Source organism: Rhamphochromis longiceps, linkage group LG2 (genome assembly GCF_057381845.1).
Source record: "Rhamphochromis longiceps isolate RC_006_pf linkage group LG2, R_longiceps_female_GT1.1, whole genome shotgun sequence".
NCBI lineage: Eukaryota > Metazoa > Chordata > Actinopteri > Cichliformes > Cichlidae > Rhamphochromis > Rhamphochromis longiceps.
Genome location: NC_140558.1, coordinates 14,753,476 through 14,897,654, shown reverse-complemented (window position 1 = coordinate 14,897,654; position 144,179 = coordinate 14,753,476). Strand labels below are relative to the sequence as shown.

Genomic DNA, 144,179 nt, shown 5'->3' with positions numbered 1-144,179 from the left:
GTAGTAAGCGACGTACGAAGAACAGGCCCCAGGTTACAGCGATGGAGCTGAACATAAAAAGCTGACATAGGCTGCAGGTGTTGATAAGAGGCATGACCAGGCCTTTTAACTCCCAGTGTGACTGAGCATGTGCAGGACCTGAGCGTGAATCACAGAGGCCACACCCTCGACCCTCAGAACGGGTGAGCAGGAGGTTTTATCGCGATGACTGATTTGTGTGCATTCCGTACTCGGAGGCTTGTGAGTGAAGGTTAAAGTGTGTGTGCATGTGTGTGATGACGCAGACAGTCTGCAGCATGCTGGATTAATGCACTGAGCCATCACAAACCTCCCCTCCCCCTATCTGAGTACTTATACTACCACATCTGTCCAGCTGCAGACATCAGGCTGACATCTGTGTAGGTGGGCTCAGTCACATGCTGCAGCCAGGCACAGGCTTTCCTCACACACCTGTAAAGATGAGTGTGTCACAGCACACTGGCTGTGCTTTTCTCTGCTGTTGTGTTTACAGATCTGACAGAAACTGACTTTGTGTGATTTCAGGACCCCTGCTGGGGTTAAGGCTTCTCCCGGTGTGGTGTTTATGCTGCCTCTGTGCGTCCCGGTGACCTGATAACAAAAGTCCTCATCATGGAGCCGCAGAGATCTGCTGACACGCCGCAGCACTCTGAGATATCGTTCTTTATCAGCAAACAGCAGCAGGCTCGTCTTCATGGGAACGCTCTCTGACTGTAAGATCGTTGGTTCGAATACCAAGGTCAGCAGCACTTCCTTACTGCCTCATAACGTATTGTCGAGGTGCCCTTGAACGTCACGTGAAGTCTCCAGCCCGGCTGTAAAGAGCCCGCTGTATTGTTCCAGCGCACAATCATAAAACTTTATTCTTAAGCAGAGAGCAGACAAAGGCAGGCCTGAGGAGAATGTTAGCAGCAGCTTCAACACGCCTGCGGGATCACACACACTCAGTCTGAAGCTCAGAAGCAGATCCACTCTGACCCGAGTGTGTGCGGAGCAGAAACAACACAAATATGGCCGATTGAAACAACTCAGAGCAGTAATACAGACACACCTGATGTACAGCATGGTTTAATATCGAGTGGGACGGACCGGCGAAAGAAGTTTAACTGTTCATTTAATCTCCGAGATATCAGAGTATTAGAAACAAGAGCTGCTGCCTCATATGTACTTTCTACTATCGGCAGGAAAAGCTGGAAAACTTCAAAATCCATCCCCTCTAAGAAACTTGCAGTGGGATGCAGTCTTGCTTCCTTTGTGACTATTGGTCCCGCCCTCATCAGCTTCACCTGTGTGAGTCCACCTGTCAGTCAGCAGCCCCTGTGTCGTCTCCTTCATACAGATACAGCAGGTGTGAGACATACTCTGAGACCTGAACGAGAGGTTTTCTTTTTCCATGACGGTGCTGCTTGTAGCTGCAGTGTGTAACAACCTTTATTTTGGCATAGCACCGCCAAGGGGTGTCGTCCTATTATTGTAGTATTTGGAGAGTCTCCCAATGGGTTAGGGTTAGGATGAAGGTTTGGGCCCTGCCTCCAGTTGGAGGTGGGTTAGGGGTTGATAAAGTTGATAAAGAACAAATCAGGGTAGAGTATAAAACACGCAGCTGCCGCACGTCATTCAAACTAACGCAGGAAGTCAGCTGACACGCCTTCAGCGCCGCCTCATTCCTTGGAGTGCGTTCACCTTCCCGTGGACGTGATGACACGCATCCTTCAGTCTGTTATGACAAGGATTACATGTCAACGGCGCCGCTGACTCGGCTCTGTCCCTAAACAGCCGAGTGTTTCAGTGTAAGCAGCCAGCAGAAAGCTTTCCCAGTGGAACCCAAACAGAGCTGAGCCTGTGGTGGAGATGCCATCTAATCAGAGCCATGGGAAGCGGCGCTGCACCGCAGACCCAACGATCCGCCCTCCACAAAGTCCCACGCGGATAAATCCAGGTAAATATCACACTCAGCCTTCTTTCAGACCTCCATGATGAACTGCACATGTTCAGCGAGAGGAAGGATCGAGCATGTGATGCTGCACCTGCTGCGTGGCCACGCTTCATATTACACGTGTGTCTCAAGAACAACGAGGGAATTGTTTAATTGGTTGCATACCTGTGTGCTTCACCACACCTGCAGCTGCAGCCTTCCATCAAGAATTCTCCACCTGCTAATCACACGTCTGTCAAAGAGAAAGAGGCGGGGCCTAGCTGACGCTGTGATAGATTTCTGTCCACCTCATTTTTTACATTTATCAGTCAGATCTGGATGTTTGTGCACACCAATATAAGTGCTTTTACTCTTTTTACTACACATTAGTTTTGTTCACGAGAAACAGACCGACCTGGCGGGCCCACGTCTTCTGTGTCGGCTAACCTGAACTGACAGCCCGCTCGTACTTAACGGCGTTCCTGCTGTTTTACAGGGAAACCTGAAGAAGTTATAGCTAGCTCATGAACATGCTGCTAGCTCGGAGGTACAAACAGCTCCAGGTGTTTGATTTCTGGGTCCTGACCTACTGCCTTTTTTTTTTACCCTCTGCTCTCTTCTCTTTAACCCCTACCCCCAACCAGTCACGGTCTCTACCTGTTAAAAGGGAGTTCTTCCTTGCCACTGTTTCCAGGTGCTGCTCGTAGGCAATCATTTTTGGTTTTCTCTGGATTTCTGCAGGGCCTTTACCTGTAAATATAAAACTCTTTGAAAAGCATATTTGGATATGCCCTCACCTGTCGTGAGCAGACACCTATCTGCCGCTCTGCTACATCAAATGGTCATCAAACAAATGTTTCTTTTAGTCCAAGATCATGTGAGTAAATACCAAATGGACTGATTCTTATACAGTGGGGCAAAAAAGTATTTAGTCAGCCACCGATTGTGCAAGTTCCCCCACTTAAAATTATGACAGAGGTCAGTAATTTGCACCAGAGGTACACTTCAACTGTGAGAGACAGAATGTGAAAACAAAATCCATGAATTCACATGGTAGGATTTGTAAAGAATTTATTCGTAAATTAGGGTGGAAAATAAGTATTTGGTCACCTCAAACAAGGAAAATCTCTGGCTCTCACAGACCTGTAACGTCGTCTGTAAGAAGCTTTTCTGTCCCCCACTCGTTACCTGTATGAATGGCACCTGTTTGAACTCATCATCTGTATAAAAGACACCTGTCCACAGCCTCAAACAGTCAGACTCCAAACTCCTCCATGGCCAAGACCAAAGAGCTCTTGAAGGACACCAGGAAAAGTATTGTAGACCTGCACCAGACTGGGAAGAGTGAATCTACAATAGGCAAGCAGCTTGGTGTGAAAAAAATCAACTGTGGGAGCAATCATCAGAAAATGGAAGACATACAAGACCACTGATAATCTCCCACGATCTGGGGCTCCACGCAAGATCTCATCCCGTGGGGTCACAATGATCATGAGAACGGTGAGCAAAGATCCCAGAACCACACGGGGGGACCTGGTGAATGACCTGCAGAGAGCTGGGACCAAAGTAACAAAGGTCACCATCAGTAACACACTACAACGGCAGGGAATCAAATCCCGCAGTGCCAGACGTGTTCCGCTGCTGAAGCCAGTGCATGTCCAGGCCCGTCTGAAGTTTGCCAGAGAGCACATGGATGATACAGCAGAGGATTGGGAGAATGTCATGTGGTCAGATGAAACCAAAGTAGAACTTTTTGGTATACAACTCGTCGTGTTTGGAGGAAGAAGAATACTGAGTTGCATCCCAAGAACACCATACCTACTGTGAAGCATGGGGGTGGAAACATCATGCTATGGGTCTGTTTTTCTGCCAAGGGGACAGGACGACTGATCCGTGTTAAGGACAGAATGAATGGGGCCATGTATCGTGAGATTTTGAGCCAAAACCTCCTTCCATCAGTGAGAACTTTGAAGATGAAACGAGGCTGGGTCTTCCAACATGACAATGATCCAAAACACACCGCCCGGGCAACAAAGGAGTGGCTCCGTAAGAAGCATTTGAAAGTCCTGGAGTGGCCTAGCCAGTCTCCAGACCTCAACCCCATAGAAAATCTGTGGCGGGAGTTGAAAGTCCGTGTTGCTCGGCGACAGCCCCAAAACATCACTGCTCTCGAGAAGATCTGCATGGAGGAATGGGCCAAAATACCAGCTACTGTGTGTGCAAACCTGGTAAAGACCTATAGTAAACGTTTGACCTCTGTTATTGCCAACAAAGGTTATGATACAAAGTATCTAGTTGTATTTTTGTTATTGACCAAATACTTATTTTCCACCCTGATTTACGAATAAATTCTTTACAAATCCTACCATGTGGATTCATGGATTTTTTTTTCACATTCTGTCTCTCACAGTTGAAGTGTACCTCTGGTGCAAATTACTGACCTCTGTCATCATTTTAGGTGGGGGAACTTGCACAATCGGTGGCTGACTAAATACTTTTTTGCCCCACTGTATAGCACTTTTCTACTCTCACTGAGCACCCAAAGCGCTTTGTACAACTTGTGCATTCACCCAATCATATGCATTCACCCAATCATATCCATTCACTTTATCTAAAGTTTTTAGTGTTTCTATCTAACATTCACTCGGATTCACACTCCGATGGATGCATCAGACGGCAACATGGGGTTAGTATCTTGCCCAAGGGTATTTGGGATGTAGACTGGAGGAGCCTGGGATCGAACCACAAACCTTCGGGTGAGTAGGTGACCTGCTCTACTACGTGAGCTACACGATTAAATCACGATTACATTTTTTAGCATACAGAAGCTATCCTACCTGCCAAACAGCGAGCTCCACCACCTTAGAGGGTGTAGCTGTTAGCTGGCACGTGGCCTGACGTGTTGCACAAGAGTCATTATACGTGAGCATAACCAATAGTTAGGACTATTATTATTATTAATAAGCTGGTATTTGATGCAGTAAACAAATCTTACAGGTACACTTATTTTCCAAAATTAGATTTTGTCCTAAAGCAAGAAACCAGAAGATCAGCATTCCTGATCAGGAATCTGGAATATTCAAGTCAAGTCAAGTGGCTATATTGTCATTCCAACCATGTGCAGCGGTACAGTACACAGTGAAACAAACAACACAGTGTTCCTCCAAGACCACAGTGCTGCATGTGACACACAATCAATACGACTGCATTAAGAGCAAAAAAACAAAACAAAGACAGAACAGAACGATACAGACGCAACAGTGCAACAGAAAAGTGCACAAGGTGTGTGTGTGTGTGTGTGCGTGCGTGCGTGCGTGCGTGTGTGTGTGTGTGTGCGCGTGTGCGTGCCCACATAGGTCGGGCTGTGATGACATGGGTGACATCATGTGTTTGTTTTTACACCAGCTGCTGTGCTTGACCCTCCCCACCAGGGTAGTCGAGAAGGCATCCTCAACAGGTTGACTCAGTGTCACTCACACACACACACCCACAGATGGAATTTTAGGAAGCTGTGAGGATGAAGAGTGTGCTGCTGAGGTCAGAGGTCACTGGAGGTGTGTTGGGAGACACAAACAAATGTTTTCCAGCTGATGATGCATCATGTGGTCCATCAGCAGGTTGGCCCTCTGATTTTTATTCTGAGCCCAACAGGCGGGAGCAGTTCTAAGGTTGCATCCACCAATCATCCATGACTGACATTATCAGCCTCCACGTCTTCCTCACACCAGGTTAAGGTTAGTGAACAGGTGAGACAGTAACTTCCTGGTTTATGAATATTTATGATTTCGAAATATTTTCTTGCATGTTGCTCAGGGCATGCGTTCACATCACGAAGCATTCGACACACCTCAAATACCATGTGAGTCAGTGGTTTCCATGAATTTCAACTTCCCACACTGTGAATAAACTGAGGCTGGTGTTCCAGAGGAACCTCTGACCCTGCAGCTTCTCTGGTGTCCAGCAGAGGCAGCAGTGAGTCAGGCCCCATAGACTTCCATGTTAAAATAAACATGTTTACAGCCTGATACAGACCAAACTGGTTTGGTCTCTGCGGACCAAACCCTTCATAACAGCCACCTCCCACTGGGTGTACGTGTGAATGTGCACTCAGTCAAACTGTAAATGACGACAGCCTGCAGAACAGGAAGTCTCCACCTGGATATAATCCAGATATTTGTGGCTGCACCATCGACACTTGGAGGCTTGGCCTCGGGTTAGGCTGCTGTCTCAGCAGTAAGCAGGTAGTGGGATGCAACTGTTAGCTGTGTTCAGTCGCTGAAGTCGTTTGTTTCAGTTTATGGTCAAAGAGTCTGCGTCGGCGTCATGTTTGAGCTCAGATGAGTGGATTTACCGTCTTCATCCTTTGACTTTATTCTGGATCCATCACTTTCACTGAAGAGCTCTGCACTCTCCTGTGCTCTGGTTCCTTTGCAGAACAGCTGCAATTTAACAATACACCAAAACAACAATGGAAAGTTCAGAAGAGAAACTGAGCATGCCAGAGAGTTGCCATAGAAACACTGCTTTAATGAGGAAGTGATGATCTCTGTGACATCAGTGCTGCAGTGCTGACATGTTTAAATCCAGTAAAGCTGGATCCTGTTTCCTCCCTCGTGCTCCTGTAGGTGGCGCTGTGGGGGTGATGCACGTCTTCCTGCAACCCTTCACAAGTCAACCTAAGAGGAGCATTAGTGGTGATGAGTGTGTTCTCAGAGTTCTTCTGTCACACCCAAGATCATTCTCAGCTAACAAGACTAACTGAAGCACCATGTCAGACTACAGCCTCACCCCCCTGCTCCCTGACCCCTGCAGTCCTGTTGTAAGACGCTAAACTCCAAGCTGCTGCTGATGCATCCACCAGGGTGTGAGTGTGTTAGAGAGCGCTCAGGCATCAGTAACAGTGCTGCATATATGCCAGTCCATTCATTCTATCTGTGATGCACCTCAGTGTTCAGACGCAGCAGCAAGCAGACCCACAACAAGCAGAGAAGGACGATCACCTGCTGACGGAAAGAGCAGTGAGGATAAAGCTGATGAGGCCACGACTAAGGACAGGAAACAAAATGACAGCAGAGGAGAAAAGGTGTGAAAGCCGCATCCTGTTGTGTTACTCATCAACAAAAAGACTCCACAAAAACTCGACAATTGGTGACACGTTCAGGTCAAAGGTGACGGCGTCTGAAAGCTCGGGCCAGGAGTGCATGCAGCCTCCGGCCTGGCAGCCGTGATGGACGAGCAGGGATACAAGTGGACAGGCCAGTGGCAGGATGTCAGATCAGCAGCGTTCTGCTGGTGTGAGAGCGATGAAGAAGAGGATGAAGGAAGTCTCCCTGAGTCAGTAACTCCAGATGTGTCAGTGACATCGGGGGGTGGGGGGGCGTCTACCAGTCTCCATGGTAACAATCAGAGCAGCAGACGGGACCAACAGTTTTAGTGTAAGTTTAGTTTCATACAGACACAAAAAGGCCAGCTCACTGCTTCTAACCTGGTCACACGTTCTCCAGAATCAGAACCCTTCCATACCTGTGCTGCTGTCCTGGTACAAGAGCAGCTCTCTCTCTCTCTGTGTGCTGATTGGCTGAGAGCAGCGAGGCATCACACAGTGATGGGTAAAAGTGAGAAAACTTCCAAATCATTTTACAGGTAAATGCAGGTGAAAGACATGAAATCAGAGTTGATATTTCATCACATCATTCTTGTTTTTCATGCTGCAGCGCATCCAGCTGTCTGCACGTCTGTCCGAAAGATCTCTGTGAAAAAAAACAGAGGGAAATATTTAGAAATCATTAAAGTTCATGTTTAATTAAAATACATCACGTTCACAACGCGTGGTGTACGCGTCCATCAAACAGCGTTTGGAGCATGTTTGAAGCTGGACAGAACATTAACACAGATGTAGCCTGCGCAGTGAAGAGTGGCAACACACTGTGACACACTGGGCTCAGACACACACTCCATGCTGCATGCAGAAGAGTGTTCACAAGATTAATAGTCCCCCAAAGTGAAACATAAATAGCATGATTCAGCACTGCTGCCAGCACACACACGACACCGGAGACCGTCAAAGTCAGCGCTGTGCAAGTTTTCATTCTTCTCTCACTGAAAATGAATCCGTTTCCACATCAGTGTGGCTGAGATGGTCAGCACTGACCTTCATGCATCAGTGATAAGCTGGTCATTAACTGGCTGAGTTAACCCGGACATGACCCGTGCATTCGCATGAAAGGGGTGGAGTTAGCACTGTGAAATTACATCTTGACTTACAGTCGTTGATGGAGCTGTGATAAAATCACGTTTAATGTTGGTTTTCACACAAACACACACCAACTGCTGTCGTCTCCTTCGTCTCATTTCGCTGTCTGTTTTCCAAGTCATCACCTCCTGCTCTCAGCACCTCCTTCCGTCTGCTCCTGGATGGGTATTGAAACAAAAATGAAGCAGAGCTCAGAGAACTTGGGATGTGTCCACTCAGAAAAGGAACAAAATCATCGTAGGTTGTCTGTCCCTCCCCACACGTTAGTTAATCGTCATGAAACTTCAAGTACTCAGAGTACCAGGGTCACCAACATCTGTGTAGCTTTTGGGAAGTATTTTATAAACCTCAAATCTTTCTAAATTAAATGTAGATTATGTGTAGAAGAAAACCAACGCTCCGTCGACTGTGGATTCCCATGTCTGTCAATTGTCCTGGTGTTTAACACACATGTGTTTCATTGGCTTTTGCAACAAGCCAGCACGGATGTTAAGCAACAAGACGGTGTGTTGGGTCAAAGGTGGTTGGTTCTGAAGTTGCTCTACATGTCAGTGAAATTCTTCCATGTAAAACGGGAAAAGGATTTTTTCCATACACAAACCATCCATCCATGCCGAGACTCTGAAATGCTGCAGGTTGGAGCTGTGATTCCTCTTTGGGGATGTTGCTGGTGCTGGATTTTCCATCATGTGACCAGCTGTGTGTGTGTGTGTGTGTGTGTGTGTGTGTGTGTGTGTGTGTGTGTGTGTGTGTGTGTGTGTGTGTGTGTGTGTGTGTGTGTGTGACTGTCTCATGGCTACCAGCAGGGTTATTGATGTCAGTAACCTTCAGGCCCTCAAATGATGGCTGACTGCTCAATAATAGATGGGAATGCTCTTATGGGGAAAATTGTGTGTGTGTGTGTGTGTGTGTGTGTGTGTGTGTGTGTGTGTGCGTGTGTGTGTGTGTGTGTGTGTGTGTGTGTGTGAGAAATGAAAATGACAGAGTTATTGCTGTATATGAGCAATGTGTGATATGTATGTGAATGTGTGTTTAACTGACCTGTGTTTTGTGCAGCATCCGCAGTGTGTGTGCAGGAGGGGAGATCAGCCAGAGGTGTTAAGATGCCCCAGGGGGCAGAAACAGGTAAAAGAGGGGGGTAAGTGTGAGCGGCAGGTAGAATGTGCTGACGTTTTAAAGCAAAACTCACCTTATCGCTAAGGCACATCCTCCTTTGTATTTAAGATCACCTTTTTAAATGTTCGACTTGACCATCATAGTTTTTGTAACTACAAGTTTAAACTGGAGCTCTGCCTTCCTGGACGCTCTGTTAGTACAGTGACCTCACAGCAGCCATGTTATTGGTCACATGAGGTGTCCAAATTCATAGGCTGCATCCTCCTGAGGACCTGTCCTTCGCAGTCTATGTAGGAAGTGAGCGGCTGTGAAATTGGGCGGTCTAGCCTTCAGATTTGCGTCATCGCTGTCTTGGTGGAGTTTAATAAACTCAGCCGTCTGCTCCTTGCTGTCTAAATTATAACAGAACACTGGCGTAAATTCTCAACCATCTCACACTTTTGTTTAATCAGTTTTCTGTTTGACGTTTATTCAACTGTGTGAAAACCAAGGAGGAACCCACCTGAGGGATTAATAAAGTTTTATTTTATCTAATCTAATCTAATAACTTTAATCTCAACCAAACCGATTTACTCACCAACAAATAAAACTTTGAAAAAAGCCAAACAATAAAATTTTTAGGTTGTCTAAGTGACAACCTAAAAGACCGCGGTGATCTGAAAATGATGTGCTGGGAGTTTGACGTTCTCACCGGCTCTAGTGACCCTCGAGCTCCCGGCTAGCTATCGAGCTGGTGGGTAACAGACGTCTCTGAAAATGTCGGCACACTTGCAAATATGTGATGTCTTGATAATCGAGCAGATATTTGAAGTTTACACAGCTACATTCTCACCTGAAAATATGTTAAAAGTTTATTTTGTGACCCAAAAAGATTAATAAGAGTAATATTAAAACGTAGTAGCGGCCACCATTGTTGGAAACTGGAACTGGCTGGGCCGCGCTATGAATTCTGGGATATGGTGGGCCACGAAGGATACACCCAAACCCATCCTTCAAATTCGGGGAAAAGGAGGACGCATTTGTCGCGTCGCTGTGACGTAATCAGCCTACAAATGTGACCTCAGGAGGATGCAGCCCATGAATTTGGACAGCCCCCATGTCAGAGGACCAGCTCAGGTGAAGCTAGCAGACAGTTAGCAGCTACAGCCACCTGTGTCACCATCCACAGATCAGCCCGGCAGGCCCGTAAATACTTTGCGCCCCCAGCTGGCACACATATACTTTCTCCTTTGATGAGGAAAAGCTGCAGGGAAAACAACAAAAAGGTTTTAGAGCGTCTGAGAACGTTTAAATGAACAGAAATAAATATAATAAAAATCAAAAGTGATGCAGTTTCTACTTGAGCATGAATCCGGTCTGACCCCTTACACACATCTTCTACTGTCTGTGTGTGTGTGTGTGTGTGCACTGTAACACGGGCACAGCTGTCTCCATCAGCCATGCACACAGACTCACAAACGTGGCTCACCATTAACAATGAAACATTTGTTTATGTTTGCAGGAGCGATCGCTCCGTTTCACTTTTAAACTCTATGATTATGATGACACATGTAAACAAGTGACTCATTAGAAACTGAATAAATGGCAGCTACGCTGACTCTGCTGCACAGAACAAACTTTAGCAGCATGTTACCGTGAAGCTGTGTGTGATTCTCCTGAGTACAGCCCTGCTGATTTCAAATCTCCTCTATAATCAGCCGCCCACAGGTCACTCCATGACCTGTGGGCGGCTGGAGTCTGACATGCACCCTCGTTTATTTTCATTAAGATCTTTTTGTTGGAAATTCACCTAAAAGCTTTTTTACTCATTTTTCATTTAAACCAGCAGCTGAAGTCTGGATGGGTGATGGAGGAGCTACACCTTCAGCCAAACCCCTCCAACCTCTTCACGGCACTGCATTATTACCTCCACTAAGCAGCATTAGCGTGTTGCTCTGTGTGCAAACGTGACAGCTGGAAACGTTTGAATGAACTCATGTTTTTTTTTCTTTTTTTCTTTTTTGTGTGTGTCCCGTTTGGATCTTTAGCCATCAGAATTGTTGTCTTAAGGCCAAGAAAGATGCCAAGCGGATTTATTTTACCAAGTGGATCATCATGGCCTTGCTATATTGGTCCATTTGATTGACCTTTATTATAATTATGTATTTATTTTATTTTCGGTTGCTACAAACGGGACAGACATGACTGGGGGATAGGACAGGGAGAAAGAATGAAAGAAAGAGAGGGAGAGAAAGAAAAACAGAGGGGAGAAGAGACGGTGAGAAGGGGGGGAAGAAAGAAAGAAAAACAAACAAAACACCTGGATCACCTGTATGGAGAAAAAAAACAGAAGAGAAAGCAAACAAAAAAAGAGCAACATAATAAAAAACAGCACCATCACAATAAACTAGCTAGCAGTAGATAACAGTAGATACTAAATAATAAACGATATTGTGCAGCACGCAAGATAGACAGTGCACAATGTGCTTTGAGGCAGCAGCCAAGAAAGCTGTAGTCCGCGTCTGTGAACACCCGTGTGTACACCTGTGTGGATCAGCATGCTTGTTTTCCAAAGGTTTCTCCATATAATGATCTGCTAGGGAGTGTGGGGAGCCATAGCTCCGTCCCCCAGGGCATGAAGCAGGTATGGAGGAGATCCAGGCCCCAGACATCCAGAGGCCCCAGAGTACGAGGACCCGAGGAGGACCACCAAAAGGGGGGAACCATGCCACCCTCCTGGGAAGAGCTGAGTAGAGCCCCAAACGAGAGGTCACCCAGCAGCTACGGAGCAGAGGCCAGAGGGGGTTGCAGTGGCATGCCCGCGGGCTCTGCCGGCAGCCAGCTGTGCCAGAGAGGACCGAGCTTCAGGCCCAGAGGCCAGTGGCCCGAGGGCGCCCCACCCCCCGGAAGGGGCCCAGCCAGGCCACAGGCGCTAGGCCCTGCCAATCGGCCACCAGGAGTGAGCCGGTACATACATGAGCGCCCAGCCCCAGTTGACAAGAACCACCAACACACCAACGTCTGAGGGCATCAGCCACCGGCAGGGAGTGTGGTGAGGGGAGATAGGCCTCCGTACTTAGGAGGGCCTGAGATGTACCCAGAGAGGTTGAGTCAAAGACCCAACCTGACATATAGACACAGACAAACAGGCACACGCGGACACAGACGTGCATTCCCACCCCATATGCACAACCAAATACTCGGCACTCACCCAACGTGTAGACAGACACACTACCCAAACATACTCTATATCCCAGGTCCAGGTATCCCCACCCCCAGAGGGGCAAGCCACACCTAGACCCAGGAGATGTAACCCTTCTCTCTGAATGAACTCATGTTAACAGTATTTAAAATTTGGCTTCTGTTCTCCCCCGTCATCAAGGTGGGGGGAAAAAGGAACTATGACTCTTACAGGTGTGCTGTGTTGTCAGCACATACAAGGTACCAAATAAAGATATCATGTTTCAGACCTCACTTTTACAGGGAGTGCAGAATTATTAGGCAAGTTGTATTTTTGAGGAATAATTTTATTATTGAACAACAACCATGTTCTCAATGAACCCAAAAAACTCATTAATATCAAAGCTGAATGTTTTTGGAAGTAGTTTTTAGTTTGTTTTTAGTTTTAGCTATTTTAGGGGGATATCTGGGTGTGCAGGTGACTATTACTGTGCATAATTATTAGGCAACTTAACAAAAAACAAATATATACCCATTTCAATTATTTATTTTTACCAGTGAAACCAATATAACATCTCCACATTCACAAATATACATTTCTGACATTCAAAAACAAAACAAAAACAAATCAGCGACCAATATAGCCACCTTTCTTTGCAAGGACACTCAAAAGCCTGCCATCCATGGATTCTGTCAGTGTTTTGATCTGTTCACCGTCAACATTGCGTGCAGCAGCAACCACAGCCTCCCAGACACTGTTCAGAGAGGTGTACTGTTTTCCCTCCTTGTAAATCTCACATTTGATGATGGACCACAGGTTCTCAATGGGGTTCAGATCAGGTGAACAAGGTGGTCATGTCATTAGTTTTTCTTCTTTTATACCCTTTCTTGCCAGCCACGCTGTGGAGTACTTGGACGCGTGTGATGGAGCATTGTCCTGCATGAAAATCATGTTTTTCTTGAAGGATGCAGACTTCTTCCTGTACCACTGCTTGAAGAAGGTGTCTTCCAGAAACTGGCAGTAGGACTGGGAGTTGAACTTGACTCCATCCTCAACCCAAAAAGGCCCCACAAGCTCATCTTTGATGATACCAGCCCAAACCAGTACTCCACCTCCACCTTGCTGGCGTCTGAGTCGGACTGGAGCTCTCTGCCCTTTACCAATCCAGCCACGGGCCCATCCATCTGGCCCATCAAGACTCACTCTCATTTCATCAGTCCATAAAACCTTAGAAAAATCAGTCTTGAGATATTTCTTGGCCCAGTCTTGACGTTTCAGCTTGTGTGTCTTGTTCAGTGGTGGTCGTCTTTCAGCCTTTCTTACCTTGGCCATGTCTCTGAGTATTGCACACCTTGTGCTTTTGGGCACTCCAGTGATGTTGCAGCTCTGAAATATGGCCAAACTGGTGGCAAGTGGCATCTTGGCAGCTGCACGCTTGACTTTTCTCAGTTCATGGGCAGTTATTTTGCGCCTTGGTTTTTCCACACGCTTCTTGCGACCCTGTTGACTATTTTGAATGAAACGCTTGATTCTTCGATGATCACGCTTCAGAAGCTTTGCAATTTTGAGACTGCTGCATCCCTCTGCAAGATATCTCACTATTTTTGACTTTTCTGAGCCTGTCAAGTCCTTCTTTTGACCCATTTTGCCAAAGGAAAGGACGTTGCCTAATAATTATGCACACCTGATATAGGGTGTTGATGTCATTAGACCACACCCCTTCTCATTACAGAGATGCACATCACCTAATATGCTTAATTGGTAGTAGGCTTTCGAGCCTATACAGCTTGGAGTAAGACAACATGCATGAAGAGGATGATGTGGACAAAATACTCATTTGCCTAATAGTTCTGCACTCCCTGTACATGTCACATGTGCCTTTCTTTCCAGTTTACGCCACATGTATTATAACTTTAAAGTAAGAGAATGAGCTGTTAGAAATAGGCTGTAATAGAATATTAAATAATAATATACTGAGAAGGTATTCACAGATCACTAAACATTTAACAAATCAAACTCACAGTGAAGTGAATGGAAAACATGTACAAGGTGATATTATTGGTAAAACATACTGTATTATATATATTAGTGGTACAAAAGATATTTAATATATAATGTGAGTTTGTATGAATGACTTTTTATAGTTGTTACCTTTTTAAAAAGAACAAAGAAAACAAAATGAATATGAAGAAAATACAAAACTGTTCCCTTAAAAGGAAATGTTGGTGAGCAAGTGGGCGAGGTTCGTACTCCACCTTCTGTCTGATTTTGTATGTTTTTGCTGACATCATCATTGGACAAACATCAAAGAGAGGTGGTGTAATTTACCATCCACTATGTAACAGGTAACTCTTACTGCTGTTACAAAGGCAGGATTGTATTCAGAGGAAGAACCTGTAAAACCTGACGCCGTGACTGTGCAGAAAACTGGCACAACCTTTACAAAACCAGAGAAGAAGAGTTCAGAGCCGTGGGCACATGGCCAGGAATTTACTGTCAGTGGGTGCGTGTGTGTGTTGTACTTGAAGGTCTTGAAGATCAGTGAGGGCCATCCGTCTATCTGTTCTTCCATCCACCTATCTATCCATCCAACTGCTCCTCTGGGGGGACACTGAGGGGTCTCCTGTTGGTCAAAAACACTTAAAACACCAAAAGTAGTCCAAGAAATGTCCTGATAGTTTCCAGCAGTGCAAAGCCAGCTCAGAGATCCTCCCGACATCCATCTAATCAGGCTGATGTGTGACAGAGCAGCTCATTTAAATGTCAGCGGGCGGACTGACACAGCTGAGGCAGAATCCACTTAAATGTGTGGTAAGAGCAGCGGTCACAGGGAGGCTCACAGCAGTAGGACCGGTGATATCTGTGAGAGTAACGCCAAGCTGCTGAGAGTGTGCGGCGTTTCAGGCCTGCTGTAAACTGACAGAGGTCGCTTGCTCTAATATGACTGATAAATGATTCAAGGAGCAGATCTATTCTCATCCTCCACCCTGCTCCACCTGGGGGAACACAAAGTCTCCATCATCCTCCATCTTCCCCGCTTTTCTTTTATTCTTCACCTTTTACTCTACCCCCCCCCCCCCCCCCACCCCCACCCCCACCCCCACCCCCATCCACAGCTGAGGAGTAACGACAGTGTGTGCATGTGTGTGTGTTGTATTTCTATCATACCGCAGGGAGCAGCGGCTGGTGTCCGTTCTGTTTTGAGACCCTCTGCTATTTACAGAATGTATCATATGAGCACAATCACACACACACACACACACACACACACACACACACACACACACACACACACACACACACAGTGACCTTCACACACATAACTCACACAGTGACACTGAAATTTGCTTCCACTTATTCAGACAAATACACACACACACACACACACACGTGGTGCTTAAACCACAAACAAATGTCAGCAGCATACAGAGCAGCCTCCTATCGGGCTCTGCTCTGTTGGATTTTTATTCGTTACAGAAACAGCAGCTAAAGCTGGCGTCTTCGTGCTCTTGCTGTTTGCTTCTGCAGCTTGTGGGTAAATTGTGGGTTCAGTTGGGTTCTGTGCTCCATGACTGTAGAGTCTTCCTCATGACTGTGTGGATTGCTCTTCTTCCTCTTCTTTAGGGGTCCCCACAGCAGCTCCTCTGCCTCCATCCTATCCCAACATCCTTTTCTGTCACACCACCCCTCTGCATGTCTTCCTTCACTACATCTATGAACCTCCTCTGAGCTGTTCCTCTTCTCCTCCTGCCTGTAGCTCTATCTTCATCCTCCACCCTTCCTCCTCTGCACATGCTCAGACGCCCTCAGCCTCTCTGAGATGTCCCTGTGATGGACTCATGTCTGATCCTGTTCATTCTGCTCACTTCCGACGAACATCGGAACATCTTCAGCTCGGCCTCCACCCACTCCACCATGCCTGCATTCTCTTTTTCGCCACTCTTTGGATGGGTGACCTCAGGTATTTAAACTCATCCACCTTTACTACCTCCACTTGCCTCTCTCGTATTCTGTCTTGTTTCTGTTGACTTTCAATATCCTTCTCTCCAGAGCATCCCTCCACCTCTCCTGGGTCTCCTCCACCTCTACATATATTATAGTGTGGAATGGAGAAACATGTGGGTGAGGCTAATTAAAACTATGTTCACTAAAGAAAGACAAAAGACTGACTGTGAATGAGCAGTGGTGCAGCTGTGAGGTGGAGGAGCGAACAGACGTTCTAACCTTTATGTCCAGGTCCTATATGCCCCTCGCCCGAGGGCCAATCACCCCCCTTCACCCATACATCCACCCACAGCCCCTCCTTAATCCTGCCGGGGTTAAAGTAGGCGTTCTGACTTTTTGTTTTTGTCATCTTCAGCACTGAAGCCTGAGAGTGTGTACATGTTAAACAAGCAGAGCGGGATGCAACCTTTATCCCAAGTTATGAAAACACAGGAGGTGGGGGCTGCTGCATGTGTGTGCACACCACTATCACCCTTACATGCATGTGTGTTTGTTACTGAGAGGACTGGAGGCGTTCTTGTTTTGAATTCCTCCAAACCAACTGTCATAATAGAGCAGTCTGAAAGGAGGAGGCGGAGCTACCATGTGTGTGGGTGAATGTGGTGATCTCTGAGGACAGACAGCATCTTAGCAGCACATCAGATCACTGCTGTGGATGCCCTTGTTGCAGGTGGATGTAGCTGTAATAGAATAATAACCATGCTGGCTGCTGTTTGGACAATTCAGGATATGAGATATTTGTCTGTGAAGTTTCCACCTCTGTGAGAGGAAGGAAGATTGAATTTCCTCTGGAGTGTTCAAAGCACTGGAAAAAGAGAATTAAATAATTCAGCAGCATTTCTAGACTGAAATAGCTGCAGACGTCCACCAAACTGGCTGTGAGCAAAGACACTCCAAATAACACAGAGGCTGTTTCTGGAAGCGTGTGCTTCATTTTTATTAACAAAGATCATTTCTGATGTGTGTGTGTGTGTGTGTGTGTGTGTGTGTGTGTGTGTGTGTGTGTGTGTGTGTGTGTGTGTGTGTGTGTGTGAGAGAGAGAGAGAGAGAGAGAGAGAGAGAGAGAGAGTGTGAGTGTGCATGTGCTCATATCTGACCCGTCCCAGCGTTCCTGAAACAACACAAGAGCATTTCTATGTTTAAGGACTCACAAACTGAGCGCTTTCTCATATGGGTACATATGAGCCGATGGGTCTGCATGACGATGGCCTCAAATTATTGTTACATATGTAAGAAAAACACAGCGAGAGGCACACGTGTAATTCCACTGGAACCGTTGCAGGGATCTTTGTATTCTATCGTCTGTAACAAGGGTCGGTGTGAGGCCATCGCCCCCTCTGAGGCTTACTCTGATGAGTATGTGTCATGGTCCTGGGTCGGTGCCCCGCGCTTTAAGTTTATTATTATCATTTTCTAGTTTATTATTATGATGATTATTATTGTTGTTTGAATTCTCTTCGGTCTGCCTCTGCGTCTGTATCTCTGTCTGTCTATGGCAGGGGTGCCCAATCCCGGTCCTCGAGAGCTACCGTCCTGCAGCTTTTAGATGCATCCCTACTCCAACACAGCGGAATCAAATGGTTTGATCTCTACAGCATGCCATCATGTTTGGCAAAGGCCTGATAACAAGCCATTCATTTGATTCAGGTGTGTGGGAACAAGGATGCATCTAAAAGCTGCAGGACGGTAGCTCTCGAGGACCGGGATTGGGCACCCCTGGTCTATGGTGTCACCCCGTCTATTTGTGAATCTGTCTGTTCAGTTCAGCGTCTTGTCTGGTTCCCTGTGTCTGAGTTTCCTGTTTTATTGTGAAGGTCTGTGTCTTATGTGAGTGTGCTCAGTTTACGTTTCCCCTGTCTCGTCAGCTGTGATTTCTCCCAGGTGTGTTCCCCTCCTGTCTCTCATCCCCTGATTACCGGTGTGTGTATTTAAGCCCTGTGTGTTCTCCTGCCTGTTGGATTGTCTGTGTTATGCTGAGTCAGTCTGTGTTTCACGGTGTCCTGGTCGTCGTCTGCATCTCTCTGCCTCTCATTCCTTCTTGTATCATCCCAGGTTTGTTGTTTAGTTTTCCCAGTTCAGGTTTCTTTAGTTTATTGTTCCCCCTCGTTGCCTGTTTTGCCACTTCCCCTCTTTGTAAATAAACTTCACTAGCATTTCATCCACTGCTTGCATCTTGGGTCCTTCTTCCTCCAACTCCACACGGCTCGCCTCGGCAGCCGTGACAGTATGAATATGAATACGCGTGTGCAGCCCATATGAAGAAGTGTGTTTAATGCATCAGCACCTTGACCATCTAAGTTTAAGAAAGTCACTGTTTACTCTGTTCACAAATGGGCCAAAGTCCAAGAGAAGCAGAGTATCTGATTCATTGTTTCAACACCACCGATAAACTGCTCTGTGGTTATCTGTCTAAGGAGACAGCTTGCTTTTAAAGCCGTCCACACAAAGACCAAAGTCAGCTCTTCTGCCCTATTTAGGCAAAAACCGTTAAAGCCTCAAGTCTTCATTTGTCTTTCTTACCATCAAAGTGAATCAGGAGCTGTAATCTGAGTACTGAGTGCACACTAATAACAATCATTTTCATGTTCAGATTTCATTGTGTGGAAAAAAGGCCTGAAATTAGGTCGATGAACGATTGTTCAAACAATCCTCCTTTTTTGGAGGCGGCCCTTGCTGGTTGGATCTGTGTGTTGGGTTCAGGATTGTGCATTGGGTTGGTCAGTGACGAGCAGCTAATACATGACTGTAGTCTGCTTGACTTGCTAAATGAACACATGAACTGTATTCAATTCAATTCAACTTTATTTATATAGCGCCAAATCACAACAAAAGTCACCTCAAGGCGCGTCATGTAACTGGAACTTGTTTCCTTATGTTCATGTTAAATGACATGAAACAAAATCAGTGGGTTTGAAGCTTTCTCTCATTTCCGGGTAAGCAAGCTGCTCCAGAGTGTGGCTGAGCACGCTGGTACTTAACCTCTTTCCTCTGAATTCATCCTGAACTCGTTTTCTTCTGTTTCACAAAGTCCAACTGATCATCATCGGCTGTCTGCAGGGTCATGACAATATTGCCACATGCAGCAGGAATTAACCAAAGCGCCCCAGGGAGTGGGACCCGTGGCCTCCATGTTACACGTAGAATATGCCAGTCATTAATTTGCCCATCAGTATCGTATCACACACGCATATGCATATTAAGTTATCAGAGTGAGCCTCTGAGGGGGTCGTGGCCTCACACCGACCCCATTACAGATGATAGACTCCGCAGCAGTGGAATTACGCGTGATGCAAGCCATGAAAGGTCGCCAAGAGGTCAAAGGAGGTGTTTCATAATGTTTGGAGGGAGGTCGGCGTCTGTGTAACACCTACGGTTCAAAATAAGCCCTGAGCTCAGATAGCTCATACACACTCAGCTTCTCATTTTAGTCACTGTGTCCAGCCCAGCGAGCTGAAAATATCTAAGAAATGCAGTAATGATTTACATGGTCACAGCCAAACGAACTGAAACACGCTGAGGTCGACCACACCTGCAATAACCTGCAGCTCAATACAGCTGCCCACAAAAGGATGGACTTTGTGCCGAGGCCTGTGCCACGAAGAAGGATTTGGGCTCATCCAGGTGACACCCGGGTGTTTCTGTACTACAAAGGTGGTTCACTTCTTCCTGGTTTAAATCGCTATGGTAACTTACGCTGCATGCTTTCAGACCTGCTGATTAGAGGTCAAGGCCTGTGAAAACGATGTGCCGGGAGTCCGCTGTTCTCGCCGGCTCTAATAATCCTCGACCTCGCTGTCTGCTATGGAGCTGGCAGGTCACAGATGTCTCCGAAAACGTCGGAGCGCGTTTGGAAATATATGATATCCTGATAAATCGAGCAGATATTTGAAGTTTACACAGCTACATTCTCGCTTGAAAATAACTTTTAAGTTTATTTTATGACCCAGAAAGAGTTTTTAGCCCCGCTCGTCCGCCATTGCCGCGTTTGAGTTTTGGACAAAATGCATTCTGGGATATTTAGCTGTACCAAGTCCACACAAGTCACCACCGATGCATGCTCGATAAAACGGGCAGAGTGAGAACACATCCGGGACTTTTTCGTGTTCTCGGCTTGATGCGTACTTCGAATTGGAATAGTACTTGGTCTCCGACTGATGACGTATCACGAGTACACAAGAACGCAAGTACGCACAAGTACGCATATTGAGAAAGGCCCCGATTCTCCACAGCCAACAGTTTTACAGCAGTTTTATTGTTCTGTAAGCATTAACATCTGATCCTCAAACACCTGCACTGTACCTGCCCTTCAACATCAGGCCCATGTGCGCTGGTGTCGGTAACGTGTGCACTGGAACCTGAACACGTTTGAACGTTATGTTCAGCAGGTCCAGGTTCTGTGTACGCCACGTGGATTGTAGCGTCCAAATGTGGAGAAGACAAAGACAATGCTGGGGCCATAGCAGCTTTTGGTCGAGGCAATGTGACGACGAGGGGCCAAAAACAAGGCGTGTCATCACTGGAGGTGAACTCAGCACGCTGGTAGAAGAGCGACTGTTAACTGTCAAACAAGCAGTTTGTCTTCTACAAAGTAACTTTATTTTTGAATGCTCCAATAATCTAAACATCCATGAATTACACCAATCAGAGCTCTCCTCCATGGTCGGGATCACAGCGTCACTCTTCCTCCTCCTCATCCTCTCTGAGCATCGATCCAGAAGAAAATCCTCCGGAGGAAGATGATGTGCTCTTGAGATGACTTTCATACTGCACAATTACAAAGAGGCTTATTACACGCACGCACGCACGCACGCACGCACACACACACACACACACACACACACACACAGGCACGCATACATGCTAATGCACAATCACACCATCTCAGGTAGACAGACACACACACACACACAGTCACGTGTATTACCAACACTAATCAATAGCAGCACTAATGGGAACAGCAGGATCAAAGCTGACACACACACACACACACACACACACGCATAGACAAAAAATCCTGACATGTGGAAAGGTTAAGACGAACATACACTTTCAGTTTAACTGCAACTATAAATTGAGTGAGTCATGATCCTGCTGTACTAAAATGCAAATGTTGCACGGAGAGCACACAACCACACACACATGAACACACGCACGCACGCACGCACACAACCAAGTGGAATGCGGCGCTCATGTGGAGCTGGCTGACCTTCGGCCACTGACACTCGTCCTTGAGTCACATGATAGGGACTCTGACTCTGAGTGAGCATGTGTGAAAACTGCAGAGCTGCACATGTATGTGCCCCTACAAGATACTGTCTTCACACAGTGTATGTATGTGAGAGAGATACAGCCCTAACTAGATGCTTTAGCAAAAAGGAAAGTTTGAACTCTAATCTGAAAAGCAGAGATAGTGTCTGTCTCCTGGATCCAAACTGGAAGCTGGTTCCACAGAAGAGGGGCCTGGAAACTGAAGGCTCTGCCTCCCATTCTACTTTTAAAGTAATACCAAGTGTATCACATCTAATACACGAGTATCAGTGAGTATTTGAGAGTATCGGTGAGTATTTGAGAGTATCGGTGAGTATATGAGAGTATTGGTGAGTATTTGAGAGTATCGGTGAGTATTTGAGAGTATCGGTGAGTACATGAGAGTATCGGTGAGTATATGAGAGTATCGGTGAGTATTTGAGAGTATCGGTGAGTATTTGAGAGTATCGGTGAGTATATGAGACCTCTACATCATTGGTGTGACTTTTTCCCACAATTCCTAAATGGCACAAAAATACAGAATGCAGCTGACACTAATATTGGCAGAGTAAAAACGAGAGTGCTGCAGCGATGAGCTATGAGCGTGCTGGATAAAATTCAGGCTCCGCCTCTTTCAGCCTTTCTGTACTCTCCATGTTTGAGGAGGAGCCTGTAATAACCTGTGAAGTCCAGCCATCCTATCACGGCCCGAGTCTGCTGTAATCTCAGAGTGTGCTCGTAGAGCAGCAAAGCTTTTACTTTTGCTGTGTGTGAGGACAAAGGTCAGAGCAGGTGTGACAGTGCAACCATAGCCTTTGTGCAGGTAACGGCCTCACGGTGACACAGCAGAGTGAACAGGGAGCACACCTTCGCTGAATGTGTTTCAGCCTGCAAAGAATCCACAGACGCTTCCTGCAGTCAGTTCAGGATGCAGCTCCGGGATCACCGCAGACCTGCAGACTCCAGAGAACAGAGCGAGCTCACAGCTTCACTTAAAAGTGTTCAGGTCCAAATGTTTACGGACAGCATTGTATGTTTCGCATATGTGTACAATGGCCGTAATCCCAGAACAGTTACTGCAATACTTTAGTTAAACAGCATGAAATAAAGCTGAGGGTCCTCCATCACATCAGGATCTGTATGGAGACAGAACCACGGCTGTAAGCAGGGGTCCGTTCATTTTATTTTAGTCCATTTTATTTCCAGGAAGTTTTTTTCACAGGCTGCAGTTCTCTGTTGGGGCTGAGCCTACTGTGATGCAGGTGAGCTCAGGTGAGCTGCTCTGAGAATGGACCCAGGCTGATCACCTCATTTTATTTCTTTTATGAGATTTTCAGAAATGTCTTATTTTACTTTGGTGTTTTGCCTCTTGGCTGACTAAAAGGAGCTAAAAGGCTCAAATCAAACTAAAATGATCTCAGTCTGGGAGAGAAGAGCATTCTGAGTCATTCTTGTCACTTTTGTGCAAAACAAAATTCACCAAAGAGCAACGACTAAAGCAGAGCGTCCTGTTATGTTGGGACTGAACTTCTGTCCACATCTGTCTGTGATCTCAACTGTGACGAACACATGACGCTGCTGTCCTTCATCTTCTTACAGTAAATGCGTTTGCTCATTCGTGTCCATGGTGAAGTTTGAACCCCAGCCTTGTTTCTCAGAGTGCAGACCCAGCCCGTGATCAAAGGTAAATCATTACAATATTAACTTCCTCATTCACCTCCATGGAATTTACTGGGATTTGATCCAGACACACGTGACTTACCAAGCTCTTTGTCACCTTCAGTATACATGGGTGAACCGCCGCAGCACAGAGAGCAAATATTCCCCCAACAGGGGCAACAAAGACAGGTCGAGGCGGAGGGTTTGGGTCAAGTATCTCCACAAACACTGTTAAAGACTGTTAAACACCGAGCTGATCAAAAACAGACGAGGGAAACATTTAGAAAAAATGTTTCCTCTCAACCAGTCAGACGGCTCCTCTGGACCCTGGCTTTCTGCTGTGACTGTGGGAGTGAGAGTAGAGATGTAAAATATTCCAGTGTATTCAGTGACTGAACGTGTTTCAGAGTAAATGACTGAGAGATTCAGGCTTCACATCATCACAGACCAGGATGTGTTCAGGCACCAGCTTCATGCTCTCTGGTCCACCATTGGACGCCACCTATATGTTAGTTATTATATTCAAGCTCAGCCTAATACATGTGTTTGGAAAACATGGGTCAGTGGGCGTCGGTCCATCTGCGAGGGTCCCTCCCTCTGCCAGAGTCACCTCACCCAGGTCCAGGAGGTGTCCTGCTCAGAGGCTGAAGCACTGCTCCTGGATCAGCCAGCTCGTCACTCAGCACGAGCCCTCAGAAGATTTCCACCGCTCGATCTCATTTTGTGGGTCACATGACCTGACGCCAACTTTATATTCCTGAAGCTGCTCTCAGCTCCTAATCATCAAGGAGCGATACAGTTCCTCAAGCTGTACCAGAACATGTGCAGGGTCCTTTGCAGAGCAGGGATTATGGGGACATGATGACAGCAGAGCAAATAGCGCCTGAGGGCTGACGGTGTTCCTGCTGCGATGGAGCCATGCCAGCAAGTGAGGATGATCAAACTGTTTCTGTGCTCTGCAAACACATCGTTCATGTCTGACTAATTATCACAGATGTTTATCAAACTGTCGGGAAGTATAAAAGATTTCAGAAGCTTATTCTGTTCCTGTTATTCACTCTCTGTGCTCCTGCAGCACTTCTATTTCTCTCTCAGCTTCATTTTGGTGGACAGAAATAATCCCAGAGTCACGTGGAGAGAGAGGCAGAGTATCACTGCACTAACACACACACATATAAAAGAGATTGTCAGCATGTGTGTTCAAAGACAGTGTGACACAGAAATGAACTGAGAAGGTGAGAGAGGCAGATGACAAGTGAGAGAGAGTTGGAGGGGGTAACAAACACGCACATACACATACTGGTTTCCAGCTGTTGTGGGGACCAACATTTTAATCATCACTTGTAGGGACTTCAAGGCATTTATTTGGACTCTCCATCACAACCTGTAAACAAACAGATCCATATGTTACTATAAACTAGAGATGGACCGATCCGATATTACGTATCGGTATCGGTCCGATACTGACCTAAATTACTGGATCGGATATCGGAGAAAAATAAAAAATGTAATCCGATCCATTAAATATCACGAAAGCACCTCACAAAACTTGCAACACGCCGTAACTCGCCTCAGAACGTTAGCACGTCGGAGCAGTATGCATCATGTGATAGAGCAGCTGTGGCATGCAGGACCTGTCGGTGGTCTGGATAGCATTTGGAGCTTCGCTAGCAACCCGGCATTTCATCTCCGACAAAGTTATCCCCGAGAGAAGTAAAGCAAGTGTGTAAGTCCATCTCTGAATGTTTGTAAAGCATTCCTGCGTTAAGCTTAACAAGCGACTGCCTCTTCTTGCTGCTACTTCAATCATGAAACTGGTTAATGATCAGCTGATCGGCTTTTCTGTCGCGAGTCCGTCTCTCTGGTTTGTTTTTGGCCCACTTTGCACCAGAAAGAGGAAACCAGCGGCTGAACAACAGCAGCACGTTTAAGCTTGATAAGGTGTTGTTAGAATTTATTTAATATTACTTTCTACTCGAGGATCTTTTTCTACATAGCTGACGCTGGTAACTGTGCAGGGGCGGATCTAGCAAAGTTTAGCCAGGGGGGCCGATAGGGCATGAACAGGGAAAAGGGGGCACAAAGACATACTTTTCTTTCTTATTCTCATTTAAAATGTCTAGCTTTTAATAAATAATTATCTGACACCCAAAGTTTTAATTTGATGTAAAATGAATAGAAGTCAATTACTGTATATAGTGACTATTAAGTCTAATATATATACCCTAGTAAGCTATAGTACTTTTTCCTTTGGGAAGGTACCATCTGTGCAGTCTGCAATTTTGTTGAAGAAAGATGTTGAATCTATTTAATATTTCTTGAAAAATAATTGATTTCTGTGCATTTTTTTCACACTGCATCAAATTAAGGTTGATTACGTCGATTAAGCATCATGAGGTGGAGCGTGAGGGGTGGTTCCCTATTTTTTATTTATTTATTTTTGTTGTTGCTGGGAGTTGGAACCCTATTAGTTAGGTTGCTTAATATTTACACTAAGTACTCTTTAAAATACCAGAATAGGGAGGATGGTGTAGGTTTAAGTTTATTAGATTGATCAGTATTGCTGAACTATGAAATATTTTTTTTTGCATACAGGTATAACAGAATAGCTTTAGTGTAGTTGTTGTTTTAAACTTGAGTATGAACTTATACAAAATGCAGCAAGATATTTAAAAAAAACAGTTGTTGATTAAAAAACACACTATATCGGATTCATATCGGTATCGGCAGATATCCAAATTTATGATATCGGTATCGGTATCGGACATAAAAAAGTGGTATCGTGCCATCTCTACTATAAACTAGGATGTTTGACTACGTCATGAGAGATGTGAGCTCATTTTCACTTTGATGTCAGCAACATGTCTCTAAAAGTTTGCAAAATGGTGAACAAGAGGCTGGCAAAGTACTAAAAACAAAGAGTTGGCAGCTACTCAGGTGACCTGTCAGCAGGTCGGTCACATGATCAGGGATAAAAACAGCATCTTAGAGAGGCAGAGCCTGAAAAAACCTGTGGAGCAGCTTCAGAATAGTGTTCCTTACTGTGAATCATCTACAGAACATCATACCATCAACATACTCAGAGAAGCTGGAGGATTCTCTGTACGCAGGCTGGCAACTGTGACCTTCAGCAGCGCTCTGCATTAACAACACGAGTGCACTGCTCATGAACACTTCCACTTCCACAATGCAGGTTACAGCTCCATCATGATGACGCCACGTGTGGCCACAATGGAGAAATGTGCTCCTTTAAAACTGATCTGAGGTCGGACCTGTGCAAACACGGACCGCGTGAAGAGGAGAGGGAGCGTCCGGCTCGTTATCAGCGCTCAGGTCAAAGCCTGATCAGCCTGGGGGGGCATCAATCCTTCTGGAGCTGGAAGCAGGCACATCTGGAAAGGCTCCATCAGTGCTGAAAGGTGTGAACAGGTTTTAGAGAAACATCTGCTCCATCCAGATGTGTTTTTCAGGAAGGCCTTTATATTTGAGCAGGACAACGCTAAAGCATAGACTGCATCTTTTCCAGCAGCACAGCTTCACTGTGTTTTCACACTATGCTCCTTCTGATGAAGTCCTCTGCATTTATACCATTACCTGTTTGCTCACTCACCTGTAAATACTTTGTCATTCTATTTGAATTTAAAGTGATACTAATAAGTAATTAAGTAATGACTACTTTCACTGCTGTACTCTTAAATATTTGAGATTTAAACAACTCTCTATCTCCTACAGAGAAACACTAGAAAAAGGAGAAACACAAATATCATAATATATCAACTGGAAATCATGGTGTAATACTAAAGTGTCATTACAGGTTACAGCTCAGGTTTAGAGTTCATAGTAATAAAAAATATCACCACGTTTAAATCTAGTGAATGATTTACAGCCACACCCAGATTTATCATATCACAGGATAATTTTAATGTTGAAGAAATATTTTAAACATTTCTATTACTGTGCGGCGGCTCTTTATTTGTGTTATGAGGTACAGTATGTTTTTACAGAGCACCGCAAGGGACATTGGAGGAAAAAAAATGAAGATGAACTTTTGCGAGATCTCGCAAAAGTAACTCGGGAGCTATGTCTCAATTCCTAGGAGGCATCCTTCACAGGCCGCATTTGAAGGCCGATTACATCACAGCCAGGCGATGAAGGCTGTCCAAATTCTAAGGCTGCTTCAAATGCGGTCGACAAATGCGTCCTTCATTTCCCCAAATTTGAAGGATGGGTTGAGAGTATCTTTCATGGCCCAACCTATCCTAGAATTCACAGCGCAGCCCAGCCAATTCCAGTTTCCAACAATGGCAGCTGCTGCATAGTTTTAATATTACTCTTTCTGGGTCACAAAATAAATTTTTAAGATACTTTCAGGCGAAAATGTAGGTGTGGAAAATTCAAATGTCTGCTCGATTATCAAGACATCACATAATTGCAAAAGTGCTCCGATGTTTTCGGAGACATCTGTTACCTACCAGCTCGATAGCTTGCCAGGGGTTCAAGGCTCACCAGAGCTGACGAGAACAGCCGACTCCCAGCAAATCGTTTTCAAACACCCCGCGATCTTTCACTACTCAGATTATGATATATAAGTCACTTAGACAACTTAAAAATGTTATTGTTTGGCTTTTTTCAGTGTTTTATTTGTTCCTGAGTAAATCAGTTTGACTGAGATTAAAGTTATAGTTTTCACACAGCTGAATAAATGTCAAACAGAAACTGATTAAACAGAAGTGTGAGATGGTAGAGAATTTACTCCATTGTCCTGTTATATTTTAGATAACAAGGAGCAGATGGCTGAGTTTATTGACGTCCACCGAGACAGCTGTTAATGCAAATCTGAAGGTTCAACCGTTCCCTATTTCACAGCCTCGCACTTCCGGCCTTCTCAGTCTTTGGAGGAAGGACGTAGCTGGGATCTCGCTCCTGAGTTACTTTTGCAAAAGAAACTCGGGATCTCGGAAAAGTTTTGCAGGATCTCGCAAAAGTTTATCTTCATTTTTTTTTCTCCCGTCCCTTGCGGGGCCCCGTATTTTTTAACCCAGTTATAAAAAAATAAATAAATAAAGCAGGATTTGGACATTTTTTATGAACATATCAAGGTCATGACTGCCAACAGAAACCTGCTTGACCTCAGGCTAATGTCCAGTTAATTCTAACCTCAACATTACAGCAAGGCTCTGTGCTTGGCCCAATGTTATTCTCATTATATATGCTCCCCCTAGGCTTAATCTTTGAAAAATATAACATTTCTTATCACCTCTATGCCGATGATATATAAATATATTTTCAATTAGATGATGACGACATTGCTCCTTCGTTGCACGGCTTCCTCGAGTGCATGAGAGAAGTCAGAGAATGGCTTTCAGGCAATTCCCTTATCCTGAATGAAAAGAAAACGGAAATTGTGGTGTTTGGCAACCATATACCTTTGGTTCCTTTGCCACATCTCTCTCTGACTCAGTTAGTGACCTAGGGGTCCTGCTGGATAGCTCTTTCAAATTTAACAAACAAGTGTCCTCAGTAATCAAATCTTTTGCCAACTGCGCCTTATTGCTAAGGCTAAGCACTATGTCCCTCATAAAGATCTTGAAAAGCTCATTCATGCTTTTGTGACTTCTATATTGGATTACTGTAATTCTCTCTACTTTGGTCTTCACTCCGCTCTCCTTCATAGACTCCAGCTTGTCCAAAATGCTGCGGCTCGCCTCCTGACTGGCACTAGAAAGCATGCCTCTATCACCCCTGTTCTTATTGATTTGCATTGGTTACCCATAAAATATCGCATTGAATTTAAAATATTGTTGCTCACCTTTAAAATTATTAATAATTTAGCTGGTCTATATGTCCCTGGGCTAGCCCTCAGGTCTTCAGCCCAATTACTCTTGACTCAGCCTAGATCTAGACTTAAATCTAGGGGTGCCTTTTGCCTTATTCTCTTTTATTGCTGTATAATTAGTGCCCTCAACCTGATGACACATGTGGTAATTTGTTAATAGTCTTTTATTTAATCATGTCTTAATTTTCCTGTTTTTATTGTAAAGGAATTTGGTGTACGGCTGTTTTTTTTAAACGTGCTATACAAATAAAGTTGTATTGTATTGTAGGTTAGCTTAAGAATGTTTTAAGCTAACCTAGCTGTACACTGTTTACCTGGCCTGCTATAATTTATCCGTGTAGCAGCGTGGGTATAAACATTACTTTGTAACCCATGCAGCTCTGTTGAGATCATTTTGTTTCACAGACACACTGGACTCCCCCTAAACACTTGGAAACACTAGTGAAGCATTTCAGGGTTCTACACAGGCTCTTTAGCGATTTAGAACCAACTAGCTATCCTGCTAACCAGTTAAGCTCTTTTTTCTTAATGTAAGGGATGATCGCTAGTCCGAATCAAATCACCAAAAGAAAATGTTACCCTGTGTTTGCTCCTCTGCACAAATGATTAGCTCATTAGCTGCAGTGTCCTGTTGATGTTCTTCTTGTCCTTTTAACAGTAAATGTGAAAATCCCAAGTCTCAGTGAGGAACCCTGAGTGCGGTACCATTCAGAAACTATAAGGGGGCAGCACTGAGCATTCCTCACACAAATGCACACAGATAAAACAATGTGTGCTATGAGCCAATGCTAAAAAACATAGTAGTTTCCTTTGTGGGGACACTGCTTTTTGGTCCGTGCTGGCAGAGGTCCCTGTGATGTGACCGTGTAAACACTCTTTGTCCCCACAACATCATGGTTACCAGAACACACACAAACCCTCTGCTAACCAATAGAGCAGCTGTTGTTGGACAGACACCAAAACATCAGATTAATGTGACAGAGGGGGAGGAAAGACTGAAGGAGGAGAGAACGAGTAAGAGAGAGGAATTGCAAGCAAGGAGGAGAGAGGGAGGTGAGAAAAGAGGAGATGAGGAGGTGATGGGAAACAGTGGGATGAGTCATCTTTGAAGAGCCAGAACATAAAAAGAGAGAATAAAGACACAGCTTACACATTTAAGCATCTTCGTGGTGAAACAGCAGCCGGAGGAAAAATATAAATGTTCAGGTGTAGCTGCCGATACCACAGACTCACAAACAGAGCCCATCAGACACGTTTATTAGCTCAGTGTTGAAGCAGTTTCCTGTTATGTGTCTGAAATGAAAGAGTGGGTGTGTTTGTATGTACGACTATAAAAGAAGCTGAGGTTAGATGAGAGTAGCACAGTGAGAGTGGATGCACTTCAGAGTGAGTCAGTGCAGCCATGCGAATGTTAATGCAAGGCTGTTTGTCTTCAGCAGGGAGACTGCACTGCTGCCGGCCGGCATCCTTCTTTATGTTACAGTGCCATCACCCCAGATTATTACAGGATTAAAATATAATTTATGTCCCATGCTCAAAGTTTCTGACATGAGGTCAGTGCTAATCCCTGTGAACCTAAAGCTCAGGCCGTCTGGGATTTTCAAGAGGGAATTAGGCTCCACCTACCTGCTTTTCAAACCTTCTGTTTCAGAGGCTAAACGAATCAGAAGTGGAAGAAAGAACTCATCTGAAGCAGAAGAATCAAAGGAAAGCTCTAAGAGCTGCTCCTTGTTTGGCCTCTGTCCCAGATTATTCATAGTCATCAACTGGATTTAGGTTTATAAATTGCTAACCAGCTGTGTAATTTATTAACCTTTATTTAACCAGAAAGTGAAGCTCCAGAGCTTAAGAATCTCTTTGGTGAGGCTTTCCTGGGCACAGAGAGGCTGGGAGGAAGAAAGCTCAATAGAAAACACAAAAGACCCAGAGCTGCCCGGGTTCAAGCCCACAACCCTCTAACTGCCCGTGAGTCACATACACTGGAACCAGACACTGTTTATAGGGTAGTAAATGTGTAGTGAAGTGAAGTGGATTTAGTATTGACTGTTTAGTTTATGTGTATATGAGCATATAAAACGCTCAGCTGAGATTACACAAATGAATTCATATGATCTAATGACAAAAACCTCCATAACAAGGACAACATGAAGGGACAGAGAGGAGAAAAGACAGGAGGAGAGGAAGGAGAGAGGGAAGGAGAGAAGATGATGAAGACTGAGAGAAAAAGGAAAGGTGAAGCACAGAAAAGATTAGGAAAGAGTGAAAGTGAGAAAATTAGAATCCTTCCACGGAGGGCAAAATCATCTCCTATAATTACCTCAGAGCCCACAAGACCACACACGCACGCACCAGCGCACACACAGACACACAGACACACACACACAGATAAGAGGAGGAAGGGAAATCCTCACCAAATCCATCCAAAATGTTGCCAGCCCTGAGCTCAGGATGTCGCTCTCTCTCACACACGGACAGGAACAGACTGATGGAACTGGGTTACAGACAGAGCGAGGTGGAAGCGTGATCAGACGATGAAGAGAGAAGAAAGTGAAACTGAAAAAAGGAAAAGAGAAAAAAGCAGACACTGAAATGACAGAAAAGAAATAAATCAGAGATAAGATGAAGGATTTTCCTTACCATGCAGATCTGAACAGATTATATAGAAGCTGTGTGTGTGTGTGTGTGTGTGTGTGTGTGTGTGTGTGTGTGTGTGTGTGTGTGTGTGTGTGTGTGTGTGTGTGTGTGTGTTCTAAACACACTAAACAACAAGCCTTCAGATCTTCAAAATAAAACCAACGACTTTATTTTTGCCTGTAGGAGAAACTGATTCACACTACATTTTCATCCATCCATCTAACCCTCCATCCAACCATCCAACCAACGACCCATCCATCCATCCATCCATCCATCTTCTTCAATTTATCTAATTTAGGGTGGGGTGTATGGGGCCTGTCCCTGCTTGGGAAAAGTCCTCAATGTACATTTAAAATGAAACCTCGTTTTAAAATCCACCTTTTTTTTAAATTCAAATTACATGTAGTGATTTTATGTTTCATTTATGAATCATGAGAAACTCTGTCCTGTGAAAAAGAAGGCACTAAAAGTGTGAGCAGAGAGAGTTTGATTCCCTCCACTGTTTATTTACAGATTTTACAAAGAAAAAAAAACTCTTTTCAGCTTGAAGTGATTCTGTTTTTTTCCATTTACAGTGTGAACCAGAGAGGTGCAGCAGGTCTTATTGTGCTGCTTGTGTTCTGAGCTGACTCAGAGTGTTTAGACAGGGCTTAGTTACTGAGGAGAGAGCACACACTATACTTTTCTCTGGAAATTCAGAAACCAAACGGAGACTTATTACTTTTTTATCGACATTTTTACTTTGGGTTTACTGGCTTCAGTAACTCATTGTTTGTATGGGTGTCAAAGGTCACCATTCAGCACATAATGAATATTTAACAAAGTCAATTGGACATTATCTCTCCAGGAAAAACAAACCACGGTGGGAACAAAGGAAGAAATATTGATCATGTTACTTCAGTAAAAAAAAAGCAAACTTGTGTCTGTATTAGAGATGGACCGATCCGATATTACGTATCGGTATCGGTCCGATACTGACCTAAATTACTGGATCGGATATCGGAGAAAAATAAAAAATGTAATCCGATCCATTAAATATCACGAAAGCACCTCACAAAACTTGCAACACGCCGTAACTCAGAACGTTAGCACTCGGAGCAGTATGCATCACGTGATAGAGCGGCTGTGGCATGCGGGACCTGTCGGTGGTCTGGATAGCATGTGGAGCTTCGCTAGCAACCCGGCATTTCATCTCCGACAAAGTTATCCCCGAGAGAAGTAAAGCAAGTGTGTAAGTCCATCTCTGAATGTTTGTAAAGCATTCCTGCGTTAAGCTTAACAAGCCATATATGGAGCGACTGCCTCTCCTGCTGCTACTTCAATCATGAAACTGCTTAACAATCAGCTGATCGGCTTTTCTGTCGCGAGTCCGTTTCTCTAGTTTGTTTTTGGCCCACTTTGCACCAGAAAGAGGAAACCAGCGGCTGAACAACAGCAGCACGTTTAAGCTTGATAAGCTGTTGTTAGAATGTATTTAATATTACTTTCTACTCGAGGATCTTTTTCTAGCTGACGGCTGGTAACTGTGCAGGGGCGGATCTAGCAAAGTTTAGCCAGGGGGGCCGATAGGGCATTAACAGGGAAAAGGGGGCACAAAGACATACTTTTCTTTCTTATTCTCATTTAAAATGTCGAGCTTTTAATAAATAATTATCTGACACCCAAAGTTTTAATCTGATGTAAAATGAATAGAAGTCCATTACTGTATATAGTGACTATTAAGTCTAATATATATACCCTAGTAAGCTATAGTACTTTTTCCTTTGGGAAGGTACCATCTGTGCAGTCTGCAATTTTGTTGAAGAAAGATGTTGAATCTATTTAATATTTCTTGAAAAATAATTGATTTCTGTGCATTTTTTTCACACTGCATCAAATTAAGGTTGATTACGTCGATTAAGCATCATGAGGTGGAGGGTGGGGGGTGGTTCCCTATTTTTTATTTATTTATTTTTGTTGTTGCTGGGAGTTGGAGCCCTATTAGTTAGGTTGCTTAATATTTCTGCTAAGTACTCTTTAAAATACCAGAATAGGGAGGATGGTGTAGGTTTAAGTTTATTAGATTGATCAGTATTGCTGAACTATGAAATATTTTTTTTGCATACAGGTATAACAGAATAGCTTTAGTGTAGTTGTTGTTTTAAACTTGAGTATGAACTTGTACAAAATGCAGCAAGATATTTAAAAAACAGTTGTGTTGATAAAAAACACTATATCGGATTCATATCGGTATCGGCAGATATCCAAATTTATGATATCGGTATCGGTATCGGACATAAAAAAGTGGTATCGTGCCATCTCTAGTCTGTATTAATAATTAATAATGCAGTGACATGTGATTGGGAACTATTTTGGTAACTAAACAGTTGTGAATGTGCTGAAAGTGTGTGGACGGTCACAACCATCAGCTCTCTGCCCCCATGTCAATAACATGACCCCCAGATGAGAGATGGTGAAAACATTAAAATCCCCTTTAATGCTGATTATTCACAAGGTTACAAAAGATCCAAAACAATTCAGGAGTAGGAACCTGAATACCAGAAAGGAGAGACTCAGACAAACTCATCACGTAGTAGGGACAGCTGAATCTTATCAAGCAAATAAAAGGAAGTAAAACCTGAAACCTGAATAAAACAGGAAGAACGGCCTTGACACAAAGAGACAACGACAAGTCAGAAGGAACAGAATGGGAACACAGGAGGGAACTAACAACCCTGACATTGTTTCAACCTAAACTAAGAATTAAAGGCTCAGACAAGAAAAAATTCAGGTAACACTTTATAATACAGCCCACAACTGAAGGTGTAATTCCTCTCTAATTAAATGGATTAAATAGATACTCAAAGGTAGAATCCGAGGGACCGCTCCAGCCTTCGTTTGTCTTCGCTGGAGGGTCCGAGGGACCGCTCCAGCCTTCGCCTGCCTTCGCTGGAGGGTCCGAGGGACCGCTCCAGCCTTCGTCGTCTTCGCTGGGGGGTCCGAGGGACCGCTCCAGCCTTCGTCCGCCTTTGCTGGAGGGTCCGAGGGACCGCTCCAGCCTTCCGTTTTCACTGGAAGATCCAAGGGGCCCGTCCAGCCATCAGCGTCGCCTGCAGAACAGCAGCCGGTGCCGTATGCGCTGGGCATGAATCAAACATTTTCTTTGGGGTTACATGTTTTAAATGTTTGATTTTTGGGTGGGGGGAACTGTTACGATTCGGTGTTGTCAGTGTTTTGTTTTAGGCGTGACGGTTGTGTTTCCTGCTTTACTTTGAAAGTCTGTCTTATCTCAGTGTGTTCAGGTTACGCTTCCTTGTCTCGTCAGTTCTGATTTGCCCCAGCTGTGTTTCCCTCCTGTTGTCCATTCCCTGATTGCTCCCTCTATGTATTTAAGCCCTGTGTTTCAGTTTGTCATGTTCGCGATCTTCCCCCCCGGTTGTAAATAGTTTGGTGTTTTGATGTAAATAAATGTCTTATTTTGCTTTGATAAAATAGTTGTCGATGCTTTCGTTTTGGGATTTTTTTGTGGAGACCCGTAGTAGTTTTTTTTGTTTTGTTTTTTTTTCCCTTATTTTTATTTTTTCTGTGTTGCATGCCGGTTGCCTAGGCCGGGGTGTAACAACAGACTGTCAAAGTAAAACAGGAAGCATAACACTGAGATGCGGACCTGACACTGAGATATAGAGACATGAAAAAGGCACGGAGTAGGCATAACACTGAAAACAGGGAAGGCATATAAACAAAACCTAACACTGGAAATCAGGAGATACTAAAGAACTTAGGGAGTTAGGAATACAGAAACAAAAACCAAGAGACTAGCAATGACACATCATAATGAAATCAAAGATTAATAATAACACAAAACACTAGGTCAGTGACCCAGGACCGTGACAGTAAACACTGCAGTGGTGGTTACTGTCTTCTTAGTCTGGATTACTGATAACCCACCTCAATCATTTTCTCTAACAAAAACGTTTGTGCAGAAGTTCATGTACCTCAGTGAAGGTTTGTGTAGCAGCAGCCAAACATCAGATATTTTGAAGAAATATCACTGTTCTGCTACTTTTCTTTTAAATATATAAATATACACACATTTAAAGTACATTTTGAATTGTAGCATGACGTTTTAGACTTTGTGAATGAATCCCCTTGAGTTTTAGGTTTTAGTTTTAATCTAAAGGCCGTCAGACTTGTCAAGCAACCTGCTGACTGGGTGCTGCTGGTATCAGATAGGAAGGTTATAAAGAACTGAGTGTTTGTATTCGGTGACCTCAAGATTTACTTGGAAGGTGTGATTCATACAGTAGAACAACGCAGGGCAATGCTGCTGTTTGTGCTACAAACTCTAAAATGTTTTTCTGTTGTGCCATCTCAGGTTTAGGACACGAATCAGTCACATGAAAACACTAAGGACTTGGATCACTGGCTTTATAACCCTGCAAGAGCAAAAATCAAACATTAAATAAGACAATAATTTGATAGTAAAATAATTACCTTCCATAAAATCTAAAAGCTTTTGGGTGGTTCAGCTTGGACCTCTTGCACTAATATACACATGCAGCTTTGATAAGAGCAGCATGTAGGTCACACCTAACCTTTTGTTTGACTGCTGGAACTGGAGATATAAAGCTGAGCTTGATTCTGTGATTGCATGGCTTAGTCCCATTCATAAAGTTCTCGTTGTTGTGGAAATGTCCTACCCCATCATATTCTGATGGTATCAGCCCATTATCAGCTGTTATTAGTCCCATATGGCAATAACAACCCAAGTGGTGAAGGAGACCGTTGTGCAATGAAATCCATGCAGCATAGGGTTGTGTTACAGAGAGTAAAATAAATATCTCACAGACTTGTGACGTGTTTAACACTGAGATACGAAGGTCGTCATTAGTTTTTTTGAAATTAGAGTGCTTTGGTGCCTAAATTTAGTCAAATAAGGTTCCTGTTCAGCATTGCGAAACAACCACCAATAACTGCCTACTAGTAGAAGAATCAACGGCAGTATTTATGGAACTGATAAGAACTGATAATGGCCATTCAGTGTGCTGATAACATTCAATAATACTCAAACTTGTTTTCCCAAATTAATAATAGAAACCAAAGAACTTTGAAACGGGTAAGAGTCCGTTCTTCCAGTCAGCATTAAATTACTCGCAGCGCAAACTATGTGATAAACTATTGCTGTTAGCTAGGAAATGTATTCTCATTGACTGGGTTAAGGATAAGCCTCCCTCTGTGACTTTGTGGTACAGGGAATTATTTAAAGTTATTCCTCATGAAAGAACTGCTGCTGTTTTGGAGGAAATGAGGATCTGTTTCTCAATGCTTGGTTCCCTTTGCTTTTTTATTTGTTAAATGATCTGTCCAACTGTTGAGGGGGGGTGGTTGCTTTTAAGACGTCCTCGGGTAAATAGGAAGTGAGCGTAAAGGACAACAGTTCACTCTTGTAGTTTATCTTTTTTTCTAAATCTGTGGGTAAATGGATCAAAATCTATTTATTTTCTCTCTTTTTTTCTTCCTTCTTTTTTTGTTTCTTTCTTTCTTGTTTGTTTCTTTCTCCTTTTGGGTTTTTTTTCTTCTCTTTTTTCCACCATATGTGTGTTTGCACAGGTATATAATGACTTTAATTTAAGTGATTTGGGGGGGGGGGTTCTCTTGTTTGTCTGCTTTGTTATGTTTTTATGCTTTCCCTGATAATGAATAAAAACTGTTAAAAGAAAAAAAAAGAAGAAAAAAACAGCGTTCATTGTTCTGTATCGAGTGTACAGCTGATAGATGACATTTTTAAAAACTGATTAATGAGAGCTAGGGAGATGGAGGTGAAAATCAAATCAACGTTCTGGTGCTATAACTTCTGATGCACCAGTTTCTGTGTCACTGTTTGACTTCCGTAAGAACAGTTGCTTGATCCTGTATCAGAGGCCGATGTTGATACCGACTTTAGCCACTGTGCTACATTGGCCGCGCAGTATGTTTGGGGTATGATGCTCCAGTTAAAGCTGACAGGTAAGGCTCAGGAGATTTGTTCTGGCTCATCCATTAAGGACAGCCTCTCTTATAAAACTTGTGCTATCTGCCTATACGTAGCATTTTATGGGTCTCCGACAAACATCTGGCCAAATGTACACTGATCTTGCCAGAGAGAAGGGGAGCCTTTTTCGTCGGTGGTGCTCTGCATCCAGGCTACTGACATAGCCGCAATGCTAAGGCTAATGCGGGTAGAGGAGTTCAAAAAATTCAGTTCCAGAGTCTATTAGAGTCAACATAACAAGTAACCAAGCACAAGTAGGTCAAAGGTCATCACCACAGCACCCCAACAAAACTATGGTACTGACATTTAAGGTGGAATGTGTAAGGTCCATCTGGCCTTTAACCTTACTACTGTTGTTGCAGGTGGTGTTGAAGCAGAAGCACTCACTGCACATAACACTACTGACTGTCCAAGAAAAACACGACCGCCATGCGCTTTACTGGAGGTGAATACAGCGCAGCTGATGTATCTGAACTCTGACAGTGCTCTTTGGCCTCACCCATCAGCCCCTGTGCCCTTTGCACCTGTCAGAGCCTAAAAGCAAGTTCTGGTGAGAGGAAGAAGAACACTACGATCTCTCTGACAACATAACCAGTTCTCTCTTCATCAGAATGACCCAACAGCTGCTATGTTTCAGGCTGGAGGCTGCAGACCCCTCAGACAGCACGGCTTCCAGGGTTTTTCAGTAGTTGGATATGAAGTCACTGTGTCATTCAAGCCTTAAGAGCTTGAAAAGAAGGTGGCTGGACCTCTTTATTTTTTTAATTAAAATTTAAAAAGTCCAGTACTACATGTTTTGAGGTTCTTTTGAAGTTCTGGAGACTACCATGACCTGGATGACTGAGAACATATGCAGACAGACTGCCTCATCCAAATAAAGAAATTACATCACAGTAGAAGTTGTGCCTGGAGTCAACCCACCCAGCCTGAGACACATAAAGTCCAATCCCTCTCTGCACAGGTATTTCCAGATCCATGTTGAGTCCCATGGACACTCATCTGCAAGGTCTGGGAATGCCTAGTCATAAGGACTCCACCAGGAAAATACCTACTTACATTTTAGCCACGAAACCTAATTTTGGATACACAGAAGAAGATGGCTGGTTGGATGCTTTTTCATAGTGCACATGACAGAGTGTGGTAGCTTTTCACAATTACATTCCACATTCCAGATTTTTTGTGGTTGGCTGAAGCTCAAATATGGCCATGCAGACTTTTTACAAACTATTTTTTTGTGGTAGCCTCCAGGCTGCCTTGGTGAGACGCTCACTCACAGTTTTAGGCTCTTGTCATGGTCTCGGTCTTTTGACCCATCTTTCTGAATTACTGTGACTTTTGTATTATTATGTTCTAGCTTACACCTGATAGAACACCGAGAGGTACAAAAACATGACTCATCTTTCAGAGTTGCAAAATTCTGCATGGAGCTGCTGTGTAGCATCTGATAAGCTTTAAAGATAAACTCCTTGGTTTGAATTAGATCACTTCATCTACAGTCTGTAGCAACAAGCCTGAACTACAACAGCCCCCTGAGGTGATTTTCAGTCTGAACGCTCACAGGTGTGGCCGTTAACTCATTCTTATGGTGAAATGAGAGAACTTGATGTGATTCCAGCGACTTAAAGGCTGAAATCGGTCCAGTATTTTACACTGCAGGGTTTTATTTTCCAGTAAAAACCTGACGGTAAGATCACTCTGCCCTATTCGCTCTCCAATTACAGCGCTTGTAGTGACATTTAGCTCGGTGTGTGCTTTAGCCCTTGAAAAGGCCACAAGTCCACTTCACCTAAGCAAACGACGTTTTTGTCATCACACCTGCTGATTGGATTATCAGGAGCACCTTCAGCTGCCATGTAAGACCTTGGCGTCTGATAAGCTATCAGTCTCCTCTGGAAGGTGAATTACAACGACCTCAAGAAGTGCCCTTGAGCAAGGCATTTAGCATGCTTCCTATTGGCTGTGGGCACAGGGCTGTGTGCAGTCTGTAAATGGCACACGTTGGAGTGCCATATTGATTACACACTAGGCTGGGGTGTGTTTGCATTGATTTTTATATCTGAATCAAACAAAAGTTCGAACACTATAACAGCAGAGTGACGGCCATCAGACGGGATCCACGTGGACGCTACATCAGCTGGTTGGATTGGTGTAATCACGCTGTCAGACGACCGCTGTGGGAATCACTTCAGTTTTTACTGCACAGTTTATACTGCAGTTATTATTACTCTGTTACTCTACTTTATTAAACCTACATTTATTGTTACTATACATTCATTCAGCAAAAACATGTTCAGTTGTCACTGCTCAGTGTCTTTCTTTCTCTGTGCCACTTATATATCCCTTGAGCTTGTCTGTAACCTTATAACAGACCCAGTGAGTCTGGAATGGGTAAAACCATCACTGACACACATAGGAGATGTGGTCGCATCTGAAAAAGCTATAAAAAATGTTATTAATGTCTATTATCAACAAACTGCTGCAGAGCAAAGGTCATTCAAAGGCAGATGATAACAGAAATGAACCTGCTTTGTTTAATGGACTGATTCTTATATGGGGCTTTTCTGCTTCATGTCTCATTCACACACTCAGGCCCCGGTGATGTAGACATCAGGAGCAACGCAGGGTTCAGCATCATGTCAAAGATACTTTGGCATGTACACTGGAGCAGCCAAGGATCGAACCATCAACCTTCCAACCTGCAGATGAGCCACAGCCACTCCACCCAGTGTGAGAAATATATAAGTGTCAAAGGCAAAGTGAAAGCTCGAGTCAAGTTATTTAGATTTGCTGGAGTCTCATAAACATGCACGAGCCTAATAAAGAGCAGTACGAACTCATAGTGAAAGTACACGGTGGTCAGAGCTCCGTAATCAGCTCATGCAGCGTACAGCAGGCTGAAGTTCATTCACATTCACTCACATTACATCAGAGCTAGCTGAGTTAGCTAAACCTGCTGAGGCATGAGGAGGTGTTTGTGAAAATACCATCAGGACAGAATGATTAGTGACAAAGGAGGTGCAGGAGGAGACAGCAGAGGATGTGGGAGAAGAGAAAACGATGCAGTGTGAGGCGGGAGGATCAGGAGGACGTGTCAAGGGAAGGTCTTTATATTGCTCCCCCATTCCTCCATCAGCCTTTTATCTCTCTGGGTGGAGAGGATCAAGGGTCAGCCGTAGGACTGAGGGATGGGTGGGAGAAGCATCTGACACACACACACAAACACAGACACACACACACACACTTGACTTGACACTTTTGATCTCAGCAAGCACATCAAATTGACATAATGCTTTCCCTCACCCCTAACCCTGAAAATGACTGGTTACCCCTAACCCTGAGGTTATAGCACATTTTCAGTCTCAAACATGTGTTCAAACTGGGAATGGACATTTGGAACCCATAAACGCTGGTGGTTCCCACAAGTATAGTGACATGATAATTTTCTGTTCTCAAAATGATGTATAATCATGCACACCGATTTTTAAAGTCAGGAATTCTTAGCTGACGCACACACACACAAACACACACACTCCAACAACATCTGCAAATGTGAATTTCCTCTTACTGGATGTTCCCTGTTTCTGTGAGCTTTCACTGAAAATATGATGAAACTAATAAACTCTGGAATGTTTGATCATGTGACAGTTTCACAGTGACAGCGTGGGTCTGGTTTTACTTCCAGTGTGTGACCTCGATAATTACTGAAAACAGTCTTTAGACATTAATATCATCTGCGTCTTATTTATATCTTTCTGATATCTACAAAGCTAAAACAAATGCAGCAGCTCTGTGCACATGTAAAATGATCAGTTTTTAAATGTTGTGAGGAAAACGCTGTGACCGAGTCTGTCTGTGTGACCACTGTGGGAGTCTTCTTATTGTGCAATGACCATGTTTCCAGTCAAAGTGATGCATTCTTTGCATAGAAACTGTTTTGCAACATATGCAGCAATAAGGTCCTCTCACCAACACAGTGTCAGTCAGAGAGCATCTTCTTTCACTTCTTTCACTGCTCAGCTGAACGCGGCTGCTGCTGTGTGTGTGTCACCAACACGTTCCTGCTTCTTAAATGTGTTTGTGAGGGTCAAAGGTGGGTGTTAGCCCACCTGTGAGGTGCTTCAAACCTCTGTGACAGCTGAGCTACACTCAGCACCCCTTTAAACGTTATAATCAGAAGCAGTCACTCAAATGAAACAACATCTGGATCATGTGCAGAACGAACACAGCAGGTTCCAGGAGCGAGCCCACACCGAGGCTGAGCTTTGAATGTAGGCCTTTCTTCATCACTGCATCTTAACACAGACCTCTGTAAGGCGCTGTGAGAGTGAAGGCTGAGCCGGTTCTGGTGTTCACACATGTATGGACGCAGTTAAGAAGGATCCGGCTCAGTGTGCATGATTTCCACAGCCAGCAGTAAAACCAGCAACGAGTGGGAGCAGACGGGACTTCAGTGAAGGCAACTAAACTGCCCTCAAACTTCAGTGGATTCTTCTCAGCAGCAGACACATTTCACACATCTGAGCTTTAAACTCCCACAGATGTCAAAAGAGTTACTCCTGTCACATAATGAAAGTAATCAGAGTAAAATGATGTTGTAATGAAGCTGCTTTAATGGGTGTGGCCTCACAGCAGCACTACATTTACTAAAAAACGACTCCAGGATTTCATAAGATTTAAAAAGCCCGTGAACAGTTAATGAGAGCCGGTTTGAACCAGGAAAGTCTGCCTTTTCAAAGTAAAGAGAATTTTGTGAGTAAAAATCAGGAGACCCTTTCAAATGAAATGTCGAAGGTTTTTTTATTTAGATTTGAGGCACTTAAATTGTGGAATCGCTGCTTTTTCTGCTTCCAGATATAAAATTGCAGAATCCAGTGTTGTTCAGCAAGAATGAAGCTGATTTTTCTTCCTCATCTAACTTGTCTGTGTGCAGGTGAGACCTGGTGTGAACAGGTACATCAGTATTCCCTCCAGTCTGAACACAAGTGGCTCTATTCAGCTCACAGCAGGATATGGATCAGTCCCACCGCCATCCGTCACACTGACGCTGGTTCTGTGCAGGACAACAACAGCCCCATGCCTTCTGTCCTCAGGTTCTCCTCATGCATAAACACAGAACGGTTTATCACCAGATAAATATTTATCCACTTATGACCAACAGTCCATCTGTGTGGGGTTAATCACACAGGTTAATGTGTGGTTAGTGTCAGCCAACATGTCCTCGTGTCCTTTACTTATTAAACTGCAGCACTGACTCAAGGAACTGTTATTATGATCCTGAATCACTAAAATTATAAAATTACAGTTTAGCGGAGGCACAAACACGCACTGACGCTTTAATGCTACAGTGACAAGAAATAAAATACCAGCTGACAGTCCGCAGAGAGGCTGCTGCAGTTGCCACAGCCTGATGGACGTCATCCATAAACGTGCTCTGAAACGGAGCAGGAGCCTGACCCTGAGGAACACCTCTGACTGCTTATCACTGATTCTGTTCTTCTGCAGCACTTTATTATTATTAAGTGGACCAGAACCTTCTGTGACTCCACCCACCAAACCCAGTGTCACCTCCTCACGCTCCTCATGCACCTCTGGACCATCCAGCTGCAGAGACCAGGTTCAGTGGACACTTCAGACTCCAGCAGCAGGTGGCAGCACAGCAAGCTAGACACACACACACACACACAAACACACACACACACACACACACACACACACACACACACACACACACACACACACACACTCGCGGCTGATCTCTGTGCAGTCCGATGCTCTCAGAATCTATAGCTCATAAAGTGAATGTTGTGAAAACACAAAGACCTGCAGAGGGTCAGCCCGGCTCAGGGGAAACAAACTTTGTTGTGACTCATCTGCAGCAAACAGCTGAAAATATGCAGTCCAGTGTGACCCGATGAGCTCCCACATCCTGTCGTTACACCTCAGAGGGAAAAATATTTGAATTGGAAGAATAAGTGTTCTTCTTCGCTGCACTACTGTCACTGAAATATCCACACATCAGGATGTTGGATGTCTGGAAACAGGAAAACTTTTGTGAACGCCGGCAGCTCCGGTACTGACCCGAAGGCCCAGCACGGCACCGACATTAAAGCACTCACACATTAATGAGTTGGACTGAAGGTGTGGCAGCAGACACACCTGAACACAACGTGGACGCCACCTGACAGGAGGCATCGGCCGGTAGATATGCTCCAGTGTTCATGTAAACACATGTGTAGAGTGGGGGGCGTGACCCGTGGACAAAGCCACGAGTTTTAGCTAAAATGAAATTTACAGCAGGAGGTTTGTGTCAGACCTACAGCAGCCTCCTTACTGTTACACGTGGATGTTTCGGCGTATGATGGCATCCATCAGCAGGTCCAAGATGTTTGATTGGCTCATGATGATGATGATGATGATGATGTCCTGAGCAGATATTTCTCCTGATAATTACAGACTGCTTCAGTCTTTGTAGATTTCCTCTTTCCATCTGCTGCTTTAATATCATGCAGGGTTATTAGTCGTGGATGGAGCGCTGACACACACACACACACAACGGGACGACTGGGTTAAATGAAACTCATGCTATGCCCGTGTCAGCATGCAGCAGATGGAAGCAGAGAGAGAGGGAGGGCGAGAGACAGCCGCCTGAATGCAGGTGTTTGTGTTGGATCATCTGAGCATGTGTGACAGCACACACTGTACAGTACATGTACACACTCTGTGTGTGTGTGTGTGTGTGTGTGTGTGTGTGTGTGTGTGTGTGTGTGTGTGTGTGTGTGTGTGTGTGTGTGTGTGTGTGTACATCTTTTTGAGGACCAGAAATTTGACGCTTACTATACTTGTGGGGACCAACCATCCCAAATCTTCTTCCCCACAAGTTTTAAGGCATTTTTAAGGCTCAAAATGTAGTTTTAGTGTCAGGGTTACCGTTCGGGAAAGCATTATGTCAATGAGATGTCCTCACTAAGATATAAAACGTACGAGTGTGTGTGTGACGGCAGCCAGCTGTGACAGATGTAGCTGTGCAGCCTAATGATTATGCTGAATGTAAACACCATAAGCCCCGTCAGAGTCTTGCAGTCCTGCAGCTCAGACGCTTTTCTTTTACTTCTCTGTGATTTTTCTCTCCATCTTTCTGAAAATGTTGGTTTTAGATGATGAAGTATTTTATTCTTCACAGGAACGTCTCTTTAAACACAGTATAAGCTGGCATGGAGCAGATACATTATGTCACGCTCCAGCATGTCTCTGTTTGTGTGTAATATTCATATTTGCTGTATGTATTCTGCTTTCGTGTATTTAGTTTTGTTCTTGGTTGCTTTAGAGGTGAACTCTTCTGTGTGTGGCTTGTCCTCTTGTGTCTAACCTTGTGTATTCAGCTTGTATGTCTGCACGCTTCCCTGTGTCTCCTTCTCCCAGCTGTTTTCACTTCCCTGATTATTTTCTACGTATAAATACTCGCTGTCCTCCCGTTAGCTCTTGCCTCAGTGGGATTTTTTCTTTTCTTTTAGTCCTATACTTGAGCCAGTGTGTTCTCTATCGTTATGTTTCTCAGTTTCCCCTTTTGGACGTTGCGTATTTCCTTTCTGCATTTTCAGAAAGTTGTAGATGGCTCTCCTGTGTTTGGGTCCGCCACACAGCACTCAGGCTGCTTCTCCTGCAGAGGAGCTTTCCATAACTCACAGCCCCAATGAATACTCCTACTGATACGCAGTAGAGTTCATGGTGGATTCGATCCATCCCAAAGCATCCCAAACCATGTCACTTCCACTTCCTCCATGCTTCACAGCTGATGTGAGGATCTTTTCCTGCTGTATCTGTTTCATGCCAAGCATGTCGTCTGTTCTGGTGTCCAGATAATTCACTTTTATCTGCCAGAGAACTTTATTCTAGTCTCTGCTGTCATGTGCGTGGACAATCAGACCATGCTGACAGCAGACTATTGTCTGGACAGTGGAAAGTCTGATTTCTAATTCTGTTGAGATCTTTTTGAATCTGGTCTCAGACAGGTCTTTTGATCGCACCTCTGTGTTCACTCCGTCTTTAACCGTCAGAATCACACCAACCAAAATCCTCAGGTTTAAGCGGGAGAAGCCTCCTTCACAATGCTGAGTAACAAAGTTCTGATCACGTGCACCTGAAGATACACCTGTGTCAGTTTTTTCTTCACTTTCATTATTTAGTTATGTTATTTGAATCTCCCAGCATTGTTCAAACTGATGTAAAAATATCCATATCTCAGTGTATCCTAACTTTATCCTGCCTGTGAAACAGGAAGCTGGACATGCACGGATACAGAGTGTGTGTGAGTTTGCGGGTGTCCGAATGATGCAGGACTTGTTTTTAATTCAGTGTGGAGAAAATCAAAATCTGGGCTGGAGAAGGAGGAGATGCAAATGTAATAATTAGTTATTGATCGAGACAGCTCATTAAAGGAAGACAGCGGCGGCACTGGATGTATTTGCATCGGTGTAACTATAAGTCAGCGGCGACAATGCCACATTTACGTCCCCGCAGACAGACGCCTGATTTACAGCTCCAGGCTAAGTGTTAATCCATCTGCATGAAGCTAATGGAGCCACGGTGTTGATTTATTCCTTCATCATGTACTGCCATCACGCTGCTTCTACTGTGTTTCTACTGACGGGGGCAGACACAGCATGTCCTCCATTCACCTGAGCCTTCAAAGTCAGGCTCGGCCTGTTGGGTTCTGGACGAATCTGGTGATAATGAAATAAAACTCCTGAATTTAGTTGTGCTGTGTTTATTCCCACATGTGTGCAGCCTGGATCTAAAAGAACACACAAACTCTGTGAATCTTCTTGTAGACGCCAAACACGAGCTCTTTGGGCTGTTTGTATTTTCGGCTGCTTTTTGCACATCTGTTATTTCTGCATCATTTGCTGTTTCTCATCCCTCATCTACCTTACACATCTGTGACTCTGTATCCTCGTCACACAGAATATTTGTTGCTTTGGGGTTCTTCGCTCCTGATTCATGAGCGCTGCCATCGACTCACAGTCAACGTGTCACAGTGAATGCAGCCTTTCCTGAATGATGAGGCGTCATCTCAAATCATTTTTAATGAAAGCAGGACTCAGACCTCACAGAGAAGCCTGCTAAGATGCTGCAGGCACCTCTGCAGACACCTCATGACCAGCGTGGGTCCTTCTGACCACTGTGTTGCGTATGTAACGTTTCTACACGCACTGTAAATCCAAACTCTCAAAGTAACTAGAAAAATTTGCATTTCCTGCGAAAATGCTGTGTGGATGCCTTAACGCTGAAGATGTCTGCTGAAAAAAGCTGAAAAAGTTGAAAAAAACAAACAAAAACCATTGCCCTGAGCAGGATTCGAACCTGGCCCTTCTGGTCTAAAGGCGGCAATTCACCTCACTGCACCAAACTCATTCACACAAAGAAGAGGTGGAGAGAGTGACAATTGTGGTGAAATTAGCAGAAGCTGCTTAGAATTGTGCTGATAAGAGGTGAAAAAGCTAAACATTTGGCAGAAAAGAGGTGAATCAGAAGAATTTCTGCTGAAAAGAGGCAAAGAAGCAAAAAGATGAGCTGAAAAGAGGTGTAGAAGCAGAAGTACTTGCTGAAGATGGCTGTATGTGTAATGACACACTGGAGAGCAGTGACACACAAGAAAGCAGAGCGCATGCAAGCAGGGAACATGTGTAGCAACTGTCACAGGTAGGATTCAAACCTCTGCCACCGGGTCTCACGGCAGATGCCCTACCCTCTGAGCCAAATGAGTTCTGGTCACAAGCAAAGATATGATGAGAGGGACAATGTGCACTGTGGAGCAGAAGCTCAAATTAGCAGAAAAGAGGTGAAGAGGAAGAACTTTGTTGTGAAATGAGGTAAAGAAACTGAAATTTGTGCTTAAAACAAGTGAAAAAGCTGAACTCTGAAATCCTGCTAAAACAGCAGAAGAGGCTGACATTTTTCAGCTACTCATTGAGCCAAACTGGTTCTCACGTAACTGAAAAAAGGTGGAAAAGCTTACAATTCTAATGAAAACAGCAGAAGAGGCTGAGATTTGTGCTGATAAGAGGTGAAAATGCTGAACCAATCAGAGGTACTGCTTCTGTCTGCTTCATCAGGCTGTGTACTTGTATGTATTTCTGCCATAGACTGTTAACAAGAATGTGAGGTCCATATTAGAAAAGCTGCTAAAATCATAAAACTTTGCAGAATTGTAATAAATTATCAATATGAATTACCGGTCTGTGATAGTGTATAAATTTGTACTCAAAAACTAGGTGGGATAGAAGCATAATTCTTGCACTGGGTGAATCAGCGGACTTTGGTGTACTTTGACTACGATTTACATAGCTCTTTGTATCTCCGTCGCGGAGACATGACGAGAGAAGAAATGGCTTAATTTTCGGAGTTTGAAAAATGAGAGGAGGACAGATTTCCACCCCTCAAACATGTTTTTGCAGAAACACTGTAATTTTGCTTAAATAGTATGAAATAGCAGTAATACTATGATTTGGCAGAAATACTACTTTTTAGCACAAATACTATTGTACAGAATGGTGTACGTCAGTTTAATGCTGGGTGGTGCTGCAATAGTAACTATCCTCGGTCAGAAGGAGAGGCTGACATCCAGGGATTAGATTACCACAGGTGGAGTTTATTGGCGGTCAGATGGATGGTACAGGGAGGCATGGCATACAGTAGGAGGATGTGGAGAGGTGATATGGTGTGGTTTCTATGATTAAGAACACTGGCAACAAATTCCTCCACTACAAATCAGTCTGATACCACTTCTTACAGGGTTCACGTTTACTAAGGCACTACCCAAAAGGCGCCACAAGAGGGCACTCCAACACAAGAGATGACCTATTTACACTGTAAACACCCCCTACTTAGCCACTACATACTACAGTGATATTACAGTATACAAATTCACACAAATACTATGATTTGGCAGAAATACTATGCCTTAGTAGTAATACTATAACATAAGAGATATACTATGGTTTTGCAGACAAACCAAGTTTTCTGCACAAATACCATGATTTGGAACAAATGCTATGATTTAGCAGAAATACTAAGATTGGGTACAAATACTATGATTTGGCAATAATACTGCGTTTTAACAACAACTACTGAGATTTGATTGAAATACTATGACTCCATACAAATACGATGCTTTGGCACAAATACTATGATTTGGCAGAAATACTATGACTTAGTAGTAATACTATAACATAACAGATTTCCTAAAAAAAACTATGAAATTGCAGTAATTCTATGACTTGGCAGAGATACTACGTTTTAGTACAAATACTATAACAACGCAGAAATACTATGACTTAGTAGTAATACTATAACATAACAGTTCAATGTTCTTGCACAAATGCCACAATATGGCAGAAATACTATGTTTTAGCACAAATACTGTGATTTGGTATAAATACTACGATTTGGCACAAATACTATATTCCGCAGATACACTATAACATAACAGATATTCTACAACTTAGTAGTAATACTATAACATAACAGAATTATTAATTGGGCACAAATACCACAATTTGGCAAAAATACTATGATTTGGCACAAATACAATGACATGGCAAAAATACTATGATTGGGTACAAATACTATGATTTGGCAATAATACTGCATTTTAACACAACTACTGAGATTTGATTGAAATACTATGATTTTGAAGAAATACTATTACTCCATACAAATACGATGCTTTGGGACAAATACTATGTTTTGGTTCCAATACTATGATGTGCAACAAATACTATGATTTGGCACAAGTACTATGATTTAGTACAAATACTATGATTTGGCAGAAATACTATGCCTTAGTAGTAATACTATAACATAAGGGATATACTATGGTTTTGCAGACATACTATGTTTTTGCACAAATACCATGATTTGGCACAAATGCTATGATTTAGCAGAAATACTATGAATGGGTACAAATACTATGATTTTGCAATAATACTGCGTTTTAACAACAACTACTGAGATTTGATTGAAATACTATGATTTAGAAGAAATACTATGACTCCATACAAATACGATGCTTTGGCACAAATACTATGATTTGGCACAAGTACTATCATTTAGTACAAATAATGTGATTGGGCAGAAGTACTATGTTTCAGTACAAATACTATGATTTGGCAGGAATACTCTGATTTAGCAGAAATACTATGTTTTAACATAAATACTATCTTTTGGCAGAAATTCCTGCTAAAAAGGACTATTTCTGCTTTTTAGCAGAAATACTATAATTTGGTATAAATACTGTGATTTGGCACATATAATATATTCAGCACATATACTATAACATAACAGAAATATTATGATTTGGCCCCAAAACCATGATTTTGCACAAATACCATGATTTGGCAAATATACTATGATTTTTCAAAAAATACTATGATTTAGCAGAAGTACTAAGATGTAGTAGAAGTACTTTGCTTTAGCAGAAATACTATGATTGAGGAGTAATACCTAAACATAGGAGAAATATTGATACACAGACACACATACACAGACAGTAAAGGGAACAGGAGCTGTTGAGAGTCTGGGCTTGGTATATGTAGGTCAGTTAAATTAGCTGCACCTGCTGTAGTCAGCCCTTACACACGCAGACACAGAGAGAGGTGTGAGTTTTCTTCAGTGTATTTCTGACATTCAGGATTCCCCTCGAACAAATGGCCATAATTTCCTAACCGTAGAGGCTAGAACGGTCATTCAGACATTGTTTTGTTCAGAAGAGATGGGGGAATCTTCAGGTCTTCATAATTCAGAGATAAAATATAAATTATTAAAGATATATGACTTGTAATACACTGTAACTGAGTAGAGGCGAAGCAAAAACTGCCTTGACTTGCTCTCAAACAACCTTTGGTAACTCTAAATCTATATGGAGCATCAAAATCATTCTTTCACCGTAAGAAACAGCAGGCTTTGGTGAACAGTCATGGAAATTTTCAGGGCTCTGTGGAAATCCATCAAAAAGATATGATGAGAGAAAAAAGTGACTCATTTCCAGAATTTGAAATCTGATGAAATCTGAGCGAGGGACAAATTTCCTACCCTCAAACAAGTCTAACTCATCTCAGAACGGTAATAGGTGAGAAAATAATTCTTGAATTGTGAGCATCAGGAGTGTCTGAAGATATACCGGGACAAGCCTCATGTCTTAACTTCGCTTCGTTAAGGAGATATGACAATTTGAAAATGCCTCTCATTAGAGAAATCCAGCGGTGATTTTGAACAAACTCTCCATTGAGTTTATATGGAGAGTTTTCTGACTTTGTGTTACTCTGAGGAGATTTGCAAAATAACTATGAGTCCCACAACAATGATAGGGACATTTTCTGAAAGCCAGCAAAAATACCTACGTTTTGGTGTATAATCTGTGGGGCTTGAGTGGAAATTGAGCGAGTAGCAAGAAGTTGTTTGGACATGAAGAGAAAATTCAAACAGTTTCACTGTCCCCTCTGAGTTAATTGCATAGCAACCATAGCAACGCATGTATTTTCTGAAAAATCACAATTTTGCAACTGAAGACTTAAAGAGAGATAAGATGAAAACAGTAGAAGATCTGAAAAAGCTGAATCATACAGGAATAGCCCAATCATTTGAGAACGTTTTAAAGTTTGAATGGAGTTTCTAGGTGAAAGTATGAGGCAGTAGTTAAGTTTCAAAGACAAGAAAGTTTTAGCAGAATTGTGGAAGTTTCCCATTCATTTCAATGGGACAAATTAAAGGAAAAAAGTGTAATATTTTAAAAAGTATAATAGTAATAAACACCAAAAGTCATAGCCGGCATAAGCAGAAAGAGCAGAACAGTTTAGAGTTTGAACGGTGAAAATAGCACAAAAATTGTGGAAGTAGATCCACGGCGAAAAGTGTACGGAAACACCCGGAATAATAAAGAATAAAGAGAAACAGGAACTCAATAGTGTGGATGCCTATTAAGGCATCCACACAATTAAATAAAGTAAAGAAAACAGTCCTAACTTAAGTTCATGTAACATTTTCTTCCATTTGAGTTAGTTCAACTTATTATTATTCAACTTCAACTATTTTGCACATCAGGTATCTACTACTTATAAAACAGAATTTGATTTTACTTGTTTCTTTCAGTTACATGGCTTTGGTTTTCAATTTGACCCTAAACATAAAAGATATGTCTTTAGTCTGATGTAAGAGCTGGGCTGCTTAGATTCTGAGAAAAGACAGTGGAGCAAAAGTAAAACGTGCTCATCTTGTATCAGTTGTTCATGTCACACAGTGGAAATTTGTATTTATCTTTTATATTGGTTTTATTCTGATTTTTAGTATTTATTTGAGTGTAGTTTTTATTTGCATGATTTTATTCTGTTTGAATAAATGCTGAGCACTGGGAGGAGAGAGGCCCCAGATATGAAGAGGAATGCAGTAAGGCCAGGTGGAAAACGAGGGACCCACTGCCTGATGGTGGGGGTACGATGCCTCATCTGGAGACAGACCTCTCAGCGTGACGTGGTGACCCAGTCCCGACAGCAGGAACTGCAACAGTAGGTGACAACGTGTGTGATTGATAGTGGGATTTTAGTGCATGAAGAGAATTGTATTTTTAACAGTTTTAGAATAATTTTATCTAGTCTTGGTGGGAATTTCAGCATATTGAGAACATTTTATTGTGAACTGTTTTCTTTGGTTTGTTTTATTCCTGCTGTCCGCCTTGGGGAATAAACTGTTTCTGATCATACCTGCATCATCTCTGCCTGGGTTCCTGTTGCTCGCTCTGCCCTTGTATTTAAAAGAACCTCTTTAGTAAGACATTCTGGCGCAACAGCTTTAGTGTCTTCATAGATTCTCTGACTTACATTGTGCAGAAAGTGTGTGTGTGTGTGTGTGTGTGGGGGGGGGGGGGGGGGGGGGTGGCCTAAATCAACATTTAAAAAACAACTTGAGACTTTAAAATAAGTTTACTACAGTGAATTTATTTGAGCATTACAAAAGTCTGTATCAAGTGCAGTACTTAAAAAGACTCAACCTTTTTATTATTTTATTTTCTAAATCTTATGTTCTTCTAATAAAGACTTCACTAGTGAGGTAATTTCCTGTCAACTACGGCGCTCCGCACATTTGTCTGCAGTTGTTTTATTTTGACCTGGGAGCGGCAGGATTTAGGACTCATTGAGAAGCCAGAAACACAGCCGGTAGGTGGCTCTATGTTCGTCACTGCGACCGTTACCAGCGCTGTTTGCGTCCTACGGTCCTTCAGATTTCTTTGTGTAGTGAAACGTCAGCAAAGCACTTCTCATTCAGGGGCACTGTGTTAGCTAGCAGTTAATAAGCTAGCAGCCATGTCACTAAGTTAGCTGAGTTTGGTAGCTGAGACACATTTAAACACATTAAGATAATTTGTTATTCTGACATATTTGATTTTTCTTTCCTTTTTCATACAATGCTTATCATGGTGTACAGACATTATAATAAAGTATAATCTTTCACATTTATGGGAATGGGGTTGAAGAAGGATTCAGAACTGATGAAAAAGAGTAAGTGTTAGTTAAGTGATATGAGTTGGTTAAAGCAAAGAGAAGTTAACCTTTAGGGTTTGCATGTAGAGAAACGGCAGATCCTTTTGGGAGGAATGTTTTGCTGCACGTCTGAGTTAAAACAAAAGTATTACAGAATTCGTCTCTTCCTTCCGAAAAATTCATGCGAATTTTTGTTCAGATATGTTTCAAGCAGGCCTTCGAACATTGGGATTCTTGTTTTGTACATCTTATGAAATCAGTCTAATATTACCAGAAACCAAATGTGCTCGCCACTTCACTCACTTTGATTTGAAATTAGATTCTTGTTCTCACCATAGTAAAGATGCTGGCAGGTCAAAACTTGGAGTAGCCTTACACCTGTATGGAAGAGCCATAGCTATCACATAATCATAGTTCAATTCATTTTGAACTAAGTAGTTTTCCTGTATTTCACTTTTTTCCTCCAGTGTAGGGTCAAAGCTCCCCCCTTCGAAGTGGTTCAAACAGAGCATGCCCAACACGGTCTACAGTCGTCTTATTCAACTGATGACTTTATTCAAACAGAGGGCTCATTGATACAGGTAAGGCAGCAAACGTTTTGGTGCAAATTTAAAACCTTCACAGTGGAAAGAGATTTATCATGAACTTCCAGTGGAGATTTTAGCATTAGCCCAGTTTCTTTTAATTTTTATGCTTTCCTCTTTTCCTCCTACCTAACAGCTCAAACTTCAACATCCACTATTGTTCACTATATCCACTATCCCTCCTCTGCACATATCCAGACCATCTCAGCCTTCCCTCTCCGTTTGTCACAGGTTCTGTGGCCTCAGAACTGATTACTGTCTACAACACAGATCATCAGTTTCTACCTACCGTTGTGTAGTTTGTTCTCAAAACAACTACAGGAATACAGAGTTGTAACTAAAATAATACATAGCTTTCAAACATAACTCCTACACACCAGAAGTTCCTGGGTGATGCTTAAACACAAAGATAAAGTGACAAGCAGCAGAATCCTCTGGGTTACAGCTGGTGTAAACCAGATTTCTGCTAAAAAGTGAATTGGAGAGATGATTTGTCATAAAATTATCTTGTGAATTTTATCACTCTCTCTCTTCATTCACCACGAGTCTGATGATCAGCAGTCTCCCAAGAACTGCCGATCAATTTGTTGGTAATGTTTGGAGTGATCTGTGCACTACAGTTGTCCCAAAGGACTGAACAACACCGTATTCATTCAGAGTTCAGCAGTTTGAGAACCTTTTTTCATTTTTTAGCAATAACTAAGAAATTTATAATGGTCATTGTTTTTGAATATGAATGTTAACCAAGCAGCTGTTGAAAAATAAGAGAACCAGGGCAGTGGTGTAGTATATGTAAATGTTACAATTTTTAGAGTGATCGTTAGTGATCCCATATGTGTCAGGAGTATCAGAAAGCTGAGACACATTTTTTTCTAAACACTGGGTCTCTGTGGCTTTTAAACCCTAAAACACACTGTGCCAAAAAATGGTCCACCCCAAGGATCAGGTCTCCCGACACAAACAGAGTAATATACTGTATGCTGTTAAGTGCCAGGAGAATTGTGATGATTTATACATCGGGGAAACCAAACAACCCACAGAAGAGCTACCTCGTCAGGCCACTCATCGAATGATAAGGATGTACACATCCTGTACAGGGAGGAATGCTGGTTTGAGTGGGGAGTCAAGGAGGCCATTTACGTGAAAAGGGAAAGACCATCTCTGAATCGAGGAGGGGGCCTAACGGTACATCTGTCACCTTCTTACAATGCTGTGATTGCAGCCATTCCCCAACTCTATGTAAATGGCACTCATAGCCATTGATCAGTTGTCTTCGATCAATGGTCATGAGAATTTGCATATTAATAATCAAGGAACTGACCTCACAGCCCATTGTTAGTGGTGCTAGTTTCAGTTATTGTGCAATTGTACTGTTTTTAAGGTTGGAAACCTGCAGTCAGCTGAGACTGAAGAAGTCACCTGATGATGATGAAACATTTCACTGAAAAGATGAACAGAGTCATCTTGTTGGGATTTCCTTACCTGGAAGATTGAGCGTGCATCAACACACATTACAGTGTTAAAGTTTCAGCAGTTTATGGTGTAGTTAATCAAATCTGCTATTCACAGATTCAAAAGTGTATATTGCCTTTAACATTTACTTTTTATAAAATGATTTATTGTAATATTTGTTGAACTTTAACAGTGCAGTGTGTTATTGGTGGAGGCCAAGGAAATACTGTTGAACTGCAGAAATGTACCGAAGCTGTTAAATTTACCAGGGCTCGATGTGACTCAGGCAGTCGGTCAGTGATGGGGGGGTTCTGATCTTCCTGGCTGATGTGAGGTGAGTATTACGGCATTAACTCATGACTGGAGTTACACGCTGCTGCTGCTGTGGGAATATCGTGTGTTTTGCTGTGAATTCAATTTTATTGTTATCACTTTTGTGTGGAGTGAGGGAACAACATCCAGTGGGAATAGAGAGAGAAATGTGGGATGAAGGAGAGCAGGAATTTAACTTGTGTTAGCGCAGACACACAGAGGTGTGGGCGGATTGTGACCTGCGTGTGTGCTGAAGCAGAAAGCTTTTCTATTTCTGTTCTTGTAAGCGCTGCTCAGGTTCTGGGCTCATTTCTGAACCTAGTCGATCCATTAGCTGCATTCATGCAGGTGCGATGATCTGACGAGAGAGCAGACCGAGGATGGAAGATCTGTGCAGCTCACTGCTGCTGTACGGACGTCTGTGCCGAGTCTAGAGAGAGGAAAGGCGGAGTCTAAACACCGACCACAGCCGTGCTCTTAGTGATGGCGCGGCCACGTGTGCACCAGTTAATGAAAGACACGTTTCCTACTTTATCTTCTGCTTGTCGTTCCATCCTGGCCATTTGAATCCAACCCTGACCTCCGAGGTCAGACAGGTTTTATGGATGATGTAACGATACCTGCTGACTACACACAAAAGACACTGTTACAGTGTCAGAACCTGCCGGCCTTTCAAAAAGCGAGCGTGGCAAAGAGGTCCTACGTGGAGCTGAAGCTCAGCCTGCTGCGCTGAAAGCTCAGAGGACTTCTGACTTTGTGAAAGTGGTAAACACTTTGAGGGTTTGCTGTGAGTGTGAACATGAGGCATCTTGTTATCTCGCTATGGTTCCCTCCTGCTTTCTCGCGTGTGTCATCGAAGGACTATGATATGATGATATGAGAGGAATGGTGTGTGATTGAAATGCAGGATGGTGGAGGGGAGTTGGCTGTGAGGAGATCACTCAGGTGGGTGCTGTGTGGCTTGTAGCTGACCCTGCAGTCCAACCTGGTTTCATGTTTTCTGCTTGTTGACTCGCTGTGAGATGATCTTATGTAATCCATGACTCTGTGGTTGTTTCCCTAAACACGAAGCCCTTCCTGTGTTTGCTTTGTGGCCATTTGGATGATGCTCTGGTATCACACACCTGTGATTTGCCCACAGGTGGGATGTGATGGCATTTAAAGCAAACCTCAGTGAGCTATAAGCAGCGCGTTTAGTAATAAGGCCTCTCTACCTGACCCACTTTCACTCTTGTGTAACCCTGTTGCATACTGACCATGCCCCCTGCTCAAATGGCAGCTTCCTGTTCAGTAGGTGTCTCCAGGAACATGTTTTGACACACACACACACACACACCTGGGATCATCTCAGGTGTTAACCTGTGGAGCTTGCAGAGTGACTAAAACATGAATGAATGAATTCAAACACCCCACTGCAGTGGAAACATGGCTCAGGTCCTGGTATTGATTGATTGGCTGAAATCCCATCTTCACACGGCCGCCATCTTTACTCCATGTTATTTCTCTCAGCATGGGGATATAGTGCTTTAAAAACACTGCAGAGGGGCTCATGTCCACTCGCCGGTCGTATCAATGGCAGCGCTCAAAGGCCGCAGCACGCTCACGTCCTGCAGATGTGTCCTGATGCCACAGAACGGTGTGTATGTGTCTTTACCTTTGACAATGCAGCATCTCACACTGAACGAGTGGGCTGGTTTCCTGTCTGAAGCCACTCGTGCAGGACGCTCAGTGGAAACACGTTTCTGAACATTGCTTTGACAGCGTGTCGTCTGTTTGTGTTTTACCTGCTTGTCAGAGCACATCATGGCGACGCTGTGGGCCGAAAACAGAATGTCACCTTGGCCGTTGCTAATAATCTGCTGGCGTGGACTTACTGGCACTCACAGTTGGCTAAAGCAGGGCTGCTCTGAGCCGACTGTGGAATGACTTAGAGAGTCATAGAAAGACAAAGAACACACTGCTGCTGGATTGGAAGGTCAAAGGTCAAAGAGGGCTGTTGAGTGACCATAAGGAGGCAAAACATTAGACACACAGGTGTGACCAGCAGGCAGACCAGGGCGACTCCTCTGGCTGATTAAACTGGCTGATTGATTGAGCCTACTGATCAGCTGACCTCTAAGTCACTGCTCACTGGTCTGATGATGGTCCTGTTAGAGCCACGGAGGAGCGTTTCGGGAGGAGCTACCTGTGATTGTCTGGTAAATGGTAGCGTCTCGCTACGAGCCTCGTTCCAACTCAAGTTATACTGACTTCGACTTGCAGCTTGGAGTAGAGGGGAATTGAACCATCAGCCTTCTGACTGGTAGTTGATCCGCTCTTCCTCCAGAGCAGCGTGCTCTGGAGGAAGAGCACACTGCCGAGTTTGACACAAACTCGGCATAAAATGATCTCACTGAGATGACATTGTGATGGCTCCGCCCATGTGGAAGCATCTACTGACACTAACATCCACAGCTGTGGAAATCTTGTCTCAATCACTTTATCCTTCACCTTTCATGACATAATGTCTCAAGTTGCATTTATTCTTTTCACACACTTGTTTTTGGGTGTTTGTGCGACGTTTGCAGTGATTGCAGAGCAGAAGCAGAACCACCAACCTTCCAACAGGTTGACAGCCCGCTCTTCCACCAGACCCACAGAGTTTAAATGATCTGCAGCTGTGTGTGAATACTTGTGGACAGGTTTGTTTCCTCAGCGATATATGATGCCAAAGGATCAATCCTAACTTTTCTTTAAATGTTCCTTAATTATCAAATCCACATTTAAATCAGAGTGATCTCTGAGCTATAACATTTCCTTGAGTGCTGGTGAGAAGGTTGTTGTCAGAAAATTATTAATGGTGTGCAGATGCATCAGTCCATTAAGAGTTTCTTTCCACGGAGGTGACACCAAGTTTCCACTCGGTAACGCTCGGCTCTCAGGCCTGTCTGACTCAGGGCTGCCTTTAAAGGAGCACCGAGCCTGGGCTGGATCCGCACGCCAGCGTGACTGCGGTGCGTGATCCTGACATGCAGCATTGATGTGAGGCCTCAGCAGAAATAAGAAATGGTGACAGGTAACTCAGCGTTACCAGCATGCATGTTTTTACTTACTGTTCATGTACTGCTTCTACACGATCAATCCATACTGATGATTGTAGTCTCTGATGGTTCTGCAGAGAGCCACAGAGATCTGCTCAGAACAGCAGCACAGTAACCTGCACTCTTTGTAACATGAATGGCTATGGAATAACTACAGAAACACAAAACCTTATATTCTCGGTTAATCTGATAAAAAATCTGTAAATGAAAGTGGTGTCGGTGTGAAGCCATCTCCCTGATAGCCGAGGCTGTCACCGGGTGACATGCTGTACTTGTCCCTGAGGTCACCTGCCACAGCACAGACCCGCTGGTGACAGTTTGACCTTACAGATCAGCCTTTCTTTGGATCAGTGAGCGCTCCATGAGGAATACTCAAATGTGAACGCACACACACACACACGCACACGCACACGTCTCTGCTTACAGGATTGTGCTTAGTGCCTGTGCAGCTCACTGGGGCCCATTCGGGCCCTTACAGCCCCTCTGCCGTCCCGAGTCGTTGCCTGGCTCCACAGGCTTCTGTTTTCTAACCCTCAACAGCTCTTCCTTGTTTCTCTGGCTCCTTTTGTCTTATTCAGTCTTCACTGCTTGTACTCAAGGATAACAAAATCCGAAAGGAGCTGCGGGCTGTTTATGGTTGCGACATATTTCCCTAGAGAATCAGCACTTTTAAAAATGGTGTAGTTTGGAGCATACACTCTTGTTCTGTTATGATGTATCTCGGTCTGTTCACTGAGCTGGCTGAAGGCCTGAAATATGATTATAAAATTCACTAACATAAGAAGAGGACAGCAATGGAATGCAGCTTGGAAAGTTTGTTGGTATCTCAGTCACGCTGGCTGATTCTTCTGAGGACACCACCGACAGAAACAGTGTGCAGACATGGCAGCTCTGTAAATTATGGCAAACACTATTTTTACCAGTTGGCACAGCGGGTGCAATAACTAAAATAGTTTTACTCCTGCAGGAGGAAACAGGCCGGCCGTTCAGGACGCAGGGACAGAAACTGTTCGTCACCTGGGGTTGTGTTAGTCAGGCGTCACTTATCCTAACAGTATCATCAGGTGGTCGTCACCTCCCTCAGTCTGCCAATCAGAAACCTGCACAGGTCTTCTGGCAGCAGAGCGGCTGATGGACAGAGGAAGAAAGAAAAATCTGAGGAGGTTAAACAGATGAGAGCTGAGCTGTGCCCCACTCAGAGACAGAGCTTAACAGTGATCAGCATCAGAGCACAGGAGCTGACTCTGTCCTGCAGCCTGGGGAGGCTTTAAAGTTGTGTCTGAGTTTGGGCTCAGGGCTGAGTGAGGATCACAGAAAAATAGAGCAGAAATACGTTTCTATAAAATTTGCTATTTTTAATGATGCTCCTCACACAAAATCCAATCCTGTGACCCTCTGAGCAGCCCCAACCCATCCTCCAGGAAATGTGGCGCTACCGTCCAGAGATCTGATTGGTCTGCACCAGAGCAGGTTAGGTGTGTCTATTACCTTGGTAACAGATGCTCTGTGCCTGCTCAGTAATCATTACCTTTGAAAATGAAATGCTGGCGTAGCCTCACAGAGAGCAGCTCCATCAAACATGACCCGGCGCTATGAACTGTGGGTGTTTTACTCAGGTAAAGCCTGCAAGTGTTTGTAAAGCTGTGGAGACTGGACCAGAACCAAATGCAGGATATGAAATCGGAGCTTCAGGTGCTGCTACAGACTTTGGAAACGTTCCTTAAACATTGTCTGAGCATCACTCACGATTCTTTTTAGGCATTGGCCTCTTCTTCAGTGGATCAGACAGATGTTTAAACCAGTACTACTACCCGTCCCCCCTCACGGGGTGTGGGCCATTCTTTTCAGTTGGGCCCAGGTGTAGCCCATCGTTTTTGCTTCTGCTTCGAGGTCTTGTTGCCGGGTGTTTCTTGGGTGGCCTCTCTTTCACTTGCCTTCCACCTGAGAGCCTACCTGGTGATGTTGGTTGGCGGTTTGCTTAGAGCGTGCCCTACCTAGCACCATCTCCCTCTACTGGGAATTGACGGGTTCTTTTCCGTAGTTTGATGTTTCTGATGGTGGGGTGTTTAAACCAGTGACCTGCTGGAAACACAGAACCAAAGAAACCTGCAGGCCTGGATGGATCAGTCTGTTTAATCCATCTTCACTGGTATTGGCTGAAGTGGCTCATGTGACACACACATAAATAAGATATGCAGAATTATTCAGACATGTTTCCCTTTTTGTTGCAGTCACTTCCTCTCTTTTATGACACTCGCTGTATGCATACTTTGCATACTTCTAACACTCGGTCTCTGCCTCGTGCTTGTGCACTCCTCACTGACATAATGCATAACTCGGCCCCGCGTTCATGCATTAAAGCACAGAAAAGACCAGAACTGTTGAGAAACATGAACATTCAGACCCTCAAACAGGTGGCGCGGATGCTTCCCACAGACGTGCTGCTGTCCCAAACATCATCAGTCACAACTACAAAATAAGACTTGGATCGAGGAGCACGTTTCTGTGACCGACAGCAAAATGAGAGCAAAAACTTGGCTCTGCAGTAATCACATTACAATCACTGTGTGCGTCTCCATTTTCCCGCTGCTTTCTATCTGGAACAGCTGCCATTACACAGACTCACAGCAGTCACAGCACATTCTGCAGTCTGCATGTCAATGAAGCTTTGGATTGCATCATACAGCAATAATGGATCGTTATGTAATATTATGGGCAACGTATCCTGGAATGCATTTTCACAATAATCTGATAATGTTACAGTACATGAAACACGCAGTCACATTAAAGTTGATTTATTCTGCTCATTTCCATCTCCACTCTTTGTTCCTGGGCTCTATCAGGGCAGCTTTGCATGATTCACAATTCAGAATAAGCCTTCTGTATCCTCCCCCGTCAGTCCTCGGTCTGAAACGAGCTGTTTCTGTTCACACCTGGTGCTGCGTTAGTGAGATCCTCAATTTGTGACATCACACAGATCCCAGAGGAGAAACGCTGTGATAAACGAGTGTTTGAAGCAGCCTCACAGGGTTACTGTTTATATACTGACTCATCATTAGAAACTTTGCACCGGAGCACGAGATACACTCACCAGACACTTTATTGTGTACACCTGCTAATACCAGTTTGGACCTGCTTTTTTTTACTGAAAATCCCACCAGTAGCAGCCTGAACATGGACACAGGCAGGATGGATCCATGCTTTAAACTGTCAGACCAGGAAATGTTTCTCCAGCTTCTGTTGTCCAGGTTTGAGAGTCTGTGTTAGCCGTAGCCTCATTGTCCTGTTCTTACTGACAGCAGTGACACTGGTGTGGTCGTCTGCTGCTGGAGCCCATCTGCTTCAAGGTTCAGAGATGGTCTTCTGCAGACTTTGGTTGTAGCGAGTGGTTATTGGAGTTATTGCTGCCTTCCTATCTAAGCAGTCTGTCCATCTTCCTCTGACCTTAGCGAGTCATTTCCTCCCACAGAGCTGCTGCTGGCTGATTATTTCCTCTGAGCTCAGAGATGGTTGGAGATCAGTGTGTGAAATACTCAGACCAACAACCATGCCACATTCTTTCTTCATCATTCTGATGCTCAGTCTGAACTTCAGCTGCTCGTCTTGCCGTGTGATTGGCTGAGTAGGTATTTGTGTAATAATCAGATGAACAGGTATACCTAATAAAGTAGCCAGTGAGTGTATATGTTGGGGACGTTAAAGCATCTTTCTGGTATAACTTGGGGTAAAGTGAGTATGTGCTGACGTGGAGCTGACCCTGTGGGATGACTCAGGTCAGACACAGCCGGCTCTGTGTACAGCTCACACTTAATCTGCTGCTTCGATCTCACACAGAGAAATCAATCAATCAATCAATCAATCAATCAATCAATCAATCAATCAATCGAGGCTTTATTCGCCACATGCAGGTTGCCCTGCAGTGAAATTGGACCCGACCTCCCCCCCGACCTTACACGCACAACACCGACATCACATGGGGATACAGGTCGGAGATCGGTAGCGTTACAGAAAACAAACACTGAAATATACACTACAATTGGAAAGTACAAGAGGAAAAAAAGAGACCTCTACTCATGCTTGGCTCCTAGGAGGACAGCATGAGAACAGGAAACAAAAAAACTCCTCTGCACAAAAAAGCACATAAATGTCCACAGCACAACATTATGGAACACGTGACAAGCCACAGGGTCGGGTGGGGGGTGAGGAGTAATCCGAAGCAAACACAGCAGTCATCCTGCCCAGCGCTACCATTCCAGCGCGGGCTCAAACCCGCCGTGTTCCCAGGAATCATGAAGTCTGGCTGTATCCAGTGAGCTGGGAGCAAAGCAGGCTCACCTGCCCGGCCTGACTGACCGATGCTGAGCCCACCTGGCTGATTTACTCATTTAAGAATAATTAATCAACATAATCTCAATTACAACAAAGAAAGACTAAAGTAAATACTGCAGGCTGATATCGGCCCTGCTGATCAGTTTATCAGACAAAACATGAAGTTTCAGTATTTCACAGCACCTGCAAACCTGCCCCTCTTCTCCACCCAAAGATGGAGGTGGGATTGATCCAAATATCGATAGTACTGATACAGTTATTGGTATTGGATCGATATGTTGTTTCTGTCCGCTAAGCTGACCCAACAGGCACGTCTACATTCAGGAATGCTAAAAGCTGTTTTGTTATTGCTGCTCATTCAGATGTTTTCAGGATTTGTAAATTGATGGTAATTCATCCTGTAAAAGTGACGCCGCGGCTCAGAAGCTGGAATTATTAAAAGTGTCGGTAACACCAGCCTGCAGCATCACTGGCACCAGGGCACAGCGCCGAGGCCCTCACCTGAATGCCTTCGGCCAATGGCAGCAGGCTGACTCAGTGACTGACAGAAGTTGGCTTTACAGTTGCCTGGCAACCGCCACAGGATGCTGTCCACACCTGTGCTTTTCAAAACAAAGTTATGAAGAGTCTAGAGTGAGGAGCAGGTGTGTTACCGTATGTGTGAGAGAGAGAGTGTGTATGTGTGTGTGAGGGAAAAGGAGAGAGAGAGAGAGAAGAGAGAGAGAGTGTGTTACTGTGTGTGTGTGTGTGTGTGAGAGAGAGAGAGTGTTACTGTGTGTGTATGGGTGTGTGTGAGAGAGAGGGAGAGAGAGAGTGTTACTGTGTGTGTGTTTGTGTGTGTGAGGGAGAGAGAGAGAGCAGCGGGGTCCGGGCAAATGACGCCACACAAATTAAGCCCCCCGGGGGCCGCCTCTGGGTCCCGGGCCTCATGTTTGTCCCTGTGTGGGCGCTCAGGTACGCCGATCCTGACGCTCGCGATCCGCGCACGTGTGGTGTGCGGGTGAGCAGAGGCGCCCCCTGCAGGCGCGCTCCCGCGCCGCTGCTCCTCCTCCCGCTATACTCTCCGCCCGGCTCCGCGGCTCCTCATTCAGTGGAAGATGGCGGACTGCGCGGCGCTGCTGGATGAGGAGCTGTCGTCCTTCGTCTTCAGTTACCTGACAGAGAGCTCGCGCAGCCAGGTGAGAGACCGTCCGTGCACATGCAGCTCTGCGGACCGGGGCGCGTGAAGGGAGCCAGCGGCGGCATCCCGACCCAGTCTGCATGCGCGTGGGTCCGGGTGTGTGTGTGTGTGACTTTGACGCAGTGTTGGAGGAAGTTTTCTTGTCGGCACGCAGACCGGGACACGTGTTGTGTCCTCACGCGTGAACTGTTCGTCATATTCGGGATTAAAACTGGTGTGTGTGTGCAAGATAGTGTCCGTGTTTGGGGACCTGTCTGTGTGCGTCCCGCTCCGGTCTGCCGGTCCCGGTGCCGAATCCGGTGCTGGTGCTGTGAGCGAGGAAGGGCGCGCGGCTCCGCTCAGGTGAACTCAGAGCGTTTTGTAAGGCTTTGCGTAACCGCGCGTTACAAAACGTTTGTTTGGGTCACGTGGTGTTTTTTTCCCCGTTAAACCGGTGTGTGTGTGTGTGAGGGGGAGAGGTCACCGGTGAATCGGGGTGAGGATGATGATGGTGATGCGTGGAGTGGACCCGCGTGTATCCGAGCAGCCTCGTGCTGTGCGCGGAGGGAACTCTGCTCGTGCACGCCCCTGAAATGAAAAATTCTCACGCGACACCGGAACTTATCGGCTCTGATCTCCATCTGCTGCGTGCGGGGCACACGCGCAAACTATTCCGTCTGTCCTTGTGCGTGTGCACGTGCGCGTGTGTGAGTGGAGATGATCAGGCTGAGGCTGGGGCGGTGGGGGGATTTGTCACAGCTGATTGGCAGCTTAAGCAGGTTACTGTGAGTGTGTGTGTGTATACAGGGGAGACTGTGGACTATTTATACACTTACATGTACTTTTACACACACACACACTGTTACACACACACACACAGTATAGTACGTTACAAACACACAGCCTGGGGCAACCCTCACACACATCATAGTAAATATAATCCCACACATCAAATCAAATCAAATCAAATCACTTTTATTGTCACATCACATGTGCAGGCACACTGGCACAGCACATGCGAGTGAAATTCTTGTGTGCGAGCCCCACAAGCAACAGAGATGTGCAAACACAACAACACAAACGAGCAAAATACAAGAATGGCCAACCTGAAACTAATAAATATATGTACAATATATGTATGCATTTCTGGATGTGTATACTAAATATTTTCCTGTGTGTGTGTGTGTGTGTGTGTGTGTGTGTATACACATTTTTACAAATTAAATAGGAAAAAAATAAAATAATAATAATAATAATAAAATATATAAAATATACAGAGTTGAATATGTGCAAAACAAGTGGCAGTGTGTGTACTGGTGTGTGAGTGTCCATGCTGTGTGTATGACATGTTTACGTGTGTGTGTCTCCAGCTGGTACACACACTCTGCAGTCTTGAGCCGTGTTGTTGTGAGCAGCCACACGTCTCTGGTGCTTCTGAGCGTGTGCGGCTGAACTGAGAGTGAAACGTGCGATCAGAACATGAACAAGTTTGCTCTGAAACAAAATGGAGTCGAAGCTTGGCGTGGAGCGGCGGGGACAGCGATGTGGACGTGTGTCCTGCGAGGCTGGGCTGCAGAGTCCTTGGAGATAAAGAGCAGACGAACCAATCGGGTGGTTGTTGCTATCCCTACGTGGGTCCTGTACAGAGTGATAAGGTGCCGGTGCGCTGAGGTGCATGAACATGTTAATATTCACTGAGGTTATTGGAGCAGGCTGCTCTCTCTCTCACTGTGTGTGGATGGCTCTCGCCCCTGCCGGCTGCTCATTGTAATACTACTCTCTCCTCGTGACCGGAGTTACAGAACAGGCCCGCTGCAGTCATGTGAGCTGTAGTGGAGGAAGGGAGGGGGGGAGGGGGCGTCACCGTGACGTAGGCGAGTGCCAGCACCGCCTCCTCCCCTCCTCCACCTCCTCGTGCTTCTCTTCTTCTCTTTTCATACTCAAGCTTGTCATTTCCTTTTCCTGTCGCCTGTCTTAGACCTGCTCCCTGCCTGCTGCAGCCTCTGTGTGTGCTGTTTCACTAACTTTGACTGCTCCACAGCATTTCCCCAGTTTGCTTTGAGTTCTTGATGAGCAAAGCAGCAGACGGCTCAGTGTTTGAAAGGTCAGGCTGATGCCGTCCTTCAGTGTTTCCTCCCAGCGAGCGGCGTGCAGACAGGTCGCTCTCAGCTGGAAAAACGTTCACTGCAAAATGTGATTTTAGATCAAACGGAGTCAGCTGATGTGTGCTGGGAGAGCGCAACAAGCAGCTTGTTCAGAGCTTAAATGAACTGTGGACGCCCGGGCCAGCCAGCCAACCCCAATTGCAGGGGCTGCGGGTAAGTCGGTGCTGAGCGCCATCAGGCTGCCGGCTGGATCAGGTGTGTAAAATGAGCAGCTGGCTGCAGCTGGACTCTGGGCAGGGCTGGCTCGAGGACACTCACCTTGTTTCACTGTAGCTGGTCAACGATTAGCTCGGCTTGGCGACTGTGACCTTGCAGCCACAGAGAGTCATGTGTGTCGACTGATGTCAGGAAACGGGGGGACACATAGGCAGACGTTCCCGTCTTCACTGCATGTGTCTTGAGGTCACGGGGCACTGAAGTGGCTGCACCTGTTTGTGGGCGTCGTAAAAACCGTTCTGTGCTCCTGAAATAAATCCTGAAGCATGCAGAAAAGTCTGAACGCGCTCAGTTTAGGGTTGGAGCAGACGTGCCCCACCAGCCTCACCGCTGTGTTTGCGCTGGGTGAGACGCTCCACTCAGACTCCAGATATTTGAAGCTCGAGGACGCGGAGCGTCAGGACGTCCTCTCAGGTATCCACTCCAACCAGCAGCACACTCGTGGCTGACCTGGTGCTGTGCAGGAAGCAGCTCAGACAGTCTCTCAGCTGAAGTTTGGACCATTCTTGGTGTGAAGGCTTTCAATTGTGTGGTTAACATCATGAAAAGGATCAGAGGCTGCTCACAGCTGAGTTTAAAAAGGCCCCACACACACTCTGTGAAGCACTCTGGGCCTCCTCTGGGCCCAAAGCCACATGAGAGCTGTGATGAAGCTGAAAATCGCTCTGTGCTGTTTATCGTGTTCATTTCATGGAGATTTAGCCCATTGCCACCATGCCTCTGAGTTCGTGTGTGGCGTCAGTGCACAAATAGCTGACAGGAGCAGTGATGAAGGGTGGAGATCATGAGAACCAGAGCAGGTGTGTTCCTCCTGTGATGCTCGGCCTACCTGACATAAACCACATCAGTCTGCAGGTGGACTCTGACAGAGGTGAGCTTTGAAGTTCCAGGGCAGCGATGGATGCAGGCATCACATCCAGAAGCAGACAGGATCTACATCTCTGAAGGTTTTCTCCATTTCTCCTGGCCATTCTCCTTCTTTTATCTGTCTGTGGGAGTCGTGATGTGCAGTGCTGCAGTGCAGTGTGTTCAGCTTGCAGCCCTGCAGTGACTCACCTGTCACACACACACACACACACACACACACACGCACAGACACACACAGACAGACACACACACACACACACACACACACACACACACACACACACACACACACACACACAGCGGCAGTTTTAGATGCAACGTGTGTCCAGAAGCGATGTGTGTGTTTACCATGCTGCTAATATACACTGCAGTAACTCGGTGTGGCTATTGGAACACCTGCCAGACCGAGTTCAGGGCACAGGAAATGAGCGGTAAGTGGGCAGGTTCCGAGCCAATGAGAGCAGACCTGCTGATGGTGGTGTGGATCGTGTTTCCTGTTGTGTGTGTGTGTTGGGAATTTGGTTTCTTCCTCTCAAATCCCTCCGAGGTTCATCAGGAATCCGCCTCAGAGCCTGGCCACCTTCAACGACTGTGTGTGTGTGCATGTGTGTGTGCGCGCGCTCTGCAGGTGAGCGGTCTCTCTGTAATGAAGGATTCAGCATCACAGATGAGATTTTGGTGATTTTAATGCTGCGTAAGCCTCACCTGAGTGTTCAGGTGCTCTGATCCTCACGGTCATTCAGTGGTGTCACATATTCCTGCAGATAATCAGCACTGACCTCCAGATTCAGGCCGGGCGAGCGTACCTCCTCATAATGTGCCGTTTTGTGTTTCTGCTCTGGAGTAGCTGAGGCAGCGTCACCTTTAGCCCAGTTTCCATAAACGGGGCTAGCAGAGGCTTACTGACCTCACAGCTGCTCAGAGCTTCTTCTTTAACCACTTGAGTCCGCTGTCTTCGTGCGCATCGTTTTCCTCCTGAAGCTGTGGCTGAGAGCCGTTGGTCGTGCTGTGGGTTGCTTTGGTCACTTTGAGCTCTCCGGAGGATCTCGTAGTGGAATAAATGTGTCAGCAATCCTCTCTCACATGCACATGTTCAGCGTGTAAATCTGTTCATTGGGGCCAGGTTCCAGGTTGTTGCTTTAATGCAGATGATCTGCCTTACAGGCTGTGCCATAGCTCACACTTTTCTCAGCTTTTCTGTTTTTCTGGCTCCTTCAGAGCTTCAGCTCACATCACTCCATTTAAATCATCACAAGCCATCAAAACAGTAACCACGGGACTGCAGCAGGTCAAGCAGGGATGTCCTTTGGGACTGGAGCTTTGTTCTGACTTCTAGTTTGAACCAGTTTTGGCTTCACTCTGTCACTTCAGAGTCAGCTGATGCTGATGCTGAGTGTAACCGTGAATGAGGCGAGCTGAATTATGGGCACACAGGACCCTGGTGTCATTATGAGGTTTGAGCGGGGCAGGTTTGCAGGTCTTTGGCTGTGAAGTTGTGTGCTTGTGGTGGCGGCGGGGGTCCTGCGGCGTGCAGAGAGGAAGAAGATGCTCCGCAGCTGTTCGTTGGTTCTGTGAGCCGTGCGCTGTGCGGTCCACAATCAGCCTGATGAGGATCTGATTGTGGTGTTGTGGTCCTTACTTAATGCCAGGAACAGGACGTTTCCTGTGGTAAAGTAAGGCGTGCGTATGTCTTTCCTCGTAAAATCAGAGGTTTTATCCTAAATTTTCCTGAGCGTGGATGCTTCCACATGAACGTCCTTATCTAACCTGTACAGGTGATTTGTATTCTTCCCACGGACTCTGTGTCGGGATTGATAGTGTCAACATGAGTGTGAGGCTGGTTTTCTTTGTGCACCTGCTCCTGCTGTGGCTTTGTGTAGCAGGCTGATAGGAAGGTGAAGCAGAGAGAATCCAGCCTCCAGCTCAGGGCTGCGGAGGGAAACATGGAGGACCGGAGGTCGCAGAGTTCACCGCCTGCCCTACTTCCTTCAACTTCTCTGTGTCTCTTACCTGATTTATCACGGCCGAGGCCTGTCTGTTTTTAAAATGAAGGCAGTTAGGTGACGAGAACAGTGTGAAGCCTGCCGTCTGTACAGGAGGAAGCATGTGACACATTTAGGAAACAGATTCTGCTGCCGGGCCGAGTGGACCTTCATGCAGCGTGAGCACTGCAGAGGCTTTGACGATGCTTGGGTTTGGGTTTGAGCTCAGACTTGTGGTGGGTGAGGCTCTGTCTGTGAAATGTGTCTGCTGCTGATCGGCGAGGCCTGGGCGCCTCTCTCTCTCTCTCGTTGTCACGCTGCCAATGTTTTGGCTGGGCTGGCGTCGACTCGGAGGTATGGAGCTGTAAAAATGTCTGCGATGGGAGGACACAAACATCAGCTGCACCCTGGTACCCGAGTGTCGCGCCGTCCTGTAATCCAGCAGGATTACTGGCTGAGATTACAACAACAGGTCTTCTCCTTAGTTCAAGCATCACCGCGCTTGTACTTTCACACACATGTGCATCCGATTATAGGACGAGAAGGCCTTGCGAGCATCAGAGAAGAAGAGTAGAGGGCGAGCCGCTTTGTGTGATAAAAAGTACGTCTCTCTGAAACCCCGGGCTTCAAACACTGTATTCATACCTGAGCCAACGTGTCATCGGAAGCATGATCAGCGCTTCTTTAATTCTGAGCGTCTGGACCGAGTTAAAGCTGCACCTCCTCGCCGTCACTCGTGTCGTAGTGCTCGCAGTAATAACTTTCGGCACTTCTGGACTAGCCTCGGCACATCTTTTCCCAGCCGGCGGCAGCTGCGTATGATGGGAAGTTTCAAGTATTCTGTGCCGAGGCGTACCACAGGGCATGCCACAATCTCACCTGTACACACCTGTATTCATACCTGTGCGAGGCAGCCTGTCATACGCTCTCCTTGTAGCAGAGGACATTCAGGGCGCACGGCAGCGTTCAGCTCCGTTCAATCACACGTGTCTGCATCCAGTGCTCGCTCACTCCTCACTGAACCACGCTGTAGCACCGGCACCACCCAGCAGCTGCTCCACCTTACTGAACCTTCTCATGGGATAAAAGTCACCTCACTGCTGCTAACAAGTACCTACAAAATACTGCAGTAGTTCTGCAGCGGCATAGTATAAATATAATACTATACTGCAGCACACGAAGTACAACTGATACAAGTTGTGGCAACTGAAACAAGTACTGGCAATAGTATAGTAAACAGCAAGAGCAAGAGTACTCCACTGAGTAGTAGAAGCTTTAGAAGCTGCTTTCTAGTAGTAGTAAATGGTGAATGGCCTGTATTTGTATAGCGCTTTACTAGTCACTAAGGACCCCAAAGTGCTTTACACATCCAGTCATCCACCCATTCACACACTGGTGATGGCAAGCTACATTGTAGCCACAGCCACCCTGGGGCGCACTGACAGAGGCGAGGCTGCCGGACACTGGCACCACCGGGCCCTCTGACCAGCACCAGTAGGCAACGGGTGAAGTGTCTTGCCAAAAGACACAACGACCGACACTGTCCAAGCCGGGGCTCGAACCGGCAACCTTCCGATTACAAGGTGAACTCCCAACTCTTGAGCCGTGATTGTAATATAAGTACTTGTTTGATGTAGCTGTTGTAAAGTGTGAAGCACTGGTTTGTGTTGTTTTGGTCAGACACACAGCAGCAGGAGGCCGAGTACTTGTGTGCTTGTAGTAATTGTAAGCAGGAGGCTGATAGTACTGTGACTAGTAGTAGTATTTGTAGTAATAATCATCTGACTGATAAGCAGATTTGATGGTTTTATGAGCTAAGCACACACAGTTTATAGTATCAACAGAAGGACGGCTGGGCCCTCTATCGCCACGTAGGCTGTGTGTGTGTGTGTGTGACAACTCTCAAGGGCACTGGTGTAAACGAGAGAAAAGGTTAAAGGAAATTTCCATGCCATGGTGTAAACGAGCACGGAGAGAGAGCTCACACACAAACACACACACACGCTTGCATGGCATATAGCCGTAGTAACCATGTGCCAGGGGAAGGCGTGCTCAGGCTGATGTGAACATGCACACTGTTTATCAGCTCAGTTACTGAGGAACTCAAGCCATCACAGTCAGCACACAGATATGGTTCAGTACACACACACGCACTTTGGTGCCTTTTATCCAAGAAGGAAACAACAATTAAAAATAACTATAAAAGGACTAGGTTTTAAAGTAGAGTAATAGAGAGGAGTGTGTGTGTACGTGTGTGTGTGTGTTATAAATAGGTTTGGTGCGACAGATGCGTGTCCTTGCTGTCACCTCACAGGACAGATATCGGCCTCATTCAGAGCCGTCAGCTCGACTTCCTGTGAGTACGACCTCACAGATGCCGGCTAGCCGCCCGATGCAGGAACTCATCACGAACTAGAAACGCGGCGCTCTGGCAGTCCAGATGTGATGCAACTGTGACGCAGTCTCACCATAGTGTGATGTAACATAATAGGTCATAAACACCCACTGCTTTCACTGAAGGGCTCAGGACAGTGATGGAAACTTTAGGTGTGTGTGTGTGTGTGTGTGCGCGTGTGCGCGCGTGTGTGTGTGTGTGTGTGTGTGTGTGTGTGTGTGTGGGTTGTAAGTGAGCAGGCTCTTACCTGCATGCGGCAAGGAGAGAGAGAGTAGGGTGAGGCCTTCAGTGTTCTTTGGGATGCAAAGACACACACACACACACACACACACACACACACACACACACACACACACACACACACACACAACGTTAGCATGCGTGTGTAACGTGTGAGCACATGCTCCCAGTAAAACAGGATTGTTTTCCACAGGGAAACGTTCCAGTCTCTTCTCCTTCGTACTTCATGTTCTGCTCACATTTGTACCCCAACATGCTCCCTCCTTTCCTAACTAACCTCCTCACCACTCCTCCCTCCCTGCCTCTCTCACTGACCCACTTCCTGAACGCTGCTCAGGCTTGCGTGACCGCAGAGCTCAGTGCTCCAGTGCTATGTTACACACACACACACTGCAGTGAGGAGTGAGGAGCAGCTGACTCAGTAACAGCTGTCGCTGATCGTGATTAAAATCAATAAAGTATCGGTAACACGTGTAAGTGATTTTGTTACATGTTTATATTGAGAGTTTGTGGTGACATCATTACTGCTACAGTGTTACAGTTGGCACATACAAACCAGCACCACGCCAACGCTGTCTGTACCTGAAACCTTTGTGAGTCTTGCACAATCAGGCGGGCGTGCTATTGGCACAAGCCTGGTTATTGGTATGAAGCAATGGAGTAATGGGCCACATTCCTGTTTGTCCGAATATGTGTCGAAACACGCGTGAGCGAGTAGCTGTGCGTGTCTTCGTGTCCTGAGTTTACTCAGCTGGGTTTACCTGAGCCAGGCTATGATCAAGTGGTGATCAAAGTTTGGAGGCTTATTTTATTTTTGGATTTGTGCCGCCAGAAACTGAAACATGCACATTATTACTCCTGTGAGAACGCCGTTAGCCTCCTGATCTAAAAACACATAAATCAGTCACACTGGGCTAAATCTCATCCTCTTGTTTTGAATGAAATCATACATATATCACCATGGTGACCGTGGGAGTTGGACATAAAGCTGAGTGTGTGTGTGTGTGTGTGTGTGTGTGTGTGTGTGTGTGTGTGTGTGTGTGGGGTGATGGTGATCATTCGTCCTGATGCCGAATGGGGCGGGTCAGCCCATCGGACTCTCGGTGGTGATTGGCTGGTGCACGTGAATAAACGTGATCTGATTGACTAACTAATAATTTGAAGTTTAGCAGAAACGAAACGAAGCATCACGCAACTTCACAGTGAACGCTCGTCCTGACACTGACCACCTGGACTTCTGGAGCGCAAGTGGAGCAGGGCGGGCCGGGGCCTCCTGGGTGGAGCTGCCTTTCATTATTTCCTCTCTTTCCTGTATACCACTTCCACACACACTCTCTTACCATGACACATACGTGTGTGTGTGTGATGGATGTTTAGTCAATCAAATGTGGGCTTTAGCTTGACTATATGCGCTCAAAAGCACTCAAATTTATTGCACGCTCTGTCTGCTCGTTACTGGGACACCAGAGCTGTAGGAAGGCCTGCTGCCGAGCGGGTCCCATATTTAATCATTTGACCTGGTTAGTCCACAGGCTCTGCAGCACTTCTGTTTAACACGGATCGATGAGTGGGTGCTGGAGTACTGGTCTGGCCCAGTCTGGCTCTCTGCTGTTTTATACCGCGGTCAGAGCCGGCCTTCCTGCTCTCTTTGTGGCGTGTGTGTGTTTGGATGTTGTTATTCCCATACTGTGTGTTTGTGTGTGTTCTGGTGCAATCAAAAAGCAGTGGCCGTGGTCCGGGTCTTTATTCAGTGTGTGAACTCCTCGGAAACCATCGGAGAAAAGCCTTCTGGAGTTTTCTGTGCTCGCCCTGCTCGCTGGCGGTGTGCCTCCTCGATTGTAGCCACCAGCGCACCAGAACCTCCACTCGTACAGATTTTAGCTTTCTTGGAAACTGCCCTCGCCTTCATTTAAGGTCTCCTGCAGAAGTCCTTTCAAATCCAGGGTCTGTTTCTGCATGGCTGCCTGCACGTTAGTATGCAGAGCATACAGCAGCAGCATACAGAGCTCTGAGGTGATGTAATGCTCTCTTTGGCAGCCATGTTGGAGCCGGTGAAGTGCTGGATGTGTCCGACTGAGGTCGAGGAAGCACTGTTGGGGGGGGTATGCAATGACTCCAGGTGGCATAGATGTCGCTGAGCTGTAGCTTAGGTGGAACCTCAGTCGTTTCTCTGTTAAAAACTCTGTGATAGACTGCAGGGGGTCACAGTGTGGAGTGGGATGTTTAAACAGCTGCAGAGAAAAGTGCAGGTTTGCCGGATGATTCCAGATTCTGGGAAGTTAGCGACACGGCCCTGAAGTTCTCTCTGAACTCTGAGGTAACACAGCAACTCGCCAGCTGTCAATCAATCCCTGCATTAGTACTAGGAGTACCTACTGCAGTACTGCAGTAAGTACTCCTGCTGTGTATGATTGACTGGAGGCAGATCTGCTCCCGTACTCTGGTACAGAGACTGCAGGGATGACTAACGCTTGCATAAGAACATCCTACACACACTCACACACTGACACACAAACACACACTCACACATCAAACACCCACAAATGTGCAAATTCACAGAGTGACATGCCGCACAGCCACAGTCCATCCCACCGGGTCAAAGTGTGCGTTTCCGCAGGTGACGGTGAGATTTATATGTGTGTGTATATAAAACAGAGGAATCAGGGTAGTGTAGTAATAGTGTGAGCTGGTGCCGTGAAGGTCGCTCTGACACTATGAACAACACATACACACACACGCACACACAGAGGTAGCTCTGAAAGTGCTGCAGTAAATAAATTCATATTTAAATTCATATTTAAATATAATACACTTCTTCAACACACACACGCTGGACAGGTGTGTGTGTGTGTGTGTGTGTGTGTGAAGGCCAGGTGACGGGTGTCTGAAGACACTGACAGTCTGTTTTCCACAGTGTCTGTTTGAGTCATGAATAATTTTCCCGAATATGAACAATGCAATCTCTGTTTGTTGCACAAGCAGCTCATTAGTGATGTCAGTAACCATGACATCACCCTTTGGTTTGTGACGTCTCCTTTTGCAGCTTTGATTTGAGCTTTTTGGACACCATGATGTTTCTTTTTTAAGAGACCACATTTGAATGAGAGTTATCCGATAACACGAACACAGTCTTTAGGTCAGGTGAAGCCTGGCATGACAGCTAGCAGCTACAGCTGCCTGCATCGCCATCTGCCTGTCAGTCAAAGAGGCCATGCCCCTAATACTTGAAACGCATACAGCCGTTATAAATAGGGAAATTATCTATACAGGCTAAAACCCTCTGTGTCCGGCTGTAAACATGTTTATTTTAACGTGGTAGTCTGTGGGACTGACTCACTGCTGCCTCTGCTGGACACCCGAGGAACTGCAGTGGTTGGTGCTCCTGGTTTAGAAGGTTGTTGAAGAAGAGTATTATATTTAAATATGAATTTAATTCTGCAGTGAAAAGAAAAAATCTAATGATCATTTTAACGTCTCGGTGTATGCTGCTGTTGTGCATCCTGCTGGGATCATTAAAGCTTCATATTTATTCTCTCCTACTTTAATTGAATCTGTAGTTTACCTGTCGAAGGATTAAAAATACTTGTTTCATAACAGCAGAACCGGTAGAGGAGATGTGACAGGAACAGATGCAGAAAAAAAAAAGATCTCTGTGTGTGTGTGTGTGTGTGTGTGTGTGTGTGTGTGTGTGTGTGTGTGTGTGTGTGTGTGTGTGTGTGTGTGTGTGTGTGTGTCAGACACAGAGAGGAAGCAGATCTTTTGATGGGACAGCTGGGAAGTTCAAAGCTCTGCAGCTTTACGCCTGATGATGAGCACACATGTACACACTAACACTTTCTGCTTTCTGTGCTTGGTACAGCTGCAGTGACACACACCCACCCATGCGCGCGCGCGCGCACACACACACACACACACACACACACACACACACACACTTGTTGGGTCAGCCTCATAGAAGCAGGTTCACCTCTGCAGAGCCGAATTTAGAGATAAACCAGGTCAAAGGTCACAGAAAGTCTGTCTTTGGTTCTCTCTTTCTTTTCTACCTTATATGGCTTTGCTGCTGCTGCTGCTGCTGTTGCATGAGACCCTCCGTCACGTGCACCGTGCAACACACCACACACACACAGGTCACAAACCAGCTTCTCTCACACACTCTGATTCTCGTTCATAACGGAAGTTACGGATGGAGGGAAGCTGTAGTGTTAGTATGGACACTGACTGATGTGCCCGTTAACAGCGTTAAACCTTCACCAGTGGCTGATGGGTCCATGGTTAGGGTTAGGCAGGAACAAGGTCAAAGGTCCAAGCCCTGTACCTTATGTGTGTGTGTGTGTGTGTGTGTGCTGAGTCAACATTAAAGCAGCGGTACGTTAATGCTTAGCTCTGTTTTTATTTTTCCTCTCTTTGCATTTCACCGTGCACGTGATGCTACATGTACACGCTCCTGACAGTGACGGATGGAGCTCGCTGCAGAGCCACATCTGCTGCTATGTTACACACACACACACACACAGGCTATTTATAGCTGAGCTCTTGCATGTGTGTGATTGTCTCTCTGTTCTATTTCAGTGTGGGAGCACTTGGCATGCACAAAAGACGTGCCTGAAAAGCGGTGGTTGTTTTCGTGCTTGCGAGGTCACTGTCTGACCTACGTGCGTGTGTGTGCAAGAGCGATCTTATGAAACCCGATCAAAGGTGAAAAAGGTAAAGCAGTAGCACCAGACAAATGGTCTTTCACTTTTGTGTTGCACAACAGCATCACCGTTGCACAGTGATTGTGTGAGCTGGAGGCAGAGCCAGAGGCTGTGATTGGCTGATGTGTAAATCCAGTCTGAATTTTCTGAAGTCAGTGTTTTAGTGTGGACGCAGTGAGCGCTGACCGTCATACATGTATTCATGTTGTTGCTGATCTCTGAGTGGAAGCTTGTTCCTGGCTGCTTGGTGCAGATGAGCTCTTGAAGGAGAATATGCCAGCAGCTCAACGGGCTTCAGCTCCGCAGTGGAAAGTAGAATTAAGCATTCATGAAGGTACAGTGGGTTAGGGTTAAGTGGACTGGCAGTCTGTAACCCCACAACCGCTCAGCATGAGAAGGACACGTAGAGCTGCTGCATCATCCACATCAGTGACTGTAAACACAGCTCCTCCATCACTCTGCACTTACAGTTTGGGTTGTCTGTGGGCGGAGCAATCTTCTTTTAATTAACTGTAATCACCTGCTCATGGACTCACAAACTTTTAAAGCTGCGCGGTCATGCAAGATGGCTTGGAGCCCCTCCCCCAAGGGGAGGCGTATACACCTGCTGCTCAGACGTATGTGAGGATGCAGAACACAAGTAAAGATTACACAGGAACAGATTTGAGCACCAGTCAGCTGAGTTCTCCCAACGGCACTCAGAAAAGGAGGCCGAGCTTTTTGTTGGCGCAACTGAGCATAGAATTTGAGAGTTTGGGGTGAGAGAAGTCATTGGACATATTATGATAAAAAGATTTTATTACCATTACTTTTTTGTGGGTGGCTTTAGCTCAGGAGGTCGAGGAGTCCAATTAGAAGGTCTGAGAGATACTGGACCATGATCCGAGTGTGAATGTTGGAAAGCACATCTGTGAGGGTCTGTGTTGGTCTGTGTGAGTCTGTGTTGGTCTGTGTGAGTCTGGCTGCAGTAACAGGGACTGTGTGGCTCTTTCTAATACTGTGTAGCGCTGTCTCAGTCTGGTCTGTGATTGGCTGAAGTATTAACTGAAAACTGAAGTAAATCGTTTCAAAACCAGCTGTCAGGACAGGTGAGGTCACGAGCTGCTTTGCTGTTGATGGCGGTCTATAAATAAAAGACGGGCACAGAGAGCCTTCAGCTGACTCCAGGCCCTCTGACATGCTCAGTGAAGTCTGCTACACCTGCGGGTGGTGCAGGGGAAGGCTGCATGCTGTATTTATAGCTGCACTGTTTCCATGCTAAGCTCTTACATGTTTTACTGCATAGCAGCACACGCTGCATCCACTGACAGCATGTCCTTCAGGCAAAGAGCTCACTGACCTTCATGACTGCTGCATATCAGCAGAATGGACAGCTGAGGGGTGGAGGTGGGGGTTACTCTGGGGAAAGGGCACCACAGCTGAAACGAGTGGGGAGAGGAGCGGGAGGAAGTAAGGCCACAGGAGAGGAAAGGAAGGTTAGAAGGAGAGAGACAGAGAGAAAGAGGAACTCTGCTTTTAATTCTGTAGAGAGCAGTGAAGGTCTGCCTCAGTGCACACACACACGCACACACACACACAGTAGTTTTTTGTTCGTCTTCATCACTTCGGCCGCTTCCTTGGAGACGATTCACAGATTTGAAAGCGAGGGGAGATAATTAATAGTGCTTATGCGTGTGTGTTTGTGTGTGTGTGTGGCGACCAACTCTGCAACACTGACCGTCTCCAAGGAGACGCAGAAGGCGAGAGAAGCAGCCAATATGGCGTAGTAAACCCAAGAAGTGTCCCCCTCTCTCTGTGTGTGTGTGTACCTGTACCTGCTCGTTTGTTTCCTAGCAGCTCTGTGTTTGACCCAGGTGCGTCTAATTCATCCTTCCTCCCTTCTTTGGTTCCTTCCCTGCTCACAGCTCATGTTGATGTTACCTTTGCTTCTCCAGTTTTCCTTCATTCCGCCTCTGATTATCTGCTGTTCTTCTCTTTCTTTCATCCGTCATTCTGTTGGCACCCTTTTTACTTACCTTTCCTTCTTCCTGTCCTTGCTTCCTTCTGTCCTCGACTGTATGTGGACAGAGTGAGCACAATGGTGTTACAGGCCGAGAATGACCCCATCCTCCCATCCTTCCTCTTCCACTTCAGGGGGTGGTTTGGTTGGAGCCTTTGTGAACTGTCATTGGCAGAGAGGCGGGGCACCTGGACAGGTTGCAGGTCTGTCACAAGGTTAACACATAGAGACACGATTCACACGGACTCCCACAGCCAATTAGAAGTCTCCATTTGACCTAATGAGCATGTGTTTGAAATCAGGACCTCTTTCCTGTGAGGTGACAGGGCCAGCCTCTGCATTAGGGCTGCCACAAACGATTATTTTGATAGTCGACTAGTCACCGATTATTTTTGTGATTAGTCGACTAATCAGATCATCATCCATTGGACGTAAAACGTACAGCTTATTGCACCAGCAGCATCTGCTCTTATATAACTATCATTAGCTTTTAGCTTTAAGTGTTTAAGGTCTGTACTAACTAAAAATAAAGACAAGATGATAGTTTATTAAATTTTAATGAAGTTTGCAGATTGTTTCGGTGGAGTTTAATAAACTCAGCCGTCTGCTCCTTGCTATCTAAAATATAACAGGACACCGGAGTATATTCTCGAGCATCTCACAGTTCTGATAATCAGTTGTCTGCTTGAAGTTTGTTCAGCTGTGTAAAAACTATAACTTTAATCTCAGCCAAACCGATTTACTCAGGAACAAATAAAATACGGAAAAAAGCCAAACAATAACATTTTAAGTTATCTAAGTGACTTATATATCATGTTTAACCTGAGTAGCGAAAGACGGCGGTGGGTTTGAAAACGATTTGCCGGGAGTCCGGTGTTCTCACCGGCTCTAATGGGTAACAGACGTCTCCGAAAACGTCTCCGAAAACGTCGGAGCGCTTTTGAAAATATGTGGTGTCCTGATAAACTGAGCAGATGTTTGAAGTTTACACAGCTACATTCTCGTCTGAAAATATGTTAAACGTTTATTTTGTGATCCAGAAAGAATAATAAGAGTAACATTAAAACTAACTAACTGCCGCCATTGTTGGAAACTGAGCAGGGCCGCGCTATGAATTCTGGGACACAGTTTCTTCTTCTTCGGGGTTTAATGGCAGCTGGCATCCTTGTACATGCAGTGCTGCCATCTTCTGTTTCAGTGCGTTATACACTCTTAAATCCTACTACTTATTCCTGCGTCTTTTACGCTCTTACAAAGCTTCAAATGACGCGTCGACTATTAAATTAGTCGTTGACGATTTTGATAGTCGACGTAATCGTGACTAGTCGACTAATCGTGGCAGCCCCACTCTGCACCACCATGGCGCCAGCTTTCGTTCAGCTCAGCTTCACACATGAACTCAGTGATTCTCGGGTGGAGGCTGCTGCGGCACATGGCTGCCCCTCCCTTAGCCTGCTTCAGCTGGATGTTTCTTCCTGTTAAAAGGGAGTTTTTCCTTTCCAATGCCGCCAATTGCCTGGTGATATGATTATTAAGACTGCTGGGTCTGGGTCTAACCCTAACCCCTACAGTATGAAGAGGCTCGAGCCTGCAAGTGCTGAATAAATACACCTAGACAGGTGAGAATAATTAGCAGAACGCAACGATCGAGGATCGTTTCCTTTATATTTGTTGTGATGTGCCGAGACAAACGGTGTCTTCCCAGCCATCTGATTTGAGGCCGTGGTTTCAGACTTTATGGATTTCCTTTGAGCTTCACCTAAAGACGATTCCTTCCTGCTCTTTATGAAGCGTTCCAGACATTTTTCCCTCTTGGATCTTTGTGTGTTTTTGGTTAAACAAAAGCACAAAAGGCTCCAGACTCACAACAGCACACATTAGCTTTGCTGCCTCCAGGTAACCGGCCTGCTTTATCCTGAGAAATGCAGCAAATTACTCATCAAACAGCCGACTTCTGCTTTAGCTGTCACTGTGTGTGTGTGTGTGTGGGGGGGGGGGGGGGTTGAATGAAGCTTTGTGTTGGCGGCCGGCCAGCGGTGGGAATTACAGGTTATTTGTCAGAATAATGTTGTTGGCTGACTGCAGGAGTGTGTGAAGCCCCGTGGCTTTGGATCGTATATTTGGAGCTTTGGTAATTATGAGTGTGAGTGTATGTGTGTGTGTGTTTACATGACAGTGGCAGAAAGATGGACGTGCATGATGAATGTTGTCAGCTCTGGGTTTGCAACAGATCGTCTGCTCCTGAAAGGTGAAAGGTCATCACTATGAAGCTCAGCGGACTGACCCTGTGTGTGTGTGCGTGCGTGTGTGTGAACATTACGTTACCACACACTTAGAGTCACCCCCCCCTCCACACACACACACACTAGAGATGGACCGATCCGATATTACGTATCGGTATCGGTCCGATACTGACCTAAATTACTGGATCGGATATCGGAGAAAAATAAAAAATGTAATCCGATCCATTAAATATCACGAAAGCACCTCACAAAACTTGCAACACGCCGTAACTCATCTCAGAACGTTAGCACGTCGGAGCAGTATGCATCACGTGATAGAGCGGCTGTGGCATGCGGGACCTGTCGGTGGTCTGGATAGCATGTGGAGCTTCGCTAGCAACCCGGCATTTCATCTCCGACAAAGTTATCCCCGAGAGAAGTAAAGCAAGTGTGTAAGTCCATCTCTGAATGTTTGTAAAGCATTCCTGCGTTAAGCTTAACAAGCCATATATGGAGCGACTGCCTCTCCTGCTGCTACTTCAATCATGAAACTGCTTAATGATCAGTTGATCGGCTTTTCTATCGCGAGTCCGTCTCTCTGGTTTGTTTTTGGCCCACTTTGCACCAGAAAGAGGAAACCAGCGGCTGAACAACAGCAGCACGTTTAAGCTTGATCAGCTGTTGTTAGAATTTATTTAATATTACTTTCTACTCGAGGATCTTTTTCTACGTAGCTGACGGCTGGTAACTGTGCAGGGGCGGATCTAGCAAAGTTTAGCCGGGGGGGGGGCCAATAGGGCATTAACAGGGAAAAGGGGGCACAAAGACATACTTTTCTTTCTTATTCTCATTTAAAATGTCTAGCTTTTAATAAATAATTATCCGAATCTTACACCCAAAGTTTTAATCTGATGTAAAATGAATAGAAGTCAATTACTGTATATAGTAACTATTAAGTCTAATATATATACCCTAGTAAGCTATAGTACTTTTTCCTTTGGGAAGGTACCATCTGTGCAGTCTGCAATTTTGTTGAAGAAAGATGTTGAATCTATTTAATATTTCTTGAAAAATAATTGATTTCTGTGCATTTTTTTCACACTGCATCAAATTAAGGTTGATTACGTTGATTAAGCATCATGAGGTGGAGCGTGAGGGGTGGTTCCCTATTTTTTATTTATTTATTTTTGTTGTTGCTGGGAGTTGGAACCCTATTAGTTAGGTTGCTTAATATTTATGCTAAGTACTCTTTAAAATACCAGAATAGGGAGGATGGTGTAGGTTTAAGTTTATTAGATTGATCAGTATTGCTGAACTATGAAATATTTTTTTTTTTGCATACAGGTATAACAGAATAGCTTTAGTGTAGTTGTTGTTTTAAACTTGAGTATGAACTTATACAAAATGCAGCAAGATATTAAAAAAAAAAAAACAGTTTTGTTGATTAAAAAACACACTATATCGGATTCATATCGGTATCGGCAAATATCCAAATTTATGATATCGGTATCGGTATCGGACATAAAAAAGTGGTATCGTGCCATCTCTAACACACACACACACACACACACACACACACACACACACACACACACACACACACACACACACACACACACTTTTTTGGTGTTAAAGCTGCAAATCTCTCACCTCACCCAAACAAGGTCTGGTCTGGGTATAATCCTGTCGTACTGACGGGTAGATGCATTCTGGGATATCGGTAAAGGACAGGGCCTGCACAGAGGTGATAGCTGCAGATCGCTCCCATTAGCTCAGTTTGGTCGTATTTGTTAAATCAGATTTGGAAGCCAGGCTGAGTTTAAACCTGATCTCAGTGGGTCATATGATGAGTGCGGAAGATCTTGTGGTGTTTGTGAGGCAGACTGAGAAAGGGAACTGGAATCCTTACATTACACTGGCTTCACTGGTCTGTAACCCAAGATATAAATTACCCAGATTCTGAGGAGGTTTGAGCCCTGACACTGCAGCTGCGACGCTCTAAGAATTAGGGCTGCACAATTAATCGTTAGAAAATTGCGATCTCAATTCCTACTTTTGTGTGATCTCATTTCCAAATGACAACGATTTTAAGAAAAAAGAAAAAAAGATGACGATTGTACGGCATTTTGATCGGGGACATAATCTGCATGAAAACAAGCGCTCAATCTTCCTGCTCAGCAAATGACAAGGGCGGAGCCTTATACCACGTGATACAGAAGCCGGCTGGCAGAGAAAAAACTACGGAGAGCACGTGAGAGATGACGAAGCTGTAAAGGCCAAGAAAGTGACACCGTCTTAATGATGCAGCGTGATTACTCTGGATTTCCTCTCTTGTGTAGTGCGAGTTGGTCCTGATTGGTCGGTGGCACCACATTTACAACATTTAAAGTCTGAATCCACCAAACAGAGTCTGAGTCAGTGATATTCAGGTCCAGCTTCTGCCAGCCAATCACGCGGCTTGCTGAGAGCAATGTTGCTGGGAAAAGTCACTGATTTGTTGTTGCCTTGTGAGCAGATGGCTCGGTCGTCTGTCTCCAAGTTAGCAGGATACAGATGATATGAGTCAGCTAACACACACACACACACACACACACACACACACACACACACACACACACACACTCTCTCTGTGGGGACTTTAGTCTCTTTTTCCTGATAGAAAATCAAAGTGTTTTTGACTGAAAGTTTAATGTTTTCTGAGTGCCGAGTCAAAACCAATCAGAGTGTGCATGCTCGCTCGCTCAGGTCTTGAAAACACACCGTTCTCAGTAGAATGTGCTGCTGCTCTGACAGCAGCGTGTGTGTTACGGCCGATGAGGATGGATCTGGAGGATGTGTGAGGAATGAAGCACTGAAGACAGCCAATCAGAGCAGAGACAGGCGTTCCATGTGACCTGCAGCAGTGTGGGTCAGTGATCAGACTCAAATTATTCTCTTTACAGTTTGGGTTGTTTTCCATCTTCTGGCTGAGCTGCCTTAGTGCCGACCCACAGGAAATCTTTCCTCTGTGTGAGGTCACATGACACCATGTGATGGTCGGACTGCAGAACAGTGTTAGCTGCAGGCAATTAGCCATTGTTTTGCATTGCACTAGTGACCCTGAGCCAAAGCCTCCTGATCCTTGCACTGCTTCAGGTGTTTCATGTAAAACAGCTCTGAGGTATTTCTGTGCATTTAATCATGATGCTGCTTGGCCATCAGCTGAAATAACACACACAAACACACACACAGCTCTGCAGTGAGAGTCTGACATGTTTACTTCCGGGACTTTGTAGCCATTGGTTGCAAGTTTATTACAACTTTACATAATTCCATAATTGGCCGAGTGTGACTGGGCTGGCTCGTCGTTGCCCTCTATGCCGTGATATGGATGCGCGTAGAGGTGTGCGGGGAGGAAGGGGTCAGGTGAGCTTCAGTAGGGATCAGGTCACATGGTACATGGATGAGGTCACTGTCAACCTGTGTTTCTGTTTCTCCACATAGGGTTCCTGATTGGAGGGATCAGCTGGCTGATGGCTGAAGAACGCTGAGCTTTCCGTGATGCGTGCAAATATAACACACTTATTCTATGTGCGTGAAACCTGCTGGATCATCTTTACGGTGTGAGAAGCACACTGCAGAATCAGCAGCTGTGCAGCTTAGCATGTGTCACATCTGCACTGTTTTGAAATGGTGTGTGTGAAAGGCTGGAAGGCCTTTTGTTTTGCTCAGGGCATGTCCGCTGCTGGGATCGAACCTGCGACCTTTCTGTTAGACGTGGAGTGGGCTCAGAGGCAGTGGGAGGCGTGTGGAGCAGCCCCAGGCCTTTTTCTGTCTGTGTGTTTTTATTTACTGTCTAGTATGTGCCGCTCTTTGGCACAGCTGTTTCTCACTGTGCCCTTTTTAACCCCACAACACCAGCGCCCCAACACACACACACACACACACACACACACACACACACACACACACACACACACACACACACACACACACACACCAACAGTCCAGGATAAAGGTCAGAGTGCCCCCCATCCAAGCTGCTAGAGTTACAAAACAAATTGTGGGGTGGCCTGGCGAGGAGGGGTGGAGGATACAGTGACAGCCCCATACTTCACACACGCCCACACATGCGCACAAACAGACACACACCAAGGATAAAGTGACACTGGAACATTGAACTTTGAACCTTTTCTCCCAAGAGCTGCTCACCTCCTCCTTTTCTTCCTTCAGTTTTATGTCTGTAGGTGTCTATGGGTGTGTGGGTGTCTATGGGTGTGTGGGTGTCTATGGGGGTGCATGGGTTTCTGTGATGGAGAAGGCAGGAGGCTCTGCTGATGTTTGCAGGTCTGCCTGCGTCTCTCTCACTGCATTAGAGCTGCTCCCTGGGGAGAGAGGGGAGAGATGGATGACGAGCGTGGCTGCAAAAATAACTTCCATATTTAGACTCGGAGAGGAGAGATCAGGAGCGGCGTGGGTTTCAGGGCTGCTCGGAGAGCTGAGGCATCCTCGGGAAAGCTGCTGGTCCTGATCCATCTGTAGTTTCAGGGATGTCAGTGGAATGAGCGCCTGCGAATCGGTCCTCTGTGGAACTGATGTTTGCACGTGAGCTCTGATAATTGATGCTTATGGCTGGTTTGGGACGATGCCGCTTTTTGCTCTTGGCTGCACTCTGACCTTTCAGCCACGTGCCCCGATCCTCCTAAGGTTTAAAAATCTTAGATGAAGTATTCAAATCATCGTCTTTTACAGCGTGTCTGTCTGCCACTTAACATGTTTATGGGTGACCCACAGCTCTGTGGGTTTTACTGTGTTGATGGTAAAACTCGGGGGTCACTGGGTGATTAAGCTTTCTTTAATGTGAGCGGATCGTTGGGTCTCAGGAGCAGGTGCGTCAACACATATTAGACAGAAACTGGCTTCATTAGTCAGCATCTGGAACGAGTTGAGAGTGGTAAAGGTGACTAGTGGCCGCGGTCTTGGAAAGAAGCTGATTGATTATTTGTTGTTGATCGATGGGATGTATTTGGCTCATGGGCAGCTGTTAGTCTGTTTGTGTCAGAGTGAAATGTACAGAAAGGTACTCCATCATATCTTAATTTTGCCGTCGCATTGTGATTCAGCCTGGGTAAAAAGGTCCCATTGTTGCATTCAGGTGCTTTCAGGAAAGCAGGAAAAAAGATTCATCAGCTGTTTCCTCCACGTTGCCATCTCCTCCGCCTCAGCTGCCCTTCTCGCACCATTAAGGAGTCGTGACTCTGTAGATGCAGGGAAGCATCGACTGAGAGGGAGGGGCGGGGTGTGTCGTGATGCTCGGCTTCACCTTTCTGCTCTGCTACAGCGAGACAAGGTGGAGGCAATGGAGGGGTGGGGATCTGTGGGTGGTTGAGGAGAAGTGAAAGAGCACAGAAACAGAGTGAGGGGAAAGGATGATGGAAAGAGAGAGGATGCGCACGCACACATACTGCACACACACAAACAGAAGGAGGAATTTAAAAGCTTGAATTCGTTTGACCCCTTAATGAGCTGGCTGCACTCACACCTGTGTGTGTGTGTGTGTGTGTGTGTGTGTGTGTGTGTGTGTGTGTGTGTGTGTGTGTGTGTGTGTGTGTGTGTGTGATTGAAGGGGAGGCAGAGGTGTTGTCTGTATGATCAGTGCTTGTGTGCCATGATGTTTCTGATGCTCCTGAAGCTTTCACTGCTGTCTGTCCTCCTGCAGATCACACACTCAAACACACACACTTCCTACGAGTATCAGAACGACCTTGAGAAAGCAGCCGTGTGTGTGTGTGTGTGTGCGTATGTGAGAGATGTCCAGCAGTGATAAGATTTTTCTATTAGTTACACACGACACGTTCCATTAGAAGAGAAGTGAGAGTGCCCTGCAGACGAACTCTGGATCACTGGTGTGTGTGTGTGTGTGTGTGTGTGTGTGTGTGTGTGTGTGTGTGTGTGTGTGTGTGTGTGTGTGTGTGTGTGTGTGTGTACTGCGCGCACAGTAGGTGTTGTTAACTGACCAAGAACTGATGCAGCTCCACACTGTAACCTGCAGCCTGCAGAAACACACACACACACACACAGATTTGTTTATGTTTGTACGAGTGCAAACAGGATGTGATTAGGCGTGTAATTAGCTTTGAGTGTTCACGGTTTCATGAGGTTTACACGTCTGAGCTGCGCTACAGACACACACTACAGACGGGTGCAGGTTGAATTTGGTTCTGGACTCAGATGCATGTGCTGTGGCCGCTCCTGTTATTGACCGTGCCAGGAAGTAAAGGCTGATCGATTGGCTGTTGTGATTGATTGACAAGCAGATAAAGAAGTCCAGAGTGCGTGGATGTCACGGTAGCAGAGGGCAGCAGGGCCTGCAAGCCTCCAGCTCGTTACTTCACCTTCTCCGCCCTCAGCCCGCTCCGTGAGCTCGCCACCTTCCTGTCTGTGGTGTTTTAGGGTCAGGGAAGTGATGCCTTACACCTCTGTGAGTTTGAGTTCACCTGTAGGGGCTTTGTGTGCAATCAGGTGGTTCCACACGCTGAGCCATTATCTAATTTGACTCTTGATGATTGATTAAAGCCCACCGCTGCCGCTGCTGCTGCCGCTGCTGCAACTCGCCATATCGTATTGCGAGGCAAAAGGATCGTATTTCCTCCCGGCGTCCTTGCTCTGTTTGTCTGAGGTGTTCCTGAGCCTCAGCAGTTCTTTAGTCACAATAAGTTGAAGGCGTGTGCTCTGCTGCGGCGTGCTGCAGTTTTGCTGACGGCGTGGTTATGAAGCAGGAAGGACGGCAGCGAGGCTGAGGAGGTGCAGACTCCGTTTGGTCCGGAGGCTGAAAATGAGATCTTTAAGTTTAGATTTGAAACAAGTTTGTGAACAAGTTTGACCAGCTGGGATTCACATATAGTTGGCCTCGATTAATGAAATCTGATCAGCTGACGGGTCAAAAAGGCGTGACCGTGAGTTTAAATGAAAGTGAAGTAATCTGATTGGCTGACCTGTCACACTTGAATTAAGGTCAGGGGGAAGTGCTGTAGTTTCAGAATGAGCGGGTGTGGCGCCATGCAGGCATCTGAGATTTGGTGAAAACGGTTTCGATGCATTGGTCAAACGTAAGGCGAGGCTCCTGCTGCGCTCCTGCTTCTGTCTTGGAGAACCTGCCGCCGTCCTTCGGATGGTTTAGGCTGTCTGAGTCTTCCTCATTTAATCCCAGATCGACTCAATGATGTCAGGGCACTGTGGCGACCTCACCATCTGCTGCAGGACTCCTTCTTGTCACTGATGGTCAGGAAACCTCTGACCATCAGATTCCCACAGAATCCACCTGCTGGCGATGAAGCCTTTATCCTTCTTTGTTAGTTTCATCCTCCTTTACACACACACACACGCACTCATTATCCCCTGCCCTGCTGACCTGATGAGGTTCTCTCTGATTTTCTCAATCCTGTTAAGAGATTACAAACTGTGTCTGACTGAAAATATAGATTAACAGGGTGGAGGTGGAGGTGGGTGGAGCTGGGGGGGCTGTGATAGATGTGGATTACTGGAGGGTGGTTGGATGCACATTAGTGGGATCAGTGCGAGCGATGTGAGGTTGAAGTTCACAGGAATAATTTGGGGCAGTAATAAAATTCAGAACGTGTCACAGGATGAAGAGGAGGAGCAGAAAGGCATGATGGGTACTCCTGCTCCTTTAACAAGCACCTCAGTGCAAAAACAAGCATGTGGACTGCATGAAGTAAGAGGAGGAGGAGGGGTGGAGGCAATGCTGTAGGAGCACAGGGAGGTGGATGAGCTTGGGTCGGGTGTGTTTGTATGGCAGGGATCAGCTCCACTAATGGCTAGCACAGCTTTGAGGAGCCTGTCAGATCCTCTGATCCCTGAAGTCCTCGCAGACATGATGGAAGCAGGTGCAGGTACAGCTTCACAGGTGAGAGGTTAAATAATGAGCTGTAGGAAACTAGGTGAGAGGAGACCGGGGCGGGGCTCAGAAACAGGGCAGGTAAAATATACAGCTGCTGTTGTGTATATTTCACAGTAAAACCCTGAGGTATAAGATTAAATAAAGTAATTTCATCTGGAAAACTGAATTCCAGTTTTCATCTTGAAAACTGGTTGGGCTGATGGATGGAGAGCAGCTAAAGGGCGAGCTACAGCGCTCTGGAATGAGATACTGGGATGGCCGGACACCTGAGACTAGAAGTGCGTAGACACTGAGGGATAAAGCGTGCTCAGTGGCACTTCAATCAGCACAGGTCTCTGAAAGGGAAACTGTGGAGGATACAGAGGACACTCGGTCTAAGCTTAACTTCATGTTTCTTTAATTTATCACGATGAGGCCTTCCTCTCCATGTTTAGCTGTGCCGACGGTCCATTGGAGCGTCTCTGTGTGTTCAACTGGAAGTGAAACCAGTTCAGTTCAGTGTGGCCGACTCTCCTCTTTCATCACCAATTTTTATATACACTGCAGGAAAAATGAAAAAACAATCCTATGATGCAAATTTGCAAAGAAAACAGCAGGTGCATCAAAATAAGCTATTTCCAGCAGTGCAATACGAGTTCTAAGTATCCCAGAAACTATTCAGAAAAGTCAAACATGACCAGTATAGGCTTTTAAGGCCTACAAGTAAAAAACTACATTTCCGCGAAAATGATGTCACTTCCGGTTTCGGGGAGGAAATGGCGGACATTTGATAGTTCGCGCTGACGTCTGTTTCACTGTGGGAAGTGTTACGAACAGCTGATCGGATCGGCAAAGCGTGTTTCTGGGATATTATGTTTTTGTTCCTGCAAGCGCTTTCTATGCAATTTTTGCAAAGCTTTATGTGGAAGGAAACCGTGACCGAGGACAAGCTGATGGCATAAGATGTAAGTACAACTCCTCCGGTTTCATATGCAAAACAAATTATTGCGCTAGCTTACGTGGTTCAGATTCTACAGGGATTTAAAAATAGTTACACAAAACGGAGCGTGCTGCTCTGACCGGCTTCAATGACTTTAAAAAATAATATAAAATAGTGTGCAACACCACTGAAGTTTTTTTTTTTAACCTCTCTTTTCAACCAATGGCAGTCACTCTCCTCTCCAAATAACTTCTGCTTAGCTTTCCGAGCTTCCCTCGGGTCCTCTTAATCAGCGGTCTCCAACCTTTTTTGCGCCACGGACCGGTTTATGCCCGACAATATTTTCACGGACCGGCCTTTAAGGTGTCGCGGATAAATGAGGGAGGGGCTAATAATCGGCTCAGTCATTTTTAATGATCGTTGAAAGCCCAGATCATAATCGTGATTAAAATTCGATTAATTGAGCAGCCCTACTCGGCCTCCATGCTATCTCAGCTGCCACCAACACTCTTATACCTGAGCTTTAAATCGGCCCTCCCCCTCAGATCCCATTACCCAGCAGCCCCGCAGAGCCAACTCCGCCAGCCGCTCGCCTTCGTTTTCCTCGCTCCATCACCGTTCTGCACCTCGCTGTCACTCCACACTGTCTGAATGTTCACACTTTGGGTCCAGGTGTTCTCTACTGTTGCAGGGCTTTGATTTTCTGTTTATGGGTGTAATTAAAAAACACCTGCCCCCCCCCCCCGTCTCAGACTTGTACCCATCAGCCCCAAGAATAGTCGGATTTAGCCTTTACTGCTAATCTGAAGTCTTACTGGATCTGCCTACATCCCAGGAAGCCCAGTCAATAAGTCCAGCGACTGCCAGGCTGTGTCTCAAGGATGGCTCTTCAGCTCAGGTGGATATAATTTACCTGAGGGCAGGACGGGACAACAGGAAGAGTGTTAGCACAGCTCCGGCCTGTCGAGTCTGGTAAAGACTGGTCAGCTTAACGTGCGTATTTCCATCCTTGCATCATTAGCCTCTTATACTCAGGCTAGATTTAGCCCCACGCCTCTGCTGCTCTCCCTGCCTGAGAGGTGGAGGAGTCGTGAAGGCGGGGTGGTGTGGGGGGGTGGATGAAGCCAGATTAGGTTTCAGAGTGACAGAGGTTGGCTGGAGGTGAGATCAGTGTAACGGATCTGCCAGCAGGAAGAAAGAGAGACAGGTAGACGGGCCGGATTCCACGACGCACGAACCCAAAGAAACCCGGACTCTGTTTGTTAACCCTTGCGAGTCTGAGCCACGACGGACGGATGGACCCAAACCCTGCATACGGACAATGTTTGTCGCATTGTCAAGCTGGACAGGAAGTCTCTGACATGTGGCTCATTCAGCGAGCAGAAGAGACGCTCACAGAAATATTCCCTTAAAAACCAAAAACAGAAGTTTTGTTTCTCAACATTGAAACTGAAATGAATCAAAATGTTCTGATTGGCTGACTCGTGCCTGGGCTTCTGGTTTTAGACTTAAAGAGGGGGATGAAATGAGGATTTGGAACGAAGGGGAGGAAAAGAAGAAAGAAACAGAATCTAGAAGCGTACTTTTGGCTATGTCAAAACAGAACAGCCTGAGGTCGAGCACTTCCCCACGTCGCGCTCTTGACCACAATTTGTCTGGTCCTCACTTCATCTCTGCTAAGGTTGGGTCATTGCTCACATTTGAAGCTTGTGGCAGTAACGAGGGAGGGCGGAGCTTCACAGACGCACCAGAGACATAAAAGTATGACAGTTTCATGAACGCTGAGTGGGACTGAGTGTAATTCAGGATTCAGGAGTTTGTGGTGCCGAGCCTGCATGAACAATCTTAGAACCACAGCTAACAGATAGTTAGACGTGAGGTGGTGAGATGCTCACTCAGCTCAGCAGGAGGCTGTTATCAGTAGTGGTGCAACGGATCACGGTTGATCCGTAATCCGAACCGATCCCACTCCACGGTTCGGCACACACGTGAAAAGTATGTGTATGGTGGTCAGTCTGTCAAGCGGTAGTTATGGTCAGTGCTAGCGGTCCAAGTGGAGGAGCAGAGGACTTTGCGGCATTTAAGCAGCCCTTTGCTGCCCAATCCAACTGGGCTAAAGCTATTACAAAAGCTACTGAGGTGTTTAGCTGCAGACGTGAGGCCGTACTCCGTTGTGCATAACAAGGGGTTAAACTATGATGAACGTGCTTGAGCCACGCTGAGTGTCCACTTCTGTGACAAGATCGTTCCAAGCATGTATAAGCAGGAAAAGTTTAAAGTTACAGCTGAACTGTCCCAGGCATCTTCTGTTGCCCTAACTACAAATGGGTGGAGCTCCAGGGCAACGGAAAGCCACATGACCGTGACCACTCATTATATCACAGCGGAGTGGTAGATACAAAGCCCTGTACTGCCCTATAGATTAGATTAGATTAGGTGAAACTTTATTAATCCCATGGGTTCCTCTGGGAAATTCAGTTTCCAGTAGCATAGTACAGACAGAAGTTGCAGAATGTGAGCAGAAATATACCACATATACACATACATAAATACAGAGTATACAAAAGGGATAAATAGGAATAAGAATACAAGGTAACGGCACATTTCAAGTATTGTGAGTCTATTACACCGTTGGATGTTAACAAAAACTATTGCACAGGGAAAAGGCACTACAGCTTACTTGTCCCCCCTCTCCTTTGTCCCCCTGTTTCCCCTCCCTCTCCCATCCAGCGAGGAGTTAAACAGTTTGATAGCGTGTGGGACAAAGGAGTTTTTAAGTCTGCTCATCCTTGACTTTGGGAGAAGCAACCTCTCGCTGAACAGACTCCTCTGGTTGTTTATGGCCGTGTGCAGAGGATGCCCAGTATTGTCCATAAAGTCCATATTGCACCTTAATTTATTTTTATATAAGTGCATGGAATGAGTCTTGAGCTGAATGTTTTTTAATAGGAAAAAATACTTAAATAAGTAAATAGTCTTTTTTTTCCTTTTTTTGCTGATCTGAAAATCCGATCCGTGACTTAAAACCGTTGATCCGATCCGAACCATGAGATATTTGATCCGTTGCACCACTAGTTATCAGTGTTCCTGACAGTTTCCTACAGCTGGGTTAGAACTCCAGTAACTCTGCAGCTGGATTAGATCATTAAACTGAGATTAATCACCTCTAGGGCTGAACGATTATGGAAAATAATCTAATTGCGATTTTTTTGCCCCAATATTGCGATTGCGATGCGATATGCGATTATTTTTTAAGGTCTTTGTCTTCTGTATTATTAAACAAAGACAAGCAATACATCATATAGTATGGCCAATACTATATTACATTAATTTTAAACTGTTCTTTCCTGGAAGACAGACCTCTGTTATGATGACATGAGGTGATGCATGAATTGATGACTGACATTTTTATTTAACTTCTTCAATCACAACAGTATATTTGAACATACACAATAGTTTATTTTTAGCTTACAAACATCTGAGCATAAAGTGCTGACAAGGAACCCTGGTGTAAACATTAAAATGAAAGTCAGTGCAATGTGCAGATTGCAGAAATATACATAAAAAAAAATCGGTGGCTTTACCACACTCAGTTTTTCGACATCTGTGAACTACTAGACAGTCATTAAATTAAAAAATAATATTAAATAAATAAAACTAATAAATAAAAAATACACACATCTTACTGATCTCTGCAGTCAGTAACATTACACATAAAGTGCAAACATAATAGCAATTGTATAAACAATGAGTATGGCTCAGCTAGCCATAATCATCCTAGCTCACAGGTTTTTTGCTAGGAAGACCAGCATATCTACTTTTGCTGGCTTTAAGGATGAGCGAGTGCAGGTCACTATATTCCCTCCAGTGCTGAACAGACGCTCTGAGGGGGCACTTGTGGCTGGCACACACAGATATTTGCGGGCCATCTTGCACAGTCGTGGAAAGTGAATGTTGTGCACCTTCCACCAGGCTAAGGGATCATCCTCTCCGTCAATGACAGGGGTCAACAGGTAACTATTCAACTCTGCCTCCACGACATCTTCAAGTGGCAGAGGCAAAGCTGAAGAGGCCGCACTGGTCCTCAGAAGGTCGGGTAGGCCGGAAGTAAACGGCCGTGAAATTGGACGGTCTAGCCTTCTGATTAGCGTCACCGCTGTCTCGGTGGAGCTTAATAAACTCGGCCGTCTGCTTCTTGCTATCTAAAATATAACCAGACACTGGTGTAAATTCTCGACTGTCTCATACTTCTGTTTAATAAGTTTTCTGTTTGACGTTTAGTCAGCTGTGTGAAAACCAAGGAGGAACCCACCCGGGGGATTAATAAAGTTTTATTTTATCTAATCTAATAACTTTAATCTCAGCCAAACCGATTTACTCACGAACAAACAAAACACTGAAAAAAGCCCAACAATAACATTTTTAGGTTGTCTAAGTGACTTATATATTACGTTTAACCCGAGCAGCGAAAGTCTGCGGTGATCTGAAAATGATGTGCCGGGAGTTGTGCCGTTCTCGGCCGCATCAGTAACCCTCGAGCTCCCGGCTAGCTGTCGAGCTGGTGGGTAGCAGACGCCTCCGAAAACGTCGAAGCACTTTTGCAAATATGCGATATCTTGATAAACCGAGCAGATATTTGATGTTTACACAGCTACTTTCTCGCCTGAAAATATGTTAAAAGTTTATTTTGTGACCCAGAAAAATTAGTATGAGTAATTTTAAAACTTAGTAGCGGCCGCCATTGTTGGAAACTGGAGTTTGGCTGGGCCGTGCTATGAATTCTGGGATATGGTAGGCCACGAAGGACACACCCGACCCATCCTTCAAATTCGGGGAAAAGGAGGACGCATTTGTCGGCTACATTCGGAGGAGTCTACGAATTTGGACAGCCTTCGGCGCGTCGCTGTGACGTAATCGGTCTACAAATGCGGCCTCAGGAGGATGCAGCCCATGAATTTGGACATGTCCAGAGTATAATCGCAGCGTTTGCGGTTAGAAAATTGCACTTGATCATGTCGCGATATTATCGCAAATGCGATATATCGTTCAGCCCTAATCACCTCACAGGTGAAAGATGCTTCACCTGTGATGTCTTTGGGCAGAGCTCTCACACAGAGCATCCACCAGAGTTTTGGTCTGATCACACTGAAGGTCATGACCTTTGGTGCAGGCTGACACACAGACATAGTCTTGGCCGGCCGTGGCTCTTTATGACATCTCATCACCACCCAGAAATGAAAATCATGTTGAAGGACGGTTTCCCACTGCTGGAGGAGGTCCAGGGTTCCTACTGGGAGATTTAAGAACGGACACCTGTGTGAAGGCGGAGGAGAGGGTGGGGCTGTTCTCAGATCTGTGATCACACATTGTTTCAGTCCTGCTTTAAATATACAACATAAAAATGGCACCTCAGCAGGACAAGTCATTATACCCCACTACACACACACACACACACACACACACACACACACACACACACCCTGAAGCAGCAGCAGTGATGGGAACAGCCAGTACTTCACAGCACTCTGGTTTAGCAGCATCTCACTTCCTCCTTCAGTTGGCCTCAGTTTTACTCATCACTATACACACACACGCGCACACACACAGACACACACTCCTGTTTGTCTGGCAGCAGCTCCTCGAGTCAGCAGCACTCTGTGGAAGAACTGGTCATGAGACCAGGATAAGAGCTAAAGATAGTAACAAACACACTATGACAGGACACACACATATACACCTATTACAAGTGTGTGTGGTTTACACACACACACACACTGTAATAGCACATTTACGTTGTGTAAAGTTTCTTCTTTCTTCTCTCAGACAGAAAAGAGTAAGTCCAGAATCCAGACCCTGTTCCAGCTCTGAGCTGTTTGTCTTTGTAAGGAAACAGAGATCTGGGGGCGGGGCTTTCTCTTGTGCACAGACACACCTGTGACCCCTGTCCCATCAGTGCCTTGGAAATTCTGATGGACAAACGTCCCGTGGCTCTGTCTGAATGAGTGTGAAGAGCTCGGTGTGGTAGAGCAGGTCGTTTCCCTCCTGCTGCTGCTGCTGCTGCTGCTGAGCTCAGGCTCCACCATCCTGCTGTTAGCGAAGGGCAGCCAATCAACAAGGATGAACTGAAGTTCTGCACGGAGGCTCGGTATCAGAGAAAGGAGGATTATTTTGAGCTGTGAGTCATGCAGAGCTGCTCTGGGAGTCCCCATGCAGCAGAATGGATGGATCAGAGATCTCAGCAACCAAGCTATGTTACAGCAGCCTGACGGAACCATGTTTGCATGTTTGTGGCATCATCTGCATGTTATTGGTCAATCAGCAGATTAAAGTTGAGTTTACACGGTGAGCTGTCGCAGGAGGAGGCGAGGGAAAAACGCTGTGGCGCTCAGTCAAGCTTCTCGGGACAAATGGACTAAACGCTCAGCCTTGGCATATACCCCTGTGAGCTTTCACTGTCTCACTTTGTGCCTCAATAATCAAACGGCAGGTAATTGGCTCTTTGTGGGGGGAGGAGGGAGGGGCACTTTTTTGTCTGCTGTGATTAAGCTCATCCTTTCTTTACCGGCTGCGTGGAAGTTGAAATCCTTCCACCGCTCGCAGGTGTGTCGCAGTGAACCTTCAAACAGACCCTGTGACTGCGATCAGCTGCAGGTATCACTGCGTCAGCTTGTGTTCTCCTGCTGTGGTTCTGTGGGCCGTCAGATTCCTGCACCAAGCACTTCCTGTCAAAGTGACTTACAACAAAGTGGGCATTAAAGGCCTTATCTCCTCCATGTCAGTTCTTTATGCGGAGCTTGGATGTGATTACACCTTCTTCATCCGCCGCCTCTCATCACCATTTTTCAGCTCTATGGGAGCGTCCGTCACCTCACCTTCACGTCTGTGCCACGCCTCCTTTTCCTTATTACTGAGCTTGGGTCATTTCAAGTCCCGATAAAATATGTTCATGATCGCACTAAAGCCACGGGGAGCAGACTAATCGTGGATTCGCTGCTCAGAGGATCAGGAGTTTGGGAAAGGTGTCGATCGAAGCATCGATTACTTCCTTTTGTGTTCCGGGATTATTTCAGTGATTCTGCAGTGAGTGCTGTTGCAACATCAGCTGTTTGGTAATCTCAGCTGATCTGGAGCTGCAGGCCCTGAGGGCAGCCCGGTCTCTGAAACTCGCTAACCTGGAAACACCACCCAGTGCTCCGCTCTCAGCCTCCTGCGGTGTGCAGTCTAGAGAGCCTGACCTTGTATGGTGTTGCTTGTGTGTGTGTGTGTGTGTGTGTGTGTGTGTGTGTGTGTGTGTGTGTGTGTTTGAGGGAAGTTGGGACAGCTCTCACATGACCGGACTTGTGACTGACCTTGCGCAACATTACAACAGGCCTGCGTCCAGCTGCCAGGACAGCAGCCGAGCTTTGATTCCTGCGTGTGGATCAATAAAGTTACACGTTATTATCAACGCTCCGCTATTTTTATTGTCGTGATTTTTGGCACAAAGTTTGGAGGAGGTGTGATGCATGTACAAAAACATGACAGCCTAATTTCACTCAAGTTATGAATCACCAGAGAAGCTAATGTTTGTACCAGTTGTGTGTGGCCTCCTTGCTCCTCGTGATTGGCTTGTGTCCTTTCTGGACCCGTCTGCAGATAGTTGTGTGTTCTTTGAGATTTTTCTTGCTTCATATTTTTCTTAAAGAGTTAAAAAAGCGTTCACCTTTGAAGGGTGACCTCAGCTAACGAGATGATTTCAGCTTGTGTAACTCTGAGTCCAGTGGAAAGACGCGGCGCTCGCGCTTAGCCAACCCAGAGATAAGCTTTGAGGAATCTGAGTGTTTAAAGATAGAAACGAAGGATGCTGGAGCTCCACCGCAGAGCCTCGCTGGCCTTTCCACATCCACTCTCTCCTTTTAGCCCAGATAGCTCTCCCACGTGCAGGCGTGCTATAAATAGCCCAGGTTTAATGCACGATTGTCCCGGCGGACTCTTCGTGTTGGTAGCGTCTCGCTGCTTTCGCTCAGGCACACATTAACCACAAATGGGTCCCACCACACCTCCACCCCCCAAAACAGCAGAATTACACAGTGAGGGCCTTCTGAAGGAGCTGATAGTGAGCAGATCTCAGAGGTCAGGCTCATTCAATTGCACATTACCTCTGCTGTTCCAGCACGAGGCGGAGGCTCAGCGCAGAGCCTTCGTCTCTTGTCTGTCAGTAACTTCAAAGATGTGAGTATTCTGCATTAATTTCATGCTCATTTGTTTAATCTGCCCGTTCGAGCAGTAACGGCTTCAGAGACACTCTGAGTGATGCTGACGGGCCGTGGTGTCAGGGAGGAATAAACCCGCCTCTGCTGCCGTTTGCTTTCAGAGAGGGGATGACGGAGCGCCGTGCGGTCACTCAGCAAAACCTCTCATTTAAAGTCACATCTCAGGCTCTTTGGCACAAGTCAGGACCTGCTTTGTGCAAAAGCGGGCACGTACGTGCTGCTCTCACCTTCTGGTCGCTTCCACTTCTCCCTCAACTGATGCTTGATGACTGCAAAAATTTGAGCCCTGACTTCGATCGGCAGGAGTCAAAGCTCCGCCTCCTCGCGCTCACCTGAACTCGACCCGATATGGGGTCAGAGTGTCAGAGCCAGTGTACATTCGCAGCAGTTGGAATAAACGTGGGGAGCGACAGAAAGGCTTCAATGAAACACGAGCAAACATCTGCTCTCAATCACACGCAGGTCAGCAGTAAATCACTGCATCAATGCCTTAAATGGGCGTCTGGAGGCTCTGAGAGCCTTCCTGTAAATGCTCTGACGCAGTTTGACTTTTGGACCTGCAGTGAATCCCCTCACCTGATTGGATGCTGCACACGTGTTTATGTTTGGTTTGTATCTTTGCAGAGACGGTTAACACAATCCTTCCTGGAAACAGGAGCAGAATTGCTCCTCGCCGAGCTGCTTCCTCCTCCCGGCGTCTGATTCATGTCGAGAAGCTTACAGTCTTTGTCGCTATTCAGAGTCAGTGCAGCACTACAAGCACGCCGCAGCCTCGTATCGCCTTCCGCTGCTGCAGCGTCACGTGTGCACTGATGTTCTGGGACATGTTCTACATACGTGGGATGTCCTCATGTGTGTGCCTGTGCATGCGTGTCATGTTCAGGGATGGTTTTATTGATTGATGGCTGTGGTGGAGGGAAGGGAGGATGATGGAGGGAGGAGTGGTAACATTCAATCAGACTGTCCTCTGATGGACGAGGGTAAAAAGAGTATACGAGGAAACTGTAAGTGGAGAAAAGGGCAGAGTGGCCAACGAGGGAAGGCTGCATGATGGTAGGAATGAAGAAAGGATGGGGATGAGTCAGAGCCACGTGAGGAGGATGTGAGCTGCATGCTGAGGGAGGTTCACACTCAGTTAGGTGAAACACACCTGCATCAGCAGCGGGGGGAGGGTCTTACCAAGGGCGCCCTCTCCTCTGTCACTCCACCTTTCCTCCTCCTCCTGCTCAGTGAAGTCATGACCGCTCTCCCCCCCTTTTCCCTTCGCTGACGTTATTCTGACCTACATCTTCCTTCCTGTGTCCTTCTTCTTCTTCTCTCCTTCAGCGCGTCTTCTGTTTCCGGCTCCGTTCATCAGCTTGTCCACCGCTCAGGTTCCTATGCTCTCTGCTGATTGGCTCTTTGATCATGTCTCATGAGTCGTTTATGAAACCGTAAACGCTATCAGCTGATCTTATCTCTTCCATGACCCAAATAAACACGCTGAATAAACACTCATAAACCGAGACGCACAGTGAGGCGGTGAGCTGAGGTTGGAGATCACTGAAGGTGTGTTTGTGTGTGTGTGATGTAACTATGCTTTGATTTAAAAGTGGGATAAAACACGCAGTCCAAAAACAGCCAAATATTAAAATGATGGGGCAGCGGGATGGGGAGAGGAGCGATGAGGCTTTTATCATTTCTGTGTTCTGGCTGTCGATCGAACAGCTGATTGGGAGAAATATACGAATACTGTTAATTGCTTTTATGAAAAATGTGTTGATTCATGGTGACCGTGAAGTAGAAGACGGCTCAGAGCTGCTTTGTTGTAGCTGGTGGTGGTCTGTCAGCTGGACAAGTTGCCGATGTGGACTGTGTTATGTGTTACAAACAGAAGCTCCTGCACAGTTCCAGAGATTCCCAGAGCTGATCTGAATGGCTCAGCATTGGGTCTGACGTAGAATAATGGATAATAATAATGGATTGGATTTATATAGCGCTTTTCAAGGCACCCAAAGCGCTTTACAATGCCACTATTCATTCACACACACTGGTGGAAGCAAGCTACGGTTGTAGCCACAGCTGCCCTGGGGCAGACTGACAGAGGCGAGGCTGCCATATCACGCCATCGGCCCCTCTGGCCAACACCAGTAGGGTAAAGTGTCTTGCCCAAGGACACAAAGCGACCAAGAGCCAGGACAGAGAGCCCGGGGATCGAACCGGCGACCTTCCGGTTACAGATACGCTTCCCAACCCCCTGAGCCACGGTCGCCCCAAGTGTGCTATATATACTTGATGTATTGCGAGTTTTTCCACATACGGTGGTTAAAATATCTTCTAGAAGAAGTTGCCGTGGAAATATAAATATAAATATTTCTGAAACATGCCGTAAAGCTGTTGCTGCAGTGCCATGAATTTATTCCAGCAGCTGAAAAGTCGTCCTCTGCAAAACAAACAAAGACTGTTTTAAACTTTGCATGTGAGCATCTCCATGTTATAAGCACAAAAGAGAACCTTTGCAAGTAAAGTCTCATTAATTCTTGTTTGTGATCGTTTGTTTGTCGAGTGTTGACCACAGAGACAGTCGTACTGTCACTGGTGAAAAAGCCTCTGTGTGCAGATGATGCTTCAAATAAAACATTTAAATTGAACGAGTGCAATTTTAGGCCATATGTGGTTAAATATAACATTAAAACATGTAACATAGTCTGACAGTGGGTCCAAGGGTTTCACCCTGATACCTAATGACAGGATACGCCTCCTCAGAGATGGTGGGTCTCTGAACTCGGAATAAAAAGTGTTCCTTTCATTGTGTGAGCAGAGAGCACTGCTCGTGTTGAACGTGTTAATTTGGTTAATTTCATCATCACATCAGTGGTCTCAGCTATGCTAGCTGAAACCTGATAGAAACGTGACAGTTGCTGCTGGGACAGAGTGTTCTGCACGCTCAGACACAAACGGCAGAGGACGAGTCGGCTACAAGCTGAGCTGCTTTGTGTTTGAGGAAAGCTGATCTGTTTGAATCAGTTAAATACGTTTAACTGGTCGACCCAGTGTGTGTGTTGTCGTTTCCTCATCATTCATAAAACAGGACATTGATTCTGTGTGTCGTCTTCATGCAGACGTTAAGGAAGGAATGTTTCCTCCTCCCTTCAGAGACCACGCAGTCATTTCCCATCACGGCGAGTCACGCACACACACTTCCTGCTCTTCGCAGTGACGTGGCTCAGTGTGTGTGAGAGGCTCGGCCTGCTGTGACTGTGAGCCACATGGTAAAGAATTTAGAGATGTGATCTTGAGGGTAAAACACAAACTGAGCACAGTTTCCCTTTTCACATGTTCCTGAGAGCATTTCAGGAATTGTTGATTAGGAAGCGGGATCTGAAATCGTCTTGTATGGGCAACGGACATTTTCAGGGAGTGAGTTTTTCAGAGTTGGGCAAGCCATCGCTGAGGTTTTAGAGAAGTGTTTGGCAGTTCCTGACTTTATGAAGGGTGAAGGCTCTTGTTCCTTCAGGCAGAGGCTTCGTGTAGGTGTCGAGTGATTTGGTAATGGGAAATGATTCTTGAGGTCTTGTTACCTCAGATGTTGCGAGGGGTCAGAGGGTGCCTGCTGAGGTCCTTTATGTCCATAAGAGTTCATGTGGAGGTTCCTGTGATTTCATGTGATCGTAGGAGATCCTCGTTGTTGATTACTGCCTGGAAATAATCTCCATTCCTCTGCTGTGTGTCTAAGCCTAGGTCTCCTTTTTTTTTCTCTTTCGGTGTTTGCAGTGAGTGACGCGCAGAGCTCGAACAACTTTGAGATATTTGTCACTAAAGAACATCAGAAAACAAAGTTATAAGCACTCTCAGCACTGGAGCCCCCCAGGGGTGTGTTCTGAGCCCCCTGCTGTACTCTTTGTACACATATGACTGTGTGGCCACTACCAGCTCCACCACCATCATCAAGTTTGCTGACGACACCGTCGTGGTGGGCCTGATCTCTGATAACAACGAGACGGCCTACCTGAAGGAGATTAGGAATCTGGAGAACTGGTGCCAGAGGAACAACCTCCTTCTAAACGTCAGTAAGACAAAGGAGCTGATAGTGGACTTCAGCACTAAGCAGGAGAGGAACTACCAGACCCCCGTCATCAACGAGTGCCCAGTGGAGAGAGTGGACAGCTTCAAATACCTCGGAGTTCACATCACGCAGGACCTGTCATGGTCCTGTCACATCAACACCGTGGTGAAAAAGGCCCGACAGCGTCTCTACCACCTCAGACGCTTGAGAGACTTCCAACTGCCCTCCAAGGTGCTCAGGAACTTTTACTCGTGCACCATAGAGAGCATCCTGGCGGGAAACATCTTAACCTGGTTCGGGAACAGCACCATGCAGGACAGACGAGCTCTACAGAGGGTTGTGCGGTCAGCTGAGCGCACCATCCGCTCCGAGCTCCCTGACCTGCACTCAATCTACAGCAGGCGGTGCTGGACCAAGGCCAGGAAGATCGTGAAGGACCTCAGCCATCCCAACAACAGACTGTTCTCTCTGTTGAGGTCAGGAAAGCGATTCCGCTCCCGGAAGACCAACACAGAGAGACTGAGGAGGAGCTTCTTCCCGCAGGCGATACGGTCTCTCAATCACACCACCACACAGTACTGACCCACACATATGGTTCTTACACACACACTGGACTTTCTGGACTTTGGTTTTGCACAACACTGGTCACTATATTCTTCATTTCCGGTTAATACTTGTACAGCTGCTGTTATTGTGTATATATTTATTTATATTTAGATTTCTTCATACATTCTTATATAGTTCTATATTGTGTATTTTGTTGTACAGTTATTTTATTTTCAACTTTAATTTATATATTTATCTTTATCTTATTCTTCCCAGTTAAATTTACCCTTCATTCTAATTTGTGTTGTACAGTTATTTCATTTTTAACCTTAATTTATATTTTATTCCTTCCTAGTTAAATTTACCCTTTTTAATTTTTCATATTTATTTCCTTTCTTATTCATAGCCTTTTCCTTTTTTGTTTTCTTTAGGTCACGAGCAGTTGTCCAAGCATTTCACTACATATCGTACTGTGTATGACTGTGTACGTGACAAATAAAATTTGAATTTGAATTTTTATATCAACCATCCACCTCCTCGGTCAGAATACACATGCAGCTCAGTAAAACCAGCACTCATCACATGTGTCACTGTGACCACAGTGAGACGTGCATTAATAGATGATGACCGTCCACACTGGGCGACTGTACATGTGACAGACAGTCTGTGCGATCCTGGTGTTGAACCTCCTCTAATGTGGAAGCCTTATTACATCTAATGAGCAGCTGTTGATGAGAGCTCCTTGTGATGCTGACAGCGAACAGTGATTTACAGTGCAGACTTTTATCCAAAGTGCCTCTCACTTTGAGAAAGGGCGGCTTGATTGGAACTGAAGCTCTGACAGTACAACCACACAGAAACATTCAGACTCATCGGAGTCGTGGAAGGAGAACCATCTCCACGTTTGTGTTTCAGAGAGCACAGATAGCATCATCCACTGCTTAAGGCAAAGCAGAACAAAAACACTTTTACCCAGCTGTGATCTTTGTGACTTGTGCTATTTTTTTGTATCCCGAAAGAACCCAGGCTCCTGGGAATGCTGCTTTGATCTCAATGTTTAACTAACGTGACCTCTCCTTCTCTTTTTCCGTCCTGAGTATGGGGAGGAGGAGGTGTGTTCGGACCGTCTGGACACCGACTTCCCGGACATTGACCTCTCCCAGCTGGACACCAGCGACTTTGACAGCGTCAACTGCCTCAGCGAGCTGCAGTGGTGCAACGATCAGTCGGCCAACGCGTCGCCGGCCTCCATTCACTACAGCACAGCAGACGAGCTGTTCGAGGTGAGGTTTCTGTCCTGAAGCCGGCGCCTCTTCTCGAAAATACGTCTCCTTTTTCGGCGTCTTTCTTTCTCATACCTATGCTCGTTATCTTTCTATTCTTGGAAGAGCTGGTGGTCAGAGGGAAATGAATCTTCGTCTGTTGTTTAGTGTTGAGACAAAGTTGGTGTTGTGTGAAGGACTTCCCAAATACTCCCTGCTGACTCCTTTAGCTGCACAGTGTACAAAATATATGCTCTGATATTATTTTAGTGAACTGAGGCGAGCACGAGGTGTTAGGCCGGAATCAGCTGGCAAACATGTCCACGCGCTGCAGGCTTGTCTCAGCACTTCACACCAAACAGAGGCTGAATCTGTGCTTTTTGTTTTGGCACCTTCTTGTTTTTTCAGACCTTTTGACCAAAGCTGTTGTTTTATGAATTAATTCAGCTGTTAATTGAATCTCACACGTGCCTTTCGTGGAATTGGGTCTCAGAAGCATGTTGTTAGAGAGCCAAAGTTTCCTATGCTGAAGTGGGTGTAAAACCCAAACCCCTGTCTTGACCCTTGTGCTTAGATGTGGACATGCAGCGTGTCTCTGTGGGCCCAGCCAAGAAAGTAGTTCCCAGTTATGCTGCGTGTAACACGATGATGCAAGCAGCACATCTGCTGGGCCGCTGAAAGCCCGAGGCTCCGGTGTCTGGTGCCCTTCCGGGATGAATTCAAGGAATACCCTTCTAATCTTTCTTTATCTGCGAGCCGGCCCTGGATCATTGATCGTCCATAGGTTTGCAGTCCCTGCAAAGTCTTGCAGTCCCATTATGGAGGCTAAATTGAGAGCACCTCGAGAATAAAAAGACAATAACGGAGAGATAAAGTAGCATTTAGGTCCACATCATCTGCTGTGTAATGCAAGTCTGCTGATGGAAATTGCTTTGATGCTGCAATGTGCCACAGAGAGTATTGGTTAAATGAAGACAGGCAAAGCATTATGGGAATTCAGGTAAATAAACACCCACAGCCCCTGTCTGCTCTCTGAGCGCCTCAGTTTTATTCTTACTTCGATGCACATTAGCTGACGCCTGAGCGACTCTTTGACTTCCTGTTGCTGACACGAAACTAAACTTCACAAGATCACAGACGCACAACACAGACAGTTACAGACACAATCATACAGCACAGACAAAATCACACACACAGTCGCAAAGACACAATCATGGACACAGGTGTATTCATACTGAGAAGTTACAGCAGTGAGATTCTTCATGTCTAACAGCAGCCGACTAATAAGAAAATACACGAAGAGGAAACGGGCGCGTTAATCTCACCGTTTTTCTGGTTCTTTGTCTCGATCAAACACTGCAGCTGCTTTACTTCCCGGCCTTTGTGGTATCGGGAGCTCTTTGATGGCTTCATGGCACTTTTTCCTTTCTGTGTTTGTCACCAGTGCTGCTCCTCCTGATGCGTTCTGGTCTGTGTTCACTCATTTTTCTGTTTCTGCAAACTCACTCTGCACATGTACAGCTTTGAAAAACACAGCACCCCCCTTCATTCCTCTGATATGTTATATTTCAGTCAATACTATATTGATCAGATTAAAACAGCAGTGTAGATGGTCAGACCGCGTTTGATTATGAATACGAGTAATGAATAGAGTGATAAGCAGGCACATGAAGCCCTCCCAGTGTCTCTGCCCCTCTGCTATCAGTCAATATGGTGCTTATTTACGGTCGCGTGTCGCAATCTCATCCCCAGCTGGAGGTTATCGATCGTGTTTGTGTGACTTAATTTAACCTCAGAGTGCAGAGATCAGGAAAGGAAAGAGCAAATTGATTTAGAATTATGATTTTAGCAATAAAAGCCCACACATGCTCAGTGGACATCTATTCAGCTGTTCGTGTGTCAGCCAATCACACGGCAAGACAAGCTGCTGAAGCTCAGACCGAGCATCAGAATGATGAAGAAAGAATGTGGCATGGTTGTTGGTCTGAGTGTTTCACACACTGATCTCCAACCATCTCTGAGCTCAGAGGAAATAACCAGCCAGCAGCAGCTCTGTGGGAGGAAATGACTCGCTAAGGTCAGAGGAGGATGGACAGTCTACTTAGAGCTGATAGGAAGGCAGCAATAACTCCAGTAAGCACTCGCTACAACCAAAGGTCGTGTCCAAATTCATGGGCTGCATCCTCCTGAGGCCGCATTTGTAGACCGATTACGTCACAGCGACGCGCCGAAGGCTGTCCAAATTCGTAGACTCCTCCGAATGCAGCCGACAAATGCGTCCTTCTTTTCTCCGAATTTGAAGGATGGGTCGGATGTGTCCTTCGTGGCCTACCATATCCCAGAATTCATAGCGCGGCCCAGCCAAACTCCAGTTTCCAACAATGGCGGCCGCTACTAAACGTCAAACAGAAACCTGATTAAACAGAAGTATGAGACAGTCGAGAATTTACGCCAGTGTCCTGTTATATTTTAGATAGCAAGGAGCAGACGGCTGAGTTTATTAAACTCCACCGAGACAGCGGTGACGCTAATCAGAAGGCTAGACCGTCCAATTTCACGGCCGTTTACTTCCGGCCTACCCAACCTTCTGAGGACCTGGCCCACGTAGACTGCGAAGGCCGGGTCCTCAGGAGGATGCAGCCCATGAATTTGGACACGACCAAAGTCTGCAGAAGAGCGTCTCTGAACCTTGAAGCAGATGGGCTCCAGAAGCAGACGACCACACCAGTGTCACTGCTGTCAGTAAGAACAGGAAACTGAGTCTATGGCTAACACAGACTCTCAAACCTGGACAACAGAAGCTGGAGAAACGTCTCCTGGTCTGACGAGTTTAAAGCATGGATCCATCCTGCCTGTGTCCGTGTTCAGGCTGCTGCTGGTGTGACTCTCAGTACCAGCTGAGCATCGTTTAAACTCCGTAGCCTGGCCGAGTGCTGCCGCTGACCACGCCTATCCTTTATGACCTCATTCCACCGTCTTTAGCAGGATAACAAAGCTCCGTGTCTCAAAGCTCAGATCATGTCAGACTGGTTTCTAGAACATGACTGTGAGTTCACTGCACTCAGGCAGCCTCCACAGACACAGATCTCAGTCCTGCAGAGCAGCTTTGAGATGCAGGAGACACATCTGCATCAGCTGTGTGATGATGTCATAATGATGTCAGTCTCTGAGCAGCTTGTTGAATCTGAGCCATGAAGAGTTAAACTCAGTACTAGCAGATGTACCTAACAAAGTGTAAGTAAGTAAGTGTCTGTATTTTGATTGTCAGGTAAATGTAAATCTGTTTTTCTGTGACTGTTAAATTAAGTATTGCTTTTAGCCAATCAAAGGCTTTCCTCTGCTGATGTAGCACTGTGTAGATTCCCGCAGAGAAGACGTGAGCTGGCCTGAAGATGGAGAATAAATGTAGGAATAAATAGTTTTGGCAGCTGGGGACAGATGGATCTGGATGATAAAAGAGAGAGACAGATGAATGAAGCTCGCTGGCTTCCCGTAGGCCAGCCGTGCTATCGCCTCTCCACCAGACTCTGCTCTCAGCAAGATGGCAGCTCATCAACAGTAAACAACTCCTGTGTGGATGTCACAGGAGGGCCAGCGGTGGAAAGAGAGCTGAGCTTGGACTGAAATTACACATAAACATTATTTTCTTCAAACGAGACAATGTTCATGCTGAAACATTACAGAAGTGCACATGCAGCATTGCAGAGAACTCAGTGTCGTACTGACGGAGATAACAAGGTCAAAGGTCAGAGTGGAGTCACCTGACCTGTGATGTTATTGTGATAAATGACACAAACAAGAAGAAAGAGTGATCAGAATGTATGGGGCATTGTTTGAGGAGTGATTCAGCTCCCGAAGAGTCCTTCAGTCTGAGAACCAAGACATCTGTCTATACATCCAAGCATCCATCCATCCACCCATGTATACATCCATCCATCCATCCAAACATACATCTATACATCCATCCATCCACCCATGTATACATCCATCCATCCATCCAAACATACATCTATACATCCATCCATCCACCCATGTATACATCCATCCATCCATCCAAACATACATCTATACATCCATGCATCCATCCAAACATACATCCATTCATATGAATGTGGTGATGGTGATAGATCTGGTGTGGTGGATTAATAGTGGGTCTCTGAGGTTTGTATCGGTGTTCCTGATCCCGCCCATGTTCTCTTCCTGCAGATAGAAGAGGAGAACGCGGCTCTGCTCGCCGCTCTCACCGACAGTTTGGATGGGATTGTGGATGCCGAGGTGGGTGGACTCTCTGTGTTCCCCGCCCTGGGGGAGGAGCCCAGCCAAGAAGAGGAAGATGGTCTTTCTCTCAGCGCCGAGGACTTCAGCCAGCCTCTGGGGTCCGAGACCGAGGACCCGTCTCTGGTAAGAACACAGAGCGGCGTGAAGCAGCATCAGAACTGTTTCTTTTGTCTCTATTCTGGGTCTGGACCTCAATTTTCCACATCTCCCTCTGTTATGTTTGGTATACAAAAGAGAAACAGGAGATGAATATACCAAACATAACAGAGGGCTGTTATGTTTGGTATTCATCTCCTGTTTCTCTTTTGTCATTGGTCTGCAAATCAAACGTCTCTCACAGCCCAACAGACAGAGATCCTTTAATGCGAGCTTCAAACCCTATCCAGCCCTCGTCACCCCGACGTGCTGAGCCTCTCCTTTCCCATGCTCTCCCTGCAGCTTTCTCCCCCGTATCTCCATCTGTGTCGCGTTCACTAACCTTCATGATCCCCTCATCGGCCTGCGAGGTTCAAAGTCTGCCTTTAACTGCAGGAAAACAGAGCAGCACAAAGTAACCTTTCATCCTGTGTGTGTGTGGGGGTGGGGGTCCCGTTTCTGGGAACCAGGCATTATTTCAGTCACACAAATAGGGTGAAATGCTTCAGAGAGAGCGCCTTGTAGAGGTTTGTGTGAGAATGAGATCTGGTCATAAATGATGAAATCCTGAAAAAGAATAAAGTCTGAGATGTGTTGAGAACGGCGATACAACAGTTTCTTACAGCGAGCTGCTGACTTCAGACTTTTAGGAAACTTTCAAGGTTGTGTGAGTGATTTGACGATTCTGCAGACCTACACAGTCTCAGGACCATGAGTGAGGTGGTCTGTGTTGGTCTTTGTGCTGAAGTGTGTGTGTGTCTGTTCTCCCCCCCCCCCCGGGCCTCTTCCTTGTTCCCTGAATCACTCTTCCTGGAACAAATCCTGTTCTCTCCCCACTTGCCCCTCCCCCCGTTATCAGCCCTTGTGTGCACCTGAGCCCGTCGCCTCCTTACCAAAAACTCTGAAACCTGTTGAGCCCCCCCTGCTGGGCTCAGCCTGGAGGTAATTGAAGCAGGAAGTTATTTGACTGCTCATGCGATTACCTCCAATGCGGTCTTGTTGCTCTCGTCACAAACACAAATCCACCCGCTTCCTCAGCGCACGGTGCTCGCAGGCTTTACTTGTGTGCTCTGATTTAGCGGCAGCTGACAAAGATGCTATTGTTTGGCAGTCGTGAGTCATGGCGGATGTCTGAATACCTGCAGTGTAAATGTTTACCAGCATGCTCTGACTTCTTTTTGTACTGACACGATGAGGCCATCTATAAAACCACCCTGTTGAGCCACATTTGCTGGGCTCTAAAATGAATGCAGTGATAGACTGTGAGATAAGAACGGGTCAATATCCTTTATGGAACAATAAAATATGTTCTTACAGTGAAAGAAGACACCATTGAGTCTCCTTGGATTGAACTGCTCCGCAGAATTATACCAGCAAATGAATGATGGAGCCTTACAGTGAATGCAGCTGTGCTGCAGTGTGTAAGCCGTGAGGAAGCAGACTGAGCGATGGCAGCATATCAGCCGTTGCTCTTCTCTGGTACAGGTGCACTGTAGTAACTGCTTTGGCCTCAAGCCGCTTTATACTTTATACTGGAGTAATAGAGAGAAAACCCCAACAATGAGACAACCCCCTAGGAGCAAGCACTTGGTAACAGTGGAAAGGAAAAACTGTTTGAACAAAAAGAAACCTCCAACAGAACCAGGCTCAGGGTGGGAGCCTGCCTGCTGTTACCTCTTCAAACCGCTTTGCAACCCACCCCACCCCAGCACCTCCACTTCATGCTTTTACTAACTTAATGTAACTGACACCTGCTCATATCTGTGCTGGGGTCAGAGGTTGGAGCTGGGGTCAGAGGTCGGTGCGGTGCAGTATAAAAGAAGGAATCTGTGCATTTTTATGCCTCATGCTTCTCACGTATGTATACAAAAGGACCAAGAGGTCAAGGAGCGCCAAATATAAATGATGAGAGGTTCTGTTCCCCACCTAAATAATATCTGAACACTAAGACTACAGAACCACAGACACTAACAGACACGTAGGTGGAGCCTTGACAGTGTTGGTGTAATCATGTCCAGTGTCCAGGGCCCCATCATCGTTATCCCTGTTCATTTAAAGCTACACTGTAAAGTGTGTGCACCCACTGCGAGCTGTTTTAGTGACACCACTGGGATTGAGTGTTCAGTTTGACAACATGCAGAACACATCACCAACGACACGTTTAGGAATAATACTTATATACAAGGTAGTAAGACAGAGGTTTTACTGTATGACTGGAGTACTCTAGTGTACTAACAGTAGTGGGGACGGATCTGAGAGGCATTAGCAGGAAAATAGGGCATTCCTTCCAAATTGGTGGAAATTGCAGTGACGGTAAATGTTTCAGTAATCAGGACAGTTTGGCTGTTGAGGAAGCCAAAAAAGAAGCAGTCAAGCCTGTGAGCGCTAACGGTGAGTGTGTGCCGGCAGGAAGTCGGGCATCGCTGCAGGCGGTTAAATGCAATGAAGCTTTTGTTTGGTGCAAAACAGGCCAAAGATAGTGAGCTGTCACGCCACGACATGCCGTCGTCTCTGCTGTCTCACACGTTTGTCCTTGAAGCTTCGGCGGTCATCAGTCAGCCAGAACTCAGGTTGTAAGTACGAGACCCCGAAGGTCACAGAAACGCCAGCTCAGACTTCATGACTGTCGCCGTCGTTTATTCTTGAAGTTTTGGTGCACTTTTGATAATATTGATCCCAAAGGTCCACATGTAGAAAACTCCAGAGCAGTTTGATTGTGACAGATGCAACTCTGAGACTCTTTAAATAGCTTTAAATTATTACACTGCACAGGGCTGCGTTTGACTTGAGAAACAATTTTAAAAAGTGAAGGTGTTCTCACAGGTGCAGCAGCCGGACATCCATGCAGGCAGAGCAGCCTCCTAACAACATTATTCTCTTTACTCTGCGTGCTGTCACATGACTGCTGTCACTGTGTTCAGGCTTAAATGAGGTGGCGGCCTCTACTGATAAATCCTAGAATCCTAAATTTTGTTCCAAAGTCTTCTAAAAGTCGTGTCTGTGTGGCGTGATTATAATTACATGACATATACGTATAAAGCTGCATAAACAGTGACAAGTTCAGTTTCCTCAGAGCTAAAAGAGCCGTGCAGAAGCTTTTAACATGTGTTTTCTCTGCACCGTGTCCCCCTCTTTCGGTGCTTGTGCACACTCTTGCAGTTTGTTCACATGTGATTGGCCCTTGGCTCTTTCTTCATGACTATTTGTCCCAGTGTAGAACAAGGCCTCCATTGATGAGGCCACTGAAGCTGTGGGAGGTGTCCAGAGTAGAGTAGAGCGAAGAAGAGTAAACTGTGTGTTTGAGGGCCCCGGATGCTTTCAGTGGTCCAAACAGACACAAACCTTCAGTTGCCACTTTCACGCCCCTCAATGGGACTCTGAGCGGAGCATCAGCACGCGCTCAGAGCCAAGTTGGCTCGCCCACAAAGAGCCGCTGTGGCCCATTAACGATGTGGGCGACCGGCCCACTCACCCCGACCCAGATAGTATCTGTGCTTGCAGCCAGTGCTGACGGCTGGTGATGATGTGCAGCGTCGCTCACAGGTACACAGCTGCTGACCTCCAGAGAGTCAGCCGCAGCATCACGCCATCATAAACGCTCTGCACGCCCTGCAGTAGGTCTTCATATAATGTTGCTTACCTGTGACGGCCCCAATCAGAAACAGAGTTTTTATAAAGCGGCAACATCCGTGAGTTTCTACCAGCGATTCAGAGAGACTGAAAAAGGAGCTGATGGAGCTGACATGAAGCTCAGACCTGCACTGAATGGGCGACGAGGACAGTGGGCGGGGCTTGGGGGGTGCTAGTGTTAATATTCAGCTGAAGGGTAATACTGGGGGATGATGAAGGACAGGTTGGCTTCATGCCTGTAAGAAGACTGTGATGGAGGGATGAAGGAGCAGTCGTGCTCGGTTATTATAGAAAGAGAGAGTTTTTAATGGGAACGTGAGCGTGCCGTGTCGCTGTCAGCTTTAGTCGAGTGATAAATGTACAGTATGTTGACCCGGCCTGCATGTTACTCTTGTACAAACATCCATCAGCGAAGTGTTAACAGCTGACAGAACGTAGATTAAAAACTGGCGCATTCATCTCTCTGTGAGCCCTCTCCCGTGTTTGTGTTTTTACTACATTTGTACATCCGCCTCGCCGTCGTGCACGCGCACAAAGCGGCGCTCTATGTCTACGTCATGAAGACACTTCTGAAACCTTTTGATTTTCTTCCTCCTCAGCTGAAGAAGCTGCTGCTGACGCCTCCCAACATGCCTGCAGGCATGGACGTGCACAAAGAGGGCGTGAATGGCCATCGCTACTGCAACAGAAGCTTGCGCCTTCGTCCGGTCAGGCCTCTGCTGAAGGTGAGACACTTCCTGTCAGTACGTGCTGTTTAAAAGTTCACTACTTGTTGAATTAGGTTTTCAACAGAGCAACGAATTATCAAAATTAAATTCTCCAGTCTCTGGATTTTTACAATGAGTCGACGCAGTACTCGTGGCTGCGTAGGTAGTAGTACATCAGCAGTAAATGGTACAGTACGAAGCAGTTTTTACAGATTGTTAAGCTGTAGAATAAAAGCTTGCCGAGACCTTCCCGAGGAGAGGATGCTGTTGATGCTGGACGGAGTTCACAGAGCTGTGGCTTTAGCTTTAGAGCCGCGTAGCTGTGCTGTGGCAGATGGTGTGAGGGCAGCAGTGAGTTATGTGGATAATCCACAGCTGCACGCAGCACAGACATTAAACGTGAGCCTCTGTGCAGGGCAGGAAACTGCTTCCATGTTTTGTTGTGTGGGGCTTCATTTTTCATTTCCAGGAACAGCTGCAGACAGGAGAATGAAACAAAACAGTTCATCTGAAGCATCAGGATGTAGTGGAAGACTACAGGCTGCTGTAGTTGCATCCTTCATTACTGCATAGCAGGCCTGAACTGTGTTAGCTCACAGCACCGATGCTACAAGGGCTGCAGACCAAAAAGTTGTTCCACAAGCTTTTAAATATCTAGGCACAGAAAGGCCTTTTGACTTTTCCTTTCTTGTCCTTCAGATCGTGTTTTTGTTTCGTCCCGATGGCTTGTTTTCTTTAAAATCCAGCTTCCAAATTCCATCAGATTCTCTGAGCCACCTGAACATGCCGTCTACCAGCACACTGGCGTCAAACACAAAGCAATTCTGAGAATTGTTGTAGAATTTGAGTCTAATTACACTGATCCTTATCATCTGTTGTGATAACAATCACAACAGACTACAGCTACTCAGTAGCATTGTGAGGTAGTATGGCTTCAAAATCATTTATGGCACTGATACTGCCTCCTGCAGAGGGAAACAACATCTATTGCCATGGATACTTAATAAAGTTACGTTATAGTACATTTTTACAGTGAGCCGAGCTGTTTTTGCTCAGCGGTGCACACACAGAGCTGAGCATCATCATATTTCCCTCGCATGTTATTTTTTCCTACATGCTCACCTTGTTTCTCACCCTCTGGTTTATGCTCTTGGTAGACTGTGGTGCTCATTTGGGCAGTGCTTTTTGCAGGTTGTTGGTAGACACGCCCCCACTGCCATGTTTTTTATCCTGTAATGCAGAGCACTTCCTGTTCTAACCGCTTGTTTGTCTCCATCTTCAGAGTGACGTCCCTCAGGAGAGGAAGCCCCGGGCGGTGCGTCCCGCTGGGCGTCTGTGCACAGAGCTTCACCGCCACCTCACCACCACGGAGGACACTGCGGCTCCTGACACGGAGGAGGAGGACGAGGAAGAGGAGGACGAGGACAGTGAGTCTGAGGAGGAAGAAGAGGAGGAGGAGTCCTCCAGCAGTGAAGCAGAGGGAGCGGCAAGCGTGGCCGCTGCCCCCGTTGAGGCACCGAAGCCTCAGTTCAGCTCAGAGAAGGAGCTGCAGTCTGTGGTGGAGTTGATCAGGTACATGCACACCTACTGCCTGCCCTCGCGCAAGCAGCAGGGCTGGGATCGTAAGGACCGTGACCTGCTGCGGTCCCGGGCCCGACCTGAGGCCCCCCGCTCACCTGCCACAACTTCTCACAGTAGAGTGGTACTGGTGGCTGGTCCCGGGACCGGCGGGGGCTCGACTGGGTCAGCCAGCACCGCCACCAGGAAGCTCCCCTTCGCTCGGCGAAGGGAGATGAAGGCAGACTCCCTTCTCCGCACGCTCTTGCAGCAGAGCAGCTCTTTTGACGTGAGCAAGCCTTACAGACTGCACCGCCCACCCTACTCTCTCAGCCCCGACCGAACGGGAGAACCCGCTCCCTCAGGCCCGGCCCAAATCCCCACCTCCGCCAACCCCAAGCCAGACCTTGAGACCCCTGAGAGGAGAAGCCACTCCTCTGAGCCACCACGAAGCCTGGAGAAGACTGCAGACTGCAGCGGCTCCTTCTCAGTTCGGCGCTCACGCCGGCTGGCATCGTTTCCCAGCCGCTTTGCCAAAAGGCTGCGGCCTGAACGGGCCAGGGAAGAAGACAGGAAGGAGGGACGGGTGGGGCTCAAACTGCCGCCCACCCAAGCTGGAGGGGAAAGCACGACGGAGACGTTGAGGGGAAAGCTAACGTCCAGTGAGCTGAGTCACCCCTGCTGCCACGGTACGTCACGCACGTCCTCCTTCGTTCGTGAAGGCGGGGCCTGCGAGTGTGACCTCGTCACAGCAATACTGACCTACATGCTGATGAGTTTGTACATGGCAGTGAGAGGATTTTTGTTGTGGTTGCAGAAAAGCCAGCCTGCCTGTGTCTGCCTCTCAACACAAAGTCTGCAGGGTGAGTATTCACAGCTCAGAGTACCTGTAGGTTTCATCATGCAGGTGCACCATAGTTATTTAGGCCGGAAACTTCACTTTAGGTTTACTAACGTTGAGCTGACAGCAGTGCAGAGGTGACTCAGCAGGCGCTCCACGCTGAACATACTTCAGATTATGATGCTGAGAGGATTGTTTCAGCTGTGCTAATCTAAAGCCTGTAAACATGCAAATGACTGTTAATCACTTGGAAACCATAAAAACCTCCATTCATTCGTTTCTTCCTGTTTGGGTATTTGCTTAATGATCTTAATTATAAAAATTTGAATGGTTGGCAGTTTGTCAGTGTGTGCACTGTTTGGGCTGACACTAAATTTAAGGCTCCGTGCAGGAACACAGGGACATCACTTACCCTGCAGTGAAACGGTCTCTCTCCAGTTGAGCTCACTTTTACTTCAGTATAAAAGACGCTCATGTTCATCAGAAGTTCTAGCATAAGGTAACCAAAACAGGAAGAACCATCACATTCCGGCTGCTCACCTGTGGGTCTGATGAGATTTCAGGATAAAAGGCTTCAGCACCATCCATGGGGCCATTTCTGAACTTTTAAGCCAGACCCAGATTCATCAGGACCCTGGCTGGTTTCTCAGAATTTAATTTGGGCAGACAGAGTACTTTTTTGAACATTATTGAATGGTGATTGTGTTCAGGGCTCTAACGTGTCCTCTGCTTTGATCCGGCAGAGAGTCCCAGTACAGCACCAAGGCCTTTGAGCAGACGCTCAGCGTGGACCTGTGCGGAACGGCGGGTAAGCCTCTTGCTGCTGGGGCCCCACGCGATGACATCATAGCTGCACATGCTGTTTCTCGCTCATGTACTCAAGCCTTTGTCGTCCCCACTCAGGTCTCACCCCTCCCACGACTCCGCCTCACAAGCCCGTGGAAGACGAGCTGTTCAAGCCGGCAGACGGAGGAAAAGGTGGAGGTGGCGGAAGCGAGCCCGCCCACCTGGCTTCAAACAGCAGTGCTGCCGTAAAGACCTCGTCCTGGGCGAGCCGGGCTCACCACCAGCGGAAGCTGCCAGAGCAGACGGAGCTATACGCTCAGCTGAGGCGCATGGGCCAGGCCAGCGAGACTGACGCCCACCGTGGCTTTGGTGACCATGACTACTGTCTGCTGAGCCTCGGCGAGAGCCGCAAGCGTAGCGCTGCCATCTTTGGCGCCATGTTACAGGGACGAGCAGAGAGCGAGAGAGTCGGTGCTCCAACTCCCAGAGTGGCCGAGGAGGAGCGGGAAGGGAAGGAGAGCGAAGACGGGCTGGTGCACCCGGAGGCTGCAGAGCCGCGGGAGCAGCTGACATCGTCATCGTCACCCCCATCAGACCGCCAGTCGGACGCTGCCACGCCGCCAGCTTCTGAAGAAGAGGCAGAGGGCTCGTCGGTGTCTCGCTCGCCCTCGCCCATCCCCCACCTGTGCCCCAACTCCCCCTCCAGCAAGAAAGACTCCAGGTAAGATGGACACTTGGGGGGGGGGGGGGTAGAAGCAGAATCCCAGTGAGTCTTACATTGTCAAAGATCAGAGGTCATTATTTCTGGAACACAGGTTTTTTTCTTTGCCGCAGTCACCTGTTACCTGCTCGTGTCTTTCATTTTCACCTCGTGTTTGTCCTAATCTCGCATTCAACCACCCCTGCTCTTTCAGTGAGAACTCGGAGATTTGTCCTGACGACACGCAGGGGATCAAAGCCAATCCTGACGAGGTACGTTCGTCGTTCCAGAGCCTGAGTGCTGATGTAGCCACAGTCAGGTGTGCCTCTGCGTACCTGAGAGCAGCTCTGCGCTCGGCCTCCCCTCGCTTTAGTTCACACATCTTTCAGTATTCTGTATTGTCCTTTGTCCTGACTGTTGCCATGGTTTCCCTGTTGCCAGGACAACTGCCAGGTGTTTTACATCCACAACCTGCCGAGCAGCGTGACCCAGAACATGCTGAGGAAACGCTTTCAGATTTTCGGCAAAGCAGAGGACTGCAAAGTCATCATCTGCAACGAGTAAGTGTGTGTGTGTGTGTGTGTGTGTCATTGAGTCTGTCCCGTGATTGGCCACAGCCCCTAAAGGTCAGAGAGGGTCACTTCCTGAGGGGCTCATTAAATGTGACTTTGAAATTTTAATTTAATGATGGCGCCCGCTCCTGTTGTTGCAGACAAACCCAAACATTTGGTGGTGTTGATGTAATAGTTTTGTTTTGGGGTCAGAGGCGAAGTCACTGCTTCATTGTATCCAGGATGTCACGTGTCTGCACCACGCCTTAAAGCACCAGTAAGCTAATGCACCGCCTGTCCTCTGCCGGCCTGTAGGGAGCGTTGCGGGGTGATAAAGATCCGCTCATCGGGCGTTCAGAAGCACTGGAGAGAGCGGGAAGGTGTTTTCCAGAACGGACCGGTGAGCCCGCGGAGGCTGACGAGGAAGCGCTACATAGACCTCGGTAATGAACGCACACAGCAGCACTCACAGGTGCACTCAGTAACCTGGACAGGTGTGTCAGTCATTAGTGCTGCAGAGGAAGAGCGCTTCAGCTACCGCAGAGCATCCTCCCGCCTGTAGAGGCGGGGCACGCACCCAGCTGTGGTTTGTTTCCCAGCAGCACGCCTGACCTGAAGCTTTGCTCTGTGTGTTTCAGATGAGGCAGGTCCCGGCCCGGTCAAGAGCAAGTACGACGCAATGGACTTTGACACTTTGCTGAAGGAGGCCCAAAAGTCCCTGCACCGCTGACAGTAGAGGTCCACCGTCTGGCCAGCCTTAGTAAAGAGCATCAGCCCTGCAGCGACGCGGCTCTGCCCTCAGACTGACTCCTGGTTCCTCCTCACAAGACGACCTCGCGAAATGTTTACATTTTTACCGTTGGAATAAACAATGAGGACCTTGTTTTTTTAAGTTCTTTCACCGGAGGACACTGCTCATAAACGAGGCGCCGCTGGGACCGCAGAGCGGTGCAGGGTCACTTCAGAGAGATCGCTTCTGTGCTGCTTTCTTGTCTGCACTGGGATGCCGTCGCCTCGCTGTGGACAAGCGGGCGTGAGAGACCCAGTAGCAGATCCTTGCTATCCCTGCGTGGCGTTGGTTGTTGTGGTGTGTGTCCCCATGTGTTCGTTGTTCTGTTTGTTTTGTAAAAAAAGAGAAATGCCCCTCTGAGGTCACGACAGGCGACTACGAGCTGCATTTGCTCGTGCAGTCGCATAACCCCAAAAAAGAACCTGCTTTGTTTCAGCGACAAATTGTGGATGTTATTAATTTTAAAATTACTGTGTGTGTGTGTTATGGACAAAGAATATAAGAAAACGTTTAATGTAATTATTTTATGACTGAGAAAGTTTACAAATCTAATATGAAGAAAAAAAAATCATGTTTTTTCCTTTTTGTAATTGTAGTGCTTCCTTGATTTGATCTATGCACTGTAAGGACGCACCTGTTTCTGCTGTCCCTCCCTCCGATCTCCGCCATGCTGACGTTACGGCTGCTGCTGCTGCTGCTTCACACACGAAGGCTTTCGGGATTTGGGAAAAGTGTTCCCGCACTCGTTCACACGCACTGAAATAAGATGTGAGTTTACTTGAACGCCTGGAGGCGTGGCCTGAGATGGAGGCATAGGCACAGATTAGTTTGCCCACATCCATCAGAACCAGGACGAAAGTTGGAAACACTTTTCCCAGATCTTAGAGCCTCCCTGTCTCCCTGATGGGAGCCCCCCAACCGCCAATGCAACCGTTACTGTTTACATCTGGACAGCAGCAAGCGTGAGGAAAATGGAGAGCGCTCTGTACAAATCCAGCACTTTGTCCAGTATTCACCCCTTGAAGCTGCTCATCAGCCCTGTGGGGCCAAGAGCTGCCCGCGGGTCACGTGTGTGGGCCGGCCGCGGCGCGAGCCTTGCCCTCGACAGCACGCAGAAGGATCGGCTGGTCTCGTGGAATGTATTCGAGGACCTGAATGTAATCGTGGCGTTTTCCCCGTTTCTGCTCGCCCAAAGATTGTGGAGCTCTCCGGTGCTTTAAAAGGCTACACTGGCAGGGCTGCGTGAGCCGCTCCGGCCTCAGCGGTCGTCCGCTTGCGGCCGATTTACATTCCCTGCGCAGCTAGCAGCAGCAGCACCCCGTCAAAGGGAGAGAGCCTCCACAGCTGACGGCGAGGTGGCATGATATGGCCCGAGGACAAGCAAGGGGCCGGCCGAAAGGGAAGGAACAGAGCGGGGGTTTCCCGCCTGCTTCAGATGAGCATCTCTACCTCACATCCATCCGCCCCCGCCCTTTGTCTGTGTACGCTCTCCCCCTCCTCTTTTATAAGTGTCTGTCACTGGTTTCTTTGCTCTGTGTTTTCGGTGTGGGGCTTTTCTTTGCTGATGGGCAGTGTGGGTGGGTTTCTTTTAATACTGCGACTCCTACCACTACTAGCCACGATGGGGGGCTACTCTCTGTGTCCGGGGCCGCCTCACGGCGGTCCTCGGCGTGTCTGTTTCTTCGAGTCTCGACCGTGTCCTCGTGTAGCTGAGTGTTTCGTCTTCGTCTCGTGTTTAAGTTGGACACTACTGATGCTAACCCTAACCTGGGCCGGGCCAGGGGGGCGGAGCAGGTCAGGTTACCCGTCTTTCCCTCGTTCTTCCTCGGGAATGCGCCCAATCCTGATCTGCTCATCCTCGCTCCCGGCCCGACTCTCTCTCTCTCGCTCTCTCTCTTTGGGTTTGAGGGTTCCGGGCCTTCCCCAGACTCCTCCCACTTCTTTCCCCTTCCTCTTCCTTTCTCTATCTAATCGACTTGTTGGTAACACACAAAAAATTGAATGTTTACATCACTTGATTCTTGTCTGACTTTATTAGGAACGCACACTAAGTACAAAGGCGCCTTATTCAGTGTTTCAAACTAAAACAACAGCAAGCAAAGTGTCCCGGGGGGGCCGCACCCCTCCCCCAAGGCTCACTGATGTCCAAAACGTATACATACTGATGGAGGAACAAGAACCCCTGAATGAGTATTTGTGCTTAGTATGTATACTACTCAAAAGTGAGAGAATGTGCTGGTTTACATGTTAAAAAGAAATATATGAGTATATAATGTGTACATAGCACTATGCCTCATTGTAAACATAAAATGTATTGTGTGTTTTTGTAAAGGTGGTGGGTCACTGTTGATTCTGAATCAGGCGGGAGGTGCTGGTTTGGGTCGGGGAGGAAATCCAACACTGTAGTTCCCTTTAGTCCGTCACACTAGCACGTCCCATTTCTTTGCTGTTTATGAAACGATTCGTTTTGTTTTCAGTTTTCTGAAAAAGCAATTTAAGATGCAATACGTAATAATCTTCTGATTACAGCCATCCTCACATCCTGAGGAAATAATGTGTGTGGGTGGTGCTGAGGTGTACTGCCGGATGCTCTGTGCGCAGACCGCAGCGGGAGGAAAGCGGTGCGTCGTGAATGGCCATCTGAATTTACTCTTGCACAAAATTGTCACAAACGGTGAAACGGCGTTTCCCATCAAAGAGCCAATGGGAAGGAGTTTCTGTCGTGTGTCAGCAGCAGCCGATCCACACCGCGACCAGAACACGGGATGTGAGAGGGGGGAAACAAAAGGAAGCTGTCGCCGGTTTGACCCTGTTAAATATCTGCACCCCCCCCCTCCCCCCGCAGAGGCACAGGTGTGTGGGCGGAGTTTCTGGCTGAGGTTTCCGCCCTGCTTTTAATTTGAAAATCTGAGACCGAGAGGGGTTTCTGCAGTCAGTCCTCCAGGTGAACGACATCAGCTACCCCCGTCTCCAAACGGCAAGCCTTAAAAACCAGCCGGGGGAACCACTAGCTTTTATTATTACTGTTTAACCTCCTTTCCAATCCAATGTGGTTTATTATTAAATAATTACTGACGTAATTACAACTTTTTTTCAATAGCCATATTATAAAAAATATATACATATATATGAATATATATTTGTGTGTTTGTGTAGATATCTAGATGATTATATACTTTCTTATAGAAAACTTTGATGTTGATCATTCTCCTGAGTGTTTTGAGAACACATTTCAGCATACATACATATATATATATATAAAAGTGCTGTCTGCCTGGTCTAGGTCCTAGGTCAGCAGGCAGCAAATCCAAATAATTTAAAAAAAAAACCTTCCAAAGGGAATACCCTCGTCACAATGCAATACCTTTCTTTCCACTCTTCCTTTCAGAAAAATGGGAAATGGCAAGAAAATCATTTGTTAGGCAGGTTAACCAAAAAAATTTTAAAAAATCTTCAGTAATAAAGAGCTTGGCTCGCAGCTCGTGGAAAAACACGTAACGTCTTGGGTTTTCTACGTTGGCGACGCCGTGGCCATTTAAAAAAAAAAAAAAAAAAAAAAAGCGCGTCTGATCACGCCTCGTTTCACATCTTGTCGGGTTTTTGGTTTGAGAATGGAGCCCAGCATCGACGCGTCTTTATCTGCTAAATGTGAGTTTGGAAACTCGACAAAGGGCATACTCGTTTCATCGTTTCTCATTTCTATTGATTTCCTGTCTATTTACATCTAATGACTATCAGATTCACAAATTCTTATTTTTTCTTTTTTAACTTAGTTTTTGGTAAAAGACAAAAAGGTAAATACTGCTAGTGAGATTTTATATTTTTACATATGTTGGTTTTATTTTGCGTGTCTTCTTTTTTATTTATATGCCACTTAGTTTGGACGTCTTTGGTTTTGTGTGAATTCATATGTCTGCAGAATGTGGAGACAAAGGCATTTCAGTATTTTTGAATTGTTAAAATCTAGTTTCATAGAAGCGGAGTATCTGATGTTATAAATTATATTTTAATTCATGTAAATAGTTTAAAACAGAAGATTATGGCTTCCTTTTAAACTGAATACATTTCTCTTCAGAGATTGTTTACATTATTAAACTGTAGAGATGTGCTCCTCATATACTGTATAAAGTACATATATTCATTGATTTGCCTCCAAAAATAAAATCCTAATGAACAAACCTTCAGTGCACGTGCTGCTTTTTGGCACAAACGGGCGAAGCCACCGGAAGACCACCCAGGTCTCCAGCCGTTTGTCAAGGCCGAAAATTGAAGCCACTGACTCTGTCCCACGTAAACAAGCTTTTTCTGCTGTTTTAATGCAGCAGTCTGTGGTTCACCAGCTTCAGCCCACAGTATGTTCAGTTTTCATGCTGTCACCACCTGTCATACAGCACCAATCGCAGCAGTAGTCGTCTAAAGGTGCTTTACACAATCAGACCTCCCCTGTAAACAACGTTTGGCGACGGTGGGAATGAAGAACTCCCTTTTAACCGGGAGAAATCTCCAACCAAACTGGGGTAAGGGAGGCCTCCTGGCTCTGTACAAATCCATCACTTCTGCACTTTGTCCAGTATTCACCCCTCGAAGCTGCTCATCAGACCTGCAGGGCCAAGAGCTGCCCACAGGTCACGAGTGCAGGCCGGAGGCGAGTGTGGAGGGAATGGCTGGTTTCTGATACAGGGACGTTGTTAGCAGAGTGGAAGTGCTTTCTTTATAGGCGGATTTTCAGAATAATACTCATGTTGTGTTGAAGTACGAAGGAGAACTGCAATACTGCATCCAATACTTCCACTGCTAGAGACGGCCAGTTTCCTGTAAATAGGATCAAATAAGAACTCAGTGTTGCTGGATCCAGTCCTGAGAGTAAATGTCACTTCTGAAAAATTACTGCATCTCATATTTCCAAAATCGTCTCCGGAGCCAAAAGTGTTTAAGACTAAACTCTGTGACTTGGTACGTCGTGCACGGGGATGTTGAGTGCATGTCACAGTAAACTACGCTGACGCAAATAAATTTTAGTCACTGTGCCGTCTGTTTGACTGACGAGACACGGTGTCTGTCTCCTGAATGGAAGATTGAACTGAACTGGAAGCTGGTTCCACACAAGAGGGGCCTGAAAACTGAAGGCTCTCCCTCCCATTCTACTTTTAAATACTCTAGGAACAACAAATAAGCCTGCAGTGTGAGAGTGAAGCGCTCTAATGGAGTGATTTGGTACTATAAAGTCATTAAGATAAGATGGGGCCTGATTATTTATGTGAGGAGCAGGATTTTGAATTTCAGAGCTGAAAAATGAGGTTGGCTTTAAACCACCAACCACTGCAGTTCCTCTAGCATCCAGCAGAGGCAGTAGTGAGTCACTCCCATAGAGTCCCATGTTAAAATAAACATGTTTCCAGCCTGATACACAGCCTGTTCTGATCTCTATAGATAATTTCCCCCTTCACAACGGCAGGGGGCGGGGGTTCTGTAAGTCACATTACGTGTTAAAGTTTGCACATTTAGGGCGTGTGTCCTCTTTAACTGACAGGCTGATGGTGACAGGTCACTGTAACTGGATTGTTGTCACTTTGGTTTCATTTTGAGGATGGGGCGGAGTCACACCGGTCCAGATCTGGAGGATGGTGCATGCTGAGTGGGATTCGATGCAGATGAGCTGCCTGTGGGGGTGTGTTTGTGCTGCAGCCCTGCGAGTGCAGGAAAAACGGTAAAACCTTAATGAGCGTGTGCCTGGCCATGGCCTGACCTGCTCTCTCATACAGAGGAGGACATGCCCTCTCTCCAGTCTTCCCCTGGTTAAACAGCATACTATTAACAGGCCGCTGGCGAGTTTCCGGCTGGCTGGGCCGTGATTCGCACGTCACTGAGTGCACTGATGATTGTGCACGAGGCAGCACTACACCAGCACTGCTGCACTCGTGCTCTTGACTCTGCTGCGATTCCCACGCCAGCAAAAACACAGAAGAACATCCCAGAACCTGATCCTGAAGCGTGGGGAGCGTGGAGGCAAGAAAGGAAGGACTAAAGATACGAATATCTTCAGTTTGATGTTCTGATTGTCCAATTCCACAGAGGTGTCATCGATCCTCTTGGTTGAGATCGCAGTCTGTCTGTGAGCTCTATGGTGAGCCAAAGTTCAGAATTACATTCTAATTTCAAATCAAATATATTGAATATTGAAGTTGGAAATTACGTAGTGTTACCCAACAAACCACGACCACAGGTTTACGCTCCAAGCAGTGTTGGGAAGGTTACTTTTAAAATGTATTCCAGTACAGATTACAGAATGCATGCCTCAAAATGTATTTTGTAATGTATTCCGTTAAGTTACTCAATGTGAGTAACATATTCTGAATACTTTGGATTACTTAATATATTGTCATGCTTTTTACAACTACACAAATGTCGCTATCACATCCTGCAAATCCTTGTTTGTTTTTCTTTACCAACTGTTAAGCCCAACTTAAGATAATATATGTAATGTAGAGGAGCAAAGACTTGGGTATGTTTGTATAAGCTGTTTTGTCTTCTTAAAGATAATAAAAAAGCACAGTCTTTCCTTAACATTTTTTTTATATATAAACCTGACAAGTGGAAGACAAACATAAAATATGCCATTGAAAAGTATTTACTGTTATGGTCACCAACATCACTTAGTTCAAATAAAAAGTAGCCTTGCAGAAGGAGAAAAAATATCAGCATTTTCAATGACTGTTTTCTTATTAGGACAAGAAAGGATATATATAAAATTATACTCAAAAATTAAAAATATCTTATTTTGGCATTTACTGTCAATATTATTCTTCCACCAATAATTTTAAATTACAAAAGATTTTTCAATACAACTCAGATATTCAAACTCAATGTAACAATGAGAAATTAAATTTTAAACCTTACCCCTATAATTTTTAAAACAAGACAATATATGTTTTATGCAACTCAGCAACATTACCTTATGGCCATTTAACAAAGGCATGCAACAAAGAACTGTCCAAGGTGTCAGTGCTGAACTGCTTGGTTGAAAACCTTAATTGGCCCCAAAAATCAAATAATTGGCGAACAATTGCAGTAAACATATGAGGTGCTGCTTTTTGAATGCATGCCAAAAACAAATACTAAAGACTACAAAATACTGAGGTTGCAAGCCCTATCTGTGAACAATACCAAGATAGTTTCAGCAGACTACCTACATCTGTTTCGCCTAGTCTACAGTCCAGTAAAGGCGGTTGTAACGCAGCAAGAGCACCTGTTCAAAGTGTTTGTCTGTCATGCAGTTACGGTGTGGGGTGAAAACAAGTCCTCTGTGGCTAAAGAGACGCTCGACAGGAGCACTTGATGGCAGAGTTGTATTGTACTTTAAGAAGAGGGCTCTGATCAATGGATATCTCTTTAATGAGGTCAGTGTCTTATCTGAATCTTGAAGATACCTCTGTACCTCATCCTCCGCTGTAGAACAGGTCACCTGTGTACTCTGAAAACTGAAGAAGCTGTCATCATCATCTTCTGGCTCATTTCCCACTGAGGCATGTCCAGTGGTGCTGGTGTCATTAGAAGGTTCTGTGTTGAGGAGACCATTGGACCATTGTTCTTCTCATGGATTCTCTTTCATCATCAGCAAGCCACCAGAGTCGAAATTTTGGGATGGTGGATGCTGCCATCCTTGCTTCATGGGAGGCTAATACAGCTGCAAATCGAGTGTCAATTGCTTTGATGATCGCTAAGAGGATGTGAGTTGAAAATTGCACTTGTGTCAACTTTTCAGATAACTTAGCTTTCAGACTGAGAAGGGTGGGAATCACATATCCGAAATAGCAGTTCTTTTCCCCCTGGAACAGGTTGACTGAGTAGGCAAGTGGTTTCAGAATGGCTGCTACTCTTTGAGAAACACTGTCTCTTGAGGATGCAGTTTTGCCACCTTCAGTTGTTCACAGATTTCATTGAGCTGACTTTCAGCTAGATTCATTAGCTTCTCGATTGCATGGTACTCTGAGCTCCACACCTGTGGGGATGGCGCCCAGGCCCAGAGCAGCGCCGCCAGCTCCCCAATCCTTTCCAGGTGGCGCTCGGACCGGTCCTGCAGCTCTTCCTGCTGGCGACACACCTCCGCCGCCTGCTCCCGCTGGGCGGCCGCCATTTCGGCCACCCTCTTGGCCAGCTCCTCCATTCCCTGGCTCCGATATGGACCCGCCGTGCTGCCTCCTGGGTTTCGGCACCAATGTGGCGTGAATAAGGCACGGCGGGACCACGGAGCAACGTTCAGAGCCATCTTTATTTAATTCACGTCACACCACAACACACCCAAACCCCTGAGTCCCCGTGTTTTTAACTAGGCGGGCGTGATTAAGGATGCCGTGCAGGTGCGTCCGCCCTCCCTGCACGGCACCGCAGACCACGCCCCACCACAACACATTTTGAGTATGTAGAAAAATTTCAGTTATTGCTTCCTTCATTTTTGGAAAAGTTTTCTCAATGTGAGTCATCAATGTTTTTCTGCAAACAGGACTCCTGCCCCCACTTAGTCCTTCAACCATCTTACGGAATGAGGTGTTCTCAACGGTAGAAAAGGGCTGCACTTCATTGACTATGAAGTCAGATACCAAGGAATTTACTCTCCTTTGGGTGATGGCTGGAGTGCTAAGGATAGCTTGTTTGAGAGGAGGAGGGGCTGTGTCTTTGCCACTTTGTTCATCACCATGATACGATGTATTTGCTTTGGGTAAACTGTGTATAACCCTGGGATGCATCCTCTGAAAAAAAAAAAAGAGAGAGACCGACCAAAAGATAAAATATTACTGATGAAGAAATAGTTTTGTATTCAAGATCACTGCAAAAAAGTTGGGCAATTGGACGAATATCTCGACTATCAACAATAAGTTGAGCCTTTCACCGATTGTTTTTACAAGAGGAATTTTTTTTTTTTTTGCCAATGAGTAATTATAATAATAATGTTGGTTGAAGGTAAGAGAAGCAGTCAATGGAAAATATAATAGTGGTGTTTTAACGCCATGAACAAATGCAGCGATTCATTTACTCAAACTCATAACAGAATGAAAGAAAAGCAGTAGTCTATGTTCAAGAAAAAACAAAACATTTAATTTAAATAAACAAACCACAATGGTGGGGAGGGATAGAAGAAACTGACTTCTTTTTCCACTTTAACTGTGTTCCAGTGTTTATGTCTTAGATACTCGACCAAAAAACAAATAAGTTAAAAGCCAAAATGTCACTTCCAGCAACCATAAAAAATATCAGAGGTAAATTTACGTTTTTTGTGCACTTTGGTGCAACTCGAATAAATAAATGAATAATCCAAAGAGTAGATATGTTAATACAGAAACTTCAACAAGAAAAGAAGATAAAATATCCCCCCCAAACTAAACTTTCTATTTATGTTCTAAATGCGCAAATCAGTCCGTGCATTATTACATTGCTCTGCCCATTAACAAGTCACCTCCGCGATTATGTGTGAATGGGTTGACTGCGTGTGTGTGTAAATGGGTGGATGACTGATTGTGTAAAGCGCTTTTGGATCCTTAGGGACTAGAAAAGCGCTATACAAATACAGGCCATTTACCATTTACCATTATGTTGGTTATCGTTTGACTGACGATTGTCGGTTGGAAAAATTTTTAATCTCGCCCAACCTTAATGTCCACCCTACTGTTAATCATTTTGGGATTGCTTTCACAACTGCACACGATAATTTACAGCTCGTTAATGCTATCTATCAAGTTTAACAGTCTATGAACTAACGTTAACGCCAGCTAACAATGTTAGCTAAAATCACAGCAATATTATATCGAAGCTACTGAAGTGGCATATAGCCTAGGTAGCTACCACAACTAAAATAAGATATTTGCAGTATGTTAATGTTAGTTTTTTAAAAATAACTTACTTTCAGATGTTTTGTTAGATTGGAGGTGGAGTCTTTTGACACAGAGAGCATCTTCTTTGCTAGCAAGCAGAGTTTGCATTGCACTGTGAAATTCCGCCCACCCCTTTCTTCTTTGAATATAAAATGGTGTTGGAACTTCCAACTCTGAAACGCATTCCTGACTCTGTTGTGCTGGCTCCTCCGGCTCCATTGTTTGACTGACGCTATACCAACAGGACGATTTTTTATTTTTTATTTTTTTTAAACAGCCTCTTCTCGCGTGTTTTGTTTGGGTTTCCAGCCGCAATGTGCGGCATGGAATGACCAGAATTACAGAGGACCGCCATGTAATCCATTTATTTCAACAAAGTAATTGTATTCTAAATACCACCTTTTTAAACAGTAACTGTAACGGAATACAGTTACTCATATTTTGTATTTTAAATACGTAACGGCAGTACATGTATTCCGTTACTCCCCAACTCTGGCTCCAAGCTACGTACTCTGCATACTCTACAACCTACCAGAGACACTTGGGCTGACCAAGCAACTAAGTTACACAGCTTTGCATGCTTTTATTGATTAATTTGTTTGCATGCACTCTCTCTCGTGTGACGCAAATTCATCCGAAGGTCTATAACTGGTGATGACATCATTACTTCACTAGCACTGAGGCCGTACTGTGTGAGAAATAAAGAAATCCAACTTTTCCAACTAAAAAGCAATACAGTTTTTAAAAGTTAGAGCCTGGAGCCTCGGACACGAGGTGCAAACACAAGCAATCATCCCAATGTCGGTGATCTGGCCACGAGAAGAGGAACCTTGTGCCGTTCTCTCACCGTTACCAGCTCCTCTCTCTCTTGAGCTCAGGTCTGAGCTTCGTCACCCTGCGCTCAGGCTCACAGACCGATGTAGTGACTTGGGAAACTCTAACAGCAGAGTGTTAGAGCACAAATAGTATTTCTATAATTAATGAGGCCAAATATCAACCTGTCAATACAACAATTAAATCCAGCAGCAGCTTGTCCTCAGTGTATAAGAGTCCAAATACAGCTGATATATACATTAATGCGTGATTAAACAGTTAATACAGATGTTTGTTAAGCATCTGCCTGTTTAAAACGTTGGCGATTAATTGCACAGCCCAAAGCCAGAGGAGAAAGCATGCGACTGGAAATCATCCTGTCAGCCATTTCCTGTCACGCTGTCCTCTCTGTGGCTGTTTCTGTGGGGCAGTCGTGACTGCAGCAAACAGAGCTCTGCACTGCAGTTATCAGACACACGCTGTCATCCCCGAGCTTCAGCTACGCTCTGACGGGGACACCAGGACGGAGACGCTGCTGCTGAACCAAACCTCAGGACCATCCAACAGCCTCCCACGCTGATACACCTGGGTATGTTTATCCATTTGGGCCCAGCAGAGCTATGTGTTGGTACGTAAAGGAGGAGAAAGAACTCCTTTGTGTGGGCAGGAACGGGAACTCCATCAGGCTGCTCATGCATGTTTCCAAACTGTGATGACACACCAGCCTCATGTGGCTTGTAGGCAGATCATAGAAACCACTGACTGGACCTCATGTCAAATAGGTGATATAAATATAAACCATAGAAGTCTGAATACATCTATGAAAGACCCGACAGCCTTTATGCTTGTCTTTCGACACTTCACACTTTCTTTTGATGTCTTGGCCCCTACCCTGGTTAAATGAAGGTTTCATTACAGTTAATTATCCATCCTCTGTTCTTAAGTAATGTTGGACAGTGTCCTCTAACCTTGGCCCTACAAAAGACTGGAATCCTGTGCAGACTGGATCCTACCCCGAAGTCAGCTGTGATAGGCTCCACCCCCTGCGACCCTGAATGAGGTAAGTGGAAGAAGCTGGATGGATGATGTCTCAGAATATCCAGAGAACTACTGTAACATGGTGCAACATGAATGAAGAGATGCAGGAAAATTCGCTGAGTTGGATGTTATGTAGAGAGGTGGGACGAGTCTCCTTCCTGTTTGAATTCAATTCAATTCAGTTTTATTTATACAGCACCAAATCACAATAACAGTCATCTCAAGGTGTTTTATACTGTAAGGTAGACCCTACTATAATACATACAGAGAAAAACCCAACAATCCACATCTGCACCAAAGAGTAAAACGGTGAAATGTGGAATATTAAACATTAGGTCTCTCTCTTCTAAGCTTCTGTTAGTACATGAGTTAATAACTGATCAACAAATCGATTTACTCTGCCTTACAGAAACCTGGTTACAGGATGATTATGTTAGCTTAAATGAATCAACACCCCCGAGTCGATCAGAATCCTCGAAGCACAGATCGAGGGGGTGGCGTGGCACACCAGCCTATTAATCAACCAAATTTTTTTTCATTTTAAAAGTTTGATCTAAGCTCTGCTAATTCCTTTTTTTCTTCTTTTTTTTGCCTGTCCCATTTGGTTCTTTAGCCGTCAGAATTGTTGTCTGAAGACCAACAAGGATACCCAATGGATTTATTTTGCCAAATGGATCATCATGGCATTGCCGTATTGGTCCATTTGATCGACCTTTGTTTTCATTATTTATTTTATATTATTTTCAGTTGTTACAGACGGGACAGACATGAGTGAGGGTTAGGAAAGGGAGAAAGAAAGAGGAAGGAAAAGAAAAACAGAAGGGGAGAGGGAAAGTGAGAAAGGGAAAAAAAATCTCCTGGATCACCTGTTGGGAGAAAAAGAATAGAAAACAAGCAAAAAAAACAAAACAAAGCAACATACTAAACACAACACCATCGCATTAATCTAGCTAAGTGTAAACAGCAGTAAATACTAAATATTGAATGTTGTTGTGCAGCACGCAGGACAGACAGCGCACAATGTGCTTTGAAGTAGCAGCCAAGAAAGGTGTGATTTAAGTCTATGAGCAGTGAACACCCATGTGCATACCTGTGTGGATCAGCGCGCTTGTATTCAAATGGTTTCCCCACGTAATGGTCTGCAAGAGGATGTAGAGAGCCATAGCCCCGTCCCCCAGGGCATGAAGCAGGCATGGAGGAGATCCAGGCCCCAGACATCCAGAGGCCCCAGAGTGCGAGAGCCCAAGGAGGACCACCGGAGGGGCATCCGTGCCACCCTCATGGGAAGGGCTGAGGATCCCCAGACGAGGGGTCACCCAGTAGCCACCGAGCAGAAGCTAAAGGGGGCTGCACCGGCGTGCCCGCCAGCTCCGCCGGCAGCCAGCTGTGCCAGAGTGAACCGAGCCGCAGGCCCAGAGGCCCGAGGGCCCCCCGCGCCCCGGAAGAGGCCTGACCGAGCAACAGGCGCCAGGCCCCGCCAAGTAGCCACTGGGAGTGAGCTGGTACATACCTGTGCGCCCAGCCCCGGACACCAAGAACCACCAATGCACCGACCCCTGAGGGCATCAGTCACTGGCAGGGAGTGTGGTGAGGGGAGATAGGCCTCCACACTTTGGAGGGCCTGGGAGTTCCCAGAGAGGTGGAGTCTAAGACCCGACCTGACACACAGACACAGACAAACAGGCACACACAGACACAAACATGCATTCCCACCCTCATGCACACATATACAAACACTCAGCACTCACCCAATGTAAGGATTGAGCTCTGCTAATTCCTGATGTCATTCCAAATTCTTGTGCAGGACAAGCATTTGTTAATTGGCCACAGCCGCCAGCATGTTTCTGCTGCTGTTTGTGTAAAACATGTTTTTGAATCAAAAAGAATCATCTGATGTCAAAGTGCTTTAAATCTGCAGCCGCTTACCACATGAACCGTGAGACAGAGGGGATTTGTGATTATCTCATTGTTGCTGGGATGGACTGGTAAACGGACTGGTTCTTATGTAAAAACCCAACCTGCGCGCGAGCCTCCTACACCACGGACTCTGGGTGGTATTGGATTGGGCTCACAGTAGAAAGATGAGTCGGACAGAGGTGTTCAATTTGGCTGCGACGGCCGTTTATTCAGACACCCTGACGTAAACTACCACATCTCTGCTACTGGCCCTTGCAAAGCAATCACAGTAACCACTTTGCTTAATTATTAAAAGTACAACAAAGAAAACCAAATGTATAAAACATAGTCACGTAAACGAGGCCAGTTCCTGGGTCAAAGCTACCGGTATTAGCAAAGTGTAGCTTAACAGCTAATGCTTTGTCATGCATTACTTTGCATGAACACACGAGAACACAAACTCTTCGCATTCCATCAGCTGCCACATAAACATCTCATTAAACTCATTATCATTAGACTAAACTTAAAAAAAACACTGAGCGGCAGCACAAACTATAAACAGGGGCCTGTTAAGAGGGCATGCACAGCTCAACAGTAACACCCTCTGATTTATCCAAGTAACTACCCTAAACTTACTCCTGCACTCCTCCACGATTAGGTGGAGTGCAGTCTCTGTCACTACCCGATCCGTACCGGAAACCCGATCGGTACCCCACATGCGCGAAAGGTGTCTACTTTTTTTTACGATAGTTACAGGTCAGAGTATCTGTTAAGATGTTAAGAATAATAAGTATCTCTTAAAATGTTTCCAATAATGAAACATTTCAAAATAATGTAGACAAAAACGAAAAATAAAAAGATAGTTACGGATCAGGACTCACCGATCCTTACTGCGCATGTGCAAAGTTGGACCATACAAATCGGGTCTACCCGATCCGTACTGTGCATGTGCAGGGGTTTTCTTCTTCTGTTCGTTTAATGGCAGTTTACTCCCCAGTGTACGAGGATACTGCCACCTGCTGACAGAGTGAATGAACCCTATTGTAAACTGAATTAGCGTCATTACAAACGTGTGTTAAATTTGATTTAGTGATAGTCGAGTGTGTTTATGCTTGTCTGTGTGGAGAGGATTGATTAGAATAGTGATGATGATGTGCGCTATCACTGTCAATTGTCAGTAAACACTTCATCTGGCTGCTTAATCTACACGTGACATATTACAAAGTCTGTGTTATTAACTCTGTAATTAGGCGCCATTCTTCTTATTTTACGGCGCTGTTGTTCAATCGGGGAACGCTCTCTGTTGAGGAGAAAAGCGTGAATTTGTTTGTATACGGATTATCCATTGTTTACATGTCCCGGTAGTCGAAAAGGAGGCAGAGCTGTTGAGAAATGCTAGGAGCTAACTGGGCGCTAACCGTATCATTCAAATATATTGAATGTCGCAATGTTGGCAAAGAGAGGAAGTGACGTATGATTTGCGCATGCGGAGTACCGATCGGGTTTCCGGTACGGATCGGGTAGCGTCAATCTCTGCTATTGAATTCAAGATGGCGGGGGAACATGGTGGCATCCACAAACCGGCGCCCACACGCATTTTAATAGATTCATTCCAAGTTTGTGAGAATACATCAGTTTGCTGGAAGATTATTATAATTACACTATTGTGTACTATGATGTTCTCTATGAAATATGCTCACAGAAGCGACCGATGCAGATTTAAATGCACTTATTAATAAACAGAAGCGTGAGATCACCAGCATCCACTGTGGAAATGAAAACAGTGACAGCAAAGGGAGAACCACTGTGATCACAGCACAGGCTGCAGGCAACACTGCTGCTATAAATAGAGCCGGCTCCCTGCAGCTCTGCAGTCACCACGGCCCCCTAAGCCCCTCCCTCCGCCTGCGTCACAGCCCAGCGCTGCACGCTCTGCTGATCACCATCACCGTATACGGCAATCCTGCCAGCTCCCAGCATGCCTTTACGTCACAGCAGCTTACGTCATACACAAGTGACGCCATCCTTCAGATTGTGCATCGATGCTATTATTAGAAAACTACAGCAAGCATGCGAGGAAGGCAGGGAGGGGCGCATGATGAATACAGCTCCTGCTTCACCCCCCCCGCCCGACGGAGGCTCCAGCAGCTCTCAGCTTCCATTCTGCTGCTCACACACCAACACACACACACACACACACACACACACACACACACACACACACACACACACACACACACACATTCATATCTTAGTGAGGACATCTAATTGACATAATGCTAAGTCTTGTTTTAACATATGGCATAGAAACTGAACATTTGACAAAAACCCTCTCCTGTCTGATCATTTCCTGATAACATTCAAATTTACAATAATTGATTACACAGCAGTGGGGAGTAGACTTTATCAAAGTAGATGTCTTTCTGAAAGCGCTGTAACTAAGTTTAAGAATATAATCCACCCACTGTTATCATCTTCAATGCCCTGTACCAACATAGAGCAGAGCAGCTATCTGAACGCTACTCCAACAGAGGTCGATCATCTTGTTAATAATTTCACCTCCTCACTACGTACGACTCTGGATACTGTAGCTCCTGTGAAAACTAAGGTCTCAAATCAGAAGTACCTGACTCCGTGGTATAATTCTCAAACACGTATCTTAAAGCAGATAACTCGTAAGCTGGAGAGGAAATGGCGTGTCACAAATTTAGAGGATCATCATTTAGCCTGGAGAAATAGTTTGTTGCTTTATAAGAAAGCCCTCCGCAAAGCCAGAACATCTTACTATTCATCACTGATTGAAGTAAATAAGAACAACCCCAGGTTTCTCTTCAGCACTGTAGCCAGGCTGACAAAAAGTCAGAGCTCTGTTGAGCCAACCATCCCTTTAACGTTAACTAGTAATGATTTCATGAACTTCTTTACAAATAACATTTTAACCTTTAGAGAAAAAAATGACTTATAATCATCTCACAGATGTAATATTATCTACAGCTACTTTCAGTACCATTGATATTCATTTAGACTTAGGTAATCTGATCAAGATGGCGGCGCGCACAGACGCAGCGGCCCGGAGCTCCTACACTTTTGCACTTTTGGTGGTACTGTGTATCATTTCACACAGTCTGGGGTTACTTCAATATAATAGAGATGATCTACTACAACTAAGCCGTGGAGATCTTCAATTAACATCCGAGTATCTCATCCCCCCGGAGATCGTCAAGCAACCCCCGGGGCTACCCGCAACAGCAAGCCGCAGGAGGAGACGCTGCGAGCGGAGGCAGAAGAGAGGCAGGCGGGGAGGCCTGTGGGCACGGCTAAAGGCTAGTCCGTTTAAACCACCACTCCCGACCATATTCCTCTCCAATGCCCGTTCAATCCGTTACAAACTGGATGAAATACGACTGCAGATCGCCACTCGACGGACTTTCAACAACTGTTCGTGCATGATTTTTACTGAAACCTGGCTGGACAGCGCCATTCCCGATGCGGCTATTGATCTAGCAGGCCGCACCGCCTATCGAGCCGACAGGTCTGCGGACTCTACCCGAGTCCGCAGACCTGTCGGCTCGATAGAAGACCGGCGGGGGGCTGTGCATCTATATTAACAACTTCTGGTGCACGAACGTCACGGTAACCGAAAGACTGTGCAGTACAGAGGTAGAACTGTTGGTGTTAAAGTGCCGTCCATTCTATCTCCCTCGGGAATTTTCTGCCGTTTACATCTGCGCTGTTTACATTCCACCAGATGCTAATGCTAAGCTAGCGTTAGCACAACTGAGCAGCAGCATCAATAACAGCTTGGTAGCACACCCGGACAGTGTCTTTATTGCGGCTGGGGATTTTAATCACGCGGATCTGAAATCTGTACTTCACAATTTCCACCGAAATGTGAAGTGTGCTACCAGAGGAGATAGAACTTTGGACCAGGTGTACACCAACATGGCGAACGCATACAGAGCCCAGGCCTATCCCCACCTGGGTCTGTCAGACCATCTCTCCCTTCTGCTACACCCAATATACACACAAAAGATCAAGAGCACTGGGATTACAACCAAAACCGTGAGAACATGGCCGCAGGATGCTATTCCGATGCTTCAGGACTGTTTCCACTGCACAGACTGGGAGGTATTCAAGGTGCAGGACACTGACAATCGTGTCGCATTGGACAGTTACACCTCCACTGTCTTGGACTACATCTGTTTCTGTGTGGACAATGTAACAACTTGGAAACGACTCCGTGTGTTCCCTAATAATCCACCCTGGATGACACACAGAGTTCAACAACTTATTCGAACGAGGAACAACGCTTTCAACTCCGGGGACCAGGAGGCATACAGTGCTGCCAGGGCTAACCTGAGAAGAGGCATCAAGACTGCCAAGCAGCAGCACAGGAGGCGTATCGAGGCCAGGTTTGAGAACATCACAAACCCAAAGCAGGTCTGGGAGGGCATCAGGGCTATCACGGACTACAAAAGGAGAACACCATCACCCTCAGCCGATAGTCCTACTCTGGCTGAGGACCTAAACCTCTTTTATGCCCGCTTTGATAGGGAGAACACCGACCCTGTCCTGTCCCCTCTCCCCTCAACCGACCCTGCTCCGGTCCTGAGCACTCATGAGCTGAGGCGTGTGTTCCGGAGCATTAACACCAGGAAGGCGGCCGGGCCGGATGGAGTGCTGGGCCGGGTGCTAAAAGACTGTGCTGCGGACCTGGTGGACGTCTTCACCTCTATATATAACACCTCGCTGTCCTGTTCACTGGTACCATCCTGTTTCAAAGCAGCAACCATCGTTCCCATCCCAAAACAGTCAAATGTCACATGTCTGAACGATTTCAGACCTGTGGCACTCACCCCCATTCCCGCCAAATGCCTGGAGAGACTGGTCATTAAACACATCAGAGCTGCTTTTCCACCATCTCTGGACCCGCACCAGTTTGCATACAGGGAGAACCGGTCAACTGAGGATGCGATCGCCATAGTGCTGCACACATTATTGAAGCACTTGGAACACAGGAACACCTATGCACGGCTCCTCTTTGTAGACTACAGCTCGGCTTTTAATACCATCCGGCCATATAAACTCCGTCCCAAACTCCACCAACTGGGACTCAACTCCTCTCTGTGCAACTGGATTGTGGACTTCCTCACTAACCGCAGACAGAGTGTCAGAGTGGGTAAGAACACCTCTTCCACCCTTGTGGTCAACACCGGTGCCCCTCAGGGGTGTGTTCTGAGCCCTCTGCTATACACTCTCTTCACCCATGACTGTATTTCCTCCTGCGCGTCCAATCTCATTGTTAAGTTTGCCGATGACACCACAGTGCTGGGACTTATATCCAACAACGATGAGACAAACTACAGGACAGAGGTGCAACAACTAGAGTCATGGTGCCACGACAATAACTTGGTCTTAAACACCAAAAAGACCAAGGAGATCATTGTAGATTTCCGGAGGAAGGGTCATAACAACCATCTGCCTCTCTTCATTGGCAGTGAGGCGGTGGAGAGGGTGAGCAGTTTTAAATTCTTGGGGGTAACTGTGACCGAGGACCTGTCCTGGGGCAACCATATCACCTTAGTTGCACGGAAGGCCCAACAGCGCCTCTACTACCTGAGGAGACTGCGGAGCGCACACATTCCCAGACCTCTGATGTTGAACTTCTATAACTGTGCCATCAGCAGCGTCCTGACGCATGGATTTCTAGTGTGGTTCCCCAGCTGCACCAAGGCCGACCAGCAAGCACTCCAGCGGGTGGTGAAAGAAGCTGGCAGAATTATTGGAACAATTCTGCCAGAGATTAGTAATATCTTCCCCACTCGCTGTCTGAGGAGGGTGCACAGTATCCTGCGGGACCAACATCACCCTGCGCGCCACCTTTTCCACCTGCTGCCCTCAGGGAGAAGGTACAGGTCTATACAGGCCAGAACATCCAGACTGGCCAACAGCCTGTATCCACAGGCTGTGAGGCTCCTGAATTCTGCCCCCCTCCCCTCTCTGCCCCCCTCTCACGGACAATAACCATATCCAACTTCTTAATAGCACTGAACTGGTTTGCATTGGTGCATTATATCTTTATTCTCTCTCCCCCCCCCCCCCCCCCCCTTTCTTAAATAGACAACCATCATATCTCACAGTACAATAATATTGAACGGGTTGCATTGTTGCATTTTGTCATGTTTCTCAGGTCTTTGTCTGAATGTCCTATGAACATTACCTGTCTTGTTCTCATGTTGTTGCTAAGGATTGTCTCATTGCACTGAAGTCACACTGGGTTAAATATTTACACTTGGGTTTTAAGGGGTATTTGTTTGTTTTTTTTACGGGTTGTACGGAAGCCCCAAACGCAATTTCATTGTTCTTTGACAATGACAATAAATAAATACTTGACTTGACTTACTACTTGACTGTTTTACTCCAATTGATCTTTCTGAGTTAACTTCAATAATTACTTCCTCCAAACCATCAACATGTCTTTTAGACCCCATTCCTACAAAACTGCTCAAAGAAGTCCTGCCATTAATTAATGCTTCTTAAATATGATCAACCTATCTCTAATAATCAGCTGTGTACCACAGGCCTTCAAGCTGGCTGTAGTTAAACCTTTACTTAAAAAGCCATCTCTAGACCCAGCAGTCTTAGCTAATTATAGGCCAATCTCCAACCTTCCTTTCATATCAAAAATCCTTGAAAGAGTAGTTGTCAAACAGCTAACAGATCATCTGCAGAGGAATGGCTTATTTGAAGAGTTTCAGTCAGGTTTCAGAGCTCATCACAGCACAGAAACAGCTTTAGTGACGGTTACAAATGATCTTCTTATGGCCTCTGACAGTTGTCCTGACTCCAATTTGTTCATGTAAATGGAGAGTCCTCTTCACACGCTGAGGTTAATTATGGTGTTCCACAGGGTTCAGTGCTAGGACCAATTCTGTCTAACATAAGTTAAGTTACTCAATGAGTAATGTATTCTGAATACATTGGATTACTTAATGTATTGTCATGCTTTTTACAACTACATGAATGTAGCAATCACATCCTGCAAATTCGTGTTTATTCTTTTCTAACAATTGGCTGTTAAGCCCAGATCTCCCTGAATAGGCAGTATATTTACTGTAATAATAATAATAATAATAATAATAATAATAATGGATTGGATTTATATAGCGCTTTTCAAGGCACCCAAAGCGCTTTACAATGCCACTATTCACTCACTGTCACATTCACACACTGGTGGAGGCAAGCTACAGTTGTAGCCACAGCTGCCCTGGGGCAGACCAGTCAGTGGGGCAGACTGACAGAAGCGAGGCTGCCATATCGCGCCATCGGCCCCTCTGTAGAGGAGCAAAGACTTATGTTAACATGAGATGTTAGCTTGGTGGTGAGTAGCCTTCAGTAATAGTAATAAATCACACAGCATTAGTACATCGAAGATACTGAAGTGGCAACCCAGGTAGCTACCACAACTAAAACAAGGTAGCTGCTGTAAGCTAACATTAGTTTTTTTTAAAAAGAACTTACTTCCAGATGTTTCTTTAGGTTGGAGACTTGACGCTGAGAGCACCTTGTAAAGCACTTTGTGACACATGTCTGTGAAAGGTGCTATATAAATAAACTCTACTTACTTACATACTTACAACTTGGTTGCTGGCAAACAGAGTTTGCATTGTCAAAGGAGCTTGCAAAGAAAAGCGTCTGGAGTTCTTTAAGTTGCTTGAAGACGTTTCACCTCTCATCCGAGAAGCTTCTTCAGTTCTAAGGTCAAATGGTGGAGAGTCCCAGATATAAACCTAGTGGGAGTAACCCCCCACAGAGGGACAAAAGGACCCCCTGATGATCCTCTAATCGCCTGAGCCAAGGTGTGAAACTGGGTGTGGGTCCCAATCAGCCAGAGTTTCGGGTGTGTTCATTGTGAAACCTGGCCCCACCTTATCATGCGAATTCCTGAGGTCAGATGGCCCAGGATGTGAGTGGGCGTTAAGGCGTCTGGGAAGGGATCTCAAAACTGGATTATAGATGGCAGAGAGGTGGTGTCGTAAACCCCCGCCTCTGTTCAAAGATGGTCGCTCACAGTGGACATAGATGGCTTCTTTCACTCCTCTTTCAAACCATCTGTCCTCTCTGTCCAAAATGTGAACATTGGCATCCTCGAAAGAGTGTCCTTTATCCTTAAGATGCAGATGGACTGCTGAGTCTTGTCCTGTGGAGGTGGCTCTTCTGTGTTGTGCCATGCGCTTGTGAAGTGGCTGTTTGGTCTCTCCAATGTAGAGGTCTGAGCATTCCTCGCTGCACTGTACAGCATACACCGCATTGTTAAGTTTGTGTTTTGGCGTTTTGTCTTTTGGGTGAACCAGTTTCTGTCTGAGTATGTTGCTGGGTCTGAAATACACCGGGATGTAGTGCTTGGAGAAAACTCTCCTGAGTTTTTCTGATACACCGGCTACATAGGGGATGACAATGTTGTTGCGTCTGTCCTTCTTATCCTCCCTCGCTGGTGTCTGGTCTTCTTTTCTGTGCCTCTTTGCTGACTTTAAGAACGCCCATTTAGGATAGCCGCACGTTTTGAGTGCTTCCTTTACATGTGTGTGTTCCTTCTTTTTTCCTTCAGGCTTAGAGGGAACATGTTCTGTCCGGTGGTGTAGGGTCCTAATTACTCCAAGTTTGTGTTCCAAAGGGTGATGGGAGTCAAAGAGGAGGTACTGGTCCGTGTGTGTGGGCTTCCGGTAAACTTCGATGTTGAGTTTGCCGTTCTCTTCAATGTGCACGGCGCAGTCCAGGAAAGGCAAACAGTCGTCCTTTGTGTCTTCCCTGCTGAACTTGATGTTTTTATCCACAGCGTTAATGTGCGCAGTGAAGGATTCCACTTCTTGTGTCTTGATTTTGACCCAGGTGTCGTCCACATATCTGTACCAGTGGCTGGGTACTCTTCCTTTGAAAGAGCCAAGAGCCTTCCTTTCCACTTCCTCCATGTAAAGGTTGGCTACAATAGGTGACACGGGGGAGCCCATGGCACAGCCATGTTTTTGTCTGTAAAAGCCTTCGTTGTACTTGAAATATGTAGTGGTGAGGCAGAGGTCTAACAGTGTGCAAATCTGATCGGGTGTGAAGTTGGTCCTGTCCTCCAAGGAGCTGTCTTCTTGTAGTCGTTTTCTGACAGTCTCCACGGCCTCCGTGGTGGGTATGCAAGTGAAGAGAGAGACTACATCAAAGGACACCATGGTTTCATCTGGATCCAGGGTAAGTTTCTGGACCTTGTCGGTGAAGTCGGTGGAGTTCTTGATGCGGTGTGGGGTGTTCCCCACAAGAGGAGCAAGGATGGTAGCAAGGTGTTTAGCAATGTTATAAGTGGCTGAATTTATGCTACTGACTATGGGTCTGAGTGGGACAGCTTCCTTGTGGATCTTAGGAAGTCCATAGATGCAGGGTATGGCATCCCCTGGGTAAAGGCGGTGATATGTAAGGCGGTCAATAATTTTGTCCTTTTCAAAGTCTTGAAGGCAAGCTATAACTTTCTTTTTGTAGCTGCTTGTGGGGTCTCGCTTTAGGGCTTCGTAGGTATTGTTGTCACTGAGGAGAGTAGTGATCTTTGTATGGTAATCTGTAGTGTTTAGGACCACGGTGCATCTTCCCTTATCAGCTGGTAAAACAGTGATGTTGTGGTCATTGCTCAGGGAAGCGACGGCCTTCTTTTCCTGTATTGTGAGGTTGGATGGAGGGACTTTGGCACTGGAGAGCGTGGCTGAGACTTTCATCCTGATTTGCTCTGCTTCTGTCTGTGATAATTTATTAATCCGTATGGCAGATTCTGTGGCTGTGATGAGGTCCACTATGGGCAACTGTTGTGGAGAAATGGCAAAATTGAGTCCTTTGGCTAATACTCTCTTTTCAGGTTCAGTGAGAATCCTGTCTGAAAAGTTCTTAACCCATTTCTCCTGACTGACTTCAGGTGTGTTTTCTTCTCTGGGTTGTGTAGGTTCAGGATGAGGAGTGTGTGTTTTTGAAAGCAAGGTGTAAAATTTCCTGCGTTGTCTTTCTTTTCCTTTAGAGTGTTGGGCCCGCTGAGCCTTGTCCACAAACTTGTAAACCTCTTCTAAGATTGGAGAGGGTAGAAGGATTTCCAGTTCCTGCAGGGTCTGGCTGATCTTGATCTGGAGGGCATCTATGGTGAAATGGACCTGTCTTATCTTTTCACTTAAAAGGTGATTTTGTGCTCTCTGTAGAATCAAGTCTGCTCTGTATCCCCTGACAGTGGATCCAAGGCGCAGCCTCTTAGGAACAACTCTGCTTTGTCTACATCTTAGGTTGAAACGGAGATGGTTCCTATAATCCGCTAGTTTCCTTGATTCCCTTTCATACTCCCGCACCAGTTGAAGGGTGTTCCTCCCAAAATGTACGGCAATATGTCTGTGAAGGTTCTCAGTCATCCAGGTCATCGTAGTCAAAGAGTTTGCATTGCACACCCAGATTTGGCCCATCCCTTTCTTCTTTAAATGTGAAGTGGTGTGGGAATTTCCAAGTAAGAAATGCATTGCTGCCCGTGCACTGCTAGCTCTGTTGTGCTGGCTCAGTGTAATCCATTTATTTCAACAAAGTAACTGTATTCTAATTATCACCTTTTTAAACGATAACTGTAATGGAATACAGTTACTTATATTTTGTATTTTTAGTACATAACACCAGTACATGTATTCCGTTACTCCCCAACACTGGTTATAGCGGTTTTACCTGCTACCATCTCACCTATTGCATGGTTCACTCAAACATACGTTCAATTTTAAAACCGTTTTCTCTTGGTTTTGAAGCTACTTCCTGCCTCTGTAATGGTGAGTGCTGTGAGTGAAGCTCGGGTTTTCCAGCTGTTTGTAGGAGTCTCTCTGTGAGCGTCCTCATGCGAGGCCTGAGAGCTCTGCACAGTTCTCACATGCACAGCTGTAACGTCACTGATTAGTTGTAGTGAATCTGAAATCCAATCCTTACTCAGAGAGAGCATGTTCCTACACCTCAGACAGTTAAATAATTTCTCAGCTTTAGAGCAGCTGAGGCCATTACTGTGAAAGTGCATCGCTGCTGTAGTATCCACGGATAGGTATGATGTAGAACACAGCGCGTCCCTGTCCTGTCTGCCATACCTCCACCAAGTCACAGCAGATGGCTGTCCCTCCCTGAACCTGGTCCTGCTGGAGGTTTCTTCCTGTTAAAAGGGAGTTTTTCCTCTCCAAGATCACCAGCTGCTCACAGATACAGAGTTGTCTGAATGATTGGGTTTCTCTGTACCTCTGTGGGGGTCTTTACTTTTACAATATAAACATCCTGAGGCGACTGTTTTTGTGATGTGGTGCTATCAACACCATCCTTCCAGACCATCTCCGAGGCAAGCTTTCCCAGATGAATGTGCCTGATCCCATCTGCCGGTGGATCACTGACTTCCTGACGGACAGGAAGCAGCATGTGAGGCTGGGAAAGAATGTCTCGGACTCTCGGACCATCAGCCCCTCAGGGCTGTGTTCTTTCTCCTCTGCTCTTCTCCCTGTACACCAACTGCTGCACCTCCACCCACCAGTCTGTCAAGCTAATCAAGTTTGCAGATGACACCACCGTTATTGGACTCATCTCGGACGGAGATGAGTCTGCCTACAGGAGGGAGGTTGAACGTCTGGTGTCCTGGTGCAGCCACAACAACCTGGTGCTGAATGCCCAGAAGACAGTGGAGATTATTGTGGACTTCAGGAAGCACACAGCACCACTCCCCCCCATCATCCTGACTGACACCCCCATCACCTCTGTGGACTCATTCCGCTTCCTGGGTACCACCATCACTCAGGACCTGAAGTGGGAGCCCACCATCACCTCCGTCATCAAGAAAGCCCAGCAGAGGATGTACTTCCTGAGGCAGCTGAAGAAATTCAACCTGCCAACACGGACGATGATGCAATTCTACACTGCAATCATCGAGTCCATCCTCACCTCCTCCATCACCGTGTGGTACGCTGGAGCCACTATCAGGGACAAACAGAGACTGCAGCATGTTGTGCGCTCTGCTGAGAAGGTGATTGGCTGTAGACTCCCATCTCTGCAGGACCTATACACCTCCAGGACACTGGGGCGTGCAGCTCGGATCTCAGCTGACCCTTCTCACCCTGGACACAGTCTGTTTGACCTGCTCCCCTCAGGCAGGAGGCTCCGGTCCATTCGCACCAGAACCTCTCGCCATAAGAACAGTTTCTTCCCCTCTGCGGTCGGACACATGAACAATAACCGTATGACTGTTCCCACCACTAACACATGACCCTACGCTGTTTTCACTGCATCATTCCATGTTTGGCACTGATCACCACCTGCACTCATGTATATATCTATCTACTTAGCACTTTTAATTCTTATTCTCATGTATATATCTCATGTATATCTCATGCATATATCTTTCTACGTAGCACTTTTAATTCTTATTCTTACTTTTATTTTTTCATGTCTATTTAAGCGCAATTTATGACAGTATGTTCGCACTGAAGCACCGCAGCAATTTCCTAATGTTGTAAACCTGCTCAACATTTGGCAATAAAACCCTTTCTGATTCTGATTCTATTT

At 45.9% G+C, this 144,179-nt stretch overlaps 1 protein-coding gene across 2 annotated transcripts; it reads left to right on the top strand.

Annotated features, from left to right (window-relative positions):
• Nucleotides 1-64,109: 64,109 nt before the first annotated feature.
• On the top strand, nt 64,110-122,160 carry ppargc1b (peroxisome proliferator-activated receptor gamma, coactivator 1 beta). 2 transcript variants are annotated; one of them, XM_085418243.1, is made up of 12 exons: nt 64,110-64,318; nt 103,842-104,027; nt 108,213-108,407; nt 112,649-112,774; nt 114,039-115,002; nt 115,131-115,176; nt 115,898-115,962; nt 116,058-116,661; nt 116,855-116,912; nt 117,082-117,200; nt 117,507-117,634; nt 117,830-122,160. In XM_085418243.1, exons 1-12 carry the CDS (start codon nt 64,238-64,240, stop codon nt 117,919-117,921), a joined length of 2,664 nt encoding a protein of 887 aa, XP_085274369.1. In that variant the 5' UTR covers nt 64,110-64,237; the 3' UTR covers nt 117,922-122,160. The 2 variants fall into 2 exon arrangements, with proteins under 2 accessions (XP_085274369.1, XP_085274372.1); XM_085418246.1 differs by lacking the exon at nt 64,110-64,318 and adding an exon at nt 91,288-91,582.
• The last annotated feature ends 22,019 nt before the right edge of the window (nt 122,161-144,179 follow it).

Coding starts and splice junctions, on each gene's coding strand:
- ppargc1b (XM_085418246.1), top strand. CDS start 91,427: ATGAGGATTTGGAACGAAGGGGAGGAAAAGAAGAAAGAAACAGAATCT. Junction 115,177..115,897: donor CTCAACACAAAGTCTGCAGG/GTGAGTATTCAC, acceptor TTGATCCGGCAG/AGAGTCCCAGTACAGCACCA. Junction 116,913..117,081: donor TCAAAGCCAATCCTGACGAG/GTACGTTCGTCG, acceptor CCCTGTTGCCAG/GACAACTGCCAGGTGTTTTA.